A 118977-nucleotide genomic window follows, 5' to 3' on the forward strand; every position below is an offset into this window, starting at 1 on the left:
CGATATCCCCCCCGTCCTTCAACAAATATGTAGTTATCTGATCTTCTCCAGCTGATATCCCCCTTTTCATGGTTTCTAATGCTTTCTTGACTTCTTCCTTCGTCACTGGTGGAAGTCTGACTGTTTTTCCTTACCGCCAATCTCATTACGGTCCTGACTACATTGGCTACTGCAGAGATCTGTATAGCACTCTTCGGCTACTTTGACTATCTTGTCCACATTCGTGATGACGTTGCCCACCTTGTCCCTTATCGCATACATCTGGTGTTTGCCTATGCCCAATTTCTTCTTTACCGCATTAAGGCTTCCCCCGTTCTTTACAGCATGCTCAATTTTCTCCATGTTATACTTCCTTATATCGGCCACCTTGCGCTTATTGGTTAGCTTTATCTCGGCCAATTCTACTCGATCTATTAGTTTGGAAGCTTTCATACTCTGGCGTTTCTTAATCAAATCTTTCGTCTCCTTAGACAGCTTACCGGTATCCTTTCTAACTATCCTGTGTATAACTATAATGGTATATAACTGCTTTATTCAATCACTCGCCCCGCCGCGGTGGCTCACGCGTTAGGTACTGCTGGTCATGGCGACGCGGGTTTGATCCCGGCCGTCGCTCGCTGGAGACGAACTACAAGGAGGTCTTTAGAAATATACGTTCCCGTTAATTAACCACAGAAGAGAGGAGGGGGGTGACATTTTTACAGGTTTCCAATACAGCGCCCCTCGTAACCTTGTCGCGCTGAGGTGTACGTTAAACACTACAAAACTAAACGAACATTTTCACTCAATTGTATCCTTGCTTACAGGTCATTTTATATATCCTGCCTTGGAGCTTCAGTATCTGCTTTCTAAAGAAGAACAATCTGCGTCTGAGCATGAGTTGCGAGGCAGCATATCCTTGTTCTCTTTTGTTAGTTTTGCTCCTTATGTCGTGGGTTCGAAATTAACCAAACGGCCAATCTCTGTTATGTGACATTTTTCTTTGCAGCTAGCATGGACATGACCTGAAAAGTGCTAGCTTGCGATTTCCCGTGCTAAGTGTACCAGCAAGGTAGGAATTCAGGGGCGCTGCAAGCATGTTGCTGCTGTGTGCTGTTTCATAAACTCCCATGAAGATGAGTCCTGCACAAGCCAGGCACAACAATGGGGCAAACCCAACGGCAAAAATCCGAAGCCCTCTTTAGACAGCATCTGGGCTTTAATGAAATGGGTATAATAAAAATGAAATGCTTGCCTCAAATCCCACGTCGTACACGACGTGGTCGCTGACCTGCGACACACACTTAGCATTCACGATAACAGCGTTGTCTTCTATTCTGCTCAACAGAATGCACATGGCTGGCTAACAGCTCTCCCTTTTTGACGTTTGCGCTGCGAAAATAGCCACCACTGTCATCTATTTTCTCAAAACCCCTTCGAAGCGTGTACATTGCTGCACACTCGCTTCAAACACGACTTCGTCCAAGCGCGAGTTTGAAAAGCAGAAGCAGGAGTGCGCGCGCGCGCGCAAGATAGCTTTCTTTCAGCACGAAAATCCAAGCGCGCGCAAAGCGAGTAGACTGCGGTCAGGGCGCGCGCGGGAGCAAACAGCTTTCAACAACGCGAGCTGCTTCCGCGTGCAGAAGCCGCAAAGGCACGAAAGTCTACAGGTGAGCTGTTGCGACCGCCAGCAACACAACAATACACTTCCCCACATTTCGAGCGTCGCGGAACCACTCCAACCATGTTTTAAACTCAGCTGTGACACCTGTTTGCATGCCTACGAAGCCACGGCGGCGGGCCGGCGCGAGCACTCACAAAGAGAGGTAACGCGGGCGACGCGAGCAGCACACGAAGCCGCCGAAACACGTTTGGTCAAACGCCGCATCAGCGCCGCGCCCAACCAATGCTTCAAAATTTTGACGCTTGCGGAGGAGCGCGCGCTGCAGTCGCGCAGCCAAACTTGAGGTTGGGTTCCCTATAACCTTTGAAGTTGCTCCATCTGCAACAAGCACAAGCTGTATAGGGGCAGGGGTCAGCACTTTCCGCAAGCGAGAACGGAGTTCTGGGCTCATTACAGAAACTTGCGCACCAGTATCAATGAGGGCTTGAACGGCTGTGCCATCCACGAGCACGGTGAGCAAATTACGGCGTGCACGAAGAGGTAGACGAGGATTTGAGATCGTGGTCCCTACTGCAGCATCACCTCTCGACGCTGCAGCGCCTAGTTTTCCGTCGGAAAGCGGCCATATGGACTGGGAGATGAAAAGCGACAGCGGTGGGGCGAACGGGACTGATGGCGGGGAAGGGGGGGGGGGGGGGGTAGGGGGATCGGTTGAGGCGCCAAGACTCGGTATCAGCGGCTGTGCTTGAAGGGTCGTGACGAGGGGGGAATAGACGAGGGTGGTCATCGTAGATAGAGGAGGGTGGCAGGCGGGATCTTTGTGGCTGGAACCAACGATATCTGCAATAACGGGCGATATGGCCGACGCAGGAGCAAGGAAAACAAATAGGTCGGTTATCAGATGTGCGCCATTCGTCAGGATTGCGTCGACGCTGGGCAACATAGGCGGGTCGGACAGAATAAAGGTTGCGAACATCAGAGTTATAAGCAAGTCTGCCAGGATAAACTGTGGGAACGTCGGTGTTATAAGGAGGTCGACCGGGATGAAGTGAGCGAACGTCGGCGACAGTGGGCGGGTTGACGGGAGCAACGGAGTTGAGTCCCAGGGTGGCGAGCTCTTGGCGGACAACGGCCTGAATTAGGGGAATGTCCGGGTGCTGGCCGTCGGCCAAATGGGGCGGCAAGGTAGCGGGAGCTATGGCTTCAAGGTCGCGGCGGACGATACGGGGGACATTTTCGGTCGAAGTTGGCTGGTGTTGGGACGGCAAATCTTGACACGAAGAAGTCGGAGCAGTATTTGGAAGGCGGGCAAATGAGTGGGCTATGCTACGACTTTTGACGTCTTTAAAACGGCGGCATTCTCTGATGACGGCATCAACTGTGTTGCAATCTTTGTACACAAGTAGGTTGAATGCATCGTCTGCGATGCCCTTCATGATATGACCAACTTTGGCGGACTCCGACATGTTGTGATCTACTTTGTGGCAAAGGGTGAGGACGTCCTGAATGTAGGCCACGTATGACTCAGTAGCTGTCTGGAGACGGGTCTCGAGGGTTCGCTGTGCTGTAAGCTCTCGACCAAGGGGCTTTCCAAAGAGTTCGCGGAGCTCCTCATTGCAAGTATCCCAACTGGTAAGCTGATCTTCATGAGTCTCGTACCAGGCGAGCGCAGTGCCCTCGAGGTAAAAAACAACATTCGCTAGCATGAGGGTCGGGTCCCAGCGATTATAGGTGCTCACACGTTCGTGCTTGCGTATCCATTCGTCCACGTCCGTAGTGCCGGTACCAGTGAAACTGCCAGGATCGCGCGGGTGGGTGAGATGCAAAGCCGCCGTTGGTGTGGGGATGGTATCTTGAGGCATCTTTGGGCAGGAAAGCAGGCAGCCGCTGCGGAGTTCCGTCGTGCGGAGGCTAACGCCGGGATCAACGGCCGCACCTCCACCAAGATGTTACGTGGAAACTCCATGTATTTACAGTATATTTACAGCACAGTTAGAACTGGCACAGCAGCGAGCAGCAACACGGAACCAGTCCCACTTCTTCTTCTTCACCTTGTCCCTTCCGCGAGGCAAGAGGACACACTTCGTCGTCGTCATCGCGTAGCACTATGCATGAATGCTAGGTTTATAGCTTATATTTACACAGATTTATGGCAGAATAGAACTGTAAATACTATAAATGCACTAGTTGCCCATTGCTTGCATGCACAGTCTTCTTCAGCGGCACTCAATGGCTTCTTTTGATAAACATCCTATTTCAGGTATACTGCGTGAGAGCAAGCTGTATGACAAGCTTGAGAAACTAGTGCAAGGGCAGCAGTATGTTATTTATGAGGACCCTGCCTACCCTTTACGGCCACTCATAATGAAGTCGTATGGAGGTGCATTTCTAACGAGGCCGGAAGAAATGTTCAACGCTGCCATGAGCGCTGTGAGGCAATCTGTGGAGTGGGGTTTTGGCAGTGTGCTCGTTTTCTTGGACCTCAAGAAAAATCTCGAGATAGAGCTGCAAGCAGTCCCACGGATGTACAGAGTAGCTGTACTGCTTACCAACTGTCAAGCATGCATGTATGGCAACCAGGTGTCAACATATTTCGATTTCGAGCCACCATGCCTTTTTGATTACTTGCACTGTAATGCAAAATGAGGAACAAAGCATGTTGGTATCTCTATTTTTTATTCATATCCAGTACAAACCTATTGGAATAAGCTGCAGCCTCCCATGAAAAATTGGCGCCAAGAACTGGAACCAGAGTGCCGCAATACAGTTTATTTTCTTGTCTATTTAGCTAATTTTTTTTTTGGTCAGTGACTGAAAAAGGGCAAGGAATGCATGATTGGTTTGCGCAACAAGTTGGCTTTGCTCATGCCGCTCTTCTTGCACTTTAGCTTTTATTTCAATCTCCATTTTCCATAGTTGAAATTCCTTTTGAATCTTTTCCTTCTTCAGCTCTAGTTTTTTCTCAAAACGCTTATGCTGCAATTGGGCACACATTGTTTCATGCGCCAGCCGTCTATGCTCAAGTTCTAGGTCTTTGCTGTGAGTATCTTCCTCATGACGCCATCGTTTTTCGAGGAATTCTCGGTCAGCTGTGGTCTCCACCCCTGGGTCGGGTTCTTTCTTTTTTCTGCAAAGGTGAGAAATTACATATATTGCTCTTATAAACTTCTGCCGCTCTACCGTTTCGAGCGATCAAAACTGCTAACTGGTGCAAAGAAGGAAAACAACAGCACACAAACCTTCCTCATTATGTTCCCATTCTCTCATTCACTTATTTGTACTTATGGCTCCTTTGAATTACGCTGAACTTTCATTAAGACACAATACTCTGGTGCGGTATTGTGGCGACAGCATTACACTACCACAGCTAGATATGCTAAATAAAATTGACACACGACGTGTTAAACTCAAGAGATCTTAAAACCCTAGAACACCGGTCTAGACATCCAAATTTGTTTCACGTCTTGCATGCTGTTATCTTAGTTTACTTCGACTGGTTATAGTTATTGCTGCCAGCTGCGGTTGAGGCTGTGCGCTTGATGGGAGTTGTGCACCATCAAATCGTACACCTGCGCTGATTGGTCATCACGCGGTGAGTAGTCCACTTCCGCATGTTCCGCAGTCCCAGCAGCAATATCCTCCAGTATAATTCAAGCTGTTTCTGCAGGTTCATTGTCATGGGAGGTATATAAAGAATCGTAACAGAGTTACTGTAACATAAATGTATCAATGCAACAACTAAAAGCTCAACTGTATTTGATTGCCTGCTTGTTTGTTAGTCAGTCAACCACTTGTGATGTACCGTCTGTTGCAGAAGTTTGCGGCCCAACGCGCCGGGCAGAGGAGCAGTATCACTCTCGAGAGGCGGCGCTGCGCCCGCCGGCGCTGCCTGGTGACGTAGCTATAAAGAGTGAGGAGGCTTGTTCTCTTCCCCTCATCCAGCGGTTGATATCGCACATCTTTGCTCTCAGCCGCGGGATGAGGGGAAGAGAACAAGTCTCCTCACTCTTTATAGCTGCGTCACAGGCAGCGCCGGCGGGCGCAGCGCCGCCTCTCGGGAGCGATACTGCTCCTCTGCTCGGCGCGTTGGGCCGCAAACTTCTGCAACAGACGGTACGTGGGCACATGCTCTGCACAGGTTGTCTAGGCGTTTTATTTAAACAACTTACAGGATCGTTTTACACAAGTATTTTGTTAGCAGGGCGTATAAATAAAATATCAAAATGTTGTGGCAAACCTACCGACGAAAGAAAACATTTACAAATTAGTTGTTCCCGAAAGCTTAGCGTTCTTCCGAATTGAGATCAGTTAATCTTCCCTTTTGCCTGCAATTTTTATGCTGTGGCGCTCCCCCTTCCTCCATCTGGCACTTCATTTTTTTTTTAGCTGTAGTCTACTTCGAACTTCCGCATTCTCATTAATTTCACGTTGTTTGCGCCCACAATAAAATAATAAAGGAGGCAAGTGTGAGAGGCGCTGTAGGCGTCATTTTGGTTTTTTTAATTAGTGGACCGGACTTTGTTGGCTGGTTTCGCTCTGGCCGAGTACATTTAAACCATGTAAACAATAAAAAAAACTTGTCTACTCCCCCCTCCCCTCCTCCCTGCTAAAAATATACTTGCGGCGTCACTGCCATCAGAGCTGAATTAGACACCCACAACATTTAGCCACCTGTCAATTCTATTTAAGTAATCGAAATAAAACAAAATACCGCAGCTGCTGTCGGCGAGGACAAATGGATCAGCATCATCAGCATTTGCTGAGCACTGCGCAAGCAATCATTTCAGTCACGCCTCAACGTACACGAGTCTTCGTAAAGCAACAGCGTCATCATCATCATCATCATCAGCCTGATTATACCCACTGCAGGGCGAAGGCCTCTCCCATATTTCTCCACTTAACCCGGTTCTGTGCTAGCTGCATCCACTTGACCCCTGCGAACTTCTTAATCTCATCCGCCCACCTAACTTTCTGCCTCCCCCTGCTACGCTTTCCTTCCCTTGGAATCCAGTTTGTTACCCTCAGCGACCATCGGTTATCCTCTCTTCGCACTACATGTCCTGCCCATGTCCATTTCTTCTTCTTAATTTCCACTAGAATGTCATTAACTTGAGTTATTTCTCTGACCCACTCTGCACGCTTTCTATCTCTTAACGTTACCCCTACCATTTTTCGTTCCATAGCCCTCTGGGTTGTCCTCAACTTAAGTAGAACTCTCTTGGTTAGCCTCCACGTTTCAGCCCCATAGGTGAGTACAGGCAAGATGCAACTGTTGTACACTTTCCTCTTGAGCGATACCGGTAAGCTGCTAGTCATAATCTGCGAGTGCTTGCCAAATGCGCTCCATCCCAATCTTATTCTTCTTGATATTTCCTTTTCATGGTCTGGATCTGCGGTTACTACCTGTCCTAAGTAGACATATTCGCCTACTATTTCCAGTATTTCGCTACCTAATGTAAACTGCTGTTCCTTCCCGAGGCTGTTGAACATTACCTTAGTCTTCTGCATATTGATTTTCAAGCCTACCATTCTACTTTTTCTGTCTAGGTCATCAATCATTATTTGCAGTTCATCCCCCGAGTTGCTTAGCAAGGCAATGTCATCAGCAAATCGCAGATTACTGAGGTATTCTCCATCTACCCTTATCCCTAACTGCTCCCATTCCAAGTCTCTGAATACTTCCTCTAAACAAGCTGTGAATAGTACTGGGGAGATTGTGTCTCCTTGCCTAACACCTTTCTTTATGGGAATTTTATTGCTTTCTTTATGTAGAACTATGGTTGCTGTGCAGCCACTATATATATCTTCCAGCACTTTCACGTACGGCTCGTCTACCCCCTGATTTCGCAATGCCTGCATCACCGCCGAGGTTTCAACTGAGTCAAATGCTTTTTCGTAATCAATGAATGCTATGTATAAGGGCTGGTTATATTCCTAGCATTTTTCTATCACCTGATTGATGGTATGGATATGATCGATAGTAGAGTACCGTTTCCGAAACCCTGCTTGATCCTTTGCTTGATTGCAGTCTAAGGTTGTCCTGATTCTATTGGCGATTACCTTAGTAAATACCTTATACGTAACAGACAGTAAGCTGATCGGTCTGTAATTTTTAAGGTCCTTAGAGTCCCCTTTCTTGTGAATGAGGATAATGTTTGCATTCTTCCATGCTTCCGGTACCGTCGATGACACCAGGCACTGCGTATACAGGGTGGCCAGTTTTTCTAGCACGATATCCCCCCCCGTCCTTCAGCAAATCTGTAGTTATCTGATCCTCTCCAGCTGATTTCCCCCTTTTCATAGTTTCTAGTGCTTTCTTGACCTCGTCCTTCGTCACTGGTGGAACGTCTGACTGTTTTTCCCTACCGCCAATCTCACTACGGTCCTGACTACTTTGGCCACTGTAGAGATCTGTATAGAACTCCTCGGCTACTTTGACTATCTTGTCCATATTAGTGATGACGTTGCCCGCCTTGTCCCTTATCGCATACATCTGGTTTTTGCCTATGCCCAATTTCTTCTTTACCGCTTTAAGGCTTCCCCCGTTCTTTACAGCATGCTCAATTTTCTTCATGTTATACTTCCTTATATCGGCCACCTTGCGCTTATTGATTAGCTTTGATATCTCGGCCAATTCGATCTGGTCTGTTGGATTGGAAGCTTTCATACTCTGCCGTTTCTTAATCAAATCTTTCGTCTCCTTAGACAGCTTACCGGTATCCTCTTTAACTATCCTACCGCCTACGTCTACTGCGCACTCAGTAATGATATCTCTGAAATTATTGTTCATTGCCTCTAGGGTAATGTCGCCATCCTCAGTTAGAGCTGAAAACCTATTCTGTAGCGAGATTCTGAACTCTTCTGCCCTCCCCCTCACCGCTAATTCGTTGATGGGTTTCTTTCTTACTAATCTATTGCGTTCCTTCTTCAGATTTAGGCTAATTCGGGACCTCACCATCCTATGGTCACTACATCGAACTTTCCCGATTACCTCTACATCCTGCACAATGGCGGGGGTTGAACACATTATGAAGTCGATTTCATTTATAGTCTCTCCGTTAGGACTTTTCCATGTCCATTTCCGGTTCTTCCGTTTGCTGAAGAAGGTATTCATGATTCGTAAGTTATTGCGCTCTGCAAACTCAACTAGTAACTCCCCCCTGCTATTCCTAGAACCAATGCCATAGTCACCTACTGCCTTGTCTCCTGCCTGTTTTTTCCCTACCTTGGCATTGAAGTCGCCCATTAGTACAGTATACTGCGTCTTTACTTTTCGCATTGCCGATTCTACATCTTCATAGAAGCTTTCAACTGCCTGGTCATCATAACTACATGTAGGTGCATAGGCCTGTACAACCTTCAGTTTATACCGCTTATTAAGCCTAATTACGATGCCTGCAACCCTCTCATTAATACTATAGAATTCATCTATATTACCCGCTATATACTTATTGACAATATACAGCGACAGCGTCGACTCTGCCGCAAATACTGCGGCAGCTGTGTCCCGGGCAGCAGCAGCAGCCTGTCTTTGAGCTGGCGCAGCCGTCCGCCGGCGACTCTTGATGCTGTGTTCATGTAGCCGCGCCAGGTCCAAAATATCTTGAAGGAGTTTTTCCTTTTCACCGTACTCCTCCTCAGTGCCAGATCTAGGCAGGAAAGAACGCCTTACTTTTCACACACATAAGCTTTCCTGAACAAACTGTCCCTAGCAATAAAGCCCTTCACTCTCAGACAATTACTTTGCTTTGCATCACGATTTTCTGCCTCTTAGGGCCCGAGCATTACATTACAAAAAAAAATTATCTCGGCCCATTGTGTTGTGTGTGCCAATTGTCTCTCACAGAGGTGCCATTTCGTGGTAATTTTCGGTTCACGCCTCCTTTGAGTCGAGCTCGTTTTTAATTCAACCAGAATTTATGCAGTTCTGATGAGCTGCAACAACGACGACCCGAGCAGCCATTCGTTGTGGTTGCGCCATCAAGCGCCAGTAAATACAAGTAATGCTGCAGAGGCTGCGCCGGAAAAAGCTTTTTTTTTTATTACGCGGCCATAGATGCCACTACGGCAGCACATTGTTTCTGTTCGCTCTTGTTGCAGACGATGAGTATTTAGTCATTAATTCTGGCGAAATCAAAAGCGTGAACGGCTCATACGGAGCGGAAGATAGCGATTGCTACTAATATTTCACCACTGTGAACATTTTGAGCGGGAACAAGCAATGGTTAGGCAAACAGATTTTTTTTTAATGCATTCACTGCTCTGAGAGCGCTGTAATAAATGGGAAATGAGACAAACATACTGTCTCAATAACCTGGAACGGGATTTATGTGCTTAGCTTCTTTCTTCGTTATAGAACCAATTACATTTGCTTGCTTCGTCAAGAAACATCAGAAACTTGTTACTTACCTCCTGAGGTTAGCGCGATCCTGAGCGACGAAGTACGCTAGCAACAGGTCGCAACGTTCGCGCAATGAGCGAGTGGTAAAGGGCTTTCGTGTTGCATACTGCACGTGGTTCGTGACTTGAATCCACTGCGACGGATCACCAAAAGGGTTGCAAGTGTTCACCTCTCCAAGCAAAGCTAAATCGTCAGAAATCAAAACGCGCGCGCGGTGGGTTTGCAGCTCGCGCGGTGGCCACATAGACAGCAAAACGCAAACGATTTGAAGCACTACGCAGCACGCAGGATTCGCGCTGCGTATGACGCATGCGCAGTTAGGAGCACGCAGACCACCTGCGTACGCAAGGATTTTGCATATGCTCACGTACGCAGTACTAAAACTCTAATAAACGCAAGAAGGTTGACATAAGGCATCGGGAAAATTAAACATGCTGTAAACAACGGTGCTTGCTGAAAGCTATGAAGAAGAAACTAGGCATAGGCAAAAATGAGATGCATGCGCTAAAAGATAACATTAGCCTAGAAACAATGAACATTAATATCAGATATATAGTTATTGAAGGAACGGTAGACGTAGTGTCTAGAATAATTAGAGAGCATACCGGTACACGATCTAAGGAGACGAGAGATTTGATTAAGAAACTACAAAGTACGAAAGCCTCAAATCCAATAGAAAGGACAGAACTGGACAAATTTGAAAGTGAAGCATCTACCATCGAGACGACGTTAGACACCCGGATGCGCCTCTACAAGCGGAGAAAACCTTCGGGACCTCATCCGGGAGATCGTTCGAGAGGAGCTCCGCCAATCGCTGCCGCGGACGTCGTCCGTCAATAAGTCCAGTAGGCAATGGGCGTTCCTCAAGCGACGGCTCCGACGGCTCCAGTGCATGAATCAGCAGCGATGAACTATGTTGCTGCATTACGTCGTCCTGCACCCCGAAGTGACCTCCCAAGCCCTTGTCGCTACCATCCTGCTCCCGAAAGCCGCCCCTTGGCTCCCGCCCGCCAAGTCTACCAACGATCTGCAAGCCCCAAGCAATGCGACGCCTGGAGAACATCTAACAACCGACTGCTCTGCTTCCATTGTGGTGAGGCAGGACACATCCTCCGTCACTGCCCGTACAGGCGGACGTGCCTCCGTGGTTTCGCTGTCGAGGCCGCACAACCGCGTCCTGGCGAGCTACCACAGTAAATCAGCGACTTCCTGCGCAGCGAAGAGGAAGAGCACGCGTCGCCAAGGCGTCTGTCACGCTCCCCATCGTCGTACAATGCCCGATTTGCGTCTCCGGGCCGTGGGTACGTGCAAGGAGGGTCCCCTAGCCCCCGTAGGTCAAAATAAAGGCAGCAACCGTTGGAGGTGAGATTGCTAAACGGCGAACTAATGAAGATTCTCCATCGTCGACGACGAGTGACGATGCATCAACCAATACCCTGCCGCTAGGCACGACGACGACATCGACAACACGACCAGAGCGCAAGTAGACACCGCCGCCCAGGGAAGTAACAGTGGTATACCCCGGCCGTGACCCGAAGAAACGACGGAGCCGAGATCGGACACCAAGGCCCACGTGCAATGCGAGGACGCGAACAAGCGACCTTGAAATTGCTGTCGACGGTCGCAGTCACTGCTCTAGTAGACACTGACTATTCAGTCATCAGTGGGCCGTTAGCCTCCCAGCTCAGGAAAGTTACGACCGCTTGGGGTGGCCCGCTGATTCGCACCGCAGGTGGTAACCTAATTGCTCCATCATGAACATGACTGCAAGAATAACCGTAAATGGAAGCACTTACCCCACCAGCTTTGTGGTCCTGCAGCAGTGTTCCCGCGATGGAATTTTATGCATGGACTTCCTAAATGAACATAGGGCTATCATTGACCTGCGATCTAAGCTCATCAAGCTCTCTGCCAACAAAGCCATACCTGCTACGACAACGTCGACGCAACACGTCGCTCTAAACACCTTCGACGCAGAATTGACCATGCCGCTCCGATCAATGTTTGTAGTCTGCGTGGGTAGCGCACACATCGCAACCGCTAAAAGCATTGTCGAAGGAAATATTCAATTGCTCTTGGAACGAGGTATCGGCGTAGCAAGAGGCATCGCAAAATTCCGGAGAGGACATGCTCAGGTGCTGGCAACAAACTTCACCGAAGAATACCGGCATCTCAACAAGGGCACGACGATTGCTTATCTAGACGAATTAGCGGACCTCCGAGATGTATCCGCCCTCCACGGCCAACCCCTGGAAGACTCAACTGACCAATTCCGCCAGCCCACATTTGACATCAACCCGGCATTAACCCACAGCAAAAAAGACCAGATTCGCAATCTTCTTCGAATCAATAGTGAGTACTTCTCGTCATCATCGAAAGTATGACAAACACCACTGGCCAAGCACCGCATTATAACGGACAAACACGCCCGACCTCGGCGCCAAAGCACCTCCCACGCATCGCCGCGAGAACGTCAAGCCATCCGCGAGCAAGTCGATGAAATGCTCCATGAAGACGTTATCAGGCCATCAAAGAGCCCCTGTGCGGCACCTGTCGATCGTTCTGGTCAAGAAGAAAGACGGCACATTTCACTTCTGCGTCGATTACCGCCGCCTAAACAGCATAGCAGAGAAAGATGTTTACCCTATTCCTCGCATCGACGACACTTTTGACCGGCTCTGCAATGTAAGGTACTTCTCATCGATGGACCTGAAGAGCGGATATTGGCAAGTTGAGGTCGATGAAAGAGATCGCGAGAAGACAGCATTCATCACACCGGACGGCCTTTTCGAGTTCAAGGTGATGCCATTTGGCCTGTGCTCTGCACCAGCAACGTTTCAACGAGTTATGGACACAGTGCTGGCGGGTTTGAAGTGGCAGATTTGTTTGGTATACTTGGATGATGTCGTTGTCTTCTCCTCTAGCTTTGAAGACCACCTAAAAGGCTTCGGACAGTGCTAGAAGCTATCAAGACTTCAAGGCTAACTTTGAAGGCTGAGAAATGCCGCTTTGCCTACGAGAAATTGCGTTTACTGAGTCATATCGTTAGCAACGATGGTGTTCGCCCTGACCCTGAGAACACGACTGCGATTGGGCACTTTCCACCGCCCGCCTACAAGAAAGCCATGCGCAGGTTGTTTGGGTTGTGCGCTTATTATCGAGGATTGGTCAGGAACTTTTCGCACATTGCCGAGCCTTTGACGCAGCTTACAAATAGTGACGTAGATCTTCGATGGTAAGCGCCGCAGGAAGAAGCCTTCGCCGACCTTAAGCGCCACCTACAGTCTCAAAATAACAGCTTGAGGGGCACGTTGGTGCTGTTTTTGTTGTTTGTTTGTTTGTTTGTTTGTTTGTTTGTTTGTTTGTTTGTTTGTTTGTTTGTTTGTTTGTTTGTTTGTTTGTTTGTTTGTTTGCTTGCTTGCTTGTTTGTTTGTTTGTGTTTGTTGCGCCACATTTCTGGGTGTTTATGCCTACAGTCTCCTCCAGTCCTGGGCCACTTTGTTGAAAACGCCAAGACCGAAATTCACACTGACGCAAGCAGTTTGGGCCTAGGCGCTGTTCTCGTTCAAAAGATCACTGGACAGGAGAAAGCTATCGCATACGCTAGCCGTTCCCTGTCGAAAGCTGAATCCAATTACTCGACAACAGCGTAAAAAAATCTTGACATCATTTGGGCAACAGCAAAATTTCGCCCATTTCTACGGATGACCATTAAGGGTTGTGAGCGATCACCATGTTCTCTACTGGGTCGCCAACTTAAAGGATCCATCAGGCCGCCTTGCGCGATGGAGCCTGCGTCTTCAGGAATTCGGCATCACAGTCGTCTACAAATCCGGCCGCAAGCCGACTGCTTGTCACGAGCCCCCGTTGATGCGCCGGCGAAAGAAGACGATGAAGACGCCTTTTTGGAACCGGTAAGCGCCAGCAGTTTCGCATGGGTATGGGTACCAGGCCACGGCAATGTGACTTTAAATGAATATGCTGATAGTTTGGCAAAACAGTCCCTCAATGGCCCCGTATTATCTATCCTTCCGGCGACAGCGTACATCCCCGCAGCGAGGTTTCGGAGAAACGTTCTATTAAATATGAAAGAAGGACATCTTTTAAGATCTGATGATTACCTGCATCTAAGTTATTCTTGGAATAGAAAATTATGTCATTCACGGCAACTTCAGATTTCTCTAACAAGGCTGCGATGCCGTATCCCGTCTTTAAATTTCTATCTTTACAGGTCTGGTTTGGCACTTTCTCCAGTCTGCGCATTTTGCGGTGAACAGGAATCATTAGATCACTTTTTAATGTTTTGCCGCCGCTTCACTACGGTGAGAAGACAGTTGATGGAAAGGCGATTGCAACAGCTTGGCCTCAGTTTAAGTAGCCCGATATTGCTATCATTTGGCGCCACCATCCTTGTCCACAGTCACAGATCTGTTTTCACCGCCATGCAAATTTTTTTTACTGGAATCAAAACATTTCCCTTGCTAAATATTTAAACATCACTTGTTCTACAATTGCAGCGTCAATCTCCCGTGTGTGTTACCCCTTTTCATTTTATATTTCACTTATTTCCCGCTTTGTTTGCTTTCCTCTACCCCTCAAATCACTTTTTTTATGCAAGTATACTTCAAAATATTTCTTTGCTACCGAATTCTTGGCCGATCCCCCTCTGTGGGTATGTGTCATAAATTATTTGGTCAAAAATAACAACAACCACAACAGTTTCGCAGAACAACAGCGATCAGTCTGTCCTACGTATTCCTTCCCGCACTTCAAGGGTTTGGAATAAACAACGCCTTCCGCGCAATCCACAAATCGACTCTGCTGGCTTTGGCGATCCATCAGCGTTTACACGTCGGCAGAGACTTTTTAATTTTTCAGGAGCAGTGAGCACAACATTAACGCCTGCTCTACGACCGATCTTTTTAAGCGATGGGAAATGTTGTGCACATATGGTATGGCCACAATCCTGCGCTTGTTTGTTGTCTCCCTGTCCTCGTGACCTAGTTGGGCACCGACACGCTCGAGTCTGAACTTCTTATTCAAACGTTCCGCAACAAAAACAAGCAAATGTGATGGGTGCCCAGCTCGTGTAAGACGGTCAACCTGGCGATGAAAACTGGCTTCCATGGTGTGAGTACATGACTTTTCATCGCCAGGTTAACAGCGATCAGATCCTGAGCTGATAGCGCTAGTCGATTACTTAGAAGGAAAGACCGCGTCCTCTCCTGCTGTGTTCAGGCGTCATTTATCATTGTTCACGTTAAACAATGGCTTCCTCGTGAAGAACTTCGCACCCAACAGGACTGCCCAGCTTCTTGTTGTGCCTAAAAGCCTCCGGCAGGAAATTTTGGAGACGCACGATGAGCCCGCAGCAGGCCATCACGGGTATGCGCACACGTTGCATCCAATCCAGAGGACGTACTACTGGCCGCGACTGCCTACCGACGTTGCCCACTACGTGAAATCGTGTCGTGAGTGCCAACGACGCCAGACTCCGCCTATCAGACCAGCAAGACTACTAAACCCGATTGTTCCCCCAAACCTGCTTTTTCAACAAATTAGGATAGATCTCCTCGGCCCCTTTTCATCTTCGTCTATGGGTAACAACTGGATCATCGTGGCCACTGACTACCTTACCCGTTACGCCGAAGCAAAAGCCCTACCCAACGGTACTGCGGCGGAAGTCGCCAAATTTTTTGTCAAAGAAATTTTCTTGCGACATGGTGCCCCAGCAGTGCTCATCACGGACAGAGGAACGGCGTTTACGGCAGAGTTGACACAAGCCATTCTAGAATACAGTCACACAAGCCATCGACGAACAATTGCGTACCATCCCCAAACCAATGGACGTACGGAGCGTCTGAATAAAACGATCGCGGACATGATCGCCATTTAAGTACGTCAAAGCTGAACACAAGACATGGGACACCATCTTGCCGTACGTGATCTTCGCGTATAACACGGCTGTCCAGGAGACGACCCGTACAAGGTTGTGTAAAGCAGGGAGCCCACGACGACACTCCACGCAATGCCGCCGCATGTAACCAACGAGGACAAACTTGACGTCGCCGCCTACCTGCAGCGTGCAGAGGAAGCCCGACGACTCGCACGGCTGCGTATTAAGGACCAACAGCGCACCGACACCCGACGATACAACTTACGGTGACGCCACGCAGAGTACAATCCAAGAGACCAAGCGTGGGTTTGGACACCAGTTCGCCGTCGCGGGCTAAGTGAAAAGTTGCGGCGTCGATACTTCAGGCCATACAAAATCCTTCGCCACGTCGGACAACTCGACTACGAAGTCATTCCCGACGGTAAGACAGCATCACAACGACGACGCGCGCGCCCAGAAATCGTACTTGTTCGCCTCAAACCTTATGACGCGCGTTAACGAATCTGTGGTGTTAAAACTTTGTAGTGTTTATTTTTAAGTTGCTTTGTTTTGGAACATCGAGGCGGTGTTTTTTAAGGGGGGAGTAATGCCGCAAAACCTTCAAAACAGTATGTTGTTGTTTTTGAACAGCCTCCGGCATGCGGCCTTATCACTGCGATTCTGGCACGCGTATCAATTCTGTGTTCTTTGTTGGTTAAGGTTTGATGTTGCGAGACGCACCTTTATCAGTTTCATTGTCGCGCAAGATACACTGAGATCTGTCTCGAAGATTCCAACCAGTCACGTATGTTTCTGCAATGTTCCAGCTTGTACTAGTGACAGTTTGCGATGTTATCTAGATAGTTCTTAGCCGCCTTTAAATTGAGCGTTTATGTGTGCGACAGGCATTCTCAGTTCGACGATCGGCGAGCACGTTTGTTGCTATCGCCGCCGCCGAGTTGCGTAGTTCTTTTGCGGGCACAAGTCAGCCAATAAAGAGTTTCTTCCTTGCACTCCAAGAAGGCGGGCCGCGGTGGGTCCGATGTAAGCAATGCAGGACAGCCTAGGTGGGCTCAGTGTGGGTGCTGCCACGGTGGCCGACATAGGTCTGACATGGGCTACCAACAAGGCCCCGATTTGTCCCACCTGGTATTGATGCAGGTAACCCTTGCGAGGCTGCCCACATTTTTCTCGCATTGCCAGAGGTACACAATCCGCCAACTTCCCCCTATGTTTAGACTTTAGACATATTCTAGCAGCGGCTCTAGATGAACATGTATTTTTTATTTCGGTCAGCCCCTCAGATAATGACATAGGACCGCTGCGGGGTCTATAGCACATTCCGCCCTTCGGCTTGCCCATATTATTCTTATAGGGGTCCGACGCAGATAATTGAGCCCTAGTCCAAGTCCTCCCACTGAATATTTAGGACAAATAGTTAAGCAATTTTTTTATACATGTCTTCCCTTTGTTAACCGCTACAACATTAAATTTCACAACTATTTATAGCATTATTCTAGGCTAAATGACTTCATGTACATCTTATTCAGGCTATGTAGATGTTTGTTCTGAAGAGTAATATTGTGCTGAGAGTTGCAGGCTGTCCATAACAACCACATAAGGAGCAACAGTTAGCAATCTGTATGTTTCAGTATTTTTAGCGCACCTTTGCATGAGCGCGAGAAATAAACCCAGTAATTTTTTTAGCCGATGAAAAATGCTAACTGTTATAAAAATCATCTATAATTGTAATTTAATGCAACGTCTAATACAAATAAAGGGTGGAAAGAATGCTTGCACAGTAGTCTGTGGAAACTCTGGTGTCTTGAGTCCCGCTACGGCTAATATAAGACCCACATTGTAATTAATTCAGCAGCCTCATTTGGGCTAGTGCTGCGACAATAGCCCGCATTCACGTTGCGTCAGCAATCATTTTAACAAATCTGACGAACATATGGAAGCTCTAGTTTCTATCCCCACCAAGAAAAATGTGGCACCTACATCGGTTTTGTGTGGGCAGCCCCAGTTGGGCTGGGTGTTTTTTTTTTTTTTTACCTAGAGCACCCTTGCTGTTGCACGTGCTTTCTATGCCCTACAAGGGACCTATAGTGGCATCATGCGAACATGCCAGCCTTCCAGACCAGTTAAGACCAATGTGGGACCTAAAGCAGCTTTTTGTGGGCAGCCCGAGTTGGTCAGGGTGTTGTTTTGAAACTAGAGCCCACCTGCTGTTGCACGCGCCTTCAAGTTCGGGGTCAAATTTGGTACTATACGGGCACGCCTGCCTTCCAGACTCATTACGGCCGATGTGGGACCAAAAGCGATTTAGCTAAGACTGCCTCATTTGTGCTTCACGAAAGATTGCCCAAACTGAGCTCTCATTCATATTCCACATGCCCGCAAGGAACCTATAAGGGGCCGAGTGGGGCAGCATATGAGCATGCCAGTTCTCCTGCTTCGGTACGGCCGATATGTCTCACAGAGATTTAATGGGGGCGGCCTCATTTCGGATTATGAGGGCTTTCTCATAAACCGCCCATATTTAGGTTGGATTTGCCCGCAAATATCCCACAAGGTGCCTTTTTGGTCTAGATGCAGGAGTGTTCTCTACATTAGCCCGGGCAACGCCAATATGGGGCCCATGTAGCAGGAACAGGGGCAAGCCCAAATGGGGCTTGCCCATGTTTGCCCCATTTGGGACCGATGCAGGTTTTATGATGGTTGCCCCAGCCCTACTTGTCTACATCGGACCTACTGGGGCCCCACATTCTGTGCTACCTTGGAGGTGACAGAAATGTACCCGGAATAAAATCTACCCCTATACGTTACAATCACTGACTACGAAAAAGCATTATATTCAGTCCAAACTGCAGTAGCCTTGCAGGCATTGCGAGACTAAGGTGTAGATGAGCGATATGTGAAAATACTGGAAGATATCTTTAGTGCATAACTGGACATCAATCATAGTTCTGCATAAAGAAAGTAACATAATTCGAATTAAGAAAGGAATTAGGCATGGAGACACTATCTCCCCAGTGCTGTTAGCAGTTTACTTAGAGGGCCTATTCAAACACATAGATAGGGAGCAGTTAGGCACCAGGTTTGTTATAGATGATGTCAGTAGTCTGCGATTCGCTGGTGACAATTTTTTGCTAACTAACTCACGGGACCGTGCAACAAATTATTAATCTACTAGACAGGAGAAGACAAGAGGTAGGCCTGAATATTAATATGCAGACGACTAAGGTAATGTTGACCTGCCTGGAAAAGGAATAGCAGTTTAAATTGCGTAGCGAAGCACTGGAAGTGCTTATGTATATATTGGACTGGTAGAAACCGCCGATCCGGACCTCGAAAGCGAAATAACTAGTAGAAGACTGAGATGGAGTGCATTTGGAAGCGAACGAGTAAGCATGCGCGAAAACGACGGGACGTAAGAAACACACAGGCACAAACAAGGCGTAGATTATTTGTGCCTGTGTATTTCTCCCGTCTTTTTCACGCAGTTTTACTCGTTCACTTAGTATGAACCAACTACCCTTCAGAGTGTACTACTTCAGCATCTGAAACACACTCGCAAGTTAGTAGTCGCATCTTATCGGTACTCATATATATATGAGGCTGTATCATGGAGGGTAATGAAAAGGGGTCACTTGAGCTGAGTACAACGCTGAGGGTTATGGAAGGGAAAATGATTAGTGTTACGTTAAAGGATCGGAAGCGTGCCCAGTGGGTCAGAGAATTTACTCGAGTTACTGACATCCTAGTAGAAAATAAGAAGAAATGAACACAGACAAGACATGTAGTGCGAAGAGAAGGTAACTGATGGTCGCTGAGAGTAACCAGTTGGATTCCAAGAGAAGGAAAGCCTAGCAGGGGGCGGCAGAAAATTACGTAGGTGGATAAGGTTAAGAAGTTCGCAGTGGTCAAACGGACGCAGCTAATACAGGACCGGGTTAGTTGAAGGAAACTGTGGGCCCTGTAACGGGTGTAGTGCGGCTTATGGTGATGATGGTGAGTAAGCAAGCATTCACCGCCTTCCGCGAGTGAAACCTATGCAAGGTGTATTTCTCTATTTAAGCAACGTTCGTATTACCAACATAGCACTGAGTTGACCAAGCTACTGGGGAGCTTGCGAGTAGATTGGCGGAACAGATATGAACGCCGAAAACATGCGTTCCATTTTATTGTGAGAGGGGTGACTGCGCTATCTCAAGATCCACCTATGGAAGGGCACAGCTGTTGGCTGTAAAGAGTGTAACTCTGCGTGCCGCATTTGTTTGCAAACTCCGTGACGCAGTCTTCCGGCACCGAATCTTTGCTCTCGGTCTTCACAAAGAGCATGCAATCTGCAAAGAGATAAAGAAAAACAAATTTTAGGAGGCACTTTGGATCACTAAACTGCCTCTATCGCGCGGCTTTTATCTCTATGTTTTCACTCCTCCTTTCGCGATGACGCGATAGTGTAATCTACCAGCCAACATATGAAGCCCCGCATTACCGGTTTTAACCGAGCCGTATGAACGCGCCTGCGTTTCATAGGGACAACGTGAATGCAAGGGTCTTGGCAGGCTGATTCTGACATCACCCTCCCATATGAACGGAGAGGCCCAAATTGGCAGCTCCTGCCAAACGTAATGTATGGAAGCCCTACGTCCAGTTAGCGCTCGGCTATGTCACCTGCCAGCTACCGTCTCCTATGAAACTAAAGCGTTACGGTAGGACGGACGGACACGATCCGCGAGCATGAGCCTTTAACCTTTTACTTGCCGATGTTCCAAAAGTGGAACATACGAAACCCGATTTTTTATTTTCTTCCTCATCTATCGCGGATATTTTTCCTTTTGTTTTCACATACTCACTGATACTTGTAGAAAATATAGCAATTTGTATTTTTATTATCAAGGTATTTAGAACCATTGTATAAATTCTCACAACAAGGCATATTTTGCGTTCCTTCGGCGCCATATGTTACTTGAATTATTTCGCGGGAAAAGTGTAACGTTGCAATGGGCAAAGCAGAACTAAAATATCGACATATGGTTCGTTATTACTGGGCAAGAAAATAATAAAAAATAATAAAGAGGGTCTAGTATTTTAGTTTAGAGAGTTTTATGCGAGTGTTCCATTTTTGTAACATTGGCGTTTTACGGTGTTAAAAGCAGCGTAGACTGGCGCATGCATTTCGCCGTGTTTTTTCTCCTTTTTCGGCATGTTGATTGCGCCCTCCAGGTGCACTTTGGCACAAACGTGAACACTACCTTTCTTTGGCATTATTTTGACATTTCGTTTTTACTTGGCACGTGGAAGGAGCAGCATTCAACTACAGCGCATAGCCGCATCAATCCTTCTGAATGTCAGTAGAAAACGACTTCGTGGCTAGTTTTATATTACAGTACTATACTTTTCAGCGCAATAACTCTCGCTGTAGGTCATGGCACAACGCTTCCTCACACTGAAGGCTGCAATTGACCTTTTCTTCAGCCTTCCTGAAGATGAACGCGAAGGTCGTCTATATGCCAATTGCCGCCTGATGAAGATGGCAATATTACTGACGAAGAGCACGGGAACGAAAATGACTTTTCTGAAGTTGTTCCCGATTATGTTTGCGGAAAAGTTGAAGTTATGCAGGGCTGTGATGAAGACGTTGATTCGCCTACTGCATGTCCGAGTCATGAGCCACGACGAAAAAAACCAGCACGGAGGCAGTGGACTGCTGGAAAAGGGCGCAAGTCATCAAACAAAGCTGGAAAAACAAATACGCTAAGCGCTCCGTTAGCGCAGTATGGGGTGACTGTGCTACGTTCGAGAAAACACTTCCTGGAGAGAACCCTCCTTTGTTGCTAGAGGCATTTCCTGAGCTAGCGGACATGAGCCCATTTATGCTGTTCAGCAAAATTATTTCTCCAGAATATCTTGGTTCACTGTCTGAACTGACTGCAAGGTAAGCGCTCCAAAAGGGCGAGGAGGTGGACGTCACAGGAGCGGACATAGGTCAGTTTTTAGGTCTCTTACTTTTGAGCGGATATCACTCCATTCCATCTGAGGACTCGTACTGGAGCACCGCGGAAGACCTTCGTATGCCTTTAGTTACAACAGTGATGGCCCGCAATAGGTTCCGGCAGCTGAAAAGGTTTTTTCACGTAGTGGATAACACTCAGTTGAAAGCAGGCGAGAAGATGGGTAAGATTCAGCCGTTTTGCGATGAAATCTCGAAATGTTTCCGCCAGTTTGGAGTGTTCCACAAAAGCCTCAGCATCGGCGAGTCAATGGTGTCCTATTATGGCCATCACTCGTGCAAAATGTTCATTCGCGGTAAGCCTATTCGATTTGGATATAAGATATGGACGATGTGCTCTTCGATGGGTACCCCTATACAATGGAAATATATTGCGGGAGAAATGAAACAGATGAGAAGGCACCTCTCGGGCTTGGGCTGACGGTTGTTAGCAATATTGTCACGTAGTGGTGACGAGGTCGAGGACACAAATGAAGGGTCGATGATTGCACTAAAGAAACTCTTTATTTGGGCTAACTTGCGCCCGCAAAAGAACTAAGCAACTCGGCGGCTGCGATAGAAACAAACGTGCTCGTCGATCGTCGAACAAAGAATGCTCGTCACACTCGGCAACGCTCAATTTAAAGACTGCACAGAAGAATCTAGATAACGTCGCAAACAGCTACCAGCACGGGCTGGAACATTGTGGAAAGACAAGCGAGTGGCCGGAACCTTCGAGACAGATCTCGGTGCGTCTTGCGCTACAACAAAACTGATAAAGGTGTGACTCGCGACATCGAGCAGTAACAAAAAAAGATTACGGAACTGATACGCGGTCCAGAATCAGAGTGATAAGCCTGTATGCCGGCGGCTGTTAAAAAACAACAGATACTGTTTTGAAGGTTTCGCGGCATTACTCCCCCCTTAAAAAAACACCGCCTCGATGTTCAAAACAAAGGAACCTAAACATAAACACTGCAAAGTTTAAACACCACAGATTCTTTAACGCGCGTAATATGGCTTCAGTCGTACAACATGTACAATTTCTGGGCGTGCGCGTCGCCGTTGTGATGCTGATGTTCCGTCGGGAATGACTTCATAGTCGAGTGGTCCGACGCGGCGAAGGATTTTGTATGGCCCAAAGTATCGACGCAACAACTTTTCACTTAATCCGCGACGGCGAATTGGTGTCCAAACCCACACTTGGTCTCCTGGATTGTACTCTGCGTGGCGTCGTCGTAAATTGTATCGTCGGCTGTCGGTGCGCTGTTGGTCTTTAATACGCAGCCGTGCGAGTCGTCGGGCTTCCTCTGCACGCTGCAGGTAGGCGGCGACGTCAAGGTTGTCTTCGCTGGTTACGTGCGGCAGCATTGCGTCGAGCGTCGTCGTGGGCTCCCTGCCGTACACAAGCTTAAACGGGGTCGCTCTGGTCGTCTCCTGGACTGCCGTGTTATACGCGAAGATCACGTACGGGAAGATGGCGTCCCAGGTCTTGTGTTCAGCGTCGACGTACATAGCGATCATGTCCGCGATCGTTTTGTTCAAGCGCTCCGTAAGGCCATTGGTCTGGGGATGGTACGCAGTTGTTCGTCGATGGCTTGTGTGACTGTATTCCAGGATGGCTTGCGTCAACTCTGCCGTAAACGCCGTTCCCCTGTCCGTGATTAGCACTTCTGGGGCGCCGTGTCGAAAGAGAATTTGTTCGACAAAAAATTTGGCGACTTCTGCCGCGGTACCATTTGGTAGTGCTCTTGCTTCGGCGTAACGGGTAAGGTAGTCAGTGGCCACGATGATCCACTTGTTACCCATAGACGAAGATGGAAAGGGGCCGAGGAGATCCGTCCCAATTTGTTGAAAGGGCACGATTGGGGGCGGAATCGGGTTTAGTAGTCCTGCTGGTCTGTTCGGCGGCGTCTTGCCTCGTTGGCACTCACGACACGTCTTCACGTAGTGGGCAACTTCGGCAGGCAGTCGCGGCCAGTAATACTTCTCCTGGATTCGACGCAATGTGCGCGCAAATCCGAGGTGGCCTGCTGTGGGCTCATCGTGACACCTGCAGAATTTCTTGCCGAAGGGTTTTAGGCACTACGAGAAGCTGCGCGGTCTTGTTAGGTGCGAAGTTCTTCTTCACGAGGAGGCCATTGTTTAACGCGAAGGATGATAAATGCCGCCTGAACACACCAGGAGGGGAAGCGGTCTTTCCTTCCAAGTAATCGGCTAGCGCTTTCAGCTCAGGGTCTGATCGCTGTTGTTCTGCGAAACTGCTGGCGCTTACCGGTCCCAAAAAGGCGTCGTCGTCATCGTCCTTCGGGGGAGCATCGACCGGAGCGCGGGATAAGCAGTCTGCGTCGGAATGCTTCCGGCCCGACTTATAGACTACAGTCATGTCAAATTCTTGAAGTCGTAGGCTCCATCTGGCAAGGCGGCCGGAAGGATCTTTCAAATTAGCCAGCCAGCAGAGCGCGTGATGGTCGCTTACCACCACCTTGAATGGTCGGCCGTATAGGTATGGACGAAACTTAGAAGTGGCCCAGATGATTGCAAGGCACTCCTTCTCGGTCGTCGAGTAATTGACTTCGGCTTTTGTGAGGGATCTGCTAGCGTAGGCGATTACTTTCTCCTGTCCGGCACTCTTCTGGACAAGAACGGCTCCTAGGCCCACACTGCTCGCGTCGGTGTGAATTTCGGTCTCGGCGTTTTCATCAAAGTGGCCAAGTACAGGAGGGCATTGCAGGCGGCGCTTAAGTTCGTCGAAGGCTTCTTCTTGCGGCGCTTCCCATTTAAAAGGTACGTCAGCCTTTGTAAGCTGCGTCAACGGTTCGGCGATCCGCGAAAAGTTTCTGACAAATCGTCGATAATAAGCGCACAGCCCAAGGAATCGGCGCACAGCTTTCTTCTCCGCAGGCTGTGGGAATTGTGCGATTGCAGCTGTTTTCTCCGGGTCTGGGCGAATACCGTCCTTGCTAACGATGTGACCTAGGAACCGGAGTTCTTCGTAGGCGAAGTGACACTTCTCTGCTTTTAGCATTAGTCCCGATGACTTGATGGCTTCCAGCACTGTCTGTAGTCGTTTTAGGTGGTCTTCAAAGTTTGACGAGAAGACAACAACGTCGTCCAAATATACCAAACAAATTTGCCACTTCAAGCCTGCCAGGACTGTGTCCATTACTCGTTGAAACGTGGCTGGTGCGGAGCAGAGGCCAAATGGCATCACCTTGAACTCATAAAGGCCGTCCGGTGTGATGAATGCGGTCTTTTCGCGATCTCTTTCGTCGACCTAAATTTGCCAATATCCGCTCTTCAGGTCCATCGATGAGAAGTACCTTGCATTGCAGAGCCGGTCGAGAGTGTCGTCGATGCGGGGAAGCGGGTAGACATCCTTCTTCGTTATGCTATTCAAGCGGCGGTAATCAACGCAGAAGCGAAGTGTGCTGTCTTTCTTCTTGACCAAAACGACTGGTGCCGCCCAGGGGCTGTTCGAGGGCTGGATTACGTCATCACGTAGCATTTCCTCAACTTGATCGCGAATGGCCTGGCGTTCTCGCGGCGATACACGATAAGGGCTTTGGCGCAGAGGTCGGGCGTGTTCGTCCGTTATAATGCGGTGCTTGGCCAGTGGTGTTTGTCGTACCTTCGATGATGACGAAAAGCACTCCCCGTAGCTTCGAAGAAGACTAAGAATCTGGTCTTTCCTGCTGTGGGTCAATGCCGGGTTGATGTCAAATTTGGGCTGACGGAATTGGTCCGGTGAGTGTTCCAGCGTTTGGTCGTGGAGGGCGAATACATCTTTGAGGTCGGCTAATTCGTCGAGAAAAGCGATCGTCGTGCCCTTGTTGAGATGCCGGTATTCTTCGGTGAAGTTTGTTACCAGCACCTGAGTTTGACCTCTCCGGAATTTCGCGATGCCTCTTGCGATACCGACACCTCGTTCTAAGAGCAATTGGATATTTCCTTCGACGATGCCTTCAGCGGTTTCGATGTTTGCGCTACCTACGCAGACTGCGATGCTTGATCGGGGCGGGACGGTCAATTCTTCATCGAGGACGTTTAGAGCGATGCGTTGCATCGACGTCGTCGTAGCAGGAATGGCTTTGTCTGCAGAGAGCTTGATGAGCTTGGATCGCAGGTCGATGATAGCCCTCTGTTTATTTAGGAAGTCCATGCCTAAAATCACGTCGCGGGAGCACTGCTGCAAGACCACAAAGCTAGTGGGGTAAGTACGCCCATTTACGGTTATTCTTGCAGTGCATCGTCCCGATGGAGTAATCAGTTTGCCACCTGCGGTGCGAATCAGCGGGCCATCCCAAGCGATTGTAACTTTCTTGAGATGGGAGGCTAACGGTCCAGTGATGACTGAATAGTCAGCTCCGGTGTCTACAAGGGCAGTGACTCTGCGACCGTCGATATCAACTTCAAGGTCACTTGTTCGCGTCGTCGCATTGCACGTGGGCCTTAGTGTCCGATCTCGGCTCCGTCGTTTCTTCAGGTCATGGCCGGGGCATACCGTTGTTACTTCGCTGGGCGGCGGTGTCTGCTTGCACTCTGGTCGTGTTGTCGGCGATGTCGTCGTGTGGAGCGGCGATGAAATGGTTGCGTCGTCGTTAGTGGTCGTCGGCGGCGGAGGATCTTCTTGTTTTCGCCGTTGAGCAACCTTACCTCCAAAGGTTGCTGCCTTTAGTTTCCCCTACGTGGACTTGGGGACCTTCCGCGCACACTATCATCATAGCTACGTCCAGGCGACGCAAAGCGGGCCCTGTACGGCCGTACGGCGATGGAGACCTGAATCGACGGCTTGGTGGCGCCATCTCACCGCTACGCAGATAGTTGTCGATTTCTTGCGGTCGTTCACCTGGGCGTGGTCGTGGAGCGTCGACTGCAAATCCGCGGAGACCGATTCGTCGGTACGGGCAGTGCCGCAGAATGTGGCCGGCCTCACCGCAGTGGAAGCATAAGGGGCGGTTGTTCGCTGTCCTCCATGCGTCGCACTTCCTGGGGCTTGTTGGTCGTTGGTAGGCTTGGCGGGCGGGAGCCAAGGGGCGGTTTTCAGGAACAGGCCGGTAGCGGCGAGGGCTCGGAAAGTCATCACGTCAGGGCGGAGGGCGACGTAATGCACCAGCGTAGTTCATCGCTGTTGCCTCTTGTCCTGGAACAGTCGCAGCCGTCGCTTCAGGAACGCCCAGCGCCTGCTGGACTTCTTCACGGACGACGTCCGCGAGCGTCGCCACCTGGGGTTGTTGCGATGATGGCTGCATTCTGCGGAGCTCTTCTCGCACGATCTCCCGGATGATGTCCCGAAGGTTCTCTCCGCTTGCAGATGCGCTGGGGTAGTGGCATGAGTAGTCTGGTTGAAGTGGTCGCTCGTAGTGGCGCATCCGGGTGTACAACGTCTTCTCGATGGCAGACGCTTCCGTTTCAAATTCCGCCACTGTTGTTGGCGGATTTCGGACAAGATTTGCAAAAAGCGATTCTTTGACGCCTCGCATTAAAAATTTGACTTTCTCACCTTCAGTCATGTTAGGGTTAGCGCGGCGAAAGAGGCGCTTCATCTCTTCAACGTACGCCAGCAAAGGCTCGTTAGGAAGTTGAAGTCTTGACTGAAGGAGGTCCCGGGCTCTTTCTTTTCGGACGACGCTTGAAAAGGCAGTCAAAAACGCTTCCTTAAAAATGTCCCAATCCTTCATAGCTGCCTCATGATTTTCGAACCAAACTCGCGGGCATGTCCTTGAAGAACGAAGTAGACTTGCCTGAGTTTCGTGGCGTCGTTCCAGCCATTGAATTCTGCCACACGGTCGAAAAGGTCCGCCCAGTCTTCTGCATCTTCATCCGGTCGTCCATGGAAGTAGGGGGGCTCACGGGGTTGAACGAAAACAACCGGTGCTGTAGGCTGGGCGATTGTGAGCGTCGATGTCTTCCGAGATCGAGTGGGGTCAGGCAGCAGACCGTGTTCGGGTTGTAGGCCTTGAAGTCGGCGGCTGGCTCGTTGACCTGTAGGATGGTTTTCCAGGGCGACAGGAACACGGCTTGAGTCTTCGCTTGAAGGATCAAAGGCAGCACCTCCACCAGATGTCACGTAGTGGTGACGAGGTCGAGGACACAAATGAAAGGTCGATGATTGCACTAAAGAAACTCTTTATTTGGGCTGACTTGCGCCCGCAAAAGAACTAAGCAACTCGGCGGCTGCGATAGAAACAAACGTGCTCGTCGATCGTCGAACAAAGAATGCTCGTCACACTCGGCAACGCTCAATTTAAAGACTGCACAGAAGAATCTAGATAACGTCGCAAACAGCTACCAGCACGGGCTGGAACATTGTGGAAAGACAAGCGAGTGGCCGGAACCTTCGAGACAGATCTCGGTGCGTCTTGCGCTACAACAAAACTGATAAAGGTGTGACTCGCGACATCGAGCATTAACAAAAAAAGATTACGGAACTGATACGCGGTCCAGAATCAGAGTGATAAGCCTGTATGCCGGCGGCTGTTAAAAAACAACAGATACTGTTTTGAAGGTTTCGCGGCAATATGGTATCTGTCCTCTAAAAAACAGCGCGAACAAACGGGAACGAAACGAAGAAACCACAGGGCTTGTTCCTGCGGTTTCTTCCTTTCGTCCCCGTTTGTTCCTGCTGTTTTTTGGATGATGTATCGCCAATTCGCCCGCTTAACTATCCTGTTGAATTTCATTTCTAGTACTACGGGCACTGTTACGTACCCTAACCTTCTTCCTGATGACCCGGCTTTCTTGGCCTCGTTGGTTGCCGTGTGTGTGTGCAAAGCTCGTGTGTCTTCCTGGTATGTGTAAAGAAGACAAAGAACGGAAAACGCTGCGGCATCGCCATCACCATCGCTTGTCTCCGGCGCCCATCTCTCGTGCTGAAGCTGTGCCCTGCGGCTGGCAATTCGACCCTGCTGTACCCGAATTACTGGCAGCGCTAGACGTTCAAACCAACTATTAAATCCTCATTTCACTTGGTGGAGGTGCGGGGTGGAGGTGCGCAACAGAACGTTGACTACCCCAATGACGGAGCCGACTTCATTGCACCTGCCTCCGCCCGTCACCTGCACAGGTGCGCTTCGTCAACGGGACCCCGCTACCTTCAGTGGAAGCAGCGATGACGACGTCGACGATTGGCTGACCACTTACGAACGAGTCAGCCGTCACAATAACTGGGACGACAATTGTAAGCTCAATAATGTCATCTTTTACTTGAGCGACGTCGCTAATCTATGGTTTCGAAACCACGAGTCGGACTTTACCACCTGGGCGAATTTCAAGACGAAATTTTCTGATGTCTTTGGCCGCCCTGCCGTCCTAAAACTCCGCGCGGAACAGTGTCTTCGGTCGCGACTGCAGCTGCCCGGTGAAGCGTTCACCAGTTACATTGAGGACATTGTTGATATGTGTCGTCGCGTTGACCCGACCATGACCGAGGCCGTTAAAATACGTCATGTCCTCACAGGAATTGATGACGGTGCTTTCAACAGGCTCATCGCGAAAGGCCCCACTACGGTCAAGGAAATCTACGACCTCTGTCAAAGCTACGACGAGCTCCGGAAGGAGCGTGTTTTGATTTGCCAGCCTCATACATCACTCGCTGGACTAGCCGCGGAGAGGGAGTCATCTAGCCTCTCTGAAGACATCAAGGCTTTTGTACGCCAGGAGGTCGCGCGACAACTGTCCCTGCAGCCATATGTTAAGGAGTCATCAACAACTGGCCTTGTTCCGGAGCTTCGCCGTGCAATCCAGCAGCATGTATCGAAGTCCTCCCTAATCATGTTCCTCAATCAGCTCCGGTCGCACCCTCAATGCCGTTTCCCACCTCATCGACACTGGCGCTCATCCACCTCTCCATCAGCGGCCGTATCGTGTGTCCCCGACTTAGCGCCGTGTTATTGCCCAACAAGTCGATGACATGCTCCGACGCGGAGTAATTAGAGAATCCTGTAGCCCATTTTCTTTTGCACCACTTCATTCTTCGACACGGCGCCCATTCCGAGCTACTGAGTGATAGAGGTCGTGTCTTCCTTTCCGAAGTAGTCCAAGAGCTCCTTTCGTCTTGTAAATCGATACATCGGGCTACAACTGCGTACCACCCGCAAACAAACGGCCTCACGGAGCGCTTCAACCGTACGCTTGGGGACAGGCTCGCAATGTATGTTGCATCTGAATCTGGAAGCTCCAACTGGGACCAGGTACTGCCATTCATAACGTTCGCGTACAACACTGCCACCCAAGCAACAACTGCTTTTTCGCCCTTCTTTCTCTTATACGGCCGTGAACCATCTTGTACTATGGACACAATTTTGCCATACCATCCAGATGCCTCTGAGTACAGTGCTTTGTCAGATATTGTACAGAAGGCCGAGGAATGCCGTCAGTTAGCTCGCACGTTTACATCCAACACTCAAGCTATCGCAAAGATCAGCATGATACCGATAACCCTGCTCCCACGTTCCTGGCCGACAGCTTCGTTTGGCTATGCGTTCCTGCCACCAACAAACTAGACACCAAATACCACGGACTTTATCGCGTCTTGGAACGCACATCCCCTGTGAATTATGTCATCGAGCCAGTCACCCCTTCTTCCGACCACCGCCGTCGCGGCCGAGAGGTTGTCCACGTTAGCCGCCTCAAGCCATATTACAACCCTCTGGTCGTCCCTTCTCCCTGAGTCGCCAGGATGGCGACTTCTTCACGTGGGGGAAATGTAAAGAAGACAAAGAACGGAAAACGCTGCGGCATCGCCATCACCATCGCTTGTCCCCGGCGCCCATCTCTCGTGCTGAAGCCGTGCCCTGCGCCTGGCAATTCGACCCTGCTGTACCCGAATTACTGGCAGCGCTAGACGTTCAAACCAACTATTAAATCTACATTTCATATGCAAGGAAAGGCTTGTGTCCACCAGAATCAGCGCTTGTTCCTGTGGTTTCTTCCTTTCGTCCCCATTTGTTCGCGCTGTTTTTTTAAATTATGTATCACCAACTCGCCCGCTTAACTATTCTGTTGGCACCTGTCCTGTCCGCCCCTGAGCAGCACGAGGTCTACTTTGACAACTTTTTTTACTTCGCACGGTCTCCTGACGGAACTGGCTGATCAGGGGATTCGGGCGACGGGTACTGTACGAGATATAAGAACCGGTGGTTGTCCGCTGAAGAGCTCGAAAGAGGCCCAAGGAAGGAAAGAGGTTCTTTCCACTACAAGTGTGACGGGGTGGTCTACGCATGCAGGTGGAACGACAATGCAGTCGTTACAGTTTCTTCAAACCACTTCGACCATGATCTTCTTGGAACTGCGAAACGCTTCTCACGATGCGCAAACAAACAGGTAGACATTCCGCAACCATGTTTGACCAAAACATACAATGAGGGCATGGGGGGAGTAGATGTTCTCGACCGCCTCATCGGAAGTCATCGCCCAAGACTTCGAAGCAAAAATGGTGGTGGAACCTTTTCAGCAATGGTCTAAAAATGGCTGTTGTCGCAGGATGGCTCCTTTACTGCGAGCTTCACAAAGGAACTGATGCCGCCATGACGCACATAGCAGTTCGGTGGTGCGTCGCCATGTCCTTGCTGCACCTCAAGGAGAGAACCACTGTGCGGCCTGGACCTCGGGTTCATCCGAGACGCGAGGATAGGAAATCTGATGCCCACTACATTATCTCAGCAACTCAGCGGAGGTGTGCAGAGTGCAAGAAAAACACGTCGAACCATTGTCAGCAGAGCAAAAAGCGCCTCCACATGAAATGGTTTGCAGCATATCATGGCTTGTGAAGTGTTCACTGACCTCCAGCAAGTAGGACGACAAAAAAACTTTCTAGACCATTGTTATAAATATTTATACCTTTTAAATCCTTGTATGACGCTAATAATTCTTCTGTTAACATGAATAAAACCCCATTAATAGTCAAAAAACGTTATCCCAGACAAAATTTGTGTTCTTCATATGAGAAACGCCAGTGTTCTAAAATGGAACATGCGAAAAAACTTACTAAATCTTTGTGAATGCGGCTGTATTTTTTATCATAGTCAGTTTAGAAGACCAATGCAAATTATCAACATCAATTTCAATTTTTTTACTTGCTTCATAGTGCAACGCTTAAAAGAATCGCCTTAATATATGTTGTCTGCAAGGGACCTTTGCATCCTATTTGTTATAGTGATCATCACCACGTTTACTGCGCCTCTTAGGGGGGGGGGGGGGGCGAAGCCATTCCCTACAGTACCTCAATTCCGTGCCCGCTCAAGTCAAGTAATGCTTGCAAGTAATTGCAGGAACCCTCGGAAACAAAGTATCTCAATTGAGTCGCTTTTTTTTTTTTTGCGTACTCGGCGGTGTTGTAATATTCGTAATTGTTCAGACAGTCAGTTTCGTGCTGTCAACAGCTGTTTGACCTGAAATGAAATGAATTAACAGAAAAAAGCAACGTTCCGGGCGAGAGTAGGTTTCGAACCAATGCCGACGCAAACTAAACAGCTTCGCTGGCCGCTGCATTCGACCGCTAAAGCGTTATGCCTCCGAAGCATCGCGAACTGCCCCCAACTCGCCCATCCTTCAATTTTATTCAGATGTTGAAACATTTCCCTGTTCGTTTCACTAAGTAGCAAAAATAGAAAAGATTGCATGGTAGCCTCCCACTGGCCAAGCTTTCTATTCTGTAAAGACATCAAAATATAACCTTCCTGTTTTAATTAATCACCAAAAACAACACCATGGTAGTCGAAACTCCACTGCGGTATGCCATGTCATTTAACCTTTGCAGTTATGGCTATGATAGATACCCGTTCTGCAGAGCTGCACCGTACTGCTCGGCGCTGTTTTCCATTTTTACTGTTTTTGCTTGTGTGTACTGTTTTGTCGTTGTGCTGATTTCTCTGTCTGCTGTTTTGTGGCTTTGCTTTTTCATACTACATGCTGTTTTGACGCGTGCTGTTGTTTACCCCGTGCTGTTTGGTCATCATGCTGTTTTTTGCGTGTGCGATTTTGACGCATACTGTTTTGTCATATGCTATTATTTCGTGTCACCCTACCACCACAAAACAAAAGTACAATGCCTCACTTACGGTAGGTACCGGAGATGGAAAACCGAGCGATGAAGCATGTCGTGACGTCAGTGTAGAGTAGCTGGGCTGTCTGGTTTGGGTCACCTGAACAGAAAAAGAAACGCCTACTGAAAATAGGGCAGCTAAAGTTCGACCGCTGCATTATTCTAGCATAAGCTGTCGGGCTATCATGCTCCGAGGAAGCCATAATGACTCATAGCCTTTGATTAATTTTAGCAAATGGAAGCAAAACATGCGCATTATTTGAATTCGTCGCCCGAAAGAAAACTTCACGTCGCGTACATATTGTGAATGAAGACAAGATAGACGCTTGGACATGTCGGTTAGAAGTTATTGGTGCAACGCATAAAACGAGGACGAAAGAAGGCTCGGACACAGCGCTGGACCTACAGCTGGTGTTTATTGAGGCTCTGATTCTGCTTAAATACAGTGGCGAAGAGTCCAGAAAAGGAAAGAAAGCACGCACATTAAAAACTACATGAGAGGCGTCACAGAAACTGCAGATGGTAAGCTATAGACACCCTGCAATCGGTTTGCCGAGTCATGTGGCGTCACCTAGCGGTCGACGAGAGCTGGCAATGAGACGGTCCAGAAGCGGCCGCCGTTTTCCGTTCACGTTCGCGTTATTCCATCCCATGTAGAACTCTTGTTTGGGCTGGTTAGTACATTCTGAATCAAAAATAATACGGCGCGACAGAGGATGACAAAGAAGGCACATAGGCACTAGCCCTATCGTTTGTGTGCCTTCTTTTTCCGCGTCCGTCGCATCGTGTGATTTTTTTATTTATCCCATTGAGCGTGAAATACTCATTTAGTGGCTTAACCGAGCTTGTGCGACGTTTCGACTGCTACAGATGTAAATAATAATAATCTTAAGCGCAGGTACCGAATCCCGAGTGGACCCAAGCTCGTACCGCTAAATGCTGAGAAGTGGGTAGCGCCTGTGCAAGAGTAAAATAAGTGAAATGAAATTCGTTTGTTTGTGGGGTCAATGACATGCAATGAAAATAATTGCTGCTTGAGCGGAAAATTATTTATATAAATTTCTGTCAAGGCAGAAAGCTGGGCTAGTTGGTGCGTCATTCATTAATTAAAAAGACTTGCGCATGTAACAAGGACACAGACACTTTTCTATATCTGTGTCCTTGTTACATGCGCTAGTCTTTTTAATGAATAAACTTCTGACTCGGGTCACCGCACACTGGTTGGAGCACTCTCTACAGTACGCATTCAGCGCTGTAAAATTTCACATCTACTGCTATGTGCTGTGCAGGATCGAGTGGCGTTGTCCGTCTTTTAAAGGATGGAACCTCCAGAAAAGCAACAAACTCCCTAAATTTAATTCTCCTGCCCTCCAGCTGCTATGCTTTATTCCCGTGCAATCAACAAAGTCAGTTGTTGGGTGGGTTGGTGATGATATGTTCCATATCTACAGCGTGGTAAACAAGCCAAGAGATATAACTTGTAACGACAAACACAGCTCTGACTGACAACTGGTTTTTATCGCTTGTCTAGCCGGCATATATGCGGATGATACCACTTTAATTGCAGAAAGTGAAGCGGAACTCAAGAGACTTCTGATGCGCGTACAAGAAGAGAGTGAGAAGTTTGGGCTTAAACTGAACATTAAAAAGACAAAGATCATGGCGTCTTGCCCTATTAAGTCCTGGAGCATCAAGGGACAAGAAGTGGAAGCAGTGACAGATTTTCTCTTCTTGGGCTCCAAGATTACCTCGGAAGGAGACTGCAGCCATGAAATTAGGAGACGCCTGCTTCTGGGAAAGAGAGCAATGGTTAGCCTTGACCGCCTAGTAAAGAGCAGAGACATTAGTCTGCCAACCAAGATCCGTATAACTCGTGCTATGGTCTTTCCAGTTGTGATGTATGGATGCGAGAGTTGGACTGTGAAAAAGGCTGACCGCCGAAGAATTGACGCGTTTGAATTGTGGTGCTGGCGAAGACTCTTGAGAGTTCCTTGGACTGCCAGAAGATCAAATCAGTCAATATTGTCGACCATAAACCCTGACTGCTCATTGGAGGGTCAAATTCTAAAGTTAAAGCTCAGCAACTTTGGTCATCTGATGAGAAGAGAGGAGTCGCTGGAGAAAGATTTGATGTTGGGAAAGGTTGAGGGTTGCAGGAGAAGGGGTAGGCAGCGAACGCGATGGTTAGATGGCATCCTCGAGGCACTGCAGATGAAGTTATGTGATGTTAGGAAGATAGTGAGAGACCGGAAAGCGTGGCGTGACATGGTCAATAGGGTCACGAAGAGTCGGACATGACTGAACGACTGAACTGGAACTAGCCGGCATATATACTCCACTGGAAAGCAGAGATGGAAATCAAGGCACACAAAAGATGAGTGCACATAATATTCACAATACTGCAGGCACGCGTCAACATTCGCATTCGAGATAAGCTGTTTCTTTTGTTGACAGTGCCACAGACACAGTCACACAGTAATACAGTCAGCGCTGTGTTTGTTGTTATATGTTTTCTCTCTTGTTTTGCTTATCGCGCTATGGAACATGGAATCAAATGATTTACCATAGCAGAGATCGGGCATCCTCTCTGCGCACTAATGCCCGGCCCCTAGCCGATTCTTCTTCATTCCTACTAGAATGTCGTTGCCTGGACATATTTCTCTGACCCACTCTGCACGCTTCCTTTCTCTTAATGTTACATTTATCATATTTCGTTCTATACCCCTCTGCGTTATCCTCAACTTATATAAATAGCACCCTTTTCGTTAGACTGCCCGATTCAGCCCCATAGGTGAGTACAGATAAGATGCAACTGTTGTATAAATTCCTCTTGAGCGATACCGGTAAGCTGCTAGTCATAATCATCGACTACTTGTCAAATGCGCTCCATTCCAATCTTATTCTCCTAATTATTTCTCTTTCTTGGCCCGGATCTGGGGTCACTACCTGCCCTAAGTCGACATATTCGCCTACTACTTCCAGTGCTTCGCTATACCTATTGTGAATTGCTGTTCCTTGCCGAGGCTGTTGAACATTATACCTTAGTCTTCTGCATATTGATTTTCAAGCCTACCTTCCTGACTCTCCTGTCTAGGTCATTAATAATGCTTTTGCAGCTCATTCCCTGACAGCGAATTTCAGATTACTCAGGTATTCTCCATTAACCCTTATCCCTAACTTCTTCCATTCCAAGTCTCTACATGCTTCCACTAAGCAAGCTGTTAATAGTACTGGAGAGATTGTGTCTCCTTGCCTAACACCTTTCTTTATGGCAATTTGTTACCTTCTTCATGCAGGACTATGGCTGCTGTTTCGCCACAATAGATATGTTCCAGTACTTTCATATACGGCTCATCTACACCCCGATTCCGCAATGACTGCATCACCGATGATGTTTCTATTGAGTCAAATGTTTTCGTAATCAATGAATGCTATGTATAAGGACTGGTTATATTCCGAGCATTTTTCTATCACCTGGTTGATGGTATGGATATAATCGATAGCAGGGTGCCCTTGCTGAAAGCCTGCTTGATCGTTTTTTTTTTATCGAAGTCTTACTGTTAGCGATTACCGTAGTGAATAGCTCGAACGTAACAGATAGTAAGCTGATTGGTCTGCAATGTTTCAAGTCCTAGCGTCCCATTCCTTACGAAATAAGAAAGTGTTAGCGTATGTAAGTGGGGGCCGGATAATTGAGGCATTTCTTCTTGCTTCTTTTTCTTTTCAATGCCGGAATGCTGACTGAACTGGAATGATGTGAGAGGCTTCTGGCTTTATGGCCGAAATAGAAAAGAACTGAAATGAAAAATAAAGAAAAAGCCAACGCTGCGGTTCTCCCCTACTTACATAAGATCTCGCAGACACTCAAAAGGTGTGCGCTTGTGCAAATATCAATGAGGCTTTTTCCGCCCCGGACACGCCTCTAAACTTTATGACTTGACCACCACTTTCAACACATGCAAGGCGGGCTGCGCCAAATAGCATAAGAACAGATTAGTAGGCTGCACTAACAATGCTATGTACAGAATTCCGCTTTCCTACGGCAAACACTACGCGGGCCAAACTGTTATATGTCTCAATGAGCGATTGAAAGAACATAAAAAGTGGGAAACACTCTGGCTGATCAACTTAGACTTCACTGCACGGACTGCACACAAGAATGAATCAAGAACAGAAAGCACCATGTTTCCCCATTTTCAGCCTGTGCAAACTTTTGGCCGATAGCAGCGTTAAGATTACTAGAGAAATCACAGAAAATTCAAAAACACCGAATCCAATACGTAAGCACCGCATCATTCGCTCTGTCCGAACAAGAAGTACGATTTCATAACCATAAATAAGGAAATGCTCATAGCTTAATTGACATGTACCCTGCTTCCACGCACGGAGTTCCTGTTCTGCGTTTTATGTTGTTTTTAATGCGTGGTTTTGGTTCTTTTTGAGAAAGTTTGCCACTTAATTTAGGCATTGGTAGAGCCTCAATAAACAAGCGTCTTGTCTGTGGCTCCTCTCGTCCTCGTCCTATGCGCTGTGCCGATAGTGTCGTAAATGAAGAATTGTTCCTGAATGCCCAATTTGCGATTACTAAACTACCCAGATCTTGCAGGGAATTCCCTGCCATGCATTTTGGTGGATATGATTTACTATTTTGCTCAGGAACACCAAGACCCATGGCGACCACAATACCATCATAATATTTACCTATCTGTGCTCTCTTTACTGAGGTAAACGTATTGACGCAAGACTTTTTAGAGCTTTACTAGTTCCTCCTACGTTTATTAATGTGCATTAAATATCCAGAGCTACAAAAGTTCTTGAAATATGTATAATTCTAATCACTGTACTCTAGTACGCTCCGTACACAGAGATTTTGGTCAATTAAGAGCTTTTAAACACTTTTTTTTTTGTCATATATTGTCAGCTGCACTATACTAATGAAGACATCTGCGAATCCTGCTGCGGCAAGCGTTTGGTTTCTTGTTTTGCTATTGACGTTTTAAGCATGTCAAACTGGTTTTAGTAATTACCCCTATGAAGGCAGCACAAAGTTCACAAGCTGTCTTTTGCGACGCGTCCGAAGCTTGGACTATTTTCTTCGATATAACGTGTGCTTCGTGTTCTTTTTATTGGTTTAAATTAGCCTTCTCACTCTAATGCACTCTCTACCCTGAGGATAAAAGAACATGAAAATAAATATAAATATTTCTAAAGCTATCGTGGTATTTCCCATCGGAATCATAATTATGCTCAGGAACAGCACCCATTCATTTTCCATTGAACGTTTAACTTCTGCATGCGAGTACAAGAAATGAAAACTTTGAACGAAACTTTTTGGCCTCCTGGACCTCAAAAAACAAAAACAAAAATAAAAGGCGTCGCAGACGAATGGATTTGGTTATGTACTGGGCAAAAATAATTCATCGCGCAATCGAGGTTCTTGCGGAAACGTGTCACTTGTTAAACATTTAACTCCCTGGATACTCGGCTTAGATGCAGTAAAAAGTATTTAATTAAAAAAAACGCGCAAGAAATACACACTGATATATGATTACAATAGCCTCCAGTTTGGGATTGATCCCCAATTTCATTGCTTCTCTCCTTTGATGGCTACGCCAATCTTCGTGCCTCTACTCTGATCAGGTGTGCAGACATTTCAGCAGAGTTAAGACATCATCAGTCCAGGTAGCCACTGCCCCGTGAAGCGTCCTCGTCAAACATCAAATGAGATATAACGTCTGCTCGTGCTGTGCTATCACACCCAAACATCGGCATGACATTCATTCTGGACTTTTTCACCGCCTGAAAACCAGGTACCACCTCCTTGGCCCGATGTGGGAGTTGAGAAGAAAAACACGGAGGCAATATTTATTCGAATATATCTCTGCTGCTACATTCGCTAGATCATAATATTTACGGTAGGCTTTCCGGAACATCCGCAGATACAGTGATTCTTTAAAAACGACGTTGTCTTCTTGATGTTCCAGACATTAAACACAACTTTTATAAAGAGGTGCCTATTTGCTATATTCTTTTTCTGAAAGTGGTATCACCTTTTGACCACTAGCAAGTATGACGATACCATTTTGCCTCAGAACATAGCATTGCCGGATGCCTTAAAGTGAAATGAAGGAAACACAGTGCTATGCCGCCTACTATCGGAGGGCACATGTTACTATGTATACGAGGTGGATAGGACGAGAGGTGCCGGAAGACTAAAATAAATTAATTATCATAACTAAGACACAAAGAATACGTATACATGATGACATAATGACTGAGCACGAAGCACTCACATGAGTGTCGGCGCCAGGGCGGGTGCTTCGTGTAGAGACAACACGGAGCGCGGCGCGCACTCCCAAAGGATCGCATGACGGCACGGCACGCACGATGCATCACGCACTTTCTGCGTCTCTTGACGCGGGCCGATCGCGGAAGCTTCGGAAAGGTAATGCCCAAAGGATCGATTTGCTGCGGAGGAGGGCTGTCTGTAGGTGGCGTGTTAAGTCCTGTTTTCTGTGGTTGTTGTTGGCTCACTAAAGCCTCATGTGGGCGAAGCAGATGTCGATGTAGCTGTGGTTCTCCAGCTAGCGCGTCATTTATGACCGTCCGTGAACCCTTTTCTCTTTCACGATTCCTGGAAATCACTCTTCGCCTTCGCCGAAGTTTCTTGCCCAAACGAAATCACCAATACAGAGCTTGCTATCTGTCACTTCCTGCGACCGTTACGGAAAACCAACAGGAGATAGCACGAAACCAACAGGCGATAGCAGATAGAACGAATCTGGTAACCAAGGAGTCGCTGAGAGGGAAATTTTCCGTCATCCAGGGGCGTTCTTCGGTAGCTGAAGAGCAGTTTTGCTAGTCGAGTGTGCAGAATGCCCCATTGAATCTTAAAACCGTCTTTTTAATCCGAACTGCCCTCTGCAAGTACGTTTGACTGCAGATGGTGCAGTGCGGAGAGATGTTTTACATCGTTTGCCGGGAGAAATTCAGCAAACGCATTTGACGTAAAGTGACTTTAGTTGTCACTGGCTATGGTTCTGCGGATGCCTGGTCAGCTAAACTTCCCGTGGAGCACCATTATTTCGACTCCACAGTGGCGTGTTTTATAGTGATTGCTTCAATCCACTTGGAATGAGAATACACAGCAATCAAAATCATGGCGCAGCTTCCGGACCTGCGTAATCCAGACTGACACGCGACCTGTTCTCTTCCGTCAACGGCCAGTTTACCGGAGTCTTTACAGGTGGCTTTGGTCAGGACAGGTTCTTGCAAGCCGTTCAATGTCACCGCTCAGCACGGGCCACTAGACGGCTGTGCGAGCGACTGATTTTATAGCTGAACCCCCCTGTTGCGTCTCGTGCAAAAGTGCAATCATTTGGCCTCAGGTATGAGCCCCCGATATAGAGTGAGCTGTAGTTCACTTGTGAGGTAGGGCTGGAAAGGCGGATAAGAATCCCTTCGCTCGCATGGCCACGAGTTATGAAGAACTTTACCTCAACAAGTGCCTTGTCTTCTACAGCCATTTAGCGGAGAATGCGCGAGGGAGGTAGGGTCTCCTGAAAATGCAGTATAATTTGTACATATTCTGACACTTCATCTGAGGCTTCCTCTGGCATTTTTACTGGAGGCAGACTTAGCGCTTCTGCGTTTTGATTGTACCAGCACCGTATCCCGGCAATAACCGTGAGTGGAATTGGACGGCCTTCTCCAACTGTCCGACCAGAGGCTTATGGTCTGTCATCAAAACAAACCTTCTGTAAAGAAGGTAACCGTGAATTTAGCTGCTCCAAATGCCAGTGCTAATGGTTCACATTGCAATTAAGAAGTTTCTTTCGGCTCGCAAGTCGCCGCGAGAGAAATGCGGTTGATCGTTTAACATTTTCCACTCGATTTGAAAGATCTGCCCCAATTTCTTGTGGTGAGGCATCGTATTCTAAACGCAAAGGCTTGGCGGGATCGATGTGAGTCATCACTTTCACTTGTCGTAGCACTGTTGAGACCTTTCAAATGACTCTTGCTGCTCCGGACCCCATACCCAACGATGATCCTTACTTACAGGTCATACAATAGAGCTAGTAAACTAGCCATATTTGGCAGGAACTTGATGCAGCATGTCAAAAGACCAAGGTAGGAACTTAGCTCGTTCATATTCTTAGGGCTTGGAACCTTCATTGCAGCATCCTTGGTCTGCTCCACTTGTTGCTGCTCGTCATAACTGATCCTATATGCCCCAAATACGGGAATACAAAAACTGCACTTTTCCTTTCACACATTGACACCGAGCTCGCGGAAACGCTGAAAAACCACCTTGAGGCATTCGCCTCCGTCCTTATTCTCTACCACACGAACGCTTAAACAGCTGGTAAGCCGGTTAGCCCCATTTTCGTGGTACGCTGAAATATAGCTGGAGTTAACGATAGTCCGAACGGCAGGCGGTTCTAAGAAAACAGTCCTCGATGGGTGTAAACACTTTTTCCTTATGCAGCGCAGCAAAAAGGTCTTCGATCACAGGTAGCGGACAATGTGCAATCATTTGATGGTTAGCTCGTAAGCCGCAGATCCTGACCGATCCTCCTTTTTAATAACTGGGACAATCAGTGTTGACCCATCTGAATTCGCTACCGGTGGAAACACGCCATTTTTCGCAAGTTTGTCCAGCTCATCTGCCACCTTATCTCTCATCGGGTAAGAAAGGATTTAAAAATTTAGGAACAGCTTCCTTCTTCATGTACAGGTTCGCTGGCGATGCCTTGAATTGCCCAAGTTCTAGCCCGAACACGTCTTCGTACTCGGAGAGAATAGCATGCTGATTGTTCTCTTCTGCCTGCTGCCCCGAAGCTGCAATGCAAAAAACTTCCAATGCCAGACTACTGTACCGGTGTACGCAGGTTTGATCCCCCCCGCGGCGCTTGCGTTTCGATGGAGGCGAAACGAAGAGGCGTCCGTGTGCTTTGCGATGTCAGAGCACGTTAAAGATCCCCAGGTGGTCGAAATTACTCCGTAGCCCTTCATTATGGCTCCTCTTTCCCTCTATCCACTTTCACTCCCACCTTCCTACCTTCCCTTACGGCGCGGCTCAAGTGTCCACAGAAACAAGGATGACAGATACTGCGCCTTTCCCTTCCTGTGAACCAATTATTATTATTAAGAGCTCCAATTAGGTCTCTAATGCAAAGACAGGCTCCGCTACTGTGATAAAAGCTCCTGCGATCGGTCAAGCGGTAAGTCTTGCCGTCGCACCAGACTGGAAGCATGAGCTTACCGGCGATGAGCAGTGGTTCGAGGTAATATGACAGCTTTATATTCGAGAATTGGCCGCATTTCATGACTCTTGCGGTATATTTCCCAAGGTATCACGCACACAGGTGATCCGGTGTCGATCTTCATGTTCATATTGACTCCTCCCCAGCGAAAGTTGCTTCGAGTAGAGGTATCCAACTTGTCTAGAGGGGGGCACTGTTTTTTTTGTATTTGAAGGCTTGTCATGTGGCACAGAATAAAGCTGTTTTTTAACTTAAAGGAAGTCATGCAATCAAATTTCTTCAAGGAGCTGGAGCAGGCTCCGGCTCTTAATACTGTCCATTAGCCAGAAGTGAGAATGTTCCTCCTTTGTAGCTGAAAGTCCAAATTCTCGTAGTCGTCTCATTCTTGACGGCTGCGTGACGGGGGCACTGTTGCTTCAGCATGTGCTACTGCGAAATGCGTTCTTGTCCTTCGTCACCATCATTCGAAGAGCTCCCAGTTAAGGCAAACGTGTTTCGCTTCTGTTTTCTCTCTCAACGACACACAGCCGCAGGGTGCCTTTTTTCTACACTGTAAACATTTAGCCCTTTTGAAGCTTCAGCTTGTTTTGTTGTCTTCCTGGCTTCGAATAAATAGCACGCTGTTGTCTGTACATTTACAGCGCTGCCGTTCCTTGCTGAAGTTCCCTGCTGACCACTCATTTTGTGCAGGCCAGGCTCTGTCTTGTCCTCGGGAGAGTTCTTAAGATTCACTACTTGTCCCGCAGTTTCTGCCACCAAAACGAAGTGTTCCGCTTGCTTCAGAGTCAACTTCGACCGTGAGAGTAGTGAATTTTTAACGTCAGTATTTAGGATACCACACGCTATTTTGTCCTGTAGCATGCAGTCAAGATTGTCACCGAAATTGCAATTGCTGGCGATTCTTCGAAGTTCCACAATGAACTGCTAGGACGGTTCATCATTTTGGACACGTGTGAAGAATTTGAAGCTCTGTACTATCTCGTTGGCCTTGGCGCGTAGTTTTGCAGTACTTGGACAGTCTCGGCGTTGGTCAACCCCTGAACTTTTCTTAGCGTGCAACGCCCAGTTGACACGTCGATGGCTCTTAAGCCTAGTGCTGAAACGAGGAATGCTCTTTACTTAGCGTCATCTACGACACTGCTCCCTTCAAGGTGTGATTCCATCCCAATGTTGTGTAGAGACCACTACGAAGACAGGACGAGAGCTGCCGGAAGACTGAAAGAGGTTTATTCTCGGCCAGGGTACAGGGAACACGTATGCAGGATGATATAATACCTGACGAGGAAGCCCTCGCACGACCGTCGGCACCGTGGGGCGGGACCTTCTTTTAAACACAACATGGGAGCGCGGCGCATGCCACCGAAGGATAGCATGACGGCATGGCACAGCACGCATAATACACCACGCACTTTCTGAGTTGCAGCCGGCGCTCTCAACTTACGACGCAACACCTATTTAAAAAGAAACCAATGGCTCGTTTGCAGGTGTCAGTGGTGATGACCAACTTCCCTTCAGCCGATACTCCGCCAAATGCATTATTTTGTATGTAATTCATATTAGCTGTTTTTTTTCTTCATTACTGAAAAAAATCCCCAATATTAATGACTATAGGCTGCAGTCGTTTGAAAGTTCAGGGCGAAGAGTTGCGTACTATACAAAATGGCACCCTTGGCCATGCGTCGCAAGCATGACGTGGACACTCACCGCCACACAGGTAGTTTGGGAAGTAGCCTTGATCCGTAGCATTGAGCTCCACGCAAAACCCTTGTTCTTTTAGTGTCCTTCGGCATAAAAGAAGAATAAGCGTCATAGCCGAGTAGTTCAGTTTCCTTAGGCAAATTTGAGATGACCCAATTAGCATATTTGAAGGCAACGGCTCTCGTCCATGTAACTGAGGAAATACATTATCATCATCATCAGCCTGATTATACCCACTGCAGGGCGAAGGCCTCTCCCATATCTCTCCACTTAACCCGGTTCTGTGCTAGCTGCATCCACTTGACCCCTGCGAACTTCTTAATCTCATCCGCCCACCTAACTTTCTGCCGCCCCCTGCTACGCTTTCCTTCCCTTGGAATCCAGTTTGTTACCCTCAGCGACCATCGGTTATCCTCTCTTCGCACTACATGTCCTGCCCATGTCCATTTCTTCTTCTTAATTTCCACTAGAATGTCGTTAACTTGAGTTATTTCTCTGACCCACTCTGCACGCTTTCTATCTCTTAATGTTACCCCTACCATTTTTCGTTCTATAGCCCTCTGGGTTGTCCTCAACTTAAGTAGAACTCTCTTGGTTAGCCTCCACGTTTCAGCCCCATAGGTGAGTACAGGCAAGATGCAACTGTTGTATACTTTCCTCTTGAGCGATACCGGTAAGCTGCTAGTCATAATCTGCGAGTGCTTGCCAAACGCGCTCCATCCCAATCTTATTCTTCTTGTTATTTCCTTTTCATGATCCGGATCTGCGGTTACTACCTGTCCTAAGTAGATATATTCGCCTACTACTTCCAGTATTTCGCTACCTAATGTAAACTCCTGTTCCTTCCCGAGGCTGTTGAACATTACCTTAGTCTCCTGCATATTGATTTTCAAGCCTACCTTTCTACTTTTCCTGTCTAGGTCATCAATCATTATTTGCAGTTCATCCCCCGAGTTGCTTAGCAAGGCAATGTCATCAGCAAATCGCAGATTACTGAGGTATTCTCCATCTACCCTTATCCCTAACTGCTCCCATTCCAAGTCTCTGAATACTTCCTCTAAACATGCTGTGAATAGTACTGGGGAGATTGTGTCTCCTTGCCTAACACCTTTCTTTATGGGAATTTTGTTGCTTTCTTTATGTAGAACTATGGTTGCTGTGCAGCCACTATATATATCTTCCAGCACTTTCACGTACGGCTCGTCTACCCCCTGATTTCGCAATGCCTGCATCACCGCCGAGGTTTCAACTGAGTCAAATGCTTTTTTTGTAATCAATGAATGCTATGTATAAGGGCTGGTTATATTCCGAGCATTTTTCTATCACCTGATTGATGGTATGGATATGATCGATAGTAGAGTACCGTTTCCGAAACCCTGCTTGATCCTTTGCTTGATTGCAGTCTAAGGTTGTCCCGATTCTATTAGCGATTACCTTAGTAAATACCTTATACGTACCAGACAGTAAGCTGATTGGTCTGTAATTTTTAAGGTCCTTAGAGTCCCCTTTCTTGTGAATGAGGATAATGTTTGCATTCTTCCATGCTTCCGGTACCGTCGATGACACCAGGCACTGCGTATACAGGGTGGCCAGTTTTTCTAGCACGATATCCCCCCCGTCCTTCAGCAAATCTGTAGTTATCTGATCCTCTCCAGCTGATTTCCCTCTTTTCATAGTTTCTAGTGCTTTCTTGACCTCTTCCTTCGTCACTGGTGGAACGTCTGACTGTTTTTCCCTACCGCCAATCTCATTACGGTCCTGACTACTTTGGCTACTGTAGAGATCTGTATAGAACTCCTCGGCTACTTTGACTATCTTGTCCATATTAGTGATGACGTTGCCCGCCTTGTCCCTTATCGCATACATCTGGTTTTTGCCTATGCCCAATTTCTTCTTTACCGCTTTAAGGCTTCCCCCGTTCTTTACAGCATGCTCAATTTTCTCCATGTTATACTTCCTTATATCGGCCACCTTGCGCTTATTGATTAGCTTTGATATCTCGGCCAATTCGATCTGGTCTGTTGGATTGGAAGCTTTCATACTCTGCCGTTTCTTAATCAAATCTTTCGTCTCCTTAGACAGCTTACCGGTATCCTCTCTAACTATCCTACCGCCTACTTCTACCGCGCACTCAGTAATGATATCTCTGAAATTATTGTTCCTTGCCTCTAGGGTAATGTCGCCATCCTCAGTTAGAGCTGAATACCTATTCTGTAGCGAGATCCTGAATTCTTCTGCCCTCCCCCTCACCGCTAATTCGTTGATGGGTTTCTTTCTTACTAATCTATTGCGTTCCTTCTTCAGATTTAGGCTAATTCGGGACCTCACCATCCTGTGGTCACTACATCGAACTTTCCCGATTACCTCTACATCCTGCACAATGGCGGGGGTTGAACACATTATGAAGTCGATTTCATTTTTAGTCTCTCCGTTAGGACTTTTCCATGTCCATTTTCGGTTCTTCCGTTTGCTGAAGAAGGTATTCATGATTCGTAAGTTATTGCGCTCTGCAAACTCAACTAGTAACTCCCCTCTGCTGTTCCTAGAACCAATGCCATAGTCACCTACTGCCTTGTCTCCTGCCTGTTTTTTCCCTACCTTGGCATTGAAGTCGCCCATTAGTACAGTATACTGCGTCTTTACTTTTCGCATTGCCGATTCTACATCTTCATAGAAGCTTTCAACTGCCTGGTCATCATAACTACATGTAGGTGCATAGGCCTGTACAACCTTCAGTTTATACCGCTTATTAAGCCTAATTACGATGCCTGCAACCCTCTCATTAATACTATAGAATTCATCTATATTGCCCGCTATATACTTATTGACAAGGAAACCTACTCCTAGTTGTCGCCTTTCTGGTAAACCTCGATAACACAGTACATGCCCGTCCTTCAGTACAGCATATGCCTCATTCGGCCTCCTAACCTGACTAAGCCCTATGACATCCCATTTCATGCCTTCTAGTTCCTCTAACAGCACTGCTAAACTAGCTTCACTAGCTAGAGTTCTAGCATTAAACGTTGCCAAGGTCAGTTTCCAATGGCGGCCTGTCCAGCGGAGCCAGGCTTTCTTAGCACCCCCTGCTGCGTCACAGGTCTGACCGCCGCCGTGGTCAGTTGTTCCGTAGCCGCTGGTGACTGAGGGCTTACATTATACACACATTATACACATTATACATTATACACACAACAAAACATTCACGTTTCGGCACCGCTACGGGGGCTTACTTCACAATGAATATGAAACGAGATTAGCCGTTGCTTATAAAGCAAAAATACTGCATGCAGAATGGATGTGTATCTCGGTTTGATTTCCCCGCGTTCAATTAATCATTTCTCTTTTCATTTCTATGCGTAAAGATCCCTGAGTAGGCGGCTAGATAACAGATTTTCTTTTTCAATCTCCGCTTTATGAAAAGAACAGACCTAATCGAAAGACTATGAGTTTGCTGTTATGTTCCGTGATATGACGGTGACGCGATGTGACGTGACATGTCTGTGATGTGACTGTACTAACTTCACCCATCCTTCTCTCACAACTTTTATATCCACTCACGCCTTTCCCCCAGTGCAGGGTAGCAAACGGGTTCCTTATACGGGTTAACCTCACTGCCTTTCCTCCTTATCTTCCTCCTCCTCCTCCTTTTTCAAGTGTCTGTGGGGAATCCGAGTCACACAGGTGTCCTATGTTTTGATGGCTGCAGAGTTTCAAGTCGTTTTGCTACTATTGACGTCGCAGTGGTCTTCTTTCAGGCGCCTTCTGAAACCGCCACTTTCGCTTCCCCGCATAAATGACACACTGGACCGGCACTGTAACTCTAAGTACTTCTCGTCGATAAACCTGAAGAGCGGGTACTGGCAAAATGAGGTCGACGGAACGGACCGCGCGAGAAGACCGCGTTTATCACGCCAGACGGCCTCTTCTAGTTCAAGGTAATGTAATTCGGCCTCTGCTACGCACCAGCAACATTCCAGCAAGATACCGTACTGGCTGGATTCAAATAGCGAATTTGTCTGGTATATTTAGACGACGTTGTTTTTTTTCACTTCGAACTTTGAAGACCATCTTAGAAAGCTTGGAACAGTGTTTGACGCAATCAAGTTGCCCAGTTTAACGTTGAAAGCAGAGAATTGTCACTTCACCTAAGAAGATATGTTTCTGGGTCATATTGTTATCAAAGAAGGAGTTCACCTTGGCCCACAGAAACAGCTGCGATCGCGCAGTTTCCACAGCCTGGTGACAAGAAAGCTCTACGCCGATTCCTAGGACTGTGCGCGTATTACAGACGATTTGTCAAGGACTTTTCGCGCCTCTCCGAACATTTAACGGAGCTTTAAAAAGCAGACGTGCCATTTCACTGGGAGTCACCGCAAGCAAACGTGTACGAGGGACTTAAGCGCCGCCTACAGTCCCCTCCTGTGCTAGGCCACTGATGAGAACTCATAGACTGATGTACACACCGACGCCAGCAGGGGCCTAAGCGTCGTTCTCGTTCAGAAGAATGCCGGACAGGAGCAAATAATCGCCTACTCTAGCAGGCCCTCTCAAAATCCGAACCCCACTATTCCACGACCGAAAAGGAGTGCCTCACAATCATCTGGGCCTCCTCAAAGTTCCGTACGTACCTATGCGGTCGACCATTCAAGGTAGTAAGCGATCATCATCCACTCCGATAATATGAGACCCCTCCGGCCGCCTTGCTCGATGGAGCTTACGTTTCCAAGAATTTGGCATCAGAGTGGTCTCCAAGTCTGGGCGCTAGCATTCCAACGCATACTGCTTGTCCCGAGCCCCTGTGGACACAAGACGATGACGACGACTTCTTGGTTCCGGTAAGCGCCACCAGTTTCGATCAACAGCAGTGGTCGAACCCTGAGTTGAAGGACCTAGCTGGCGTCGACTTAGAAGGAAAGGTCACTTCCCCTCTTTTTGTGTTCAGACGTCAGTTATCGTCCTTCGCGCTGCGCGACGACGTCCTCGTGAAAAACGCCGAACAAGACCACATACTTCCTTGTCGTACCTAAAGAATTCCGAAAGGCAATTTTGCAGGTGTTTCAAGATGAGCTAATATATCAGGGCACCTCGGTATGGCTCGCACGTTGCATCGGATCCAAGAGAGGTATTACTGGCCACGTTACCTGCCGACGTTGCCTATTACGTGAAAACGTGCTGTGTGTACCAGCGACGGAAGACACCATCGATTAGGGCTCCTGAATCCCAACCGCCCCGACCAAACCGTTTTAACAAATTGGGATGGATCTCCTCGGCCCCTTTCCATCTTCATCTGCGGGTAATAAGTGAGTCACCGTGGCCACTGACTACCTTACCCGTTACGCCTAAGCGAAAGCCCTACCTATGGTACCGCGGCAGAAGTCGCCTAGTTCTTCGTCGAACGCATTCTACTGCGACACGGCGCCCCTGAAGTATTCATGCCAGGCAGGGGAACATCATTTACGGCAGAAATCACGCAGGCCATTTTGACCTACAAGTCACCGCCGTACAACAGCGTACCATCTCCTGACGAATAGACTAACGGAGCGCCTTAACAGAACGATTGCGGACATAACTGCTATGTGTCGACATCGAACACAAGACCTGGGGCACTATCCTGCCGTACGTGATCTTCGCGTATAACACGGCCATCCAGGAGGGTTTCAAGAACCGCTATGATGGCCAACACCGGCATGTTATCTACGCACCGGGCGACACGGTCTGACTTTGGCGTCCCGTCCAGCGCCGCGGCTTGCATCAAAATGTACTGGTCCACTACGATGGCCCTAATGTGGTAGTGGTCAGAATTAGTAATATTACGTATGAAATTGCACCTGGTGCCTGAACTGGTCGCCGTTCTGCGAAAACTGAACTGTTGCACTTCACTCGCCTGAAGCCATATGCCACTCTCGGGAGACAGCATAACTCGCCCGGCGGGCTTCGGCTGCGCAGGGGGAAATGTCACGGAGGAGCGAAGGCGACGTAGTGGTCAAGTGTACTAGAAAGGGGCAGTGGGCTTACTCCCCTGCCGAGCCCACACTAGCGGTTTCGCCGCAAAAATCGACGTATTTTGTTTCTCCGAGTGGCCGCGTGGCGACGCTGATGTCAAGTTCCCTGTAGCGCTTGTCCATGCCCACTGTGTTAAAACCTGTGCGCGCGTGCTCTGATCGTGTTTTCCTAGACGTCCTGCTCCTCACTTTTTGTCTATGAAATTTTGCTTTTCATTAAAATGAAGCAAAGGCACTGGCAGCGAATGGGACTAAACTTCACGCAAATTTGTTTAGCATGACTCAGTGTCGAAAAAACCATTGTTACGAGTCAAGGAAGAGGACGGGTTACGTTCACATTGAGGGTGTCCCAAATATATCTTTTACAGTCCCGAGAAACGGAGAGTTGTGGAAAGAATGAGAGAAGAACGTGCACCGCTGTCCTAGTTGCTAGAAATCTGCTCAGATAATAAAATACAAGCAGACGTTACCCTGACCCTCCCAGCCTTCATGCAACCAGCTCGGCAGCAAAGACATATTTGCCTGCATAAGCATTTCTGTCTGACCATAGCATGTGACTAGCGGTTAATATTAGGTAATAATTCATATTTCCGGTTATGATGGGCATCGATATGTGATTAAAACAGGAAGAAAAGTTTGTAGGCACTCCCACCAATGCCATCACTAGGGGATATGACTTCCAACTCGCTTGGGTAACACATTTTCTTTAGAAGGGAAGGGGGATGCTGCTATACCCGTCGAGTCTGCTATCGGCTTTGCCAGCAATTTAAAACATGTTCACTAAACGCTTGAGTTGCCATTAACAGCTGACTGAAGCGTTCAGTATGTGCTGACAGTTGTGAAAGCAAGATTGGGGCAAGAGGTTGGCGTCTTGCTCGCTTGTGCGCGCGTACCTATTTTTATGCCATGATCATCAGCTTTTATATAATCACTCAGCTGCGCTTTTATGTGAAAGCCATAAATTCTAAAAAGATGGGTAAGGGAGTTAAGAAAATCACCTTACGCTGACTCGTTGCTCATAATGTGAATGAATAAGTGCCTTAAGTTCATATAGCTTAAAATAATTTTTGGAGGTCTGGCAATGAATCACTTTTGCTAGGCCCCTCTTTTCACAGTGCACATATTAAACAGCTAAACCAATTAATGGGAGGGCGTGAAAGAAGGTAAAATAGAAGCATGCACATTCAGGTTCACTGCGCACTCGATTTGTTGACGTCTGTTTAAACTTTGTTAACCAAGAAATCATTCAAGAATGCTGCATGTGGTAAAAAGTTTCGTTGACAACAAGGACCGGCAAAGATTTAGGCATTCAGTTAGAGCTAAAACCTGTAATGAAAGTGTCTTAAATGGTTCAAAGTACAATCACACTTGCGCGTTGTATTTCTATTTGATGTGCAAGAAGCTAAAGATAAAAGGCTGGATGAGGTCTGGCAAACTACATGATCGGTATTGTCACAGTTAAAGCCACTAAGCTAGCAGCAAGCAAAATTCGACGCAAAAAAATGAGAGCAATGCAGAATCTACATTGGAGTAATACGAAAGCACGGATGCTGCTGTTGGTTGCTTCAGGTTGCTTCTGGTTGCTTCTAGTAGCTTAATTCACTTCTTTGCCCATCTAAATGGGCCTTATACGCATCATCCGACATACCGTAAGGCTGCGCCCCGACTACTGCGAGGAGCCGAGCCACAGCCCCATTTATCCTCCTAGCGTGACGTCACAAACAGCGAGTGCCCTCTCTCGGCTGCGACACAGCGCCGTGTATGGACTCGCCGCCACCATCCTATGGCGCGAGCTGGGGCCCCTTCTCTCGATCAGGCGTGACGTGACACGGTCACGTGAAAATGGCGTGATGTCACCGCCACCATCCGATGGCGCGAGCTGGGGCCCCGTCTCTCGGCCTGGAGTGACGTCACATGGTCATGTGAAAGGTTGCGTATGGAGACGACACGCCAAAAGCTCGAAGTGCTAAAAATATTGCTTTCGCAATAAACAAGAAAAAATAGCACTTTCATACAAGTTATTTCCATCAAGCCATACGTATCGCTGATTGCGTGTCGCGCCATTTCTCGCCCTGCCTGCGACAGCAAGTAACGCTAAACAAAGAATGTCATTGCAGATCGATCATGTACCAACAGTCCGTCCGCCGTTGCTTCATCAAAGTAGGTACAAGACTTAAGCAGCGTGTACCTAACAGTGCGCCACTGCGCAGCGCCGTAGGCTGGGCCAGCAAGAAGCTACAGTGAAGACACTTGTAGCGCCACCTCTCGTACTTGACATGAATGGCGTCAGGGAACGAGCGCCATTGAGGCCACTGCCCTCTTCTAGTACACTTTAGTAGTGTAAAGACAGGGTGTTAGTGGTGGGAGAAGCAGAAGCGGGCTGCTGAACGCGACCAAGGTCTGTCTTCGCACGTCTGGCGCGACCCTGTCCTGAGTGAAGGTTTCACGCCGTAACAATATATTTCCCATGTCGTAAATATGCCCAGCCACACGGCGCGAAGTTTGAACAACGCGACCGCGTCGACACAAGGTTCGCGAGTAGAAGGGGGCGCGTATTTCGCCAGATACATGACGAGCTCAAGCTCCGTCACTCTACACAGTCCAATATCACAACGACTACTCGGCTTCTCTCCTAGCGGCAAGTTTTGCAGGAGCCACCTTTGAGGCCATACTACATCCTTTTCCCTAACAATACTCTCCCTCAGAGCTTGACGGGGTGACTACCATCTGGTTAAGCTCTTCTATTCTTTCTCCATACATGCCTGCTTAGGCGGCAACACTTATATTAGAAGTGAGACCACGCCCCGGGTGGTTTCATTGACAATAATTTTTCAGTTTATGGCTGAGCTTTACACCATGGCTAGTCGGTCTTGCGTGCTCATAACCTTTGAGGATTCACCTGTCTTTAAAATGACTCTTTTTACTTCTACCGTAACCCTGCTCTGCATGGCTCCAGTGGTCAGCGCCATTTGGTTACGCAATCCTCAGTAGTCGCTATGCCCTTCCCTTGTTTTCTTTAAGGGCCCTGGAGGTTTTACTCACTGCTACACAATGACGGTAACATGACGTCGGAATTTAGCAGAACGACATCTTTTTGTTACACAATGGCCGCTTACACTATCACGTAACAAGCACTGCTCGAACAGGCTGAGTTTACGAACCCGTTAGGGCCCTCCATGTTGGGGTAGTAGTAGATGTAGACTGCGAACTGCTGCTCCGCCAGGAACACAGGTCGCGTGGCGTACACACATCGCATGCTGGCGTCCTCCACCGAGTCCAAGATGCCCACGTCACTGTCGATAGCTGCCACAGCCGCAACCAGCTCTCGAGTCTTCTCGTTCTGCAAAAGAGCGAAAACTCAGACCCATACCTCCATAGTTATTATGGGAAGTGTCATGGCGATGCACAGAAATCCTTTTATGCTCATCGTATCACTGGCGATCTAAAGCAAAGCATTCGAATATTACATGTTATTTATGCGGAAAAACCTATGCCAACTGGTGAAAAAATTGCATAGCAACACTTTTGCAAGATATGTGCTTACAGAGAGCGTACACATCGCAGTTCAATCTGCGCACAACAGGTGGCGCTCTTACTACTGACATCAGTATTAAGCACTGATTTAATAAATAGAATTTAATAAATAGAATGATGGTTTAGTTAACCATTCTAAATCAATAATTAAGATATAGGGAGAAAAATGAGCATGATAGCTACTGCTACCACCCCGTTTCAGAGGGGACGCTCTTATATTCCATCCATCCATCAGTGGGAGACAACGCAGTGAACTACATTACATCAGTTATAGCCGAGTCATTTAAAAGCGACGATAGGGTAATCTCCGCAAATCAGGAAGCAATACAGGGTAGCAGAATACAAAGCAGCTTAGAACTGACCAATCAAAACAGGAAAAAGGCAGAAAAAAATATTCCTAAAAACACATATACAGGAATAGATGAAATTCCGATCAAGCTGATTAGTGAACTTGGTCCAAAAAGTAAGGAAACGTTGTTGAAAGCTCTGGAAGCAGTCGTAACGAATAAGCAAATTCCGGACAGCTGGAGGCAAAGTAGAATGAATTTGATTTATAAAAGGAAAGGAGAGAGGATGCACATAAAATCCTACAGGCCGATTACCCTAACATCTGTTATGTACAGGTTGGCCATGCAGGCGGTGAAATTAAAGGTGCAAGCATGGGTTGAAAGTAACAAGATACTCGGACAACTTCAGAACGACTTTAGAAATGGTAGGCGCTTAGATGATAGCCTGTTCGTGCTTACCCAATGCATCGAAATATCTAGAGTGGAAAATAGACCTTTGTATTTGGCCTTCTTGGACATAAACGGGGCGTACGACAACGTAAGTAGGGAACTCCTGTTGAACATATAAAAGAATAAGGTATCGGTTATGAGATAAATAGAGTTCCTACAGGAAATATATCGGGATAACAAAGTAGAAATTACATGGGAAGGGATAAGAAGTACGGACGATGTCAAAGTATGCAAAGGATTAAGACAAGGCTGTCCTCTATCACCGCTGCTGTTCATGCTTTATATAGATTAGGTGGAATGGCGGTAGAGCAGCGCCTCCCCGGTTTGATGTATGCAAACAATATTGTGCTGCTATCGGAGAGTCTGGAAGAATTGCAAACTCTAGTTAGGTATTGCGGAGACGAAGGGGATGCTTTAGGCTTCCGTTTTAGCGCAGTTAAGTGGGGTCTGATGATTTTCAACGGCTCAACTGATGAAGGTCTAAAAATACAAGGGGCTATGAAATACCCAGAGTAGCAGAATATAAATATCTGGGGGTATGGGTAAACGAAGGATTGGCATGCATTGGAAAGCATGAGCAATCACTTAAGGCCAAAGAGCGAAGAAATGCCGGAATAATGAAGCATAGGGCATTGTGGGGATACAACAGGTAGGAGGTTTTGAGGGGTATCTGAAAAGGAATAATGATGCCCGGACTTACTTTCGGAAATGCGGTTTTGTGCCTAAAATCAGAGGTACAGTCGACATTAGAAATAAATCAGCGAGCCGTTAGACGATTAGCACTAGGTGGCCACGGCAAAACCACAAATAAGGCGGTGCAGGGAGATATGGGCTGGGCATCTTTCGAAGTACGGGAAGCTCAGAGTAAAATATTATATGAGGAATGCCTGAGGAAATTGGACAGTAACAGATGGGCAGCTAAAATATTTAAATACCTGTACTTAAAAAGCGTTGGCTCATAATGGAAGAAAAGAACTATTAAACTAACTAGTAAGTATGCTAGTCACAAGGACGGAGAAATAAAGAGCATTAAGCAACAGGTGAAGAACACAGAAGGTAAAAATTGGATAAATTCTATGGAAAAGACACAGAGTGTGGAATTATACCGAAATGGGAAAATGCAGATCACGAAGGAAGCTTTCTTTGATAACTCAGGAGGCAGTGCCCTACTTTTTGAAGCTAGATCTGGGTGCCTTAGAACACGCAGCTACAAAAAGAAATTTATCAATGAAGATGACGCATGTGCTGTATGTGGAAACTCCAGTGGAACAATTGACCATATTATACTTGAATGTAATGGTATCCATCCGGAAGTTGATGCAGGCGCAGTCACTGTTCCAGAAGCTCTGGAGTTAAGAGGTACCAGTGGCCGGGTGAATAAACCGGCGGTGGAAACTAGCAAAAGACGACTGGAAGAATGGTGGCTTAAAAGCAGAGAAGTGACAATGTTAGTAATGTAGAAACAATTGTTTTTGTTGTTATTTGAGCAGAGCAAATACAGCCTCTAATGCAGGGGCAGAGGCTAAAGGCTGTGGCACCTGACGAAGGCCTCTGTCCCTCTGCAGTCGACTGAAGCGATCATATCACCGCATAACAGAACGTAAAGTACAAAAAATGTGCATAAGCAAAACAAACAGAATCACATGAAACTATACAACACCATAGCAATATATACAACAATGAAATGATATCCAACGGAGATCTGCTCCTGTAAAATTATACAATTTATAGCTGGTCACTTATGACAAAATAAAGATAATAGAGGTAATATACACTGGAACACAACACAAGGCAAAATAGATCAAATACCAGGTCAGTATACAATACTAGAATATGTTCTGCAGAAACATGGCCAAGATGATAATCAGTTCCCATACATAACTTCAGATGTTATTAAGACATCTTTAATGTGCTCTTTAAACGTACCTATATTGATTTCGAAATGTATTGCATCTTCTAATTTATTAAGAATAACAACCCTTTGGTATGTGAATGTTTGTTTTGCATAGTTCGTTCTTGTTTTAGGTGTGCGTATTTTATTATGTCGAAATGGATAAACAGGATTTTCTTTCCTGTCGCCGACGTACAGTTTTCGGTGTTTTATGAACATTAGTAGTTTGTAGTAGTAAAGCTGGTCGGCCCTCAACATGTTGTAATTTAAGAACAAAGGAGAAGTTCGTAAAAGCTGCAAAGACCCATAATAATTTTCAAAGCAACACAATATTTTCTTCTGTAATATTATAATCTTATTGTAATTAGTATATGTTGTGGTTCCCCACACCATGATACCATAGAACAGTTTTGAATAGAAGAGTGTATTATACAAAAGTAGCTTTATCCATAGGGGTACTACATGAGCTACTTTGTATAAGCAACCAACGGTTCGTGCCAGTTCATTTATTAAATAGTTCACGTGTGGCGTCCGTGATAATTCTTCCTGGAACCACACGCCTAGGGATATTTGTTCTTTAACCGAGGAAAGGCATTTAATAAATAGAATGATGGTTTTGTTAACCAATCTAGATCGATAATTAAGATATAGGGAGAAAAATTTGCACGATAGCTACTGCTACCACACCGTTTCAAAGGGGACACTCCTATATTCCATCCATCCATCCATTTCGATCATCTGTGCCGCACACCGCTGCTGCACTGCTCGTGTCGCATATGAAGGGTGACAGGTAGCTCATTTTCTGGTGATCTGGTTCTGCAGGATTTGCTCTGGACTACAAAGCACGTGTGGCGAATTCTATAAAGGAAATATAGCTATCTGGTCGCGCGCGCGGCATGAGCTCATGCACGTGTCCAATAAAAGAACAAAGCGCCGTCTTTTCTCCTTTTCACCATACCTGCAGTACCTCGCTAGGGCTTGCTTTTTCTTGCTTGGTTCTTTGCACCACGAATTAATGTTCAGTAACACTCGCACGAGCGACTCGACGCTTATTCGAGCTGGATGGAATTTTTTACACAAAGTGAATAACACCTATTATATTCATACTATTTGCAACGGAAGGCGTAGTGGCATGCAAAACAAAACCATGCAAACAACGCCTTCGAGATTGGCTCGTGCTATCACCGCGCGTTGAAAGGACCTGGACTATGATCGCGTGACTGGGACACGCTCGAGGAGGAACGGCGTGACGCGTGCGTTAGGGCGGGTCGCCGCAAACGCGAACGCGAACGGGCTGTTCTCAAAGACTGTTTAAGGCGCATCCGCATGGTTAAGTTAGGCGGCTCTAGAACTCCAGAAGCCCAGGCCTACTTGCAGTTCCAGCGTGATCGGTACTCGCGTCTGCTGTGCCTACATACACGCACCGCAGAACGCATGGCAGCTCAAAAGCGACCCATCTCCAATCCTGAAGTATTGCACCTAGCACGGGACGTTAACGCGGCCGGAAAGTTGCCGACATACGTTGCTAGCGTATACGTAGAGACGTATACGTAGAGAATGGCCAAGAGAGCACTCAACGACGTGACAGTGAGCGCATGTTTTGGAATTACTTTTCTGATCTGTTCACTTCCGAGCTACACACTACAAACGAGGAATACAACACGCGTGTCAACCAGTTTGGCTCCATCTTCTCGCGACTTAATGATGAAGAATCGGCCTCTCTCATGCGTCCGACCCCTACAGGCGAGGTGCTCTCCGTTCTGCAGGGCATGAACACGGATACATCTCCAGGCACTGCTGGCATACCTATTGAATTTTACCGCACTTTCTGGGCAGAAATGTACCCTATGCTAATCAAGACTCTAAACGACGCACTTTCTCGGTACTTCGTTCCGCGTTCATTCCGAAAGGGTCGGATCGTGTTGCTCCCTAAACCGGACAGGGACGGGCGACAGCCATCCAGCTGGCGCCCCATTACGCTGCTAAATACAGATTACAAAATCCTGACAGCTATCCTTGTTAAGCGCATTAACCCTCTTCTTTCTCAGCTAATTAGCCCCCGGCAGTCTTGCTCGGTCCCCGGACGTAGTATTTTCACATCATTAACACTAGCTCGGGACATCACTAAGTTTACTCATTCACGTGAAGCTAGCGGTATTGTAGTTAGCCTGCATCAGGAAAAGGCGTTCGATCGTCTAGATCGATATTACGAACCTAAATTCTTTTAAGACTACCGTATGTAATCTATATTTATAGATGGTAGTCAATTGTTTTTGTTCGTTTTCGGTGACATTGTTGACTGTCGGAAATGTTTTTTTTTTTTTTCGTTTTGTCTCACCTGCTTTTCCGCTTTTTTTTTTTTGCGCCAATCCATTTTTTTTTTTTTTTGATCACTTTTCGCCGTGTTATTGTTTCTCCTATGTTGTTTTATGCTGCACTGTACCCTGTACCAATGTATCTTTCCCACTCCCCTCTTTAATGTCTTCGGGCCCTGAGGGTATATGAATGAATAAATAAATAAATAAAACCCTCGTACCTAAATGGGATCCGACGCTGTTACAATTTCCCGGAAGCCTTCACTGAACTCATTCAACTGCTGTACAGCAACATGACTTCTGATGTACTTTTGAAAGTAGTTGCTACACTGCCCTTTGCTGTAACCCGCGGCGTTAGGCAGGGTTGCCCGCTATCGCCAGTACTCTTCGTGCTCGCTATAGACCCTCTGGTGCGACGTGTGAAGGGTTCGGCTTCGGTGCGTGGCCTGGCCCTCCCTGCCTGGCGGCTCAAGGGTGAAGGTTACGGCATACGCGGATGACGTAACCTTGCTCTTGCATGACGCAGACAGCCTGGGGAGCTTTTCTCGACTGTACGCTGAGTACGCCTCTCTCTCTGGCGGAAAGCTGAATGAAAGTAAAAGTCAGGTGCTATGTCTGGGGCAGTCTGCTGATACTTTTCCGGACATACTAACGCGCTCCGAGCATGTCACAATTTTAGGAGTCACATTTTGTGCGAGCGGAATCTCTCCGTGCACGTGGCAGACGATTGTCACAGCAATACAGAAGCAAGTGGCTGCCATCGCCGCTTCCCCCTTGCCCATGAGAGAGAGGGCATATTTTGTGAAAAACGTGTTGTGCAGTAAGCTATGGTTTGTTGCACACGTCGCGATGCCTCCATCTTCATTAGTGCGCGAACTACACACTTTGTTGTTTGGCTGGTTCTGGGAGGGCAAAACTGAACTATTCTCGCGAGCCCAGCTTCGCCTTGCGCGCGACTGCGGTGGGTGGAGCATGCCATGCTTGGTAACGTTCTGCAGGGCAATATGCGCTAATGGGTGAAGAGTCTTGTCGGCGAGGCAGATTACGTAGAAAGGCATTTGCTCCTGTACTGGCTTGGGAGCCATCGCTGTTCCTTGGTGCCCCACGCCCTAGCAAACAGCGCACCATCAGCAGCCACACCTTTGTCATACTACGCAGCGGCAGCGCGCATGTGCACACACCTAGAGGAAGCGTTTGCTGGTGAGGACTGGACTGAAATGGTCACCTCTCGATTGTGTGAGACATTGTGTCTTGCAGGGCTGCCACCGGGTACTGCACCAAGTACAATGCGCGACCCTAAGTGGAAGGACGCTCACTGCCCCGACCTACCCGATACCGTAAAGGATTTCCGCTGGCGAGTAGAGTGAAGAGTCTTGCCGACGAAAGAACGGCTTCTCCGGTTTGGGATGGTGCCAGACAACAAGTGTGTCAATTGCGGTCACATAGAAACATAGCAGCATGCATTGAACGACTGCGTAGGGGCGCGCACATTTCGCCGGTTAGCGACTCGGGTATTTTCTATCCCAGTCTCGCGCATAAGACGACCACGTGGAGCTTTTGAGCGACTAGTTGTGAAGTCAATGGACTTCATACTATGAAAAAACCGAAATGCAGCCGCCTACTGTAGGCGACCGCATCGACAAATGTACCCCATCTTTAAACGACTGACAGTGTTGCTGCAGAACTTTTTAGATACTGAGCTTTTCATGCTGGGTGAGCAGGCTTTCCTGCGAAAATGGTCCTCTCGCCACATACATGCATTCAACGGGAGGGTGGTATTTGAAGTTGTTTTCTCGTAACAACATGCACCCAGAAGCGCACTTGGACCTTTTCTTGCGCCCTTTCTCACGAACATCCCCCCTCCTCCGTTTTTGTTCCCCCCCCCTTTTTCTTTCTCTTTCCTTCGCACAAGTGACCGCGGTTGTCAACGTTCATACGATGTAAAAGGCCAGCGAACCACTTCCCAGCCGGTTCTGTTAATGCAGACTAGCTGGAGACGATCAGATACGAGCTGGAGAGGATCAGATAACTACGGATTTGCTGAAGGACGGGGGGGATACCGCGTTAGAAAAACTGGCCACCTTGTATACGCAGTGCCTGGTGCCATCGACGGTACCGGAACCATGGAAGAATGCAAACAATATCCTCATTCATGAGAAAGGGGACTCTAAGGACCTTAAAAATTACAGACCAATCAGCTTACTGTCTGTTACGCATAAGGTATTTACTGAGGTAATCGCTAATAGAATCAGAACAACCTTAGACTTCAATCAAGCAAAGGATCAAGCAGGGTTTCGGAAACGGTACTCTACTATTGATCATATCCATACCATCAATCAGGTGATAGAAAAATGCTCGGAATATAACCAGTCCTTATACATAGCATTCATTGATTACGAAAAAGAATTTGACTCAGTTGAAACCTCGGCGGTGATGCAGGCTTTGCGAAATCAGGGGCTAGACGAGCCGTACGTGAAAGTGCTGGAAGATATATACAGTGGCTGCACAGCAACCATAGTTCTGCATAAAGAAAGTAACAAAATTCCCATAAACAAAGGTGTTGGGCAAGGAGACACAATCTCCCCAGTACTATTCACAGCTTGCTTAGAGGAAGTATTCAGAGACTTGGAATGGGAGCAGTTAGGGATAAGGGTAGATAGAGAATACCTCAGTAATCTGCGATTTGCTGAAGACATTGCCTTGCTAAGCAACTCGGGAGATGAACTACAAATAATGATTGATGACCTAGACAGGAAAAGTAGAAAGGTAGGCTTGAAAATCAATATGCAGAAGACTAAGGTAATGTTCAACAGCCTCGGGAAGGAACAGCAGTTTACATTAGGTAGCGAAGTACTGGAATTAGTAGGCGAATATGTCTACATAGGGCAGGTAGTAACCGCAGATCCGGACCATGAAAAGGAAATAACAAGAAGAATAAGATTGGGATGGAGCGCATTTGGCAACACTCGCAGATTATGTCTAGCAGCTTACCGGTATCGCTAAAAAGGAAAGTATATAACAGTTGCATCTTACCTGTACTCACCTAAGGCACTGAAACGTGGAGGCTAACCATGAGAGTTCTACTTAAGTTGAGGACAACCCAGAGGGATATAGAACGAAACATGGCAGGGGTAACATTAAGACATAGGAAGCGTGCAGTGTGGGTCAGAGAAATAACTCAAGTTACCGACATTCTAGCGGAAATAAAGCAGAAGAAATGGACATGGGCAGGACATGTAGTGCAAAGAGAGGATAACCGATGGTAGCTTAGGGTAACAAACTGGATTCCAAGGGAAGGAAAGCGTAGCAGGGGGCGGCAGAAAGTTAGCTGGGCGGATGAGATTAAGAAGTTCGCAGGGGTCAAGTGAATGCAACTAGCACAGAACCGGGTTAAGTGGAGAAATATGGGAGAGGCCTTCACCCTGCAGTGTGTATAGTCAGGCTGATGATGATGATGAGCTGGAGATCCATGGGGGCGCTAAATGGGCCAGCCGAAACACCCTTTAAAACTTAGTATGTGCATATAAGCGTAGCACTGAGCTCTAACAACGCGCTGTGCCCCATAGTTTTACAAAGGGAAAAGTTTTCGGTGGAAAATCGACTTGTATAGCAATTGACTTGAAGTTGATATTATTTCTGGCCTTTATGCGTTGAAGAGCATCCCTGTTTGTGAAGTATGCATTTGAACAGTATGTATTTTACAGACAAGCTTGTCTCCCTTAACATGTTGTTTGTGTACATTCAGTTTTAAATAAATTTTTCTTGGTTGCTATCGCCGCCGCCGAGTTGCTTAGTTCTTTTGCGGGCGCAAGTCAGCCCAATAAAGACTTTCTTCAGTGCAATAATCGACGCTTAATTTGTGTGAACGACCTTGTCACCACTACGTGATACCTGGTGGAGGTGCTGCCTTTGATTCTTCAAGCGAAGACACAAGTGAAGGCGAAAGACGTTGGAAAAAGACTCTCTGCCATATATCGTCTTGTTGTTCAGCGCTCCGACGTCTTACCCTGGCGTAACAAATTGGTGGCCAGGTGCTGGGTACGACTGCCCTCAAGACGCATCCTCAAGACGCATCCTGGAGCTTCGTGAGAGCGCTCAACCACAAGACGATAAAGCAGGGAGCTCAGCTGGTAAACGGCAGCGCGTCCGGCACGAGAGTCTTTTTCCAACGTCTTTCTCCTTCACTTGTGTTCTAAACTTCATCTTCTTCTGTACTGTTACAATATATATATATATATATATATATATATATATATATATATATATATATATATTGTTACGTGCTTTGTACGCACGGGGGTTTTATTTACAGGGATCGGTCCAAACAGAACTGCGGCGGCGAAGCGTACAAACGTCCCTCTGTCCTTGTTCTTCTTCACCGATCTACCCGACCGTTCTTCATCTTCCGTCGACGTTCTACGAAGGCGCGTGACCTTATATATATTGAGCATTCCGTGGATGTTCTTTAATTTATACATGCCATGATCTTCCTCTTTCATTTGTACATACCATCATCATCGTCCCGCGGCGCCGGCTTCGGCACACGCCTCGGTTTTGTCATCGGATTAAAACGCTAGACAAGGCATCGCTGACCTTGCCGTCTCAACCTAGCCTTCTTTCACAAGTGGTGGAGGTGAAATTCGATCCCCTTGCTGCCTTGGGCCCTTCCTCTCGCAGGAGCTACGTTCCGGTCGCCGTTTCGCAACTGCCACCATAGTCATGTCCACCGAGAGCGATCCCGACCCGGCCGGACCCTCTACCTCGGCTCACGACAACGCGACCCGCCGCTGTTCGCTGGTCATCGCGACGATGACGTCGATGACTGGCTCGACACATATGAACGCTGCAGTGCCTTCAACCGTGGGATGACGTTTATTTCTATGCGTCATACATGGAGGCCGTGCTTGCACTTTGCCGGCGCATTAGTCCCACCATGACGGAACCTGAACGTGTGCACCACGTCTTAAAAGTGATCAATTATATGGCTTGTCACACATTAGTTGCCCAGAATCCTTCAAATGTTGATTCAGTTATTACGACCTACCAACGCCTCGACCAGCTGCAGTCCTCTCGATACAGCCCGGCTTCGCAACTGGTCCGACCTCTGCTGACCTTGATCTGCGGGCAATGATTCGAGCAATCATCCGCGAGGAGCTCCAAGCCCTCAATACCTTCTGTCGACATAAGTGCGATCATTCTTCCGCACCTTCTAATGACGCCGTTCTCCGCAACATGATTAAAGAAGAATTAGCAACCATTACCCACCCTATGACATCCGAACCTCCGGCAACCCGCCCAGCGCCAACCTACGCGCACGTCGCTGCATCCCCCCCTTCTTTGTTTCCGCCGCCCCGACCGGCACCAACCTACCATCACGTCAATGCAATGGCGATGGCTCAAGCTACACCACCCTATTACGCACCTTTGCGTCCCTCCCGACCAGTCTGCTATTACTGTGGTATTAGAGGACATATATCCCGCTTCTGTCATCGCCGCCTTCAGAACGAGCGCCGTGGTTACGACACCTTCGAAAGTGAGATGCTTTCAACCTCATATTATGAACGAAAGGTCTATTCCAAGCCCACCTCGACGATCCTCCCCACCTCCTGTATTTTTGTTTGAGCCTCGTGGGAACCATTTATCCCGACGCCGGTCCCCATCCTCACACCGCCGCTCAGTTTCCCCTCTCCGCCCCGCAACCGCTCTCCCTGTCCGCCATCCGGAAAACTACGTGTTGCAGTTTCCGGAGGTCAAACTACACTTTGCGAACTTTCTAAAAGTCCTCATGATCGCCCGTGTAAGGTGATTGCGGTTATCGCTGAAGGTTTACTGGTCGAAGATTTGATTGATACAGGGGCTGCAATTTCTGTAATTCACGCTGATTTGTGCAACCGTTTGCGAAAAGTGACAACACCATATGATGGGCCTGAACTCCGTGGAGCCAATGACGTCCCTTTGCTCCCTTCAGCGAGGTGCACCGTACGAGTTTTTATCGACGGCATCCGCCATCATGTGCAGTTTTCTGTGCTCTCACCTTGTGCGCATCTGATGATTTTTGGATGGGATTTTTTGTCAACCGCTTCAGCGTTAATTTCTTGTGGTGACGGTGTTATCCATATGACAGACAGCGATTTTTCATCTGACTTTTCTGAACGACATCATCCCCTCGTTACCGCCGCTGATACTGTTTTGCCTCCTCAGTGCGAAAAACTGCTTACTGTTGTTTCTGACCACATCACTGAAGGGGACGTCTTCATAGCACCATCTTATCGTCATCTTGCACGCGGCATCGCCTTCCCGTCAAGTCTTGTCCGGTTCCACAACGGCTCAGCGCCAATAGCGGCCACTAACACTTGACGTGAATCCCTCGTGCTCACAAAAGGAACTTCCCTGCATTGCATGGTGGATGTTCAACCTTTTTTCACTGATTGTGCTCACCCCCCCCCCGCCTCAGCAACGGGTTTCGTCAGACGTCTCTCTTCCTGTTCTCACAAAGACTATTAATCCTAAACCCACGCCGAACCAACGCCAAGAACTGCTGACATTGCTTCGACACCACCAAGTCATTTTTGATGCCACTTCCCCACCACTGGGACGGAGTAGTGTTGCGCACCATCGCATCATTACTGAAGGTAACTCTATCGTTCGCCGACGGCCTTATCGGGTTCCCCTCTCTGAACGAAAAGTAATTCAAGAAAATGTCAATGACATGCTCCATCGCAATATTATTCGTCCCTCAACAAGCCCATGGTCCTCCCCAGTAGTGCTAGTTAAAAAAAAAGGACGGCTCGGTGCGCTTTTGTGTTGATTACCGCGCACTCAACAAAATTACCCGCAAAGATGTACATCCGATGCCGCGAATCAATGACGCCTTGACTCTCTCCAAGGCTCCGAATATTTCTCGACCTTGGACCACCGCTCAGGTTATTGGCAAATACCTATGCAAGAGGACGACAAAGAGCGAACCGCTTTCGCAACACCCGATGGCCTTTACGAATTTAATGTTATGCCTTTCGGACTTTGTAACGCACCAGCGACAAAGAATGATCGACACTGTACTTCGTGGCCTAAAATGGAGAACTTGTTTGTGTTACTTGGACGACATTGTTATCTTTTCGGCAACTTTTAATGGCCATCTCACGCGCCTGAATGAAGTCCTCACCTGTCTCGCTTCGGCAGGCCTTCAGTTCAACGCCAAGAAGTGCCACTTTGCACAAAAGGAAATTAGAATATTGGGACATCTGGTCAGCCATGACGGCATTCGTTCAGATCCTGAAAAAATTATCGCGGTCTTGAACTTTGCTCATCTACAACGGACTACAGATTTTCGCAATTTCCTGGGCCTTGCGTCTTATTTCCGGCGTTTTATAAGGCATTTTGCAACTATTGCTGCACCACTTCATGAGCTACTTAAAGCACGCAGCCCTTTCGTGTGGACTGAACAGTGCGAGACTGCTCACATCAGATCCTGTTCTTGGCCACTTCAGTGACAGCGCTCCAACTATCCTGCACACCAATGCCAGTGGTCACGGTCTTGACGCTGTGCTTCTGCAGCGTGATGCAACATGGCGTGAGAAAGTGATTGCCTTTGACAGTCGGACTCTGACTCCAGCTGAGAAAAACTACACCATTACCGAGCAGGAGTGTCTTGCCGTCGTCTGGGCTGTCCAGAAATTTCGCCCTTACCTATACGGTCGGCACTTCACAGTTGTGACCGACCACCATGCTCTTTGCTGATTGTCTTCACTCAAAAATTTTACAGGCCGACTTGGCCGCTGGATTCTACGCCTGCCAGAATACCATTTCGATGTCACTTATAAATCTGGTCGCCAACACCAAGACGCCGACGCTCTTTCTCGCTGTCCACTTTCGGATCAGCTTGCTGTTTTTCTTCCCAATGCATTTCCACCTCTGACCATAGCCGACCATATCTTTGCCCGACTTATATCACAACAGTTTGTTTTGACGACTCTGAGAACAAGCACGCTTTCCGCTCAGAGCAATTAGCCGATGCCTACTGCCGTCCTATCATCGACCGCCTTATCGGCGCTTCGGACCCGCCCAATGCAAGGCTTCGCCGACAGCTTCGCAATTTCAAGCTCGAAGATGGCATCCTACTCCGTTACGTGTATCGCCCTGATGGAGCTCGCTGGATGCCAGTTGTGCCTCGCGTGCTTCGCCCACGTATACTGGCGACTCTCCACGATGACGCTACTGCAGTTCACCTTGGTTTTGACAAAACCTACGACCGCGTGAGAAAGCGATTCTTTTGGCCCGGCTTATCTTCCACCTTTGCCAAATACGTCGCATCCTGCCCTGTGTGCCAACGTCGCAAACGGTTGACTTCTTCGCCCGCTGGCCTTCTACAACCTCTGCCTTGTCCCGCCACGCCATTTGACGTAGTTGGCATCGACTTATATAGTCCCCTACCTCTATCCGATGAGGGTAACCATTGGAATATAAGAGCTGTTGATCACCTCACACGCTACGCTGAGACAGCACCTGTACCAACTGGTTCCGCTGAAGAAGTAGCAAATTTCTTTTTGCGATCAATTGTATTGCGTCATGGCGCTCCTCGGGCGCTCCTACGTGACCGCGGTACAGTCTTCTTATCGAAAGTCGTTGCGAAGTTCTTCACGCGTCATCCACCCTTCATAAGACAACCTCAAGCTACCATCCCCAGACTAACGCTCTTACTGAGCGATTTCAACGCACCTCGTCGGATATGACATCCATGTACATCATGCCAGATCATCGAAATCGGGACACTATTCTACATTCGCCTATAATGCAGCAGTACAGCGACATCCGGTTACGGTCCATTTTTCCTTGATATGGCCGTCCTCTCACTACAATTCTCGACACTTCCTTCATCTCTACGCCCGACTATTCCACATCAGTACCTAACCATGTTTATCTCGTGTGGCCAGATGCCGTCATCTAGCCCGCCCCAACAGAGCAGCGTGCCAGGAAGACCGCAAGACTCGCTATGATTCTACACATCGCGTGGTCTCTTTTCGTCCTGGTGACGAAGCACTGCTTTGTACACCATTGCGCACCCCTGGCCTTAGTGACGAATTCCACCACCGCTACGTAGGTCCCTATGAGGTCATCAACCAAACTTCCCCAGTTAACTACAAAGTGACGCCAGTTGATCCCCCAGCCGATCGGCGCCACCGTGGAACTGAAATTGTTCATGTATCTCGCTTGAAACCGTTTGTGCGCCGCGATGCATCGGTTAGTTAAGAGTGGCCAGGTTGGCCGCATCCGACCTTCCGGGCAGATTGTGTGAGCCTTCCGTGGATGTTCTTTAATTTGTACATGCCATGATCTGCCTCTTTCATTTGTACATACCATCATCATCGTCCCGCGGCGCCGGCTCCGGCACGCGCCTGTGTTTTGTCGTCGGATTAAAACGCTAGACAAGGCATCGCTGGCATTGCCGTCCCGACCATATATATATATATATATATATATATATATATATATATATATATATATATATATATATATATATATATATAGAGAGAGAGAGAGAGAGAGAGAGAGAGAGAGAGGGCGATGATTAGGCAGGCAGGCAAGGGGGTGGATGGATGGATGGATGAATGGACGGACGGATGGATGGGTGGGTGAATGGATGGATGGATGGATGGATGGATGGATGGATGGATGGATGGATGGATGGATGGATGGATGGATGGATGGATGGATGGATGGATGGATGGATGGATGGATGGATGGATGGATGGATGGATGGATGGATGGATGGATGGATGGATGGATGGATGGATGGATGGATATACGTTTTTTTCTTAAAGTTTGTTCTGGAGCTTTGCATCCTTTAAGAAATGGAGAACATTTAAGTTCGACCAGTGCATCTTCTCCCAAAAGCAGGCTGGGATGGAGAGGCATCTGTTCTGTGTAAAAACGTGCAAAATATTTTTTCCTTAACTTCTCCAGTTCAGTGCATGAAATTAGAACGTGGTTTATTGTTAGTTCACCTCCGCTTTTTTCAGAGAGAGGTCGTGTCTTCTTTCTTTAGAATGAAGGTATGTGTCAAATGAGTGTGTCCGATGCGAATGCGAAATAAAATGACTTCGATGAAGCGTTTTTGCTGACTGCATGATTTTCATTCTTCAATAATCGGCTTGATAAGGTGCAATTTATTATTTATTTCGTTGTTCCATGAGGTCTACCATTTTACTCTCAGTTTTCTCTTTACAAGCCTTAGAACATCTTTATGTTGTATGTTGACTGGCTGTATTTTAGTATGACGGGTTGCTGCAGCACATGCATAAGCTCTCTCATTGCCGCTGATTCCAACATGGCTTGGTACCCAACAGAATTTAAGTGTATGCCCCTGTGTTTCTGCGGCTATTATATTATGATTGATTTTTCCGATTAGAGGTTTTGTAGTATTTCTATGATTTAATGCTGTTATAACGCTGAGAGAATCGGTATAAATGATGCTATTTTCAAAACCTGTCCTTAATATTTTTATGCTGCCGAAGATGTGGCGTGACATTCAGCTGTGAAAATTGATGAGGACTACCATAATTGTACTATTTTCTCACATTTTTTTCTTGTACCACAGTACTTCTAACGTGAGATACTGTTTTAGACCTATCTGTATAGAACGCTGTGTAGTATCTGTATTTGTCATTTAGTGCCAAGAACTCTTGTACTATGTGTTCATGTGGCGTTTGTTTCTTAAGGAAGTGTGTCAAGTTAAAGTTGTGTACAGTGGGGAAATGGTACCAGGGGGGCAGTGGACTGCGTTTTCGGGCAATGTTTGGAAGATAATCAAGTATGTCTAATTATTGGCATATCTGTTGAAAACAAAAAAATAATGGTCTGATTGCTTGGCGTTTGTTGTTAAACAGGGTTCTGGATGAGTACTTTTACCTACGGGGTAGCAAAGGTGTTTTGGTCGTGACCGGATCTTAAGAATGTATGAACATATTAGCATGATTCTTCTGTCCTCTAGAGATGGCTCATTAGTTTCCACATAACGACTGCTTATAGGTGATGTCCTGTAGGCTCCGGTTGAGAGACGCAAACGTGAATTATGTGCAGGGTCCAATCGTTTCAAATATGAGGGTCTTGCTGAACCATACACTATGCTACCATAATTGAGGCAAGAGCGCACTACAGAGCGGCAGATATGTAAGGGCCAAACGTAACCAGGCTGCAGGATCTGCTTCTGAGCCATGTGGTAGCAGAGTCATACGACGTCTGATGCTCTAAATCTGTACAGTGTAAAGGTGAGCACTAGTCCTCACTTCTTGGCTAGATGTGATAAGGTGGGAATCCTTATTAGCTTTATAATTCAAATGAGAAGGAAAACATGCTGCCTGGTTACTTTCGGCAAAGACGGTACATTCGATCAGACCACCACTTGAGAGGACCTTTATTATATTGAGAGCTTTAGATGCTTTCTTTTTTACCACCTGGGATTCTTTAACGTGCACTGACATCGCCCAGCACACGGGCGTCCTCCACTGCGGCGTCCCTGATAGCCTGGGTTGCTTTGTGACGTTAATCCCCACGAACCAAACCAAAACCTTTCTTTTTTATGGAATTTATATGAGGGACGAAAGAGAGCTTTCTGTCAAAAGTTAAACCAAGGAATCTGTGTTCGTGTTTTACTGGTAGTGTAATTCCATTAGGGCAGATGGTGAGGTCAGTGCGCAGTCCTCGTCTAAGAGAGAAAAGGACGGCTACTGACTTATTGACAAGAAAGCCTACGCTACTTCTCGCCTCTCCGGTAAACCGCAATAGCACAATACATGTCCTTCCTTCAGTACAGTATACGCCTCATTTGGCCTCCTAACCTCGCCAAGCCCTATGATATCTCATTTCATACCCTCTAGTTCCTCTAACAGCTCTGCTAATCAGCCTCACTAGCTACGGTTTTAGCATTAAATGATGCCAGGGTCAGTTTCCAATGGCGGCCTGTCCAGCGGAGCCAGAACGTTTTAGCATCTCCCGCTGCGTCACAGGTCTGACCGCTACCGTGGTTAGTTGCTCTGCAGTCGCTGGCGACTGAGGGCCGAGGTTTCACAGGACTAATTGTAGGAGGAAGGGCGACGTGGTAAAGAACAAATCTCTCCAAAATGAAGGAGCCTAGTTCTGACGCTTTTGCATGACGAAGAACGTGCCTCGCGTTCCTATCGGATGATCAACGGGTGTGATTGTATGTGTGTGTTTGTGTTTGTGTTGGGTTTGTTTGTGTGTGTGTGTGTGTTGTGTGTGTGTGTGTGTGTGTGTGTGTGTGTGTGTGTGTGTGTGTGTGTGTGTGTGTGTGTGTGTGTGTGTGTGTGTGTGTGTGTGTGTGTGTGTGTGTGTGTGTGTGTGTGTGTGTGTGTGTGTGTGTGTGTGTGTGTGTGTGTGTGTGTGTGTGTGTGTGTGTGTGTGTGTGTGTGTGTGTGTGTGTGTGTGTGTGTGTGTGTGTGTGTGTGTGTGTGTGTGTGTGTGTGTGTGTGTGTGTGTGTGTGTGTGTGTGTGTGTGTGTGTGTGTGTGTGTGTGTGTGTGTGTGTGTGTGTGTGTGTGTGTGTGTGTGTGTGTGTGTGTGTGTGTGTGTGTGTGTGTGTGTGTGTGTGTGTGTGTGTGTGTGTGTGTGTGTGTGTGTGTGTGTGTGTGTGTGTGCAATGTATATGTGAAGTGGGTCCGGCGGATCAATGTGTGTGTGTGGGGGGGGGGGGGGGGGGTGTTGGGTCCGGCGGATCAATGACACATCATGGGGGACTTTGCCAAATTGCCGACTGAAGCTACGCCCAGGGCATATACCGCCCGAACTTCAAAGTGCGGTGCAAAGTACAGACAAGGACACTCAACTACGGGCCGTCCAGGAGGCCCGGGTTGCCCTGGAAAAGCAAAAACTTCACAGCCCACCACAAACGGACCAAAATGGGGTAATGCAGAGTGGAGCATAATCCTGGGTCGACGCTCGGCCACCGTCACGACGCATTAAACCGTCAGTTGCCGGCATTTCATTAAAGGTATACCCACCTACCTACCTACCTCGCGACAGTATATACAGCTCGTTCACACAGTATATACAGCTTAACGTAATTTAGAATTGAGAACAAGTGAATTCGCATCCAAATCAATACGCATCCGTTCTTTATGGACGTTCATCATCATCATCATCATCAGCCTGATTATACCCACTGCAGTGCGAAGGCCACTCCCATATCTCTCCACTTAACCCAGTTCTGTGCTAGCTGCATCCACTTGACCCCCGCGAACTTCTTCATCTCATCTGCCCACCTAACTTTCTGCCGCCCCTGCTACGCTTTCCTTCCCTTGGAATCCAGTTTGTTACCGTAAGCGACCATCGGTTATCCTCTCTTCGCACTACATGTCCTTCCCATGCCCATTTCTTCTTCTTAATTTCCGCTAGAATGTCAGTAGCTTGAGTTATTTCTCTGACCCACTCTGCATGCTTCCTATCTCTTAATGTTACCCCTACCATTTTTCGTTCCATAGCCCTTTGAGTGGTCCTCAACTTAAGTAGAACTCTCTTGGTTAGCCTCCACGTTTCAGCGCCATAGGTGAGTACAGGTAAGATGCAACTGTTGTATACTTTCCTCTTGAGCGATACCGGTAAGCTGCTAGTCGTAATCTGCGAGTGCTTGCCAAATGCGCTCCATCCCAATCTTATTCTTCTTATTTCCTTTTCATGGACGTTCAGGGGGCGTCATACCATTTCGCTTCTCATTTAGGATGGAAGCCACTTTTACAATAAGGATTCGAACCGACGACGTATGCACCTTTAATCGTATGGCGTGGATGAAAACCGAGAAGTAAGATACTGCTACTTCCTTTCCTGATAAACTAACAAAAGAAACATTGAAGCAAAATGTGGAGTTGAATACACTTCGCGCCTACTCTTATCGCATCTCAAATGGCCTCCTGATATTTAATATTTTACTCAGAACAGAGAAATCGCATTTGCGTAAATAAAAGGGGGCTGCTGTTGTGCGACTGTGAGCGACGGCCACTTGAGGAGTGATAAATTCACTTTCACTCTCTCAACTCTGACGTTACAATGATCATGAGATAGACTGGAAAACACTTTCGTTCGGGAGCTCGCGAAAGCTGATCACAATTGTTATGATTTTATGCAATAAAAACTATTACGGTTGATCAGCTGAGGGAAACAACTCGGTAATGACAATTACGTGGCAGTTATCCGGTGCGCGATGCTAGGCGTTTTACCGAAAAAGCCAGAAAAGCTGTGCTTTCAAGATTCGGCACGCGACTTTTCGTCTTCCTATTTCATGGTGAACTTTTAAACTTCCGAGTTTTCCTCTGTAAAACTGAAACGTCGCGAGCGTTCACTTCAGACTGACTGCAGTCTCTACTTACAGGCGATGCGCCGCCATGAGCGAACGAAGCGACCAGGACGAGTAACAGCACAGAGGCAGGATTGAGAGCCATCGCTGGAATGTCGAAAGCAGCACTGTGGACTACAGCGACCTGTTCGTACGCGCTCAAACCACAAAGCAAACACTGTCTGCTTAATTGAACGTATTTTTATGGCGCACATGTGTGTTAGCGTGCGCAGAAAAATAAGCACAAAATAAAAGGGCATTAACCGGTTCTGAACAAGTGTGATGTCCACGTGCCGCCAAAAGCACGTCACATAAATTGCACCTCCCGTACCAACGCGAAGTTTCCGCGAAAGACGCACAGTAAAGCGAAATCTCGGAACTTTTACCGCACGTGTAATAAACTTTAGGTAGATAGGAATATATATATATATATATATATATATATATATATATATATATATATATATATATATATATATATATATATATATATATATATATATATACATATATATATATATATATATATATATATATATATATATATATATATATATATATATATATATATATATATGTATATATATATAAAAGCTTTATTTTCCATAACCGATGGAGGGAGACGAGGCTAAACAGCTTAAGTGGTCGTCGCCCCCCCCCCTACATGAGAACGACACGTGGCACGTCACAGCAAGGCATACAATACCAACAAAAAAAAATACCGGTCCACAGATATGTTGGCGTGGGCAGTGCACAAGGTTGACAGCATAATACAGTGGCAAACAGAAATTCTAGGCACCGTAGTGGAGACTAGGAGATCGAAAAATTTCACAACCATGAAAAAAAAAAATTGATCTATGCAAATCTCTTGCATTTGAAATCCCAGTTGAGTCACATGCACGCACGGCATACAAAAGAGGAGTATATAAAAGCATCAGTAATGACATCGCCAAAAAAAAAACAATGAAGAAATGAACACCACGGGAAAAGGATGTAATTTCAAACAGTTGTACAATAATAATACTCCTAGTGTATGTCATTCTTTTTACTGAAAGAAAATGTTTTTAATCTGCTTAGCATAGCTGGGAAATGTCGGCATTATTGCGCGAACAGCAATTTAAAAGGAAAGAAAGACTTATATTAGTTACTCTAAAACAGCGCTAGAACACGGGTAATTAGAAAGAAACAAAAACGCATTATGCTGACTGACAACTAAACTTTTTTTCACGAAGCGTTTCTTTTTATACTCAGAGACTGATAAAAAGTCGACAAACACTCCCGCCACATGTCCAAATACGACATCCTCGCCTTTCCAAAAAAGCCTTTTCCTTCGCTTGAAGTGCTAGTGAAGTGGTATACCTACTCAAGTTTCCTTATCCCCGCCGGGAGACGCAGAGGTTGGGGCGCTCGACTACTATTCCCAAAGATGCGGGATTAAACCCCGCCCTCGGCGGCCGCTTTTCGTTGCCGGCGAAAGCAAGGTGCCCGTGTTCTGTGCGATGCCAGTGCTCGTCAAAAACCCCAGGTGGTAACAATTCCTGGACTCCTCCACTACGGCGTCTCTCATAGCCTGAGTTGATTAGGGACATTAAACACCACAAAGCAAACAAATAATCGTGTTTCTGTACTATCTGTTATGTTTACTGCTTCAATAATTTCTCTTGCTACTTGCTCTTGGTTTCAGCCTGTTACTTCCGTTCTTAGGAAGCACGGCTCATGAGCACTTCAAGTCATGAGAGTGGTCGACAAGATTCCCGTCCCTTTTCCGCTTTATATTGGTCTTGTGCTCACGAATCCTATATTTTAAACAGCTTCTCGTTTGACCAACGTATGTCTTTCCGCATTTCAGTCAAATTATACACAATTTATTTGTTTTTTCATGCGACCGCAGTGGCTTTGGGTTTCTTTCCACAGCCTTTGGTGTTCCTTTCTGTGTAGGGTAGTATTTTACACATTTTCGCCAAATTGTCTGGTGCGGGAAAAAACACACCTTTGTTGTCACCCGGGAAGCAATTCTCTTAGGTTATTTATTTTATTTTTATTTTATTTTGTAATACTGCGAAGTCGTTTGACTCCAAGCAGGGGTGAGCAAACATACAATTAAAAAAGGCACAACAAAGTTACACGAGCTTCATGTAAGGAAAAACGGATGATATAAAAAACAAAGGTTTCACATGCGAGAGACTGTCAAGCTATCAATAAACATTTCTACATTCGGGTTGTTCACTACACATATCGGCAGATCATTCCACTCTGCAATTGTTTTGACAAAAAAAGAATGTTTAACTTTATTAGAGTATGCTCGCATTTCTTCTAGCATTTTTCCATGATTAAAACACTTACTTGCGTGCGAAACAGGAGTAATACAGTCATGGGAGTTAATTTTAATTAGATTGTTGTATATTAGGCACAAAAATTTCAACCTTGCTTCAGTGCGCCTTTCCTGAAGGGATTCTAAACTTAGGGAGTTGATCATGTCTGAAACACTGTCTGTGCGCTTGAATCTGTTACAGATGAAACGGACTGCGATCCTTTGCACTCTCTAATTTCGAAATATTCTTGGCTGTGTAATGGTCCCATAGACAACATGCATATTCGAGAAGAGGACGCGCGAAAGCCTTGTACGCTGCCAATTTCACGTAGCTGGGGTCTTTGACAGTTGTCGCCTCAAACACCTGAGAGTTGTCGGAGCTTTCCCGCAAATAACATCAATGTGGCCGTTACAACTTAGGTTATCGCTTATCTGGATGCCAAGGTATTTTACAGACGTGGATTCTGAAAGTTTTACGCCAGCTGTACAATATGGACGTGTCACGATAGTTTCATTTTTACAAACTCTGAGGACCAAGCATTTATTATTGTTAAAAAACATGCCCCATTGTGTGCACCAATCAGAGATCTTCTGCAGATTACTGTTAAGCTTATATGGTCTACTGTGGAGTTAATTGTCGAGTATACAGCGCAGTCAACAGCAAATAGTTTAGCTCTAACTTCTGGGTCAACTATATTCGTTAAGTCGTTTACATAGATCAGAAATAAATAGGGCCTAGAACAGATCCTTGTGGGACACCAGATAAAACCGGTAGTGGATCAGAGTACTCACTGTTAACATTAACATATTGAAATCAGCCTTCTATAGGTAGGCTTTAATAAGGTCAATAATGTTAGGATTGATCCCACCAATGTAAAGTTTTTCTACGAGTTTAGTGTGCGGAACCTTATCAAAGGCTTTGGCGAAATCCAGGAAAACAGCGTGCATTTGTAGTTTTTTATTACCTGCGATAAAAAAAAATGACAAGTAATCAGTTGTGAGACGGTAGATACGTCATGCCTAAACCCATGGTGTTTATTAGAAATAAAATTGCTAGACTCCAAAAATTCTCCCAAGGCACGGCAAATCACATGTTCAAACGTTTTGCAACTGATCTAGAGCAAAGAAATTGGGCGATAATTACGCAATTAAGCTTCCTTGTTTCCCATAAAGATTGGCACGACACTTGCAGTTTTCCATTGTGACGGTACTGCGCACTGAGCCAAACAGGCATTGAAGATAACAAAGAGATAATGGGACAACCATTCTGCATAGCGGCGAAGAACAGCTGGTGGAATGTTATCAGGCCCACTAGACTTTTTGACGTACAGTTTCAAAAACAGGTTAAAAATACCTTCGCGGGAGACAACATCTGGCATTAAAGAGGAATAATCGTCTGGCTTAGAAGGAAAACTCGAGTTTGTATGAGCATAAACCGATTTAAAATACTCATTGAATACGTTAGAAATGTTTTTTGGTCCTGTGACAGGTGAACCCTTGACTGTTAGTGACATACTGCGTTGTTGTGTGCCATTTATGTAACGCCAGAACTTTTCTAGAGCTTCTCTAAGAAAACGAATAAGCGTATTCGTAAAACATGAGTCCCTGGTTTGCTGATATTACTTTTTAATAAGCTGCCCAATATGCTCACATTTGCCTCATTCCGTTTACTAGTACGCCGCATCCGCTTTAATTTACGTTTAGTGAGGATTATGTCCCGCGTAATCCAAGGGTTATGTTTCTTTTTCTTTACAATATTAGGAACATACATTGTCAAGCATTTAAGGTATAGTTTTTTAAATATGCACCATAATACATTTACATTCTTCTCAGCCTAAAAGATGGCAAAATGAGTCTCTAGAAAATCCAGGATTCCCACATCATCAGCTCTATTAAAATTTTTTACGACAATGGGTCGTTTTTCACATTCAACATTAGCTGACAGTGAAAAAGTACGCGAAACGTGATTATGGTCAGATTCATCTTTTAAAACATCAACAGAAATACACTTAAGGACATGGCAACCGAACACTAAATCAAGAATGTGGGATACAGAGGTTCATATTCTGGTTGGTCTCTCAACAATCTGCGTCAGAGTACATGTAAAGGCAATATGCAAAAGGAGCTCAGAATGATCAGAATTGGCAACCATAGCATCCTTGCGAGACCAATCGATATAAGGCGAGTTAAATTTATCAGCTAAAATAAGCTTCACTCGGTCGCCACGAAAACGTTGAACGTAATCACACAGGTCTTCGAGAAAAGCGACATCCGCATTAGGAGGTCGATATACTACGCCCAATACAATAGTGTTGCACTGAAATCAATCTTACAAGGCAGATATTCATGATTGGGAATCCCAGGTAGAAGTACAACAGGTAAACTGTCCTTAAGTACTATCGCGATCGCGACTCCTCCTCCGCGCGTCGGCCTATCGCGTCGCAAAATTCTGTAGGCGGGGGGAACAATACGTCGTCAGGGATGTCAAAATGTAGCCAGGTTTCTGTCACGAACGTAACGTGGGGGTCCAGTTCATAAAGGAGCGCTTCGAATTCGGCGGTCTTATTTGCGATGCCTTGTGGGTTGAGAAATGATTCGCAACAGGCTGCTCTTATCGGCCCGTCATTTATAGTTTAAAAGAGTGCGTTGTTGGGCGAGTCGGTCAGACATATCTTCAAGGTATACTGCGCAGACACAAAACAAGGACGAGAGGGTACACAACAAGCGCAGTCGCGACTGAAATACACATGGAAGGAAACACATCTTATACGCCTTCAAGCGTCATATCTAATCCCATGCGCAGTTCAGAAATCTGCCTTCTTTTTCATAAAGGCTGATTGAACGGTCGCTTACACAATCATCCCCACGCTTACCAATGAAAAACGCCTCGGCAAGTTGACGTGCGACCCTGGTCTCTGCTTCACTTTAAAATTTTTGTTTTCTTCAGCAAAGGTAGACATGGCTTGTCACGTGTAGCTCCCGGACAAGCGCCGCAGTGCGAGGCTAAATTCGACCCTGTCTTCGTCCTCATAGAAAGCTGGTGTTCCCTTAAGCGGTCATTTAAACATCTGCCCGTCTGACCGATGTATGCCCTTCCACAGGTTAGGGGGGCCTCGTAAACAACGCCGGTCCGACAACTAACATATGGGTTGGCATTACGCTTCACGCAGTCTTGCGTACTTTTCCCTTCGGACATGATAAGCGGCATAACGAGGCCAATTTGCACGGTGCAGAAAGCACCACCGGCACGTCGCATCTTTTCGCCACATTCTTCAAGTTGTGGGAAACCCTGTGGAGGTAGGGCAGCACCGCAGGCCTTCTTTTCTCTGACCTGCCACCTTCCTGGCACGGTCTGGCTTTCAGCTTCTTTAATTCTTTCGTTTCTGACGTCGAGCGACTGCACGTCTCGACGATGAGGCAGCACTTTCACTATCACCAGTTTGGCCACCAGAATCATCATAATGTTCATTCGACGTAGCAAGCATTCCTCTTTCTTTTCTTTCTTCGTCCCACGCATACGTGTTCCCATTGATAACTAGCTTGTAAAGTTTTAGGTGTACTTTGTCTTCGGGATTGCAACTATCTTTAACGGTAGACAAGAGCAGCTTTCGTACTTTTTGAATTCGAAGAGGGTATTCCTCAGATAATGACATGCCTGAACCGTTCAGTTTTTTCGCATTCCTAAGGAGGTCCATTTTTTCATTAAAGTCGGAGAATCGTATTATCACTGGTCGGCTCTTATCCTCAGATTGCCTGCCAATACGGCGTATGCATTCAGCACTTCCTGCTTCAATTCATATTTTCCCTTCGAACACTTCTGTTAACACAACATCCTTCAGGCTCTTCGAGATTTCTGTGCTGTCTTCCTTGACCGCGAAGATAAGTTATTACGCCGAGAGCATACTCTAGGTCTTCAACTTTGCTACACAGTGATGAAATCTGTTCCTGTAGCTCCAGAATAGAACTTTAACTTTCTTATACCCTCTTTACTGTTGGTGCAAAAGATTCTATTTTTTCTTCGATGGCAGTCAGCCTTCGGTTTCACTGTGATATATGGCCCTCTAACTTCTCCCTGATACATTTTAGCTCACTAGATGACATTTTCTGATTTTCGATTATAGTTTCCAGCTGTTCAGACAGTCAATGGGCCTGGATTGGACTCTACGTCTCCCCTTAGCAAAAGCACCAGAAGGCAGAATGAGTCAAAAGAATCCGCCACACACTCACATAACACCTCTGAGCAAGGGAGCACGACCAAACATAACGAGTCACTGTTAAATTCAAGACATTGATTATTACTAACCTGCACGAAAAAGAGGAGATGGGTTAGATGAGTCTGCATCTTGCAGCTGATCCCCTGCTCACTGGCGAAAAACGCTTGGGGGGCTTGTTGCAATGCGTCCAGCGATGTCGTTCTGGCATGACCGTGACGCGTACGGAAAAGTTCCGACAAGTTCACATCACTGACATTTGACGCTGAGCTTTGACAATCGAAGATGGGCAGTACAGGCACAGACAGTCCACGATGGTAGGCGCACGGTGACTCTGGTCCCGCTTTGCCTTCATGGAAAAGACCACCGCACGCAACAAAAAAAAGAGGAGACGGTTTAGATGCGTCTGCATCTTCCAGCTGCTCCCTTGCTCTATAGATGAATGGATGGTTAAGAATGTACCTTGTGAATATTTGGAATCACGATTGCATTTTGCGTTTTTCTACCTACATCATGGCTATTTGCTGTCTTTTTTTTGCGCGAAGTAATTTGAACATATCTTCTGCCACCGAGATCAATATTGGATATAGATACCCTGCGTCTTTAAACCTACCCACTTACTGCTTAAAGTTATCATAGATCAATTCCAGCGAGATTTTTCCAGACTGTTTTGAAAACAAAACTTACAATCGCTCTCTTCACTAGTTTATAATGTGAGGGGCTAAATGGCAACAAGCCATCTTCTGTGCTGGTACTTCAAGCAAGTTTCATGTGGAAAAAGCAAAAGCCTCACGGCGAGAAACCGAATGGTGTCATCAATCATTTTTTTTCATACGTAACTGTTAGCGACTCCAGGGATTCATTAAAAACAGCAAGCAGCTCTGCTACAGCAGAATCGTATTCACTTTCATGACGGTTAAAATGCACCAAAAATCATCCACTAATCTGAACATTTCAACTTCCTCAGCTTTAAGTTCCCGGCTTTTGTGACTCTCTATTGACTACGTTGATAACGGGGAGCACTGTTTAAATGAGAGGATCCGTGAACACAAGACCGATTTGGAGCGAAAAAAGGACGGGAAGCTTGCAGACCATAATCATGATTGCAAGTGTGAATCTTCTAAAGGACAGAGGTAATAGGCCCAAATCAAGACCAAATAGCAAGAGAAATTATTGAAGCAGTAAAAATAGCAGATTGCAAAGAAATATGGGTAAGCAGCCCTTCCCTTGCACTTCAAGCGAAAGAAAGGGCTTTTTCTGAAGAGCGAGGGTGAAGTATTTCGACTTGTGATGGGACCTCTTGTCGACTTTTTATCAGCCTCTGTATATACTGTAACGGGTATTGCGCCAAACGTCGAGGCAACGCCCTGAGCCTAGAAGACTGCCGAAGTCCGAGAGCGGTCCGAGCAGAGGTCTGAGCGCGGTTCCAGGCAACCAACTTCGTCGTCTACGCCAACCAGCAACCACTTCATCGTCTACGTCAACTAGCCACTGATTGTCTCCGCTTCTTCGTCGACTATAGTTTGTATCACTGCCTCCCTCCTCTGTAGCATCGACTCGATGCGACGCGGTGCTACTAGGAAGCAGTCAGCGAAAGGGTGCACTAAAGTGTCACAAGGACCCAGCGGCGTTGACGAAAAGTTCAGTCATGCACGATCATGATAGGTCTTTAGCCGAACCACGTGCACGACTTCAGGACGCTGTGGCCTTCGGGATGGAGCTGAAGCTACGGGAATAACGGCGTAGGTGACGTCACTGATACGACGAACAATCTCGTAAGGGCCGAAGTATCAGCGTAGTAACTTTTCAGATAGGCCGCGATGACGAACAGGTGTCCACACCCGGACGAAGTCGCCCGGCTCGTAAGTGACGATTCTTCGGCTGAGGTTATACCGAGCAGCGTCATCCGGCTTTTGGCGGTGGATTCTGAGGCGTGCTAGTTGCCGCGCGTCCTCAGCACGCTGACCAAAGATGTCAGCGTCAAGTTCGGCGCCAGAGCCGCAAGAAGGACCACCTGGCATCATGGCATCCAACGGCGTGCTCACAGGCAACCGAAGACAAGTTGGAACGGGGTCAGTCGCGTCGTCTCTTGAGTGGCGGTACTGTACGCGAAAGTTATATAGGGCAAAATCGCATCCCAGGTGCGATGTTCTGCGTCCACATGAATAGAAATCATGTCGGTGAGGGTGCGATTGAGGCGCTCCACCAGCCCGTTGGTCTGAGGGTGATACGCCGTCGCACGTCGATGGCTAGTGTGAGTCAAAGTCATGACCAACCGGATTAGGCGAGCCGTAAAAGCTGTTCCACGGTCAGTGATTACCACGGCGGGGGCGCCATGACGTAGGACAATGTTATGAACGAAAATATGAGCAAGACGGAAAATAAACGACACCGACCAAAAGTAGAAAGATGGAATGACGTTTCGGCTCCCACACGGGAGCCTTGTTCACAATGAGGCGAAGCGGGAAACCGTTGCCTTAAATACGGCGCATCACAGAACCCAGACATCTTGCGTACACAGGGGGCAGATTACCATGATTACGGTTTATCGTATTTGCTGTAGTCTGAATGATCAGCGACTCAAGATAGAGCCGTGATGCTCTGTTCCTTTCTTTCGCTATCACACGTGCCTGTGCCCAGTCAATGTTGTGTTTGGCAGATACCGAATGCTCGGCCAGCGCGTTCGAAGCCACCCGCTGTTTCCTCACGTCGTTTTGATGATCGCGCAATCTTCTTTCAAAATCCCCTGACTCGCCAATGTAGACAGCTGCGCAGTCGGCACATGGGATTGCGTATACGACGCCTGGGAACTTTTCCTTTCTGAGTGGGTCCTTCACTTGCACCAATTCTCCCCTGAGCTTGTAGGCTGGCACATGCGCAGTCTGCACGTCGTAGCGACGCAGTATACGGGCCAGCATTTCACTAACGCCTGGGACATACGGAATCGATGCCCGCTTTCGGGTGCCTGGTATCCGATGCAGCGCAGGGCGTGCAAGCTGTCGTTCCACAGAGTCAATAAAATGTCCAGGGTAGCCGCAAGCAGACAAATCATGGCGTATGCGCAAGGTGTCAGCACCCCTATCTTCTCTTTTTGTGCATATTCTTTCGTTTCGACGGAGGAGCGAGGCAACCACGGAACGCTTTTGGGAAACAGGGTGAACAGAAGTGAAATGAAGGTAGTGGTCGGTGTGCGTTGGTTTTCGGTATACGTTGAAGGTTAACCCTGACGGTTCACGGGAGACCAGTACATCCAGGAATGGGAGGCGGCCATTGACTTCTTCTTCAATGGTAAACTGTATTGCTGGTTCCATACTGTTAAGGTGTAGGCTAAAAGCGTCCAGCGTTTCTTTTTTCAAGACACAAAAGCAATCGTCCACGTATCTCAGAAAAACTTTGGGGGGACGCGTGAACGATGCTAGTGCCCGAGTCTCGAGGTTTTCCATTGTCAAATTGGCCACCGTGACCGAAATCGATGCCCCCATTGCGGCTCCGTGAATCTGCTTGTACGGTACTTGCTCAAAAGTGAAGTAAGTGTTTGAGAGGCAGAAGCGAAGAAGTCTAGCCAAATCTTGTACTTCGAAGGGAGACCTTTCTGGTAGCGTGCGGTCAGTTTCGAGGGCGGAGGTGCAGACATCCACAGCAAGGTCTATCGGCACGCTTGTTTATAAGCGTGCCGATAGACCTTGCTGTAGATGTCTGCACCTCCGCCCTCGAAACTGACCGCACGCTACCAGAAAGGTCTCCCTTCGAAGTACAAGATTTCGCTAGACTTCTTCGCTTCTGCCTCTCAAACACTTACTTCACTTTTGAGCAAGTACCGTACAAGCAGATTCACGGAGCCGCAATGGGGGCATCGATTTCGGTCACGGTGGCCAATTTGACAATGGAAAACCTCGAGACTCGGGCACTAGCATCGTTCACGCGTCCCACCAAAGTTTTTCTGAGATACGTGGACGATTGCTTTTGTGTCTTGAAGAAAGAAACGCTGGACGCTTTTAGCCTACACCTTAACAGTATGGAACCAGCAATACAGTTTACCATTGAAGAAGAAGTCAATGGCCGCCTCCCATTCCTGGATGTACTGGTCTCCCGTGAACCGTCAGGGTTAACCTTCAACGTATACCGAAAACCAACGCACACCGGCCACTACCTTCATTTCACTTCTGTTCACCCTGTTTCCCAAAAGCGTTCCGTGGTTGCCTCGCTCCTCCGTCGAAACGAACGAATATGCACAAAAAGAGAAGATAGGTGTGCTGACACCTTGCGCATACGCCATGATTTGTCTGCTTGCGGCTACCCTGGACATTTTATTGACTCTGTGGAACGACAGCTTGCACGCCCTGCGCTGCATCGGACCCCAGGCACCCGAAAGCGGGCATCGATTCCGTATGTCCCAGGCGTTAGTGAAACGCTGGCCCGTATACTGCGTCGCTACGACGTGCAGACTGCGCATGTGCCAGCCTACAAGCTCAGGGGAGAATTGGTGCAAGTGAAGGACCCACTCAGAAAGGAAAAGTTCCCAGGCGTCGTATACGCAATCCCATGTGCCGACTGCGCAGCTGTCTACATTGGCGAGTCAGGGGATTTTGAAAGAAGATTGCGCGATCATCAAAACGACGTGAGGAAACAGCGGGTGGCTTCGAACGCGCTGGCCGAGCATTCGGTATCTGCCAAACACAACATTGACTGGGCACAGGCACGTGTGATAGCGAAAGAAAGGAACAGAGCATCACGGCTCTATCTTGAGTCGCTGATCATTCAGACTACAGCAAATACGATAAACCGTAATCATGGTAATCTGCCCCCTGTGTACGCAAGATGTCTGGATTCTGTGATGCGCCGTATTTAAGGCAACGGTTTCCCGCTTCGCCTCATTGTGAACAAGGCTCCCGTGTGGGAGCCGAAACGTCATTCCATCTTTCTTCTTTTGGTCGGTGTCGTTTATTTTCCGTCATGTCCCATCCCGACCAGACGGGCTTCCTACAAACTCTTGACTTCAAATATGAGCAACTTCGCCTGCAGTACCTTTAACAAGGGACGCGGTCTCTGCGTACCGTGTTAGGTATTCTGTCGCGACGACTACCCAGCGGTTGCCAGACGAGGACTTCGGAAAAGGACTGAGAAGATCCATGCCCACTTGATGGAAAGGGGTCTTCGGCGGAGCAATAGGCCGAACAAATCCAGCGGGTTTCAATAGCGGAGACTTCCGACGTTGGCAGTCACGACAGGAGCGTACATAGGCCCGCACCGATGGGAATCATCATCATCAGCCTGACTATACCCACCGCAGGGCGAAGGCCTCTCCCACATTTCTCCACTTAACCCGCTTCTGTGCTAGCTGCATCCACTTGACCCCTGCGAACGTCTTAACCTCATCCACCCACCTAACTTTCTGCCTCCCCCTGCTACGCTTTCCTTCCCTTGGAATCCAGTTTGTTACCCTAAGCGACCATCGGTTATCCTCTCTTCGCACTACATGTCCTGCCCATGCCCATTTCTTCTTCTTAATTTCCACTAGAATGTCGGTAACCTGAGTTATTTCTCTGACCCACTCTGCACGCTTCCTATCTCTTAATGTTACCCCTACCATTTTTCGTTCCATAGCCCTCTGGGTTGTCCTCAACTTAAGTAGAACTCTCTTGGTTAGCCCCCACGTTTCAGCCCCATAGGTGAGTACAGATAAGATGCAACTGTTGTATACTTCCTCTTGAGCGATACCGGTAAGCTGCTAGTCATAATCTGCGAGTGCTTGCCAAATCTTGAAATTTCCTTTTCATGGTCCGATGGGAGTAACCTGGGCCAATAATACTTTTGACGAATTCGTGCAAGTGTACGGCTCACCCCCAGGTGGCCGGCGGTGGATTCATCATGACAGGCACTCAATATATCTCGGCGCAACTCGGAGGGCACAACAAGGAGAAACGTCTCTTCACTGTTAGCAAAATTTCGCTTGTAGAGCACGTTACCACGTAAAGTGAACGTTTGAAGCCCACGATGAAAAACACGGGGAATACAGGCGTCGGCGCCCTGCAGATAGTCGACGAGTGACGCTAATTCTGGGTCCATTCTCTGCAGCTGCGTCATTAAGGGTTGTACTAATAGCCCCCAGAAAGGGAAAATCATCGGCCGTTTCTTTTGGACACATGGCGATGGGCGAGCGCGACAGACAGTCAGCATCCTGATGTTTCCGTCCTGATTTGTATTCGACTGTTACGTCATACTCTTGTAATCTAAGGCTCAATCTAGCCAATCGTCCTGAGGGGTCTCTGAGGCTCGCGAGCCAGCATAATGAATGGTGGTCGCTTATAACGCGGAAAGGTCGGGCGTAGAGGTATGGTCGGAACTTGGTGAGGGCCCATATTACCGCCAGACATTCTTTTTCAGTTGTTGAATAGTTGGTTTCGGATCGGATAAGTGTTCGGCTCGCGTAAGCGATGACCCGTTCTGCACCGTCTTGCCACTGAATTAGTACTGCACCAACTCCAACCTTGCTGGCATCAGTGTGAACGTCAGTTGCGGCGTTTACGTCAAAATGGCCTAGTATCGGGGGATTCTGTAGGCGGCTGCGAAGCTCAAAAAAAGCGGCCTCTTGTTCACTTCTCCACAGGAACGGCGTGTCATCTCGAGTCAGTGTAGTTAGCGGTTCTGCGATGTGCGAAAAGTCTCGTACAAAGCGTCTGTAATAGGAGCACAAACCTCAGAACCGTCGAACAGCTTTCTTGTCAGTAGGGTGCGGAAAACCACAAACGGCAGCTGTCTTTTCAGGGTCCGGGCGAACACCTTTTGCGCTGACCACGTGACCAAGGAAGCGAAGTTCCTCAAAGCCGAAGTGACATTTCTCCGGTTTGATTGTCAGGTTGGCGTCTCGGAGAGCTTTTAACACAAGGCGTAACCTTTCTAGGTGTTGGTCGAAGGTGGTCGAAAATATGACGACATCGTCCAGGTAAACCAAACACGACTGCCACTTCAATCCGGACAGAACGGTGTCCATCATGCGTTGGAACGTGGCTGGCGCCGAACATAGGCCGAACGGTAGCACCTTAAACTCATACAAGCCATCGGGTGTCACGAAAGCCGTCTACTCCCGATCTCTCTCATCCACTTCTATTCGCCAGTACCCACGTTTTAGGTCTAGCGACTAGAAGTATCGGGCATCTCGCAGTCGATAGAGTGCGTCGCCTATGCGGGGAAGTGTGTAAACGTCCTTTTTAGTGACGAGATTAAGTTTTCTGTAATCGACACAGAACCGCAGAGTGTTGTCCTTTCTGACGAGAACAACCGGCGAAGCCCACGGGCTTGTAGACGGCTGAATGACATCGTCGGAAAGCATTTCGGTGACCTGTCTCTGAACCGCTGCTCGTTCCGTTGGAGAAACGCGGTATGGGCGTTGGCATACGGGGCGCGTGGTCTCGTCTGTTATTATACGGTACTTGGCGACCGGAGTTCGGCCCACTTTGGAAGACTTTGCGAAGCAGTCTGCAAAATCTGCCAAGACATCCGAAAGCAGATCCTTCTGAGCCGGCGATAACTCGTTGTTTGTTTCGACAGGTGGCAGAACGTGACGAGGTCCAGTGTCGTCTTGAAGGGCTTCTTCCACGGTGCACAAATGTGGACACTCCGCGACGTCTTGGAGGAAGGAGATCACCGTGCCTTTGACGAGGTGCTGAAATTCGTTCGAAAAGTTGGTGAGCAGAACGGTAGTGCAGCCATCCCGTAGGTGGACGAGACCTCGGGCAACAATGAGACCCCTCTCAAGCAGCAGCAGGATATGACCCTCCGCCATGCCCTCAAAGTCATGAAATAGGTCATTCTGCACGCGCATTACGACACTGCACCGTGGCGGCACCATGACATTATCCTCCACAATACGCAGAGCATGGCTACAGGGATCGCAGGTGTTGAAGCGTGCCACTGCCCGTTTAGTCGAGAATGTGACTCGTGCCTCGTGTAGGTCGATCACAGCAGCGTTTGCCTGCAGAAAGTCGAGCCCCAGAATCAAATATCTCGAACATTCGCGCAAGACAACGAATTCCCCGACGTAGACGAAACCGCGGATGCCAATTCGGGCTGTGCACCTTCCGGCCGGGCTAATGAGGTGACCTCCAGCCGTGCGAACGCTAGGGCCCAACCATGGCGTCACAACTTTGCTCAATTCCTGGGCGAGGGCGTGGCTCATCACTGAATAGTCTGCACCGGTGTCAAGTAAAGCGATCGTGTCAGTTCCGTCAAGTGTCACGCACAAATCATATGTAGCGCGTCGGATGCTGTCGCTACCGTGCCCCTGTGAGAAATCAGCGTGTCGGTGTATCGGCGTCGGAAGATCTTCAATTTTTCCGACAGCAGCGGCCTTGCCTCCGGGGGCCGCTGGAATTAGTTTTCCCGGTGTGGACTGGGAGAACGCTGCTCAGTATTGCTGGCGTCTCTGCGAGTGCTTGGGGAATGGTACCGCAGCGGAGATGACGATCCTGAGTCATAGCACCTGTATCTCCCATGCCTCTGACAGGCCGATAGATGAGCTTCAATTTCGCGCGGCCGTTAGCCGTTCCGCGGACAGGGCGCATCGGGTCCGAAGCGGCGAAGTCCCACTCGGCGATACGGGCATGCACGGTAAATGTGACCGGCCTCCCTGCAGTGGTAGCAGATTGGCCTGCGGTCCCACGTACGCCACACGTCCGACTTGCGAGGGCGTGGAACAGGCACCACAGCTTGAGCCGATGCGTCATACGGACTGATGTGGCTAACCACCGGTGTCGGGTCAATAGGACCACGGGCAGCTGCTTGACGTGCAACGAACGCATACGTTCGTTTGTCGTCGACCCGTGGAGGCATGGTAGAGACAGCATCGTAGGCAGCTGCCTGACGAACAACGGATGTGTGCGTGGGCATTTCATCGACGCGCTGCAGTACGTTGGTAACCGGGAATTCACGAGTAGCCTGGCGTACTTCATCTCTGACGACTTCGGTCAGTGATGTCACTGGCGCACTCTGAGGCAGACGGAAACGTTGGAGTTCCTCTCGAACAACCGAGCGAATGAGGTCACGTAAGGCGTCCGCACCGCCTCCATGGCACGACGAAAAACATCTGGGGCCAGGCTGCTGACATATCGGTTGTACTGCTGGGCCCGTTGTTGGAGCGTCGTTTCCGTGGTCGTTGCCTCCGCGAGGAATTCAGCAACGGTAGGCGGTGGACTGCGAACGAGGCCCGCAAACAGCTCCTGCTTAACTCCACGCATGAGCTGGCGGAGCTTCTTCTCCTCTTTCATATTGGGGTCTGCGCGCTGGAAAAAACGGGTCATGTCTTCACAGTACATGCGCACACTTTCATTTGGCCGCTGGTTTCTGGACTGAAGTGCAGCTTCAGCTTTCTCGCGGCGGTTGGCGTTGGGGAAGGTGGTCAGAAATTCACGGCAAAATGCTTGTCAGGTGGTAAGGGCGCCCTCGTGGTTTTCGAACCACGTACGCACAGACTCTTCTAGGGCGAAGTAAACATTATTGAGCTTTCGCTCGTCACTCCAGCCGTTGTACCGAGCCACTCGCTAGAAAGTCGCCAGCCAATATTCAGCGTTTCCGAAGACGTCGCCGTGAAAAGATGGTGGTGTTCGCGACGGATTGCAAATGATCGGAGCTGAGAGCCTGGGATCAGTGGCCATGTCGAGGTGGCTCGAGAGGTGCGGCTGCGTGATCCTCGTAGGGGTGGAAAGGGGCCCAACCTCAGGCGACTGTCCGCGGAGGCAGCGACTGAGTCGCTGGTGGACCGGAGTCAGATCCGTCGTGAAGCGTGTAAACGTGGGAAAGCGTACCCAGCACACTCCACCAGACTGTAACGGGTATTGTGCCAAACGTCCAGGCAACGCCCTGAGCCTAGAAGACTGCCGAACTCCGAGAGCGGTCCGAGCAGTGGTCTGAGCGCGGTTCCAGGCAACCAACTTCGTCGTCTACGCCAACTAGCAACCACTTCATCGTCTACGTCAACTAGCCACTGATTGTCTCCGCTTCGTCGTAGACTATAGTTTGTATCAATATAAAGAAACGCGTCATGAATGAATGAATGAATGAATGAATGAATGAATGAATGAATGAATGAATGAATGAATGAATGAATGAATGAATGAATGAATGAACTTTTATTTGAATAAAGGTTTGAATAAATTTGAATAAAGGATGTTTGGTTCAGTTGTCAGTCAACGTAATGCGTGTTTGACTCTATCAGCCCGTCCAGCGCTGTTTTAAAGTAATATTCAACCAACTCGCCCACCAAGCCAACCTATGTGTTTGATTGTTTGCACGGCGTAATGTGGGCTGCTGAAATCGACTTTCAAGATTTCGGGTTTCCGCGTGAAATGACCTGACAAAATACTGGGGGGTAATTTTTCTAAATTGGTTAGGACATTATTGTTCTGCTTTCTTTCTCTGAGTAATGTGGGATATGGATTGTAATTGTACATACCTTCCACATGCAATAGGCGCAGCTCTTGGAACAATATTTCAGATTAGTGTCGTCATGGGAGTGTGTAATAATTCTGACCGCCTTACTCTGAAACCTACTGACTTTCCGCATATTATTCACTGTGATAGTACCCCACACGAGAAAGCAATGTTTATATAAGGCAGAAAGAGAGAGTTATATAAAACATCATAATATTCTTGGATAAGCAAAATTTGTTTCTCTGCAGAATACAGACTATTGACGCAAGTGTTGAAGATACGTTGTCTACATGTCGGTCCCACAGCATTGTATCTGTAAAAATGACCCCTAATGTTTTAAATTTGCAACGATTTCTATTTCCGAGTCGTTTAACTTGTTCTAATTCCGACGGAACCAGTCTTGTCTTCTCACGGAAAACGATCGCTTATGTCTTACCGTTGTTGAATATTAGACCGTTCTATATTGCTCAATAACCTACTTTAGATAATATCTAGTTTACAATGTTATACAGTTCTGTACAGTTTTCCGAGACACAAAAAATGCTATTGTCATCAGAGTAGAGGACGAACTTGGCCTGCGCGTCCACACTGATGATGTCATTTAGATATACATTAATAGAAATGGTCCTAAAATGCTTCCCTATGAGACCCTCAAGTGTATACAAAATAAAGTTGAGGAATGGCCTTTGAGCTCAACATTTTGCCCACAGTGTGAAAGGTATGATCTCATAAACTCTGATGGTAATACATGGACATACTAATATTTTAATGTTTCGAGAAGCAGGTTACGATTGAGATAATCAAATGTCTAGGTGAAGTCTAGATATATCCCTAGTACATACTTTTTTTTGTTTTCTATGTTTTCAGAATGAATTTTGTTTGGTCTGGGAACGCGAGTTGTGTAGATCGGAATTTTCGAAACACATACTGTGTATCAGAAATCCTCGCTTTTGCTATTTGCAGCTGAATTTTCCCTTTTCATGGTCGCAATGCTTGCATTACCGCCGAGGTTTCAACTGAATCAAATGCTTTTTCTTAATCAATGAATGCTATTTATAAGGGCTGGTTATATTCCGAGCATTTTTCTATCACCTGGTTGATGGTATGGATATGATCGATAGTAGAGTACCGTTTCCGAAAACCTGCTTGATCCTTTGCTTGATTGCAGTCTAAGGTTGTCGTGATTATATTCGCGATTATCTTAGTAAATACCTTATACGTACAGACAGTAAGCTGATTTGTCTGTAATTTGTAAGGTCCTTAGAGTCCCCTTTCTTGTGAATGAGGATAATGTTTGCATTCTTCCGTGGTTCCGGTACTGTCGATGACACCATACACTGCGTATACAGGGTGGCCAGTTTTTCTAGCATGATATCCCCCCCGTCCTTCAACAAATATGTAGTTATCTGATCTTTTCCAGCTGATATCCCCCTTTTCATGGTTTCTGATGCTTTCTTGACTTCGTCCTTCGTCACTGGTGAAACGTCTGACTGTTTTTCCTTACCGCCAATCTCATTACGGTCCTGACTACATTGGCTACTGTAGAGATCTGTATAGCACTCCTCGGCTACTTTGACTATCTTGTCCATATTCGTGATGACGTTGCCCACTTTGTCCCTTATCGCATACATCTGGTGTTTGCCTATGCCCAATTTCTTCTTTACCGCATTAAGGCTTCCCCCGTTCTTTACAGCATGCTCAATTTTCTCCATGTTATACTTCCTTATATCGGCCACCTTGCGCTTATTGGTTAGCTTTGTTATCTCGGCCAATTCTACTCAGTCTGTTAGTTTGGAAGCTTTCATACTCTGGCATTTCTTAATCAAATCTTTCGTCTCCTTAGGCAGCTTACCGGTATCCTCTCTATCATACCGCCTACTTCTACAGCGCACTCAGTAATGATACCTCTGAAATTATTGTTCATTGCTTCTAGGGCAATGTCGCCATACTCGGTTAGAGCGGAATATCTATTCTGTAGCGAGATCCTGAACTCTTCTGCCCTCCGCCTCACCGCTAATTCGTTGATGGACTTCTTTCTTCCTAATCTGTTGCGTTCCATCTTCAGATTTAGATTAATTCGAGACCTAACCATCCTGTGGTCACTGCATCGTACTTTCCCGATTACCTCTACCTCTTGCATAATGGCGGGGGCTGAGCAGAGTATGAAGTCAATTTCATTTTTGTCTCCCCGTTGGGACGTTTCCATGTACATTTCCGTTTATTCCGTTTGCTGAAGAAGGTACTCATTATTCTTGCGTTATTGCGCTCTGCAAACTCAACTAGTAACTCCCCCCTGCTATTCCTACAACTCATGCCATAGTCACCTACTGCCTGGTCTCCTGCCTGCTTTTTCCTACCTTGGCATTGAAGTCGCCCATTGGTACAGTATACTGCGTCTTTATTTTTCGCATTGCCGATTCTACATCTTCGTAGAAGCTTTTAACTGCCTGGTCATCATAACTACATGTAGGTGCATAGGCCTGCACAACCTTCAGTTTATACCGCTTATTAAGCCTAATTGCGATGCCGGCCACCCTCTCATTAATACCATAGAATTCATCTATATTTCCCGCTATATACTTATTGACAAGGAAACCTACTCCTAGTTGTCGCCTCTCAGGTAAACCTCGATAACACAGTGCATGCCCATCCTTCATCAGTACAGTATATGCCTAATTCGGCCTCCTAGCCTCACTAAGCCATATGACATCCCATTTCATACCCTCTAGTTCCTCTAACAGCACTGCTAAACTGGCTTTACTAGCTAGGGTTCTAGCGTTAAACGTTGCCAGGGTCAGCGGAGCCAGAAATTCTTAGCACCCCCTGCTGCGTCACAGGTCTGACCGCCGCCGTGGTCCTTTGTTCCGCAGCCGCTGGTGACTGAGGGCCGGGGTTTTATGGAACTAATCATGAGAGGTTGCGGCCAAATACTGCACCAAGGCGGCCAACTCCTGTTCTGGTGAGGGAGTGCGTTGCCGGAAGTGTTCACCGGAATCAGGTAGCACCCCAAACCTGTTTATGCCCATAGCACGCGGATTTCTTTTAATCCGGTGGACAATTGCGTGGCACAGGGATTTGAGCCCCGATCCTCTTGCATGCGAGGCGGATGTTCTACCACTACGCCACCGCTGCGATATGGATAAGGCATACTAGATAAGGCATACTGGATAAGGCATACTAGTGTTATGGCTTTAGCAGCTATCTTTCGTGCTTTCGAGCGAGTCAAGGCGTGAACAGCCGTTTCTCCGAACAATAGACCCTTCTGCTGCAGCAGTTGGTCTACTTTATTCGATAAAAATAGGAGTACTGCTTCAACAGACTCGCCAACATGACGGCCGATGTATGAAGTACGGCAAATGAACCTGCAATGCTCATATCATCGATTGGAAGGAACACGCTGCCGGCTTCCACCACTTGTTTAATCCATAAGCACTATCCAGTGAAATTTTCTGGCTACACACGACGGATGAACTACATCCATTGTAGCGGTCGAACCTCGAATAACGCGACACAGCTTTCAGTTCACAAGATCTCGGATGTATGGCTCTAGAAGCCGCACATATTCACCGTTGTTAACCGACAAGCAAACAATATTTGCGCATTTGCAAGCATCCGCTAAATGTCTCGGCTTTTGGCCGTTGCAACACACCAATGAATGTCCCTTTTCAAAAGCTTTCTTCTGGCAGTCTTCTGATTCAAGTGCTTCCTCTCTTACAATCGCACATTTTCTGAAGTCTACGCCTCGTGCTTGCTGTTTCTCTTCTAAGGGCTGCCTTGTCCACCTAGCTGCTATCCTATTCAGTATCCTTTCTTTGGGATTCCCTTTCTGTCCAGAGCACGGTGCAATACAATCTCTTCTGCCAGCTCTGCTTGGTTTGATTTGTGGGGTTTTACGTCCCAAAGCGACTCAGGCTGTGAAAGACGCCGTAGTGGAGGACTCCGGAAATTTCGACCTCCTGGGGTTCTTTTACGTGGTGCACTGACATCGTACAGCACATGGGCGCCTTGCTTTGCGCCTCCATCGAAAAGCGGCCGCCGAGGCCGGGATTCGATCCCGCCTCTTAATTTGGAACAGTAGTCGAGCGCCGTAACCACTGCGCCGCACCGGCGGGGTCTGCCAGCTCTGCTGCCTTCGAAACAGTAGTAAATTATGAGCTGTCTTGCACCCAGTGCCTTACATCTTCAGGCTAAAAAGAGTGAAATTACTCGAGACGGAAGCATTGCACCGTTATTTCGCTTTCGTCATAAGCATTAGCGTCTTTCAGGCATTCCATAAGTTATTGTTGCGCTTGTACGCGAACTCCGAGTAAAACGCATCTTTCTGCTTTCCAGCTTTGCGAAATTTTTGCTTCCCTTTACATCCTGAACATTTTAGCAGACTAGGCTTAACCTTCCATAATCGTCTGCATCTTCTTTAGTCGTACAGGCTACACATCTTCCGCCTCACAAGGCAACAGGGTCAGTACGTACTGTGGCAAGGTTGCTTTGGTAAACCCTACCTTCTTGTACGTGCGCTCAAAGTTTACCAACACAGACCTAAGCCATCTTCTTCCCAGTAAGGTTGCATAATGTGTTTCATACGGAACGACTTGCGTTCTACTATGCCCGATGTTACGCTCTAATTTTCATTTCGAGCTTGTAGCACCAGCAGCTCCAGACGCTTCAGCTCTCCGCTTTCTCCGTGCTTATTCTCTTCAGCCATGAGTTTCTCATTTTCTTTTCTGCTTTCTTTGATTTTTCTCTCTCAGTAATCAGCTCCAGGCATTCCAATAGCTCAGCATCGTCTGCACCTAGTGCCTCAATAGCATCGATGGAATCTATCTTGTAGATGATAGCTTGCTTTCTCGTTTGGTCCTGAAGATCCAAACCCAGACTTTTGGCAAACTCTAGAAAAAACAACTTTTTCGACGCTTTCAAATTCATGGTGGACCCGAGTGCTGCAATTTCTTTCACAAATCATTTATCGTCACACACGGTCATGTTTCAGGCTAACAATAAACACAATTTTCAGCACCTTTGTAAACTCAGTTACTACAAAGCCTGGTAAAATCTCAGTGAAGAAAAGCCAAGAACTCACTGAACCTTGCAACCACTATTCTCGCGGAGTTGATCCCGACGATACCAACAAGCTGTTGCGTTGGGCCTGCTCCGCTATCGGACCCACGGGTATCCAAAAGCCGAGTCAGACGGCGGGCTGTAGGCACTTGAACATTAGGCGGTGGTCGCCCAAGCAGAGACGGGCCGAGAGTTAGAACTTAACGAAGTTTTATTTGCATGGTGAACATCGAACAAGGTACACATCAGAGAGGACTCAGGCTCTGGTTTTTATTAGCTTTCTTCTCCCCAAGTATATAGTTTGAAAATTTAGTTCATTTTATCAAGTTCGATCACGTGCACACATTTCGGGAACCGCTCTCCAAAGACGTCCTTCCAGTGCACTCTTTCCACTCTTGGGGCACAATGGCGACTCCACCGGGGGATGCGGGGGACCGTATGGAGGTCCGTATGGAGATCGGAACCATACGCCACTCACGCGTACCCTTTGCGCGGGAGCCCTCCATGGGAAAGGAATGCGGTGACCGCTCTTCTGTATGAGGCAGGGGAAAATACCGGCTCTCTCTTCATCCCTATCATGCAGCGCCGCTGCTCTGTGCTTCCAAGCACAGACGTCCGCTCTTCAGTCAATTCCTTAGCGTTTTTCTGCCCCCGAGAACAAACTGAGGCAGCTGCGGCCATCGCTGCTGACGTGCAACACCATGCCGCTGCCTCCTGGTGGGCTCCGGTGCCGCGTACTCTGAGGTGGTCACGTTAAGTCTAAAAAAACGAACGCCCATTTCGACACCGCCGTCTCGTTACTCGTGGAGTTCGAAACGTCTCAGTAGCTGTGAAATAGTAGAAATGCACGTCCGGTAATTTTAATCCTACTTCATCTCGAAAACAGGAATCATTACCTGTCAGCATTCGGGCAGCTACCGATACGGCAGTAGTAGAGAACCGCTCAAGTCAGTCGACGTGGCAGAACGTGACGTTCTCACTCTAACCCGTTATACCTAGTGGCACGGGTAGAGGCGCATTATTCTTTATTGATTTTGGGCAGCCTCATGATAATATATATGTTCTGCAGTCTGACACACTCTCACTAGCAGAAACATCCAGAACCGGGACGACTTTTCAGCCCTTCGCTACTATGTTACGAAGGCTCCTTGAAATGCTAACGTGCTGACTCAGTGGATCGACATCGACCGCTCCCGCCAGATGCGTTTGAACCCGAGGCCATTGAGCGTCCACGAGCGAGCACTTATGCATGACACTCTAGATGAAATGGTGGCTATTGATGCAGTAAGGGCCTCAAAAATCCTTTGGGCCTTTCCCTTTGTTCTTGCGCCTAAGAAAGACGGCCCAGCAAGCTCGTTTGTCGGCAATCGGCGACCGAATGCCGTAACCGTCAGAGGCTCGTACCCTTTTCTGTCTGTTGATTCTGCAATGCATAAGCTTAGGTCAGCAAAGTTCTTCCCTGCTCTGAACTGTATTTGGAGTTTTCGGCAAATACAGCTTGATCATGGTGATATCGAAAAAAACGCATTCACTTGCCATCAGGATTATTTGTTTGTACGATTGCCTTTCGGTTTATTCCCTTGCCATCTTTCGGCGAGCAATGAATATCCTGCTCGGAGATACTAAATTCAACTATGGAATGGTTTACATGGACATCGTGGTGTTTTCAGAAAGCGTAGATGAGCATCTCATCCATTTAAGCACTGTTTTACAGGGAATGCATGGCGCAGGCATCAATATTAACTCTCGCCAAGTGTAGTTGATTTCATGCGGAATCACTCTTTTGGTTTATTGTTAAATAATGCACAGCGCGGCTTGACGAGGAGAAACTGCAGGCGAAACTGCAGATGCCACCACCAATTACGTCAAGAGCCTGCAGCGATTTTTTGGGAATAATGGGCTTGTACCGCCACTTCATTCCAAACTTCGTCGACCTGGCAAGACCCCTTCATCAGATTCTACGGAAAGGTGCCCGCTGATCCTGAACTGGCACGAGCAGGGATCGTTTCAGGCACTGTCAACAGCTATCGCTAATTCTGCCGCAGACTAATACCGGGAGCCGCAGTCTAATGCGGCACCCGGACCTAAACCGGCCCTTTGTCGTGCAGACTGAAACAAGTGAGTGGGGCATCTGTGCTGTCTAGCTTCGAGAACACGAAGGGAAGCTTTGCCATTTGGAATTTTCAAGTCACACTCTCACATCGCCGGAGCGAAACTACACGCTAACAGAAAAAGAGTGCTTGGTATTTGTTTTGCGCTAGAAAAGTAAAGTTCCATACGTATTTGGATGGGGCTGAGTTCACGATTCAGGCTGATCATCAGGAACTATCGTTGTTGTCAAAGCGGCAAACCCAAGCCGGCATTCTAGCCCACTGGGCGCTGGCTCTGCAGAAGTATAATACAGGGTTTGAAGTTTGAAGTTTATTGTATTTCAAAGGTTAACAAAACATGAATACAGAAGGAGGTCCCAAAGTCAAGGACTGCGGAACGGGACCTCCTATAATGATTATTGAAAAGAAATACATATTGAGCAGTTGCAGAAATTATACAACATTTCGCATCAGTGGGTTGGGGCGAATGAAACATGAATTAGTACAGGAACTATTGATGTAATAACAAAGAATAAACACCTAATCACATAAAGAAAACATAGGAAACAATTCATAAAAAGATATAAAGGATAACACTGGAACAGATTACCTTGAAAATTACGATGTGTGATAACAAAAACTGCCGAAGAACGGATTTAAAGGCAAAAATAGTTGATTGTTTTATAGTTGTAGGTAATGAATTCCAAAGAGTGGCAGCAGAAAACCTGACTGATTGTTTCCCCTTATTAGTGTTTGGTTTAGGCAGCAAGAAGTTGTTGTTGTTGGCGAAACGTGTGTCCGTACGACGCGGAATTTGATCATTGGTGGTCAGTGAGAATGAAAGTAGCTCTCTAACAGATTTGTACATTAGGATACATAAACTGCAGTCGATTATTTTCTTCACAGAAAGAATATTGTGTGACTGGAGCAAACGAAGGGCATTTTCTGAGCGGTGACTACAAGTAATAATGCGTATAGCTTGATTTTGGATAATTTGCAGGGAAGATAAGTGCGAAGGGTACGTGTTTCCCCAAGATGAAATGCAGTACTGAATGTGAGGGTGGATGAACGAGTAATATAGAGAAATGAGCGTGAGAATATCAGTATTGAATACAAGCAAATCACCTTGAACAAAGCAGTGGACGCCCTGTCCAGAGCTCCGCTACCTGCAGATGGCGAGCAAGCACAACTCCTGGCTGTGTCAGAAGCCACAGATGCATGTGGCACACTGGTCTCCCGTCAACAGCTGCTCCACTCTCAGCTAAGCGATCACCAGTGTACCGCGGTACGGAAAAAACTGCACAGCACCAATCCCTCAAAGAGCACGCTTACCGGCAGCTACGGCTGCTACTTGGAAGCAGAGAATGGACTTCTCCTGCTGTGTATTGTCACGTAATAGTAATAAGCCGTACACACCAAAAGTAGACACACGCTTGGTGGTACTGCAATTAACTCTTTATTGGCTGACGCGCCCGCAAGAGAACTAAGCAACTCGGCGGCGACAATAGCAATAAACGTGCTCGTAGATCGTCGAAATAAGGATTTCTGTAGCACACATCAACGCTCAATTGAAAGCGGCTCAGAACCATCTAGATAGCATCGCAAACTATCACTACCACAACCTGGAACATTGAAGAAACATGGGTGAGTGGCCGGAACCTTCGAGACAGATCTTGGCGCATCTTGAGAGAAAACCAACTTATAAAGGTGCGTCTCGCGACATAGAGCAAGAACAAAAAAAGATTACAGAACCGATACGCGCGTCAGAATCAGACTGATAAGGCCGCAAGCCGGCGGATGCTAAAAAACAACAAATACAGTTTTCAAGGTTTCGCGGCATTACTCCCCCCTAAAAAACATCACCACGATGTTTCAAAATGAACAAAGCAACTTAAACATAAACATACAAAGTTTAAACACCACGGATTCTTTAACGCGCGTAATAAGGCTTCAGACGAACAACATGAACGATTTCTGGGTACACGCGTCGCCATTGTGATGCTGTCGTACCGTCGGGAATGACTTCATAGTCGAGTTGTCCGAAACGGCTAAGCATTTCGTATAGCCCAAAGTATCGACGCAGTAACTTTTCACTTAGTCCACGGCGGCGAACTGGAGTCCAAACCTCCACTTGGTTTCCTGGATTGGACTCTGCGTGGCGTCGTCGTAAGTTGTATCGTCGGGTGTCGGTGCGTTGTTGGTCTCTAAAATGCTGCAGTGCGAGTCGTTGCCTTCCTCTGCACGCTGCAGGTAGGCGGCGACGTCAAAGTTGTCCTCGTTGGTTACGTGCGGCAGCATTGAGTCGAGCGTCGTCGTGGACTCCCTGCCGTACACAAGCTTGAACGGGTCATATCCTGGACTTCTGTGCTATAAGCGAAGATCATGTACTGCAAGATGGCGTCCCAGGTATTGTGTTCAGCATCGACGTACGTGGCGATCATGTCCGCGATCGTTTTGTTCAGACTCTCCGAAAGTCCATTGGTCTGGGGATGGTGAGCAGCTGTTCGTCTATGGCTTGTATGACTGTATTCCAGTATGGCTTGCGTCAACTCTGCCATACACGCCGTTCCCCTGTCCGTGATGAGCTCTTCTGGGGCGCAGTGTTGAAAGAGAATTTGTTCGACAAAAAATTTAGCAACCTCGGCTGCGGTACAGTTGGACAGGGCTTTGGCTTCGGCATAGCGGTTCATGTAATCAGTTGCCACAATTATCCATTTGTTACCCCGCTGATGAAGTTAGGAAGGAGCCGATGAGGCCAATCCCAATTTGTTGAAAAGGCAGGGTTGGGGGAGGAATCGAGTTCAGTAGTCCCACTGGTCTGATCGGCGGCGTCTTGCGTAGTTGGCACTCACGGCACGTCTTCACGTAGTGGGCAACTTCGGCAGGCAGTCGCAGCCAGTAATACTTCTCCTGGATTCGACGTAACGTGCGCGAAATCCTGAGATGGCCTGCTGTGGCTCATCGTGCAACGCCTCCAGAATTTCCTGCCGGCGGCTTTTACGCACAACAAGAAGCTGCGCGATCCTGTTCTTCTCGAGGAGGCCATTGCTTAACGCGAACGATGATAACTGACGCCTGAACACAGCAGGAGAGGAAGCAATCTTTCCTTTTAAGTAATCGACTAGCGCTTTCAACTCAAGGTCTGATCGCTGTGGTTCTGCGAAACTGCTGGAGCTTACCGGTCCCAAAAAGGCGTCTTCGTCGTCTTGTTTTGCCGATGCATCAACGGGGGCTCGTGACAAGCTGTCTCCATCGGAGTGCTTGCGGCCTGACTTGTAGACAACTGTCATGTCGAATTCCTGAAGATGCAGGCTCCGTCGGGCAAGGCGGCCCGAGGTGTTTCAAATTTGCCGGCCAGCAGAGCGCATGTTACTCGCTTAGCACCTTGAATGGTCGGCCGTATAAGGACGGGCGGAACTTTGAAGTGGCACAGATGATCGCGAGGCACTCCTTCTTGGTCGTCGAGTAATCGGCTTCGGCTTTCGAGAGGGACCTGCTAGCATATATGATTACTTTCTCCTGTCCGGCATTCCTCTGAATGAGAACGGCGCCTAGGCCCAGACTGCTCGCGTTGGTATGTATCTCGGTCTCGGCGTTTTCGTTTTCATCAAAGTGGCCGAGCACAGGAGGGGACTGTAGACGGCTCTTACGTTCCTCGAGGCTTCCGCTTGTTGCTTCCCAATGAAATGGCACGTCTGCCTTTGTAAGCTGCGTCAAAGGTTCGGCGAGGCACGAAAAGTCCTTGATGAATCATCGGTAATATGCGCACAGTCCGAGGAATCGGCGCACAGCTTTCTTGTCACCGGGATGTTAAAACTGTGCGATCGCAGCTGTTTTCTGTGGGTCGGAGCGAACTTCCTCCTTGCTGACGTTATGACCAAGAAACATCTTTTCGCAGGCGAAGTGACACTTCTCTGCTTTCAACGTAAAACCTGAGAACTTGATTGCGTCAAGTACTGTTCGAAGCCTTCTCAGGTGGCCTTCAAAGTTTGACGAGAACACAAGGACGTCGTCCAAGTATACCAAACAAATGTGTCACTTTAAGCCCGCCAGTACAGTGTTCATTACCCGTTGAAATGTGGCTGGTGTGGAGCACAAGCCAAATGCATTACCTTGAATCCGAAGAGGCCGTCTGGTGTTATGAACGCTGTCTTCTTGCGGTCTCTTTCGTCGACCTCAATTTACCAGTACCCGCTCTTCAGGTCTATCGACGAGAAGTACTTAGCGCCACAGACCGGTCCAGTGTGTCGTCGATGCGGGGAAGCGGGTAGACATCCTTCTTAGTTATGCTATTAAAGCGGCGGTAATCTATGCAGAAGCGAACTGTGCCGTCTTTCTTCTTCACCAAATGACTGGTGCCGCCCAGGGGCTGTTGGATGGCTAAATCACGCCATCACGCAGCATTTTCTCAACTTGATTCCGTATGGCCTGGTGTTCGCGCGGCGATACACGGTAGGGGCTTTGACGTAGCGGTCGAATGTTTTCGTCCGTGATGGTGCGATGCTTTGCCAACGGAGTTTACCGCACCTTCGACGCTGAAGAAAAGCACTCGCTGTAGTTTTCAAGAAGAGTGCGAATCCGGTCTTGTCTGTCTCGGGGGAGCGCTGGGTTAATGTTGAAATTAGGCTGCTTGGCTCGGTTGGGTACATCGTCTTCAAGTTGGCTGGGCAGGCGAAGACTTCTCGGGTGTCCGCTAGCTCGTCAAGGAAAGCAATCGTCATGCCCTTGTTCAGGTGCCGGTATTCGTCGGTGAAGTTCGTGACGAGCGCATGAGCTTGTCCACGACAGAAACGGACGATGCCTCTTGTGATGATTTCGACTTCTTTCGTAACCACAGGCACAATGACGCTTGATCGGGGCGGTACGGTCAATTCTCCGTCGAGGACGTTGAGAGCGACATTATGCGTCGAAGTTCTCGTAGCGGGTATGGCTTTGTCGGTCGAGAGCTTGTTGAGTTTGGATTGGAGGTCGATGATCGCTCGAAGTTCGTTCAGAAAATCCATGCTCATTTTTTTTACCATTTTATTTGTCCTTTCGAAGTGAGAAAAAAAAACACAAAAAAAAAAGAAGGAGAGGGAGCCCGGACTCGCAAAAGTTTTGCCAGGCTTAAAAGTAAATAAAAGGGAGCTGCAGCTCCAGATAAAAAAACAACAGCACTTTTTTAAAAAGCGAAAGAAGGTATTTAAAAAGAAAAAATACGAGGTCCATGTCACAAGGTAGTCCACGCTGGCTTAAGGAGAATAAAAAGAAAAACCCAGAAAATAGCATCCAGACCTGCAAATGAAACAAAAACAGGAACCAGCACCAGAAGAGAAGGGAACAGCAGCAAACAACAGTCATACAAAGTGACAAATAACGTACGGAGAGAGAGGCAGACGTACACAACCCAAAACATAAGAAAAAAAGAAGACTGAGGTAGAATAGCAAGGAGGACAGTCCCCAACAAAGAAATAAAAATCGGGTGAACACTAGATTGGTCCACAAATTCACAAAGAAAGAAAAAATACAAAATTAAGGAGCAGAAGAATCTAACAAAAAAAAATGAGAAAGTGCCGATACCACACACAAGAGGAAGGGGATGGAAAATAATTGTAAAACCTAGACAAAAAAAAATAAGAAAAAAACTATTAAATCTAGTCTGATGCGAAAGACGTACGTCACTAAATCAGATTATATTACCCGCAAAATGCACGGGTAAGATAAACGATGGAGGAAAATGCAATATAAAAACTACTGCACCAGTATACCGGACTCGTGTAACAACCGCAGCTGAAAAGGCAAACAAGTATCATATCACAGAGGAATAAGAAAAAAATAACTCCACTCATTTCATAGCAGTGTACATACTGCCCATGCGGACCTGGCTCTGTAGGCGAGAGTGACTGCAGTCACGGGCACATCCAGAAAAACTCTGCTCAACACAGGAGCACGGAGCCCTCCCCTGTGCAGAGCGGGGTAGGGGGTCTTCAGGACCCTCCGACGAGACCCTCGCCCACCACCGTCAGGCTCAAGCACAGGATCAGCAGGTCATCCGCCGATGCTTGTAAGAACTAAGATGGAGAGTTGGCGGCATCGAAGCGCACGCCACGACGAAATACCAATGGACGCATAGAAACGTGATCCAGTAGGCATAAGTGACCTGCGCACTACAGCCATAGGCGCCTTCATGCAAGCAAGTGGGCGTGTCCGAATTAGATAGGCTGAAAGGAAGAGCATTCTTTCTCCTCTGTACAGGGCGTAGTTGGGGGTCGGCAGGATACTCCGAGGAGTCCCTCATCCCCAGACTCATGTACAGGATCTAACGGAAATCCACTGGGGCCTGTAAAGCCAAGGATAGACTGTTAGCAGCAGCAGCATGCACGGCAAAACAGGAAACAGGTCAAAAATGCACCCAATAAGGCAGCTAGAAAAAAAGAGAGAGAAATAAAGGATACCTGACAAGAAAAATTCAAGGAAAATATTAGAGAGAAAAGAAAAGGAAATCAATCAACTGTGAATAATTGTGTACATAATTGGAACGCATGTTTCGAAATATATATATATATATATATATATATATATATATATATATATATATATATATATATATATATATATATATATAATGGATTTGGACAGAAATAACGAGAAAAAGAAAACAACATAGGTAACCTTTCCGAGGAGACATGTAGAAAAATAAACCCTGGGGCATATAATTTAAAGAATGGGAAATAGCAAGCAAATAGTTCCCTTAAGAGAAGAATGTCAGTGACAGTGCAGCTTATGTGTTTAACCATTTCAATTAAAATTGCACAAGTGACAGGATTCCGAAGTAGCGTCGGGTATTGAGACGTTGTTATATCTGATGAGCAAAACGATTTTAGGCGAGAAACAAAAGGAGCTGTAAGGGAGCAGTCTTGGAAGTAGTTACGGACGTCATTACACATCTTGCCACAGGAACAAACTAAAGAGGAGGATAGACGTACTTTTTTAAAGTAACAAGTAAATCTGCCATGCTCTGTAATTAGAGTTGTAATCGCATTACGTGGCGGACAAACGCGTGGTATATTGGGGGTATCAGGTATCCAATTAAATAATTCTGTGCCGCCATTATTTTCGCTCCAATATGTGCTTCAAAAAACGCGAGAAGAACGATGTAAGCGTGAATGAACATAACATGCCCAGAATCACGTCGCGGGAACACTGCTGTAGGACGACGAAGCTGGTAGGCTAGGTACTTCCATTTGCTTTAACCCTTGCGGTGCATCGCCGCGACGGCGTGATAAGGTTACCACCAGCGGTGCGGATTAGTGGGTCGTCCCAAGTGGTCGTCCCTTTCTTAAGCTGGGCGGCCGTCACAAACCCCTTGCCTTTACGGTCAAAAGAGACGCGGGATCCCCTTTACGGTAACCCGTCGTCCCTCTATGAGGTTTGGGAACACATTTAAAAGTAAGGCCGGTCAACCCGTGAAGTACGTGTGTCGGTGTGTGAATGAGGAATAACTTCAAATAGGTCACTTTCTTTTACAAACGATTGAAATATTTATCGATAATAGTCCGAATTACACTGGATAATAATATAGTGCAATAAAAAAATAGAATGCCACGACAGGATATTGATAAAATAAACCCGACAATGAACAAAACGCTGCTGTAGAAAGAAGAATATGAAGATAACAAAGCAAGCATTCTAGGTATAAGTATGGGCAAACGTTACATAGAAAACACAGCAAAAAATATTACTAAGTCAGATAAAGGTTAACAGAAGCGAAAAGAATGCTCGCTCAAACAACAGTCTGTGGCGAAATGAAATTCTCACTGCTTTCTTGCGAGTTGAGGCTGGCTTGTTCGGTAACGGAGGCCGTACAGATGAGGAGACGACGCGTCAATCGCGGGCCCGGTTAAACAAAAGACTATTTCCCAGAGCGGCCGCGAGAGAGGCCCGGGAGACTGAATCTTCCCAGAGCGCACTGGCGCGGGCGTTCTGCGGTCTGTCATGTGATACACTCGGCTTCTGCGCAGCGCCCACGCCAAGGACGCGCGGTCGCTGCCCCATCGGAGTGTTGAATCTTGCTCAGAGGAGCGGCAGGGTCCTGTGAGTTTTTCTATATGTCTGAGGCAGAAGCTCCCGCAACTTTCGCTGAATAGTAGTTGAGGCAGCATGTGACAGCGGCGAAAGCTCTACTGACGAGAGTAGTCGGCTGCAATGTCCACTAGGGCGGTAACCGTGCGTCCGTCGACAGCAACCTCAAAGTTGCTTGTTCGCGTCCTAGTATTGCACGTTGGCTTTGGTGTTCGATCTCTGCTTCGTCTCGTGTTGAGGTCGCGGCCGGGGCACATGGTCGTCACGTCGCTGGTAGGTGATGTCAACTTGAAGTCTGGTCATCATCTCGTCGACGTTGTCTTGTGGATCGGCGATTTAATGGCTGCGTCGTCGTGACTCGTCGTCTGCAATGGAGGATATTCGTGTTTTCGCCGTGAAGCAACCTCACCTCCAAAGGTTGCTCTATTTAGTTTCCCCTGCGTGGGATTAGGGACCTTCCGCGCACGGTGTCATTATGGTTACGGCCTGGCGACGAAAAGCGGACCCTGTACGGCGATGGGGACCTGAACCGATGACTTGATGGCGCAATCTCACCGCTACGCAAATAGTTGTCGATTTGTTGCGGTTGTTCATCTGGGCGTAGTCGTGGAGCGTCAGCTGCAAATCCGCGGTGACCGATTCGTCGGCACGGGCAGTGGCGCAGAATGTGGCCGGCCTCACCGCCGTTGAAGCCTAATGGCTGATTATTCGCTGTCCTCCAGGCGTCGCACTTTCTGGGCCTTGGAGGTCGTTTGGTCGGCTTGGCGGGCGGGGGCCAAATGGCGGCTTTCAGGAACAGAACGGTAGCGGCGAGGGCTTGGAAAGTCATCTCGTCGGGACGCAGGACGGCGTAATGCAGCAGCGTAGTTCATCGCTGTTGCCTCTTGTGTTGGAACTGTCGCAAATGTCGCTTGAGGATCGCCTAGCGCCTGCTGGACTTCTTCACGGACAACGCCCGCGAGCGTCGCCATCTGGGGTCGTTGGGATGATGGCAGCAACCGGCTTAGTTCTTCTCACACGATCTCCCTGATGAGGTCCCGATGGCTCTCTCCGCTCGCAGATGCGCTGCTTTAGGAGCTTGCGTAGACCGGCTGGAGTGGTCGTTCGTAGTGGCGCATCCGGGGGTCCATCGTCCTCTCGATGGTCGATGCTTCTTTCAAATTCTGCCACGGTTTTTGGCGGATTCCTTACCAGCCCTGCAAAAAGGGACTCTTTAACGCCTCGCATTAAAAATTTACCTTTCTCATCTTCGGTCATGTTAGGGTCGGCGCGGCGAAAGAGGCGCTTCATCTCCTCTCTATAGACCAAGACAGGCTCGTTTGGCAGTTGAGGTCTTGATTGAAGGAGGGCCTGAGCTCTTTCTTTTCGGACAGAACTTGCAAATGCCATCAAAAACTCTGCTTTGAATGTCTCCCGATCCTTTAAAGAAGTCTCGTGATTTTCGAACCAAACTCGGGTATGTCCTTGAAGAACAAACTACACTTACCTGAGTTTCGCAGCATCGTTCCAGCCGTTGAATTCTGCCACATGGTCGAAATAATCCATCCATGCTTCCGAATCTTCGGTGGACAGTGCTTGGAAGATGGGGGGCTCCTGAGGCTTCTCAAAGACAACCGGTGCTATTGACTGGGACATTTCTGAAGTTGTTGCCTTTCGGGGTCAAACGGGGTCAGGCAGCAGACCATATGCGGGTTGGAGCCCTTGGAGTAGGCGGCTGGCTCTATGACCTGTAGGCTGGTTCCCCAGGGCTACAGGAACAAGGCTGAGGTCATCACTTGAAGGATCAAGGGCAGCATCTCCACCAGATGTCACGTGATGGGGACAACGTCGACGACACAAATGAATAGTCGGTGATTGCACTGAAGAAACTCTTTATTGGGCTGACTTGGACCCGCAAAAAAACAACTAAGCAACTCAGCGACGGCGACAGCAACAAACGTGCTCGTCGATCACCGAACTAAAAATGCCTGTTGCACAGTACAGAAAATTCCTGTACTGCCCTGGAAAGTCCAGAATGAAACCGCGCGGAGCTCTGATACAGGAATGGTCTGTATGGTTGATGGCCCTCGTTTCCGGAAAGAAACGCGTCGCCAGGGTGGAAAACGCATGCAACAATGTAAAATAAAACGAATACACTTAAAATAATAAATAAAATAAAAAATGAAAAAATTTACTACGAAGTGCGGAATCGAACCTCGTATCTCTGACAGGCACCTTTCAATAAAAAAACCACTACTCTACGGCGGGTTATGGTTGAAGTGGTTATTATTTAGTATATGTAGCTACTTCTGCTCTTTCGTACTTTGTATATTTTCCTTGGCTGTAGAATTCGTGGCCGTAATTCAGCGATCGCCCTTTAAACACGCTGAATATCTTTGCAAGCTATCACGAGGGTTCACAAATGTGCCATATCTTTATAATGCGTCGCTTTATTTAAGGCAAACCTCAAGATATCATAATTTACTAGTGCTGATGTGTTTTTCATCGTCTACGAAGGCTTGTAAGTTTTCCTACATACAGAGATATCCGGTGCACTAATACTTGTAATACTGGGCGTTTTAGCTTCACGTGCTACAACCGGAGCATCGATGTCAATGAATACACTTCCGACTGAGCGGTTTCAATATGTAAACATTCGAGAACGCGTCGCCCGGTGTGCGGCTATCTGCGCATCTTTCGATGGTCAGCGATGTTTGTTTATTTTTTCTCGAACAGTTTTTTGTCATCGCTAGCGAAACGATAAGTTCGTGCTTCCACTTTCGCGTTGAAGGCGGCAGATCTTCAGTCGCAGATATGAAGACGCACCGCAAGTTCGTACGAGCTGCAGCGACTGTTGTACGCGCAAAAGCGACGCGACGCGCGTATATGCTTGCTAGCGCACACTTCGACGGCTTCGCATTTTCGAGGTATTTGGGAAACGAAGCGTGCCCTTTGCATTCAGAATAGTTGTATAATATGTTTGGTATCGTGCTTATTTAGTGCGCTGGCGTGTCCGGGATGGTCATTCTGGTTGAGCTTCGTCGATCGGCCCGGCTTCTGTTCAGCAGCGGAATACTCTGCCCGGTATCAGTAACCGAAATGACGCGTTCGTCCGGTTTCTGGTTAATTGATACAGGCTGAACCGAAATGAAACCACGCGGAGCTTTCATTCCGGAAATTCCTGTATGGTCCATGGCCCTTGTTTCAGAAAAAAACTGGACGCCAGGCTGGAAAAAGCATGCAGAGCTATAAAATAACACCACTACATTTGAAAAAGAAAAAGAAGGAAAAAGAAAAGAAATAAGAAAAAGAAACAAAAAGAAAATAGAAAAAAAAAATTACATGTGATTCGAACTTCGATCTTTTCAGCCAGCAAGCGCACACCTTAACCACTACACCACGGCAGGAGCTTTCTTTTTTTTTATTGCATGAATTGGTACAAATACATCAGTAAAAGATCGTGGTTGCCATGCCCCTTGGCTGACAACCGTGTCTAATGGACTTTCATTACCACAAGTTCGCGCATCAGACTCAAGACCTCCTCCGCAGCGTCTTGCTGCTTCAAAGTTTCTTTTAGTTTATACACTTGTTCAACAAAATAATCACATACAGATCGTGCATCGACATCACAGTGTCTATAAGCCATCCTACTCCTCCAAATACTGTGAAGGCCCAATAGCATGATGAGGTCATACTGAAAATCATCATTAATCGTTGTCAAGTACCGAATTCCACGTGGCGTCAATGGCAGGTCTTTTTTAAGTGTCCTTTGTAACACATCCCAGTAAAACACCGCATCCCAACAATCCAGGAACACGTGCTCAACTGTTTCAGGTTTCCTACATAGCAGACAGTTTGAGCCCCAAGATACAAAAAGGCCCCTTTCTTCTATCCATGTTTTGAATGGGAGGGTTCCTGTATGCAATTTAAAAAAGAGTGTTTTTACGCCCGGTGCAGCAGTCATGTTTTTAACTCGTTTGAGCACATCTTTCCCTGGGCCTTCACAGTATAAGGTTCTGTACAATGGAGCTGGGAACAATTGTGAAATAAGATCCTTGTACAGTCGCTTAGGTGGTACCGTCGCTAAATACTCTACAGAGTACCTCACGCGCAAAAACTTGAACGACCACACCACTTCTCGCAGGAAGCGTGACACAGTGTATCCCTGAGCAGAGCATGAAGACTATGAACTCTGGAATTGCACTGAATAGCATGATTTGCATAAAGGTTCTCAGGAATGCATTTTTTTGGTCACGTAGGGAAACCAAACCTTAAAACCATCTGCCGCACATATAGATGCATTAGAGACAACCCTCCGTCTTTAACTCGCCGGAAGAGATTATCTCTGCTAATTCGTTCCCAGTTGGACGACCAAATGAAGACCGCAAATACACGATGGAACCTTTGTATATTGCTTCGGGCACAATACAATACTTGAAGTAAATACATTATTCTTGCCACCAAAAAGGTATTGCATACAGTCACACGGACGAAAATATAGAGGTTACGTCCCATCCATCCTTTCGTCCTTTCCCGTATTTCTTCCGCCTTTTCATTTCAGTAATTCGTATTTTCCCCGTATTTGTCTAATGGGACTTCAAAATAAACTCCGGGCTTTGTAGCCCGCCTTACTCCAAAGAAAATTTCCGGTTCCTCTTCCCATTCTCCGTGCCAGACTCCGAGACTTTTCTTTAAATTACCAGCACTACCAGTCTGCCTGCAATACCTTTGTGCTACTTTCAAAGCTTCCGAAACGCTTTCGCGATCTTCACAAAAAAGCGCCACATCATCAGCGTATGCCAATATTTTCACTTCACATACTCCCAGCTTAAAACCACGGATGTATTCGTTAGGAATTACCATTCTACACAATGGTTCCAAATATATAGCAAAAAGCAGAGGAGACAGTGGACATCCCTGCCGCACAGATGCTCCTACATCAATTCTTTCAGATAACACTTTGTTAATCATAAGGCGTGTAGACAACTTGCATAAGCCATTTTAACTCATTTCAATACAACGGCACCAACACCAATATGTTCCAACAAACAGTACAATATTTCATGAGACACACGATCAAATGCTTTTTCGAAATCAACTTGAACCATGGCCACTCTCCTGTTTAGAGCATCGCAGCACTCGAACACACTACGCGCTACATGAATATTATTAAATATGCTTCTGGTCTTTATTCCACATGTTTGATGGGGTCCAACGATATCTTTTATAATGTACTGCAATCTCTTAGCTAACACCTTCATCTGAATTTTATAATCAACATTTGTTAACGTGATCGGTCTATAGCTTGTAACTTTTAAAAGCATGGCTGGCTCATCAGTCTTGGGAACCAAGACCGCATGCGCGTTGCTAAACGACGGTGGCAGATAACCCACATCAAAGCACTCCTTGAAAAGCCTATAGAGCATGATAGATAACTCGCTTTTAAGGCTGTTGTAAAAGGCCGCACTCAAACCATCTGGACCTGGGGACTTTCCGACATTCAATTCATCAATGGCCTTTTCTATTTCCTCCACACTTATTTCGTTCTCTAACTCTTCAGTAACTTGTTTGCCTAATACTGGCATCAGAGGCAAAAAATTATCTCTAAACCCTTCTTCACTTGGTGATTTGCTCGAAAACAGCTCACGGTAATGTTCCACGAAGGCGCTCGTAATTCCGTCTTGCTCATCATGCCTCTGCCCATTGTATTCAATAACCGTTATCTCGTTCGCGCGCGCATATCCCTTTTCATCAGCGAGGGCGCGTTTTGTTGGCGTCTCGCCACCGAGCCATTTTTCCGTGCGCGCTCTTATCGCAGCGCCTCTGTACTTCCGGGCATCCAAAGCTTCTAGCCTAACTTTGATGCCTTTTATATCATGCATGAACATACCCGGCATTCGTTCTTCTTCACGCCCTAAATATTTGAAGAGCTCTTGAAGTTGCTTTTCTTCTTTCTTTTCCTCATACTTAATAATGGAAGAGCGCTCAATTGCATTCATTTAACCTCCTGTTTAAATCGTTCCCAGGATTCAATGCAGCCTGTTTCGCTCTCATAAAAAATATCAATGCTTTCCTTAACTTTTCTTAAAAATAGTTCGTCTTCTGTAAGCCTCGAGTTTATTTTCCATAAGTCCCAATTCATTTTTTATTTACACTGCTTCGTTCCGCCCAGCGCGACCGTAACTAAGCAATGGTCGCTAAATGACACCTGCTTCTCTTCATACTGTTCGCAGGTAGGCGAAAACTCCGGCGACACATATATTCTGTCAAGTGGCGCGTGACTACTACCTTGAAAATGTGTGAAATGCACACGTTTCTCACCATTCACCAGGGCTTTTACGTCCTCTAAGCTGCACTCATTGAGGACACACTTCAGCAATTCGGCACTTTGGTCTTTTCCAACATTTCTATTCGAACGATCCTTAGCATCTACAACACAGTTGAAATCTCCGAAAAATATAAGCGCACGACTGCATTCAAGGAAAGGCACCAGCTGCTCAAAAAAGTCGCGCCGTTCTTTTTGTGTCGTTGGTGCATACAGGACCACCACCCTCACCGCACAGGTTTCGTACTTGATGTCGCACACGACGAAACGCCCCCTTGCACAAGTTACTACTTGCTCCACTGCTATGCCTACACTTTTCCTCAGGAAAAGACAGCAACCTGCCGACAAACCGACTGCATGGCTTACGCAAACATTGAAGCGTGACCGAAAACCAAACACCATATTATTTGTTTGCTGCTCATCCTCAACCTTTGTTTCTTTTATGGCTACGATATCTAAATCTAGTTCGCTCAACAAACGGTTCAACTGCACTGGCTTCCGTCTCGAGGCGAGCCCTCGGACATTTAGAGTGCACACTTTTAGCGGTTTTTTCCAATAAGCCATACTCTAAACCCAGCTAACAAACAATGACTAAAGGCTCACTTCTTCAGTCTCGTCGCGAGTGAGCGACGAGGAACGCAACGCGGTTTGCGATAAGGCTAACTTGCCTTTCTTAGAGCCTTCCACCCTCCACTGCTTTTCTAGTCGACGCAATTCCCGTTCTGTAGCTGGTACCTTTTCGTAGTCTCGTGGTCTCTTCATGGAGGCGGTTGTCATATCCATCGGGGACTCAGCAACGCTTCCTTCCGAAGTGCCTTCGCTGTTGGCTGATCTGACGACATAGCAGCCTCCTCCCCCTTTCCAGTCGTTTCTGCAGCGGGTTCGCTAACTTGCGTCTTCCCTCCGCCGGTGGTGTGCTCCGGCTGTTGGACATCAGGTCCCTCTCCGGATCCTGTAGGGGGCAGAGCTCCAGCGTTCTCCAGTTTCTACTGGTCCATGATCAACTCGCCCCCGTCGTATTGAGGGGCACAATACCCGTGGCCACACGGGCATACGTGCGGACGCATCCCCCCCGGTCGTGCCCGAAGATATGACACGAACTACATCTCGGAGTGCGGCAATCACGTCGAATGTGGCCTGTCTTCTTACATCTTAAGCATAGTGGTGGCCGTCCAGGCACCACCACTAACATAAGCCCTCCGTAAAACTTGTACATGTGGGGCAAATCATCGATAGAAAACCCCTCTTTGAGCACTATTTTTACTAGCCGAGTTGTCGATTCGGCCTCTTCAAAGCCCGTGCTGTTCCACTGCTCATAAGTGACTTCTTTCACATCTCCAAAGTCTTCGAACGCCCTCTGCACCGCTTCATTCGAAACGTGGAAAGGCACCCAGTGCACCTTGAAAACCAACTCACGCTTGTTCGGGTCGACAACCGCACAGTAGCGTCTATTCACTTCCAGCGCGCCTTCTTTCAGCAGGCGTTCCTTCGCTTCCTCAGTCTTCATCTTCAGCATCCAGATATGAGACATTTGGAAGGGTCCAATGCCAGTCACGTAGCTTAGTACACCGGCCTTTTCCAACGGCTCACGAAAATCCTGTATGCGATAAGGCCGGCCGGCAATATCACAGTGAAGAAAAACCGTTGTCTTCATTGCTTCTCCCGAAGGAAACGTAGGTAGAACCATGCGATAGCCCAGTGGTGGGCGTCGTTCGCCGCATCCTCGGCCAGACCTGACCGATACCGAGGCACGCTCAGAGCTTGCCATCACACGTCCGTCTCCCACGGAAGCCGGAGGCACTCTCACGGCAGCAGTGCCGAATGACATGCTGATGCTATTATGTAGGCATAGCGTATGGAAAACGCGTATGGATGTCAGGCATGAGCGAACCGTTGTACACCCCGCTCGACACTACTTCATCGAGAGCGTGGTACGCCTGAGAGAAATTCTGCGTGCACAAGATAATTCTCCGGAGTGGCTACCTGTACTGGACCAGCTGGCTTCAGTAAAGCCCTTTTAAATCTAGCGCTTTAGGCAGAACGTGCCTAGTGCTATTAGCATTCCTTTTGTTTTGCTTTCTTGTTGTGTATTCAGAGTGTATGCTGTCTACACCACGGCAGGATGCGGTGGTAGTGGTTATATTTCTGCTTATGTAGTCGACATTGCTCTTTTGTAGCTTGTGTATTTTTGTAGGGTGTAAAATTTGTGGTCGTAATTGAACGATCGCCCTTTAAACACGCTGAATCTTTTTCCTGGCTATCACGAAGGGTAATCCGTGTCCCGCATCTTTACAATGTATCGCTTTCTTGCAGACAAACCTCATAATGTCACAATTTACTAGTGCTGATGTGTTTTGTCATCGCCTTCGAACGCATGCAATTTTTGCTACATATAGATATATGCGGTGCACCAACACTTGTAATACTGCTTGTTTTACCTTCACCTGCTGCCAGCGGAACCGCAACGTCAATGAATTTACTTCTGACCAAGTGTTTTGCATACGTAAACACTCGGGGAAGCGACTCCCGATGTCCGGCTGACCTGTGCATATTTCTATGGTCAGCGATGTGTTTCATTTATTCTCGAGCGTATTTTATCCTCGCTAACGAAACGCTACGTTCTTGCTTGCACTTTCGCGTTGAAGGTGGCAGATCTCCAGTCTCAGATATGAAGACGCACCGCAAGATCGTACAAGCTGAAGCGACTGTTGCACACGCAAAAGCAAAACGCGATGCGTGTATGTACTTGCTAGCGCACACATTCACGGCTGCATATCTTCTAGGTATTTGCGAAACAACGCGTATTCCACACATACAGAAAAGTTGTAACATATAATATGTATGGTTTCATGCTTATTTAGCGCGAAGGCATGTTCCGACGTGGTTATTCTGATTGAGCTTCACGATCCGCCCGAATTGTACTGAGAAGCGGAAATGCTCTCTCCCGTATCAGTTTCATTCATATCGGGTTTGTCCGGTTTCTGTTAAACCGGACATGACCTGTCCTGTATATGAGCTCAATACAGGACTGGTCCGCCCTGTTTCATATCCATACCGGACTGGGATGTCATGTATAAGATACATACTGGAAATGGTCTGCTTTATATTAACTCGATACCGGACTGGACCGTCCGGATTGAGATTCATACCGGACATGACCTGTCCGATATAAACCCATTTAAGCTTCATACAGGACTGGTCCGCCCTGTTTCATATCCATACCGGACTGGGATGTCATGTATAAGGTGTATATTGGAAATGGTTTGCCCTGTATTAACTCCAACTCTAGGAAATAACAAGAATAAGATTGGGATGGAGCACATTTGGCAAGCACTCACAGATTATGACTAGCAGCTTACCGGTATCGCTAAATAGGAAAGTATATAGCAGTTGCATGTTACTTGTACTCACCTATGCGACTGAAACGTGGAGGCTAACCAAGAAAGTTCTACTTAAGTTGAGGACAACCCAGAGAGCTATGGAACGAAAAATGGTAGGGGTAACATTAAGAGATAGGAAGCGTGCAGATTGGGTCAGAGAAATAACTCAGGTTACCGACATTCTAGTGGAAATTAAGAAGAAGAAATGGGCATGGGCAGGACATGTAGTGCGAAGATAGTATAACCGATGGTCGCTTAGGGTAACAAACTGGATTCCAAGGGAAGGAAAGCGTAGCAGGGGGCGGCAGATAGTTAGGTGGGCGGATGAGGTTAAGAGGTTCGCAGTGGTCAAGTGGATGCAGCTAGCACGGAACCGGGTTAAGTGGAGAAATATGGGAAAGGCCTTCGCCCTACAGTGGGTATAGTCAGGCTGATGATGATGATGAAATCTATATCGGACTGGACCGTCCGGATTACGATTTATACCGGACATGACCTGTCCGATATAAACCCGTCTAAGCTTCATACAGTGTTGGTCACACCGGTATGAAATTTGCACGGGATAATGCAGGACCGGTTCAAACCCGTTTGTCGCGATACGGGATTTTTCACTAGGGATCTGTTGAACTAATGGTAAAAAGAGCAAGCAGCAAGCAAATATCGAATTTACACGGGGACTGCAGCAGACGCACGGCACGGTGGTGGGCGAGGGGAAGGGGAGGGGAAGACGGCGGCTATCATACGGCGAGGGGCATAGGTGGGCACCGTCATAAGGTTTCGACCTCATGATGCAAACTTCAACCTCGCAAAGACCTCAACCTCACGGAGTGAGGTGAGGTTGAGGTGAGGTCGTCCACACCTGAAATTCTTTTCAGGGAGATCGGCAAATGAGACCTCTACCTTATGCGTGAGTTTGAGGTTAAGTGAGGTCGTAACTTAGGGAGGTCGGCTTATGAGATCGAAGTTATTATTGTTACCGATAGCGATAGAACAGCCGGCAAAACACCTTTCATAATCTTGTTGTGTACTCTTTTGGTTACCAACGCGCAAGTACCGAACGTTTTAAGTTTGTGCGTGTTGCGTGCGACACGAAAAAAAGAAAGGGGAAGGGGGGGGGGGGGCATAATGTGCAGCGCGGCAAACGAGTGGGGCCAGAGGACGGCTCCAAACTCGATAAAAGGTGAAACAAGATCCTGCCACCATTCCGAGCGAGTTTGGGAAAAAAAGAAAGTCTGTGCAATCTCTAAGGGTTTCCAGGCCTACTTGGGTGTCTCGACTTCTCGAGAAAAAAAAAACTAGAATAGTAAAAAAGGGGGAAGTGCAAGATCCAGCAACCAAGGCGTTGCTCAGGGAGGACGGTACAAGAGAGGTTTCAGAGGGGCGTATGAAAAAAACAAGGAAGCAGAAGAGACGAGCGATGAATGGCTTGACGAGAAGTCGCCCCACGAAGTCCTGATTGTATTAAATGAAATCTCATTTTGCTATTCCATACGGTGCGAGTTAACCCGAAGGAAATAAATAACATGGTAGCTCGTAGTTGTATCAGTGCAATGCACTGTTTATTATTATCATTATTCTCTCTGTCACTAAACATTAAACTAACCCTTACATAAAAAGATAAATTTAATGTGCCCTTCTTGAAGAATCATTGAAGAACAGAGAGGTGACTAACAACTACCCAACGAACGACAGCATTTATCCACGCATAGAAAGGTGGGAACCATCTGAGGCAAGAACTGCAAGACAATTCTGAAACACCGCTGTTTTAAATGAAGTCATCCCTTTCTCATACCCTAGCGCCTTTTCATTGACATGCTTGTTTCTCGAAGGCCTCCCCTGAATTTTACAGCTTGCCGCCAACGTCGCAGGCACGCCTTTTGTTCGTAAGATGGCTGTGTGCTCGTTTGGCTCTGCAGCCGGTGGCCGATCTCAACTGACGGACGAAGCGCGGACCCGAGAACCCCTCGGCATTTCTTGGGATGCAAGCCACTGCATATACGCGCCCCTCAGTCGGTGTTTTGGTATTCCTGCAGTGAGTTTCTGAGTTTTAGGTATTTTTAGTGCGTGTCTGTCAACGGGGCTGAGAGTTACACGGACAGTAACAGTGTGGGCGAGAGAACGAGATCCGTGCGCGAAGCTCGTGCATGCACATGTGAATGCGCGAAGTAAGGTCTGCGTCTCCTCTTTGGTTTTTCAGTACACTTGCACATCCCTGGAACTAGCTGCCCTACCTGCTGCAGTCAAATACATCAGCCAGGAACTCCCCCAAGAATGGTCAGTTTTCACTGACTCCAAAGCAGCGCTTCAAGGCATGAAAGCGGCACTACGCCACGGCTCAAATGAACAACTAATTGCAGAGATCCGCACGCTGCACCACGCTGCAATATCCAAAGGCCATGATATCATTTCCAGTGGTTGCTAGGACACTGTGGCATTGCAGGAAATAACCAGGCGGACAACGCCGCCCGTTCTGCCCATAACGACGGACTTCCAGTCCAAATTCCGTTAACGAGAGCCGACGCAGCGAGTGGGCTTCGCTGTTTGGCTGTGGAGCTGACACATTCAGCTTGGAACACCGCACAGTTCTCCAACCGTCACCTCAAGGAAGATCTTGGGACCATGACCACAAAATTCATCTGCGCTCTAAGCTTACAAGGCGCTTCGCTGTTTAAAAGAGACTAACCTGATTGACAGACTGACTTTCTCACCTCCTCTCATATTCTACCCTCCCCCTTTAATCCCCCATTCTCCTTCCCCAGTGCAGGATAGCCAACCGGAATTCATTCTTTCTGGTTTACATCCCTGCCTTCCACCCTCCTTTTCTCCTCCTCCTTGCACATCCATATTTTTCATCCTTTCTTTTTTTTCGGGTTAGTGGGGTCATATACCAGTGCCCGCTCTCGCGTTCGCCTTTCGGAGGTACGGCCAATCGTTACCCCCAGCCCAGAAAAGGAAAGAAACAGAACAGACAACTCTCGGATTCTTCCTCTGGCAAGTCTATTTTTTTTTTTTTTGCTTCTTTAGCGTTTCCCTGCGACTGGCGTAATCCTGTTCATCTAAAGAAATATAAAAGCAGGCCCTTCTCGCTTCTCAGAAGGCCGCGGCCATGGTGTTGATCGCGGCGGCTGCGCTAACTTCTGTCCCTTCTAGACCATGCAGCCATCTCATCGTTTCGCGGGGGGAGGGGGGATGCCGCGTAGATGCCGCCATGCCGCTCACCCTCCGCTGGCCTTCCTCTCTTGACGGATGTTATGCAGTCGAAGAAAAACGAAACAACTCCAGTAAAATGGGTTAAGTGTTCGCTCTTCATTCTTCCAGTAGGCGTGGTTCTCTCGTCGTTACTAGAAGTGGGGCCTCAGCCCCACGTTCCTGGAACGGCCTCAGCCCCACGACACCAATCGTTCCTGGAACGATTGGAAGTCGCCCCAAACGGCGTCGGTGAGCCGCCCGAAATTGGCAAAAAAAGGCATTAAACAACATTCTATATTCTTCGCCATTTACCGAAGCCGTCTTTTTTGTAGCGAAGACACGCAGCCATAGCCGTGGTTGGCGACTGGCTGTAATTTATGAGGGAAGTTTCCGCCCTTTCTAGCTGAGGTCCGCCCTTATTCGAGGTCTATCGCATTGTTGCGTTCAGCGCCGAGGGTGCATGGCATGGTTGCGGTTATTGCAGGTGTAGTTATGGCAGATATAGCAAAAAAAAAATGAAATATGTCGATGATGTTCGCGCGCGCAGTTATCGAATTGACAAAAACATCGAAGGTTATTTCCGTTATATTATCCACCAAAAGAAACGCAAAGCACTCTAAACTTGGAATGCGTTCACCGAGACAAGAGGCTGTGTGGACAAGGGAACCAGCAGTTGAGCTTATCTCAGCATGTCAAGGAAATGTGCGAATTATCTCTAGTCCAACGTATTATTCCTTTAATTTACATCATTGATGAAAGGATTGTTTTGGGGCTGCTAATTCATCCTTAGTTATTGCAAGTAAAAGGGAGGGTAATCCTTCCAATAATGTCACGGTGTTTGTTTCAAGCAGCGCAACCCACTCGTCAGAATTATCAAAAGTAGCGCAAAGTCAACAGTGCAAGCACACTTTACCTTTTCTTAAAGAAGCGCCTCTTTATGTGGCAATATTTTGTTCCACGTCTCACGTGAGAAGTTTTGATAAAAAAATCGTTATGCTATTACAACTTTATTTCTTTTTATTATTTCTTTATTATTAATTATTATTAGTAATAATAATTGATTATTAATAATTAATGATAAAGAGAATAAGATTGGGATGCAGCGCATTTGGCAAGCACTCCCATATTATGGCTAGCAGCTCACCGGTATCGCTCAAGAGGAAAGTATTCAACAGTTGCATCTTACCTGTACTTACCTATGGGGCCGAAACGTGCAAGCTAACACAGAGGGTTCTACTTAAGTTGAG

At 47.3% G+C, this 118977-nt stretch overlaps 2 protein-coding genes across 2 annotated transcripts; both read right to left on the reverse strand.

Moving 5' to 3' along the window:
• Window positions 1-1957: 1957 nt before the first annotated feature.
• Window positions 1958-3465, reverse strand: LOC146187918 (uncharacterized). The gene is made up of 2 exons (XM_084604952.1): window positions 2662-3465; window positions 1958-1981 (listed from the first exon to the last, which is right to left on the reverse strand). The coding sequence occupies exons 1-2, from the start codon at window positions 3463-3465 to the stop codon at window positions 1958-1960; spliced, it is 828 nt and encodes a 275-aa protein (XP_084461078.1).
• A 16615-nt stretch (window positions 3466-20080) lies between these two features.
• Window positions 20081-72845, reverse strand: LOC146187919 (uncharacterized). Its single transcript, XM_084603062.1, has 5 exons — window positions 72739-72845; window positions 53049-53227; window positions 43892-43968; window positions 32938-33021; window positions 20081-20228 (listed from the first exon to the last, which is right to left on the reverse strand). Exons 1-5 carry the CDS (start codon window positions 72808-72810, stop codon window positions 20092-20094), a joined length of 549 nt encoding a protein of 182 aa, XP_084459188.1. The 5' UTR covers window positions 72811-72845; the 3' UTR covers window positions 20081-20091.
• Between the last annotated feature and the right edge of the window lie 46132 nt (window positions 72846-118977).

Source organism: Amblyomma maculatum, chromosome 5 (assembly GCF_055883805.1).
Source record: "Amblyomma maculatum isolate TAMU_Amacu chromosome 5, ASM5588380v1, whole genome shotgun sequence".
Classification (NCBI taxonomy): domain Eukaryota; kingdom Metazoa; phylum Arthropoda; class Arachnida; order Ixodida; family Ixodidae; genus Amblyomma; species Amblyomma maculatum.

Bases quoted from the DNA above. Each gene is read 5' to 3' on its own strand.
- LOC146187919 (XM_084603062.1), bottom strand. From the start codon at position 72,810: ATGGCTCTCAATCCTGCCTCTGTGCTGTTACTCGTCCTGGTCGCTTCG. The intron at 43,969-53,048 runs GTTCGTAAACTC...TTTATGCCGAAG, and splicing joins AACATGGAGGGCCCTAACGG to GACACTAAAAGAACAAGGGT. The intron at 20,229-32,937 runs GTAAGTGAGGCA...ATCTCTTTGCAG, and splicing joins TTCCATCTCCGGTACCTACC to ATTGCATGCTCTTTGTGAAG.
- LOC146187918 (XM_084604952.1), bottom strand. From the start codon at position 3,465: ATGCCTCAAGATACCATCCCCACACCAACGGCGGCTTTGCATCTCACC. The intron at 1,982-2,661 runs GTTCGCTCACTT...TGCTTGTTGCAG, and splicing joins ACCCGCCCACTGTCGCCGAC to ATGGAGCAACTTCAAAGGTT.